Source organism: Gopherus evgoodei, chromosome 6 (assembly GCF_007399415.2).
Source record: "Gopherus evgoodei ecotype Sinaloan lineage chromosome 6, rGopEvg1_v1.p, whole genome shotgun sequence".
Taxonomy (NCBI): Eukaryota; Metazoa; Chordata; order Testudines; family Testudinidae; genus Gopherus; species Gopherus evgoodei.
In genome coordinates, this window is record NC_044327.1 from 93,235,255 (window position 1) to 93,379,433 (window position 144,179).

Consider the following 144,179-nt stretch of genomic DNA (forward strand, 5'->3'; position numbering starts at 1 on the left):
CATTCTAAGTTGCATCACTGTAAATGAATCAGTAAAAATCCTCTGGTGAGGTGATGCTCAGTTAGCCAGTTCCAAGGGGTCAGTGCTTAGAGAGAGAGGAGTAGGTTTACAGCACTCATGTTCAGGTGACAATCTTTTAGCCGCCGTATTGTCTCTGTTTCATTTTTGAACGTTCATTTCTCTGATGCCTCAAACACAACTAAAATACCTCTACAGCACCATTAGAAACATTAAGCAACTTTAAAAATAATAATTATGGATGAATTTAATGTATCTAAAGCTGAGAGGACAGCTGTAATGTCTTGAGCCAGGCATAAACTCCTGAGTGATGACTCAGCCGCTGGTCCAGTCCTGGGATTATGAAGCATGGAATTAAGTAATTGTTCTGTGGAGTGCACATACATGCTACATGTTCCTTTTCATGGCTGATTTAAGCCAGGATTTGAATTATTTAGATTGTAAACTCTTTGGCCAGTGAACGTACAGTGTCTAGCACATTGGGGCCCCAGACTGTGATTATCGAATAAATGAATAATAAAACCAAGATGTCTGTAGCTGAGAAGTTAGTGCATTGACGCATGACAATGCTGTGTCACTAGAGTGGAATTCTCTTTGGGTGAAAGGATGGATGAGATGAGAGCAGAGGGAATGTCTCTATGCTACCCGCTTGTGAATTATCAGCTAATTAACACAAAAGCAAAACAAAGCAAAATAATATACTGATTCTCCATCTTTTAATTTTTTGCCCAAACAGGAAGCATTGCTTTTCATCTTGCCTCACCTCCAGATCAAAGCATGTCTCTTCATTATGAGCTAGACTGTGATTGGCCCTTGTGTAAGAGTGTGTGTCCATGTAAAAAACCTCCTCAATACTCACCCCCCTTCTGTACAACTTTTGCAAGGACTGATCACAACAGCAGCCTCGTGGGCAAAATCAGGCCCTTCTTTGTTCCTTCCAGGGAGCAATTTGACCAGAAAGGAGAGGTGTCATGAGAAGGAACAAGGCCCCGGCCTCGTCCATATCCACCAGCCCGTGAAGCAGGGCCAGCGCAACCAGGGGAGCAATCTGCTCCAATCCACAGTATAACGTAATGAGTAGTGAGCAGGCCTGGGAGTCACTGCGCCTCCTGATGCCCAGTTCTGATGCTCCAATGCTCTGGCTTCTACAAAACCTGAGAGAAAACAGTACAATCTAAACAAGGAAACCATTGTATTGACATTGTCAGTTGGACGTACTGGCTGGTTGTCTCACTTGTTCTTACAACGGTTCTTTTAGGTTCACAAAAACTGTCAGAAACTGTTTCTGACAGACCCATTTTGGCATGCCCACACATAGTAGGAATTATTCTGGGAAAGTTCTATGGCCTGTGTCATACAGGAGGTCAGACTAGATGTTCACAAGGGTCTCTTCTGGCCTTGGAATCTCGGAATCTCTGAATGGTTCACCTTATAACCAGAGTTGTACCAGTGCATTCTGGGATTCCTAATACAACTATATCAAGGTGCCCAACACTGTTATTGGGTTCAGGGTTTAGGAGTAATTTTCAAACACAATGCATTGCATCATGGGATGGGTTTAAGAGAAATGACTCAACAAGTACTGCCACACGTCTGCGGTTGCCTGTCCACATTGAAGCATAATCATGCTTCGTAGTCAGCTCAGACCCTGTTCCAAACATTGCCACCTCATGGCATCACAAACTGTAAAAGACTCAGCTGTTTTGTGTTGGCACAAAGTGATGTACAGGCATTGAAAGATCACAGTATTCCAAATGATAGTTTGCAGCAACACTTTTCCACCTAATGTAGGCAAAGCCAAAAGAGGTCTTTGTGGAAAAGTTTGTTTGTTTGTTTTTAAAAAAAAGAACCGAAGTATAAAGAATATAGAAGAAAGAGAAAATGTCAGAATGAAATCCATTCACAAATACAAATAGAAAGTAAAGAGACATAAGTTGCAAAGCTCAGAAATTCTAGATTCTTTTCTTAATTAAAGAGAGATCCATGTGACTTTTGGGTTCCTAGCTTCACTAAAGATTAGCTGGGAAATCTGTTTTAGGTAAACAGCATCTGCCCTCTCTGTGGCCTGACAAAGTGCTGACTAGCTGGTAAATAGATTATCACAGACTGATTCTACACTAATAACTGATTCATTACTTAGGCTTGCTGGTGCATTGTAATTGTCAGTAATAACTGCTGATGTTCTTGGATGTCGTTCTTTAGGTGCAAGTAATATTTATTTGTGGGCTGCTTTGGAAGGGTCAGAGCTGGCTAACTGTGGATTTCATCGTTTTACAGAAAAGTTGGGAAACATGAATAACTATTTTGAATGCCCTATGGTCACTTTCCACCAATCTCAGTTTGTAAAGGCACTTCGTTTCAATGACTAGAACCATATTTTACAGGATGGTGTTTCTCTTTCTGCAAAATTAATATTAAACCCTGGTGTAAAACTTTAGTGAATCTCAACTCCTTAGCAGTGATATCACATTCAGGGAGGAGAAGGTTGCTGTTTGTCTGTGATATGTTTGGAAGGATTTGATTTTCATCTGTAAATGTCAGTAAACACTGATTGCACCATACACACACAAACTGGTGAAAAAATATGAACATTTAAATAAAACAAATAGAAAAATGCTTAAACCACAATTTTGCATAACTGAAAATGTAAACTGATCAAACAAAATGAATGCTTAAAATAAACATCAATATTATATGTTGAAATTATTTTAAAAAGTCAAATTTAGCCTAGCCTAGATATGCCCCTTGGCAGGTGTACTTGGTATGGAAAGGGCCTTTACTGAAATATTATTCATTCCAGTGTCTGTTCTGATACTTTGAGGAGAAATGTTCTAGGAAATTGCAGATAGTTGTTATATTCAAAACATCCTATAAGCTGGAAATGCATTTTTTATTCTGCTTTCCCCTCTTTGAATTTCTTTATGCCTTTATAATGAATCTCTGGTGAACAGATGGCAGCTAGTTCCTCACAATGATACTTTACTAGTTGTGGCAAGATGGATGATGCAGTTATCCATTAATCCTGTAGCAGTGATGGTTAAAGCACCAGATCAGGTCACCCTGTTTATAAGGTTATGCAAAACTGGAGGATTGGTTTTTTTCATCTTGGGGAAATTTCTATGAAATGTTTTTTCCTATTCCCATGCCTGGAAATGTCATCAAGATGCTAATACCTTGGGAAAAAAACATTCATGTCGAATCATAATTTTGTGCATTTTCTTGCAGTGAAGACACTTTCAATCAAGAAGTGATCCATTTTAGCTCCATTTAAAAAAAAAAGAGACCAGTTTTGAATTGGCAAAGATCACATTTCCATCACTTCAAATTTCATTGCAATAATCACCAAATTCCAAGTTTACTCATTTCAAGCCTCTACATTTTTCATCTGCAAAGTAAAAAAATTCTCTAATGAACAAAAAAGCTTTTCAATGTAAAACAGAGGTGAGAAAGTATTACTGACAGATACCAAATCGGACATTCATACTCTTCTAGATGCCCAAATTATAAGCCTGCATTTTAGGACAACTCCTGGAAACACTGTATATTAGCCCAACTGTGTTATGTTCAAAACATACACATCGAGAAGTTGGTTAAAAAATATAAATCCTCTTGCTGGAAGTTTGCAATGTGACTCTACTTTATTTCTTAGAAGTCAGAATGAATACACACACAAAAACCCAGAGAGAAAGAGGAAACAGGTTCCTTCCCAAAACAAAGCAGCACAGTTCACCCCACCTTGCTTTAAGTTGGCTGTGTCCAGATTGATTGCTGAATGCTCTTCCCCTTCCCCATACAAAACATGCACACACACACACACCCCACCTCCAGCACAGTCCTCAATCCACCACAAAGTGCTCTAGGGATTCCCACAGGGACTGAGCTGGAAGAAATCCCAGTGCTCAATCCACAGTGCTAGCAGTAAAGATGCCATGGTGAGGCTGCACTACTGACCCTTCAGGATTGCAGTAGCTCTTGCAGCCAACCACTCTGCTGAAGAGAATGTCCAGAACAGCTGCAAAATTGAGAGTCTCTCCACCTTGGCACTCACCTCTGTGCACTCTGGACTGCAGGGCACCCTAGCAGCAGAGCTGCCCGGCACACAGTCCCATGGGATTCCATATTTGTGCTCTTTTTTTTTTCTCCAGATAAAATGTGCTCCATTTCTGAGTAAAACTGCATTTTGTATAACGGCCAAAACTGAAAACCAAACCTCAGGACTCAGTGAGAAAGGCTTCTTTTCCTCTCAGATATGGTTCTGCAAGTCGAATTAGACTCTCGGTGACCCCTGCGCAATCCCACAGCCTTCAGTGGATGTATACTGGTGTGACTCTCATTAACAGTTCTTTTGACAACGTGTGGAAATGGAATCCAGCTCACTCTGCATTGATCATAAATACAATTTTAAAATGTCCTGGTCTCCACTTGAAGCAATTCATTTGGAAAGCTAACAAGAGAAAAATGAAAATAGAGGAATTAATCACTGATTATTGTTACTATGATGTCTCCTTTTAAAATCAGAAATGTACTAAGCAATTAAGTACCTTGTTCCAGCTACTCCCATGTTATCCCTTTTCCCCCAATCAGGGAACAACCTGTCTCGCTAATGAATATAGACAGCAGTTGTGGATTAGAAGCTGTTTATTTACATATTTTGCACTTGCATTTTGAAACTCATTCCCAGATTACATTACTCTGAAACCCTCTTGGAAGATGTTCAGAACAATTGTAAATCAGAGTAGTCACATCCTGAGCTTCCTTACGAACACTGCACATGAGGCCCAGTCCTGAAGTCACTATTCAGTCCTTACTCTGTCAAAACTCCCATCACAGTCAATTTAGGAGGGAAAAAATAAGGTTTGCAGTTTGCGGCATTCAACACTGCTAACCGTTCAACTCACAATCATCTCCTCTCACAGAAGCAACCATTGTATGAACAACTGAATGTGAAGTATTACATTTAAACTACGCCTGCCAGAATCAAGTCAGCAGAAATTCACACAAATGCAGGAACGTTTTGGGTGTGGTTCTCAAAAACACTCAACAATGGGCTAAATCTGTTACCATTGAGGTCAAAGGTCAAATTTTCCCATTAGTCAATGTTGAGCCCTTTTGAACATCCCACTCTCAGAATAGAACTCAGAATGGTTCAGACAGGAGCTTACCAGTTCTCCATGCCTGCTCAGACACAGTAATAACCATTCTTTCAGGCAGGACCAACACCAAACATCTGCTAAAAAGTGGCTTGAGCTAAGAAACATTTGTGCATGGACAGACATAAAATATTAACATCTCTGGATCCAAGCTGCAATGTACAGCAGTGAAGAAAGGAGGAAACCAAAATCTAACAAGATATTATGGATGAAACTGTGTCTGCTGTGGTATTATGTTCCTTAGGTACCTTTTCATGAAAAGACTTATGTGGTGGAAAAACCGTTTCAGAAGAGTGTTTTCTGGACTAGATCCAAAAATGCACATTCACAGCAGACTCTAGCAGCCCCAGCCACTGAAGACAAATGTAGAGAATTATTCAGTTATGATTTTCTATGAGCTGTTTGTCGATCAGTTTTAGTCTGCATGACTTTAATTAGGCTCTGGATAATTCATGTAATTATTTTCCAAAAGCTACCATCTGACAAGTTGTCAGCCCTGTTTTTAAATAAAAGACCATATATTTCTGCTCCCTGCAGGGTCACCTCTGATGGGAATCATGGTTTCCCATCTCAGATAACAATAGAGCTGTGCTGGAGCTGCAACTCACCCGTACAAAGGCTGAAGAGAAAAACTATCAGAGAGTAATTGAAATGTGTATGCTCAAGGAAACAAGATTCGACCACTCTGACCTCAGGTGGAAAGTCCATCTTATTTGATCTGTTTATTAATAAACTTCTAGCTCCAATGAAGCCATTTCCTGTTAGTTTGTATCAAAGAGTTGTATTGATCTGCAGTCTTCCTGTGTTTGGAAGATGTGAATTCTGACTGTCATTCCTCAGTATCTAAAACTCTAACCTCAGCAATGTTCAATGCATGGCTACACAAGATAAATGTAAACAGTGACAAATATATCCACAGTAATAACCACAAGGAACTGTGTCCAGTGACTTTGTGATGCATCAACAAGTCAAAACTGTAAAAAAAAGGATAAAATCTCTACAAAACCTAAATTTTAATGACTGGAAGAAGAGGAGAGCAATATTGAGAATGTTTTCCTTTCCTTCACTTCAAAACATCTGAACAACTCCTCTCCCATGTCCTAATGCAGGACAATTAACTTAGTAAAATTTAATCCATTTGTGCTTCTAAACAGAACTATTTTTAACAAAATAGTTGTCATAGATCTCTGTATGTAATGGCTTAACCATTCCATTGCTATTATCTTGTTCTTCCTGACAATTACTGTAAATATTCTGAATTCCCTTCATAGTAATTGCTCCTACAAAAACATATGTATTTTGTAAACATTAAACGTGTGTATATTATATATATTATATATTATATATGTATTTCTTCCCAGATATGTGTTGGTTTTCCCCACTGTGGAAAAAACAGTAAAAAGACTTGACTGCACTGTGAAAATGTGTGACTTTGCAAACTTACCCAGAAAAATTAACTCTTTTGAGATTTCACACACACAAAAAAATCAAAATTATGAAATAGGTGAAATGGCATTGCAGAAAATTGTTCAAAAATTTTCCTGTTATTCTAGCAAAGTAAAATATCCATGAAGACTATGGAGACCTTGTATGAATACAGTTTATTGAATTGTAGCTTTCACTGCAGAATTTGAAATTCTTCATTTGCAGTTTATGCTGTGTTCCTTAGTTTAGTTAGTTCGAACTAGATCCCTGTACCTGCAGCCATGACTCATTGAGGGCTGCACCAATGCCCATTGAAGTCTATGGGAGACTTTGTCAGATGGGGGCCAAAAAGTTCAGCATCTTGCAGGAGTGGCTCAATGGAATATATAATTTGCAGTTCACTCCTTGTTGATTAATTAGGAACACAGGAATGAAATGCTATATTAGATCAGATCCAAGGAGCACCTAACATAGTATCTTGTCTCCAAAAGTGGCCAGTATCACATGGTCAGAAGAAGGTGTAAGAAACTCATATCATATTACATATTTTAGTTAATACCAAGTTACTTGAATCATCCATTGAGATAAATAGAAAGAATACCACATGCCATACCTGACAAACATGTTTTGTGAGTATACGTCAATTATTTGCAGGCCAAGAATAATTCACCCAAGGAATTCATGACAAATTTGGAATAACTAGTAAATTTGCAACATGTTCACAGGGCAATCCACAAAGGGGGAAAAAGGCAAATGTAGCCAGTGTGTTTGATTCATTGCGAATCATTCATTCACTGTTAATGTTTATGTGCTTAACAAACCTTTCAACTTTATTTCTTTAAACAAGTCACAGGCTCAAAGACTTGCATTTTCCTTCACTCCGTTTGCTAGGCAGTTAATTATGTTCTTCCTGACTGTGACCAAATAAGTTAAAAAAAAGTACTTAGATGTGCTTCCAACCATTGCAGAAAATATGCTCAAGTGGAAAAATAGGTCAGATTTGCCCTTCAGTTCAGTTATGTTTGTCAAACATATAAAGGATGAAATCATGGCCTCATTCAAGTCAATGGGAGTTTTGCCATTGATTTCAATGGAGCCAGAATTTCACCCAAGACACATTGCTGAGAAGTTCAGACTACATACAGAAGACTGAATGCAACCATTAAATATTTGCAGTACCAACTGCCATAATAAGCTCTGTCGTCTTTGTTTTGTTGAATGACATATTGTGTACCCTGGGTCATTTTCTATGCATTTGGTGTGTACTTATTTTGTTTAGACATTTAAAACAGATCAATAAAAAATCTTGTGACCTGAAGCAATATTAAAACAGTCCTTTACAAACCTAGGGGTATCCAGCCAATTTATTATTAAAGCCCAGGAAGGTGTCCACATGGGTGTGCGTTTGGAATATCATCCAGGAGGTTCACATAACATGCAGTGTCTGTGTTTTAAAAAAGTGGAATGAAATGGAATTTGACTCTGCACAAGACCTGAAGGCATTTTCCACATTAATTCAACATGATCATTTCACCACTCCTCAGAGTGCAGCAACTTCTCAGGAGTGATAAATTCCATGCTGTGAAAACAAAACTAAGTAAGTTTGTCTCATGCCCCAGTTTGAAATTATCCAGTGTGCTCTGTATTGGAAGTAAGTGTACTTGGCTTGTTTAGCCTAACAAAAGGAAGGCTGAGGGGAGATCTGATTGCACTCTATAAATACATAACACACCAGGGAGGGAGTGGAGTTATTTAAGTTAAAGGCCAATGTTGGCACAAGAACAAATATACATAAACTGGTCATCAGCGTGTTTAGGCTTGAAATTAGACAGAGGTTTCTAACTATCAGAGGCGTGAAGTTCTGAAACAGCCTACCAAGGACAATGCGGGGGGGGGGGGAACCTGACTTGTTTCAAGATTGAGCTTGATAAGTTTATGGAGGGGATGGTAGGATAAGGTTGCCTACAACAGCACATGGCCCATCCTCATCTGTTATTAGCAAATATCTCCACTGGCTGGAGATGGGATACTACAAGGGGAAGTTTCTGAGTTACTGCAGAGAATTGTTTCCCAGGTGCCTGGCTGGTGAATCTTGTCATATTTGGGGTCAGGGCTGCCAATAGAATTCAGGGGGCCTGGGGCAAAGCAATTTCAGGGGCCTCTTCCATAAAAAAAATTGCAATACTATATTCTCGCGGAGGCCCCTGCAGGGGCCAGGGCAAATTGCCCCACTTGCTCCCCCTCACGGGCAGCCCTAGGAAAAATAAACCTTCCACATCACAGCACAAACCTAGTTTTGAGAAAACTTCTTTACAAAGTATCACTGGTTCTCAGCATCAGCTAGTGCTAAAAGGCACTAAAGCTCATTAAAGGGTTGGACAAATATTTTGATCAAAACTTTTTTTGGTTTGAAAACAAGGGGTTTTTAAAAAGCAGAAAAAAATCACGGACAATGTCTGCTTTCCTTCAAAATCTGTTGTTGTTTTTTTTTAATAGAAAAGCTGAAATTAGTCTGCCAAGACCTGAATATGGTTTGGGGTTTCAGATGTGTGAGGCCAAATGTTTGCTGCTTGCTGTGTCTGATTGTTTAAAGAAACAATAAAAAATTCTGCTTAAAAAAAACTCAAAAGCTTTTGAACCACCTCAGCTTGTGACCAAACACCTGAGCCCATCCAGTCAGAGATTTTTCCAGGTTTCTCATACTCTGCTGGCTTCCTTGACTCATATCTCATAGACTCATAGACTCTAGGACTGGAAGGGACCTCGAGAGGTCATCGAGTCCAGTCCCCTGCCCTCATGGCAGGACCAAATACTTTCTAAACCATCCCTAATAGACATTTATCTAACCTACTCTTAAATATCTCCAGCGATGGAGATTCCACAACTTCCCTAGGCAATCTATTCCAGTGTTTAACTACCCTGACAGTTAGGAACTTTTTCCTAATGTCCAACCTAAATCTCCCTTGCTGCAGTTTAAGCCCATTGCTTCTTGTTCTATCATTGGAGGCTAAGGTGAACAAGTTTTCTCCCTCCTCCTGATGACACCCTTTTAGATACCTGAAAACTGATATCAGGTCCCCTCTCAGTCTTCTCTTTTCCAAACTAAATAAACCCAATTCCTTCAGCCTTCCTTCATAGGTCATGTTCTCAAGACCTTTAATCATTCTTGTTGCTCTTCTCTGGACCCTCTCCAGTTTCTCCACATCTTTCTTGAAATGCGGTGCCCAGAACTGGACACAATACTCCAGTTGAGGCCTAACCAGCGCAGAGTAAAGCGGAAGAATGACTTCTCGTGTCTTGTTTACAACACACCTGTTAATGCATCCCAGAATCATGTTTGCTTTTTTTGCAACAGTATCACACTGTTCACTCATATAAGCTTGTGGTCCACTATGACCCCTAGATCTCTTTCTGCCATACTCCTTCCTAGACAGTCTCTTCCCTTCTGTATGTGTGAAACTGATTGTTCCTTCCTAAGTGGAGCACTTTGCATTTATCTTTATTGAACTTCATCCTGTTTACCTCAGACCATTTCTCCAATTTGTCCAGATCATTTTGAATTTTGACCCTGTCCTCCAGAGCAGTTGCAATCCCTCCCAGTTTGGTATCATCCGCAAACTTAATAAGCGTACTTTCTATGCCAACATCTAAATCGTTGATGAAGATATTGAACAGAACCGGTCCCAAAACAGACCCCTGCGGAACCCCACTTGTTATACATTTCCAGCAGGATTGGGAGCCATTAACAACTACTCTCTGAGTACGGTTATCCAGCCAGTTATGCACCCACCTTATAGTAGCCCCATCTAAATTGTACTTTCCTAGCTTATCTATAAGAATATCATGCGAAACTGTATCAAATGCCTTACTAAAGTCTAGGTATATCACATCCACCGCTTCTCCCTTATCCACAAGGCTCGTTATCCTATCAAAGAACGTTATCAGATTAGTTTGACACGATTTGTTCTTTACAAATCCATGCTGGCTATTCCCTATCACCTTACCACCTTCCAAGTGTTTGCAGATGATTTCTTTGATTACCTGCTCCATTATCTTCCCTGGCACAGAAGTTAAACTAACTGGTCTGTAGTTTCCTGGGTTGTTTTTATTTCCCTTTTTATAGATGGGCACTATATTTGCCCCTTCCAGTCTTCTGGAATCTCCCCCGTCTCCCATGATTTCCCAAAGATAATAGCTAGAGGCTCAGATACCTCCTCTATTAACTCCTTGAGTATTCTAGGATGCATTTCATCAGGCCCTGGTGACTTGCAGGCATCTAACTTTTCTAAGTGCTTTTTTACTTGCTCTTTCCTTATTTCTCTTCTAAACCTACCCTCTTCCCGTAAGCATTCACTATACTAGACATTCCTTCAGACTTCTCAGTGAAGACCGAAACAAAGAAGTCATTAAGCATCTCTGCCATTTCCGAGTCTCCCGTTACTGTTACCCCCTCCTCATTGAGCAGTGGGCCTACCCTGTCCTTAGTCTTCCTCTTGCTTCTAATGTATTGATAAAAAGTCTTCTTGTTTCCCTTTATTCCCATAGCTAGTTTGAGTTCATTTTGTGCCTTTGCTTTTCTAATCTTGCCTCTGCATTCCTATGTTATTTGCCTATATTCATCCTTCGTGATCTGACCTAGTTTCCATTTTTTATATATATATCTGTCTCCATAACTTTGGGTTCATTTAGGTTTGAACATAAGAAAAAACATACTGGGTCAAACCAAAGGTCCATCCAGCCCAGTATCCTGTCTACCGACAATGGCCGATGCCACGTGCCCCAGAGGGAGTGAGTCTAACAGTCAGGTGATCTCTCTCCTGCCATCCATCTCCACCCTCTGACAAACAGAGGCTAGGGACACCATTCCTTACCCATCCTGGCTAATAGACATTAATGGACTTAACCTCCATGCATTTATCTGTTTCCTAGAGACTGGCTCCATGGGGTCCTTTACAAACTGTGGGTTTGTCTCTAGTATAGCTTATGTACATACTCCACAAACTGAGCATTTGAGCTTGGTCCAGAATCTGGATAAGCCTATGTTGTGAAAACTGAAATTCTCAAAATAGCACATGCATGTGAATGGACACAGAGTGCTAAAATTAAATTAACCCAGGAGTTCTCAAACTGGGGGTCAGGACCCCTTAAGGGGTCACAAGGTTATTACTGGGGGTCGCGAGCTGTCAGTCTCCACCTCAAACCCCACTTTACCTCCAGTATTATAATAGTGTTAAATATATAAAAAAGTGTTTTCAATATAAAGGGGGGGGTCACACTCAGAGGTTTGCTATGTGAAAGGGGTCACCAGGACAAAAGTTTGAGAACCACTGAATAAACCCTTCTGGAGCTTCAGGAAATGTAGAGAAGTGGGGGGGGGGTCTCCCTTCTTAGGGTTGGAAAGGATATTGCTTTTCTCATGTGATCCCTCCCCCAGTGGCTAATTTTAAATTAAGCTACCCTCCCCTGACATGAATCTCCCTATGGCACTGAAATTAAATGTAGGCTATAATTTGGCATTTGAGAAGTGAAAGGGATTGTAGCCCTAACGGAAAAGCTAACAGCTTGGCTCTTCTGCAAGCCTCAAACTGCTGAATGAGTTTCAGGGTAGGGAAGGCTGTGCCTCTCAAACACCCTGGCCCTGCCCCCTATCCGACCCCCACTCACTTCCTGCCCCCCAACTGTCTCCCCTCAGAATCCCTGACCCATCCTGCTCCTTGTCCCCTCATCATCCCCCAGAGACACCACCACCACCACCCCGGGACCGCACCCCTCCTCCCTGTCCCCTGACTGCCCCCACCCCTAGCCACCCCCCTCCCGCGCTGAGTCCTGACAGATCCCTGGAATGCCCACAATCCAACCTCCCTGTTCCCTGTCCCCTGACCGCTCCCCCAATCTCTGCCCCCTTCCTGTCCCCTGACTGTTCCCAAGACTCCCTGCCCCTTAGCAACTCCCTCCCTGGGCCCAGCTTCTTACCCCTGGCTCCCCACTCACCTGGAGCCTCAGCGCGTTGTATCCAGGAGTGTCCCTGAAGAGCGATGCAGCGTGGCTCCGGCGAGACCTGAGCTCCGCCCTGCTCAGAGCCACCTGGTAAGGGGGCGGGGCTGTGAGCTCCTACCTGCTCAGAGCTCCGAGGTAAAGGTGGCAGGGCTGTGAGCTTCCTCCATTCAGCCCGGAGGTCGCAATCCCACCCCCTTAACACAGGGTTCTGAGTGGGGCGGAGATCAGGCCCCGCCAGAGTCAGGCTGCAGCTGTTCAGGGACAGCCCTGGATGCGCTGAGGCTCTGGGAGAGGGACGGACACAAGGTTGGGTCGGGCTGGGGCAGGAGCTTCAGCCATTCTCTTGGGGGCCCCTGCAGAGCCCGGGGCCTGGGGCAAATTGCCCCACTTGCCCCCCCACACTCTGGGCAGCCCTGTTTGGGGTTGGGAAAGAATCTTTCCCTGGTCATATTGGTAGAGACCCTGGGATATTTTTGCCTTTCTTATTTGGGACACGAGTCACTTGCTGATCTTAACTAGAGTAAATTGGTGGGTTATCTGTAACTTGAAATTACAAGATCAAGATTTAAATCAAGATTTGAGAATTTCTGTAACTTAGCCAGAGGTTGTTGGCCTATTGCAGGAGTGAGTGAGTAAAGTTTTATGGCCTTTGATGGGCAAAAGGTCAGACTAGATGATCATGATGGTCCCTTCTGGCCTTAAAATCTGAGTCTGCACTTCAGTTTAATATTTCGATCCTTTTATTGCTGGGAATCCTCAGTACTGTTCCTGTTTTTTCTTGGTTCATATACTTTAAACACAGAATCCACTGTGTCCGTGCACCAATACTATGCAAGAGGTGGAAAAAGAAGGTTGCCAGGCTAACACAGATCTGAGTGGCAATGTTCTGTCTCACTTATATTTTGCAACCTGCCCCACCTAATGTCAAGACAAAGCACATAACACAATTTTCTATGTATACAGAAAATATTATCCACATTTCTGAATCTTTATGTAAACATTAACCTCAGACTTTCAATAAAAAACTATTTCCAAGATGAGTGCATGAATAAGTTAAGTTTGATTTATCTCATTCTCTTATTTATACAGTAAGTTTACATCCTATTCTGTAATCAAGAATAAAACTACATCTGCATTTATGAACAACCATTAGCAAACAATGAAGAAGTTGTAGGTAAAGATAAGTCTGATACTCAGCAGAACTTTCTCAGCACAATCACGTGGGTGCATTTTAAATTTCTAGATACTCTAACTCCCACTGGAATTCATCCTTCACATTTATAATATAATTAGAAGCCATTTCTCATAATCAGGCCCTGCCTTCTCATTCCTAACAAGCTGTCAAGGAATTGGTAGTTAACTAGCTGCTAGAAATGTCTATATTAGAAGATGTAATTTTAAAACTAGAACCATGAAGATATTCACTGTCATTCCATTTGATACATGTATGAGCTAGTGCTCCACATAAAACATATGGACAACATGAAGATACTAGAAGGTGAATATAGAACAACAACTTGATCAGAATGTTGTATTTCTATATGTATAACATCATTCTGTGAAGCACTAGTGGTGTCACCATAAGGTTTTTTCCCATAATTACCTCCAAAAGTTCTCGGTCAGATTCCACTGTAATGTTCCTTGCATATATGAAGACACAGCCAAACAAAATTGCATATATCACTTTTTCAGTCTGTGCATAGTTTATTTCCATAGGAGGGAGGGCTTTGAATGCATAAACCACTGGCTTACATTCTTGCAGTAACAGCCCCAAAGTCTTGCTTAACCTGAATCATTGCCTCTTTATTTATATTGCAATATGCCTATGTGCCTAAACTAGCAATTAGTTAATTAATTCTGAAGGTATAATCTTACTTTCAACTTCTTAGGAGGTTCCTTGGTGGTGGTAAAACATCTGCAATGTGTGATGTCAGCTTGGAAAGATAATATCACCATTAGAAGACATTGTTTCTAGCTCAGTGCTTGTTGCCTCTTCTGTAGGATTGGGTTTAAGAACTTCAGCTGAGAAAATGTAAAGAAAATACTTTATTCTGGTAGCTCAGATGATGCATTTGTTTCAATGTAATTTGACCCAAACATTATGTCCACCCATGTCAGTCAATACCAACAACTTGTTCTATGGCTTCACTTGTTCCTTATAAGCTGTTTTAAAGTATATATCCTGCAAACAATCAGGTTAGCTTTTGGGACTGACATACTCCTTATATAGCCTATGCACATTTTTCTTTTCAGCTGATATATAATCCCAAACATTATATATTTCATTTCTTTTCTCAAAAACCTAGATTTTCCAGATAAAATTTTCATCCTCATTATTGGATTTCAGAGGATCCTTGAAAGTTAATTCTGGATATTGTTTGAATATCTTCCACTCCCCAGGATGATTCCTGGTTTCCCAAATCATTTTGGGTAGCTTAACTCCAGCAAATCTTATAATGCTGACCTGTTGTCCTTTCCCTTTGGTTGCTTCTTCTGGAAGCAGGACATTGCAACCCTCCAATAGGTTAGCATACAATGGAAAAGGCCGAAAACGTTGAACCAGAGTATAGTTTTGTTCACTTCAAACTACTGAGTGATGTGACCTCCAAAGAATCTGTGTCTTTGACTCCTCCATATCACAATACAACAAAAGACAGATAATACCACCACTAATGGTGTGCCAATTATTTTATTGCTGATATCACAAACCTTACCCAAATTAGATGGCAAAAATTGGCTTGCAATGTATATTGTCATTAGATTTACAAAACCAAAGATGACATGCTCTGAGTTTAGTCTTAAATGTGGCAAGCGACAGTCCTGTGTTCTTAGACTATATGTTTGTAGGTATAGATATGTGGTCTTCTGGTACTGTATGCTGGGTCGATCAGCTGATCCTGACTCCATCTCCGACAAACAGCTGGAACCAGGATGGCTCCTAATATGGTCATAAAAAAGAGTAAAGTCAGTTGTGACTAAAATTGAACCCTGTTGATGTCTAGAGCAGTCTGAACACGCAGCTTCTCACTCTGTGTGCTATCTGACTGATCACTCACTGACCGCTGTAATCAAATCAGCAGTGATGTGGGAATAACTTCCAGGAACAGGACTATGTGGGGTCACCTGTAGGCACCTAAGAACGATTCTCATAGAAGTCCAGGCTGCACAGACTTTCTGGGCAATATGAAGTATATCTAACCTTGCTTCATTTCTCTGAGTTCCAACCCCAGGACCATTAAATAAGCAGAACCAGCAAGAGCATCTATTGACTCTCAATAACCAACCAGAATACCATAGGAATGCCTTACTTATAATAAGCAAAATGAAATACCAAAATCTCTCTCCTCTTTCTCCCATCCCACTGGAAGGAATTTTTGGTAGATTTGTCTGTAGTATGTTTGGTGTTTTCAAACTATAATTGCAAATAAAATGAATTTTGCATATCATCCTGCACGTGCAGTGTTAGCAGAGTGTTCATTCCTGTTCCTTGTGGCAATGAGCTCCCCGGTGCTAGCTCAGATTTTGAAAAAGTTCTGTCTCCCTCACTCATAAATATCAGCTTTTGTGATGGGGAGCTCCATTGCTCCTGAGAAAGGCAACTGTCCTGGGAGGTGCTGACCAAAAAGGGAGAGTGGTCTCCCACGTATTTGGCCACTCTACTAAAAAAGGAGTTTGAATATTAAAACAGAATCCTTGAATTTGAATGTGTATCAGTGAGAAGCCTTTATGGAGAGCAAAGCAATCAGGAGATGGGCTCATGGCAACATATGTGTGCACATTAGGTGAAGTGCTAGCATTCTCTGCCAATTAGGGGCTATCTCACAATGGGTGGCACATTACTAATTAAAATGCATTGCAATAATCAAGCATAGATCATTGTGGCTGGTAGTAATGAGTGCAGTCTTCTGTCTAACTGCAGATGGAAGATATCACAACCCCTGTAATTTTAGTAACTGTAAGGAATCTAGCAGGCCCCCAAGGCTGTGGATCAAATAAACAATGTGAGAGCAGAGGGCCTTGATAGAGAAGGAAGTTATGGAAAAGTTACATTCTTGAAACATTTCCCTCTTCCTACCAGCATCACCCCCATCTTCCCAATATCATTTTACCCAGCTGCTTTCATCCAGGTGCTATGTAGCCAGGCATTGAAAAATCTCAGGCCAGGTCTACACTGACCGAACTCTGTAAGTGTTTACACTAGAATGGTGCTCCCATAGATGTAAGTCGCCCACTACGCAACTCAATAACTCCACTTCTGCGAGGGTGTAGCGCTTCGGTTGATGTCTTTAGGGCAGTGCAGTGTCTGTGCAGACACTGTGTTACTTTTATCTCCTGTTGGCTGTCCAGCTCTGCACAGGGCTCAATAGCTGGAGCCCCACCAGTGGGACCAACAGCCCAGAGCCCTGCTGCTGGGACCAACAGTCCAGGAGCCCACCACTGGGACTGAGCCTGGAGTACTGCCAGCTGACAGCTGGAACCTCATTGCTGGTGCTGACTGCCCAGATCCCCACTGCCACCTCCTGGTGAGCAATTGGGGGGAAGGAGAGCCTGAGCTCAGCTATTTCCCAGGTTTGGGCTCTCCTTCCCCACACTCATAGGTGGGGGAAGAAGGAGTGTGTGGGGTGCTGCAGCCAGGTTTTATGCGGGGCTGCTGGCCCCATGCCCAAGGCTCTACTCCCTGGCTCAGGTTCTGGGGGCCGGCCCCATGCCCCACTCCCCAGTCATTGGCTCCATGCCCAGGACTCCGCTCCCTGGCCCTGTGCCTGGGCTCAGGTCCTGATTGCCGGCCCCACTCCCCGGCCGCAGGCCCCATACTCGGAGCCCCATGCCCGGCCCCACCCCCACTCCCAGGCTTCCAATCCTGGAGCCCCACGCCCAGCTCCCCACTCCCAGGACTCCACTCACAGTGCCATGCTCCCAGCCCTGCACATGGGATCCTGGCTGCCAGCCTCTGCCTGGGGCTCTGCTCCTGGCCCCATGCCCACACCCAGCTGTGGCCACAGCCTCAGCTCCCTTACCCCTGTCCAGGTCCCCTCTCCTGGAGACACAGGCCAGCTCCCACTCTCAGCTTGGGGGGGGAGGGGCATGGACCGGGGTAATGGGCCGGCTTTCATCACCCCCATTACTGAAAATGTTCCAACGGAACTGCTCCCCCCAGTCCCTCACCAAGAGATGGCCAGGTTTGTGCTCTCCTTCCCACCCCCCTCAATCCTGCACTGGGGAGGTGGCAGCAGGGCTCTAGGCTTGCCAGTCCCAGCAGCGAGGCTCCCAGCAGGAACTCCTCCCCCATCCCAGGGCTGACAGAGGTATCTGTGAGCCCAGCACAGGTCTCAGTTTCACAGCAGGGAGTTTACTAGCAGTGAAACTGACATTCCTGTCAGTTTCATGGTTGCTATTATTTCACATTTGGTCTCCAGCTCTGGCTGTCAGCCCGGGAGCTACGGCACTCCAGTTGTGAGCCTACATGGGCCTGACAGCTTGAGCTGTCAGTCTGGGTGCCTGAGAGGAAATGTGAAATAACAGCAGCTGTGAAACAGACAGAAATGTCAATGTCACTGTTAGCAGGCTCCCTGTTGTGAAATTGAGCCCAGCGCCTGGTTCACAGCTGGGCCTTTCAGCCCTATGGCAGGGGGCTTCAGCTGTGAGCCCTGCATGACTGTCAGTGCCCCACATGCCTTCTGTCAGGGCCCCACAATGCTCCACCTCAGTCGGTGCAAGGCAAGCCCTCCTGGTGAGGACAGGCCAGAAGGAGGGTAATGTGGACACCAAAAGCCAAATAAATTACTGCAGTGGCTGTAGGTCAACCTAATTTAAGTCAACCTAATTTTATAGTGTAGACATGCCCCAAGAGATGATATTTGACAAAAGGAGACGTAGAGTTTGCTGTTCACCTAATGCTAGCACCTAAGTCTATTTTATCTAAGAATGTCTCCAAACACCTCCAAACAGCTTCATCTAGATGTTGGATAAGATGGAGGGCAGAGGACTGAATTTATGGAATGCCAGGGATAAAGGCTGTTGAGCTGCACATGTGTGTTGTGATACTGTGGGTTCTGTCTGAGAAGAAGGAATGGAGACACGTCTGGCCATTTTACCTTGCAACCTCTCAAAGACAGGATAGCAGTATTTGAAGATAAAAGAGGAGGCTTTTTATGTCTTGTATGTACATGCAAAAAAAAGAATATGTATAGAAAATATGGAAGCCAGACACCTAATATGATGCTACTGTCATCCTTATTAACATATTCAATATTGTAAATCATGATAATTGCTTGGATGGGGGAAATACTTTCCATCCCAGGAGCGATTCTTGTTGGCCTGTAAAACACTCATTACCATAGTTACATGTAAGTTTGTAACCGGGGCTACAAAGTTCAGCCAGCAATGTCTGGCAAAAAGTGCCAGCACTTTTTAAAGTGAGGATGCCAGTTCCAGTGTTTTTCTATTATATCCTATGACTCTTTACTACCAAAGAAATTGTAGAGTTTTTCCAGGTCTTTGTATTTTTCTCTGTATTTCCTTGACAGCACGTGTCCTCTCAGCCCTCTGGAGAAGAAATATTAGAGAAGGTCAAAATGGCTTCCTGCTGAACACTGCACAATCAGGGCACTGAAAAAAAAAAGCTCTTTGACATTACCTTTGGCCTCCTGGAACTTTCTCCTCCAGTATATATATTTACTGCATCATAAACCTTCACCACAATCTCTCACTTGAGTCATGCCTCATTTCTAAAAGCTTTAATTACCATAGGCCATCATGAAGTGGAAGTGACCGAACCTTTCCATACGTCCACAAATAACACCTGCAAAGTCTAAAGAGATTTACGTTTCTCTATCATGCCAGCAGTAGGTCACAATACTCTATACAGAGCAATTTGTCTTAGTATTTGCTGCTGAGGGAACAGAGGATTCTATTGGCCTTCAAAATGCTGTTTGAACAGTGGATATTTTGGTATTTCTTTAATAGATTCCTGTTAGAAGATAAACTAATGATGGAGAAGAGGGAAGTTGATGGGATCAGCAATACCAGACATGGTAACAGCAGGACTCTCAGCTAAACATCTCTGCTGCCTCTTCATCTGGAACAGTCTTTTTGCTTATCAGTGCTTAATTGAATCCTTGAATCATTTTCAATTCTACTTCAAAGCCCTTTTTTACTCTCAGGCCGATGATTTCTAACCTTAGGCCACATGATACCTTCTGGAAGCCCAGTGCAAAATGCACATCAAAACCCAAAACACACAGTGAGGGGGAGGCAGTGATCATTCTCCCTCAGAATGGCTATTCACTTTTGCCCTACCTCATTTACAGATGCTGCCTGCAAGTTATTACACCTATATTGGTTTGGTTTTGCATGCACATATTCGAATTCAGCCTTGCTGACAGCAGGCATAATTCCACTGAAGTAAATGGAGCTTATTGTAGGGCTGAACTTGGCATTTAGACTGTGATAGTCTGTGAAACTAAATGTGATGCTAAATGATTTGTATACAAAATAATACAGTGAAATACATTTTCACTGCCACCTAATGTGATACTGAAACTGATAAGAAGCAATAAAGCAGGGGCCTGATTGTGTTCTCTCTGATTCTGTTGCCTTCAGTGGATTTACTGAGGGGGGTAGTGGCATGGATCAGAGTTCACGTCTCACCCCCCGTCAGTACTCGGTGCAGGCCAGGGAAACTAATGATCCAAGTAGCAGACCAAATTTGGTGATGAATCCTGGTTGCATGCCACCTGAGGTGTGTTGCACATATGCTAAGAAGAATGGAGTTCTCCTTATTTATGTCAGTGTGAGCAGGGCCAGTGCAAGGATATTTCACGCTCTAGGCGAAACTGCCACCTTGCCCCCCCATACCCCTGCCCCAAGATGCCTCCCCACGGCAGCTCTCCCCCTCTGCCCTGAGGTGCCCCCCCGTGGCAGCTTCCCCTCTCCGCCCTGAGGTGCCCCTCTTGCAGCAGCTCCCCACCCTCCGCCCCAAGGCACCCCCCCGCCCCAGCTCACCTCTGCTCCGCTCACGAGCACCCCGAGCACACCGTCGCTGCTTCACTTCTCCCGCCTCCCAGGTTTGCTGGCCAATCAGCTTAGGCGCTGCAAGCCGGGGGGGCGGGAGAAGTGAAGCAGCCACGGCATGCTCAGGGAGAAGGCGGGGCAGGGGTGAGCTGGGGCAGGGAGTTCCCCTGCGTGCCGCCCTCCCCCGCTTACTTGCTGCAGGTGGCCCTCCCTGTGCTCCCCTGCCACAGCTCCCTCCACCTAAATGCCGGTGGCTACCGGGGCAGACTAAGATCCGGCCACCACGGTCGCTGCTGAAGAAAATGGCACCCCCCAAATCCCAGTGCCCTAGGCGACCGCCTAGGTTGCCTAAATGGTTGCACTGGCCCTGAGTGTGAGAAGAGAGACTAGGTGTTTCAGAACAGTACTGCTCCCAGAAATTAATTGATTTTAGGTGGCTGATTGGAGAGGTAGAGTTTGTGTGTGTTTCCTCATGCTCTGAGTCCTTTTCAGCTTCCCTGTGAACTGGCAATGGGGCATGGAATCAAAAAATGCACCCCAATGCTAATAAATATTTTCATGAAATTGGATCAGTGTAATGGTGTTGATTTGAACAACTGGCAATAAAAGTGGTACCCAGTAGCAACTGGATTCAAATGGGTTGCAGCAAGGAGTAATGGGTCAAAAATGTTCACTAACTAGCAGGTGCCCCTATCATAGAATATCAAGGTTGGAAAAGACACAGGAGGTCATCTAGTCCAGCCTGCTGCCTGAAGCAGAACCAATTCCCAGACAGATTTTTGTTCCAGATCCTTAAGTGGCCCTGTAAGGCTTGAAATCACAACCTTTTGTTTAGCAGGCCAATGTGCAAACCTGTGAGCTATCCCTCCCCTTGTCCGTCAGCTTGGTCACTTAATACAACTTTCTTCTTTGGCTCACATTAGTGCTCATGTTTGCAAGCTAATCAATACACTCAGAAATGACTGATAGCTAAATTTGCTAGCTACAAAAAGAGAACATGCTTGACACAGAAAAAGACGTCCAGCCCAACTTCATGGTTTTATTTTCGGTGTATCTTAATCCCACCTTCCTGGCTTTTCACTGCACTGCTTTGAAACTGTTGTGTGAATACATAACAACAGCTACTGCTGACATATTTGATCAAAGAGCCTTTTCTGCTCATTTCCTTTCTGAAATCATGGCAGGGGACAATGATATCAAATCCATAGTAAGAATGGCCTTCCTTGCACTGTGGTTGTTAGTGACACAGTATCGCATAAGAATAATAAAGACTAGAAGGAGTCAGATGGCACTTTATGGAAGGACCCCTACAAACCCCAGCAGGACGTATCAACTACTTCATCACTCTTAAAGCAAATACCAAAATATTTTGAAGGCCAAAAGAGGCCCCTCTTCCCTCAGCATTGAGTACTAAGATGTAAGTTGCTATGTATGGAGCAGTATGATCCCTACTGCTGGTGTGCTGCAGAAATGTAGAAGCAGCAGAGTCCTGTGGCACCTTATAGACCAGGGGTCGGCAACCTTTCACAAGTGCTGTGCCGAGTCTTCATTTATTCATTCTAATTTAAGGTTCCGCATGCCAGTAATACATTTTAACATTTTTAGAAGGTTTCTTTCTCTAAGTCTGTAATATATAACTAAATTATTGTTGTACATAAAGTAAACAAGGTTTCTAAAATATTTAAGAAGCTTCATTTAAAATTAAATTAAAATGCAGAGACCCCAGACTGGAGGCCAGGACCTGGACAGTGAGGGTGCTACTGAAAATCAGCTCATGTGCCGCCTTCGGCACACGTGTCATAGGTTGCCTACCCCTGTTATAGACTAACAGACAACTGTTAGTCTATAAGGTGCCACAGGACTCTTTGCTGCTTTTACAGATCCAGACTAATACGGCTACCCCTCTGATACTCTGCAGAAATGTAAATCCCTGTAGACTTTGCAGGTGTTATTTGTGGAAGGAAGGAGAGGTTTGATCCTTGTGTTCACTTCACTTCAAGATGGTCCATGGTGATTAGGCTTTTAGAAGGGAGTAGTGACTTAAGCGAGAGATTGCGGTAAAGGCTTAAGAAGCAATAAATATATAGAGAAGCTTCAGGAGGCCAGAAATAATGTCAGAACACCGTGCTTTCAGTATCTGGTTTGTGTAGTATTCAGTCAGGAAGACATACTGTGGCCTGTTCTAGTATTTTTTTCCCAAAGGCTGAGAGGACGCATGCTGTCAAGGAAACATTTAAAAAAGTACAGGGACCTTCAAAAACCCTCTGGTTTCTCCTCTGATATAATGTGCAAGCAGTGGAGTAAACTTGCTGGACTTGGCATCCCTACTTGGCAAAAATGTGCAGGCATTTTTCAGACGTTGCTGGCTGAACTTTGTAGCCCTGGTTACAAACTGACAGATAACCATGGAAATGAGTATTTTACAGGCCAATAACAATAGCTCATGGGATGGAAAGTATTTCCCCTTTCCAAAGAGTTGTCTTGGTCTATACAGCACTGAATATGTTCATGGGGATTAATGCAGTATTGCAGCAGCTGGCTAAGCACTAATTCTATGTACACATTACTGCACAACATTTGTTTTCACATATATGCAAAGCCAACCTTTGTAATCTTCTAATCTCCCCATCTATAATCACCAAGTCCTGCCTTTTAGAGGTTCAAGGTCCTAATGGAAATGACGCCATTCCTTTATCTCAGACAAAACCCAGAGGGTTGTAATGTGGTCCCCCCATCTAAACAGCCTTTACCTGGGGCGTTCCCACAGGTCAGTTCTCTCTCTTGAGTCATTCATCATCTGCATGGGGCTGCTCCAGGAGCTTTTCAGATAAAATGAGTTGAGGTGCCAGTAAAAGTTGTATGACATCTCCAGAGCTCCTTACATTCAGTGTGGACTGCACCATCTCCCAGCTTTCTGATTCCTCATCTATCTAAACACTGGGATGACAAACCTCTGGCTGGAGGCAGAAGCTTCAAAAGAACTGCGTTCCTCCATCATATCCCTCTCTAGCAAGGATATTGCTCTGAAGTTGCTAAATTGATCCACAGTCTTGGGGCTGTGGGGGTGGGGGGCTTTTTCATTGTTATTTGATACCCATAAAATTAAACAGCCCTTGAATTTTCAAAGCAACTCTGAGAAATGAGCCATACATTTTACAGTAAAATGCCCCTCACTTTTTTAAAAAATCTCAATCAAAATGATTACCTTGATTTTATGATATCAGCTATTTGATTCTCTGCTTTAATGAGCTTTCCTGGCCATTTGCTTCTACACAGCATTTGTTTTTTATGGTAGCCAAGTGATTCACTCATTTAATTTGTCACTCATTTGATTCAGCATATTTATTAACCATATGTTGTTTTTTCACCCACTTGTTTACTCAACATATTCAACTCACTAATCTGTCCCCCACTTTTCACTCTTCCTTTCTTTATAATTTCATCTCTTTTCCTTCCCATATGCTCATCAATGCTTCTTTCTCTTCTCATCCCAAGTTCCTACTGTACTTTTTCTCCTACTGCTCCTTTATTCCAACTCTGGACATACCTTCATGGCCATCCAACCTACATTTTCAGTCCAACGAAGGGATCTGCAGAACAGAATAGAGCCCTTTAACATGAGTCCACTTTCTGAATTGGCTTCTCATTGATACAGACAGCCCAGGTAATTTGTTCACAGTGACCTGTTTTTCAAAGCCAAAAGGCTGCTGTATTCAGTACCAATTAATATTTTTTTCAGGGTGGACAGGTCATTCCTAGGTATACTGAATTATTTGCATTAATTTTAAATTACTGCCCAAAGTCTTCATTAATGCAGACATAAGGTTGACCAACCTGTACCTCTGTAAGGACCCATGAGTCTAGAACCCAGGCCTAGAGCACTGCTAGGTAGCTAGCACCTCCATGCTAGCACCCAGCAGCAACTGCAACCAGGGTGTGCACCACTGCCCATGACCTGTTGTGAATACAGACCATGGGAAATCCAACCACAAGAGGTCTGAGAGGCAGCAGCCTCTTAGCCCCCACCCTATATAACCCAAGGGTTGTTCCAGGAAGTGTCCAGGTAACAGTGTGGATCTCTTGTAGATGCAATGACTATTCCTGCTCCTGAACTCATGACTTTGACCTTGGCTTGATTTGGACTCCATCTCCTCACTTGGACTGTGAAACAGGACTCTAATCCTTGGTATCAACCACAGCCTGAAACCAGACTATGAAGTCTTCTGCTACTCCCAGCCTCACGTTTGACCCAGCTCTGACTCTTGGTCCTGACTGCCTGTGTTAGGATTCTGACACCCTCAAACTATTCCAGAATGTGAAATGTACCAATACATAAACCTCTGTAAAATAGGAAATAAAGAGTTACAGTACAACAAAGTTATACCCCTGAGAACATGGACACAGAGGCTATAGTAAGGTCTCCCAGCCCACACCCTCTTAATGCTGTCCCCTGGTGTTGGCAATACATCAGGCACAGTGAGCAAACTAAACCTATCCTAATAAAATCTGCCATTTTCTGTGTTGTGCTGTGTTAGGCCCTAAACATGCTCTATGACCTTGCCTCTCCATCCACTCCTGGTGTCAGCTGTAGCTGTACTGCTCCAGGCATAAGTTGCAGCAAATTGCCACAGCTCACTCTGCCATCTGAGGGGAGGTGCAGCTCCAGCTAGGGCAATCAGGGATCTCTTTTTTCTAGGCTGTGCCATGCAGGGTGTCTGGGTGGGGTAGATGAGCACAATGGCCCCTCTTGGGTCTAAGATAGAGGTCCCCAAGATGTGGCACGTGCCCCTAGGGTAGCATGGAGGAATATCAGGAGGATGATGGATCCCAGGCCAGTCCTCATGGGGTTGGGGAGGAAATGTTGCCACTCAGCCCCTCCCTGCCCCCACCTCTGCTCTGGTCCAACCCTCAGCCACATTCCTGGCACCCAGCCTTATGCCTGGCCCCATCCCCAGCCTCAGCACAGCTCTACTCCTGGCCTCATGCCAGCCTCCAGCCTTGGCTGCTGGCTGTGGCTCCCTTCCCAGCCCAGGACCAAGGCCTGGAGCAGAGCCGCACCTGGCCACCGCCCTGCTCCCAGCTCCAATCCCACCCCAGCTGCAGCTCCAGCCTTAACCCCCTTATCCCTGGCCGCACCCCCACCACAAGTCACGGTCCCACTCCTGGTCCCGGCTCCTGGGGGTGGAGGGGTGTGGACAGGGATAAGGGGGGCATGGCCCTCAAATGTTTGGGGCCCACTGGGCTAAGATCTAAGAATGCATGAACTATTTTTTTCAAAATGTCTAAGAAGTTTTAGGGCTGATTGAATGGTTGCTGCTGACTCCTCCAGGAGCTGCTGTTGTTTTACTATGTCAAGAAGGTAGAGGAATATCAGAGTGCTTCATCTCATTCTAATACTCCACCGCATAGTCTGAACCCCTGCTAGGACCCCACATCTGTACAGCTATTCACACAGTGCCCTGATCTCTGTGCCACACCATTAGCCAGGGAGTTCTAGCACTCTGGTGGCACACGTCACACTGCCCAAAAGGCTTAGTAAGGCCTCACATAGGGAATCCCTAAGACAAAAATGAACAGATGTTAACATCTGGCAGGTCTTTGGTGGTTTTGTCTGGAGCAGAAGAGGACATTGAGTGTATGTGGTGCCTGGTTCGCTATGCCTGACTTAACTTCAACCTTCATCCCAATGAAAACAAGGCCTAAGAGTTTCCCTCATACTATTCTTGGGCACTTCTCTTACTATCCTCCATATGCTTGGAAAGGGTACAGCTTTGAGGTCTCTCTCAGGGACTTCTTGGAGTTAAGGTTGGCATGTGGGGCGGATGTTGTAGAAGACATAACCGTAACTTAGTATTTCCCAGTGTCTGGAGATTTAAGTGGTTATTTTACCTTAACTGTTCAAGTATCAGTGCATTTCAAATTCTGGAAGGTACAAGACACTGCCAGTCAACCTTAACTCTGTGCTAATGAAATTTCTGGTGGTGAGTTCCCCTTGTTTCCTTGAGGACATTATGGTAGTGCCATTTCCAATGTGGCAGCTAGTCCCTCCCGTATCACCCTGGGCCTACCCCACCATACCAGGTTTGCTATCCCAGACACAGTACTGCCTGCCAAACTGCCCCAGGGAGAGACTTAGGCAAATGGATACAGGGCATTCATGAACTTCTGAACTTCCTCAAAACTGCATGCACCAGTCACACTTCAAAAAGAAGCCCCATGGTGTTCTCCAATAGCTAGCAAAAGGCAGGCTGATAGCACGAATGTGCACTGAACCACAAACTCAAGTGCAGAGGATTTGAATTCATCACCCGTGTGTTCTAGGAGCAGCACTTGCTCCTTTAAAATCCCATGGGAGTACATTACTCCCTCAGTGTCACCCACCAGGGAGTTTCTGAGGAAACAGTACCTCACACAGGCGCAAACTATCTGTAAGCAAAGGTGTTAAAGTTTTTAGAATGCCATAACTTTTGAAATATTTTTATACTGGAGCTTGGTACCAGTCAGTGACTGATCTCAGGGGCAGCCCGTTCCCTATATTTAATGAAGATGACAAATGAGATTTTCCCAGCCTTTGCACCAAAAAAGTTAAGAATTGGAAAAATATTATAAGTAGCTCATTTTAAAGGGGCTGTACCTCAGCAACTCCATGACAAAAATGGCCCCTTTCAATACAAACTCTACTCCAGCCCCTGTTGTAGTATACCATGTCATAAACAAATAAGTAAGAGTTAATAGAACAGAAGTACTTCATATCTTTTTTACCGGTAAAAGGTTAACAAGATCAGTGAGCCTGGCTGTCACCTGACCAGAGGACCAATCAGGGGACAGGATACTTTCAAATCTTGAGGGAGGGAAATTTTTGTGTGTGCTGTTAGTTTTTGGTTGTTGTTCTCTCTGGGTTCTGAGAGGGACCAGACCTGCAACCAGGTTTCTCTCCAATCTTCCAATACAGGCTCTTATGAGTTTCAGAATAGCGAGTACTAGGTAGATAAGGCGAGTTAGGCTTATGTTTGTTTTCTTTATTTGCAAATGTGTATTTGGCTGGGAGGAGTTCAAATTTGTATTTTGCCGAAAGGATTTTAATTTGTACTTGTATACTTAGGCTAGGAGGGTATTCCCAGTGTCTATAGCTGAAAGACCCTGTAACATATTCCATCTTAAATTTACAAAGATAATTTTTACTGTTTTTCTCTCTTTAATTAAAAGCTTTTCTTGTTTAAGAACCTGATTTTTTTTTTTTTAATTCTGGTGTGAGATCCCAGGGGACGGGGTCTGGATTCACCAGGAAATTGGTGGGGAGAAAGGAGGGAAGGGGGAGAGAGAGTCTAGTTTCTCTCTGTGTTAGGATTACTGTCTTTCTCAGGGAGAGTCTGGGAGGGGGAGAGAGAAGGAGGGTGGAAGGTGCATTTTCCTCTCTGTTTAAGATTCAAGGAGTTTGAATCACAGTGATCTTCCAGGGTAACCCAGGGAGGGGAAGCCTGGGAGAGGCAACAGTGAGGGAAAGGGTTTACTTTCCTTGTGTTAAGATCCAGAGGGACTGGGTCTTGGGGGTCCCAGGGCAAGGTTTTGGGGGGACCAGAGTGTAACAGGCACTGGAATTCCTGGTTGGTGGCAGCGCTACAAGTACTAAGCTGGTAATTGAGCTGAGAGGAATTCATGCTGGTACCCCATCTTTTGGACGCTAAGGTTCAGAGTGGGGAATTATACCATGACATACCAATTTTCAAAATAATATCTCTGTGCCAATAGGTTTTAGAGCAATTTCAATATTAATAAGCAGCTCCTTATTGGGGGTTGGGATCTAAGGAATCCATGTACCAAGTGACCCCAAACTTGTACCACTAATTTTACCTTTTACCCTGATGAGATGTAGCAATTTTCAGAACATCTGAGTATGTAGCTGGCTTTCAGAACAGTTTGAAATGTTAGCTCTTAAAACCAGAAGCTTTGCTCACGGGGCAAAATTTCCAAAAGCAGCCCTTCCAGAATGCATGTGAAGTGGAACTAATGCATGTAGCAAGCATTTCTCGGAAAGCAGCTGAAAGCTCGGGTTCAATAGCTATAGCATGCCACCTCGAGTGACCTGTTGTCAGGATGCCTGCAAACATTCTCAGTTGCAACAGACCCTACTCCACCTCTCCAGTCCTACTGCATGTAAATAATGCTTTCTGGTTCATCATCATGGCTCAAGTCACACTGGAGATCCAACTTCTACCCTGAGTAACCTTTAAAGCATTGCTGTCCCAAAGGTGCAGTGGTTGCCAGACACTAGCTGAGCTCAAACAAGAGCAGGTGATATCTGTTTGGGGAGGATCAGAGTCATAGGTTGAGCCCCAGATGGGCATATAAGACATTATAAGAATCATAACATTAGGCTGTCACATGACTGGGGGGGCGGGAGGGAGAAAGGGCTGAATTGTAGGAACCTCTGCTTCAAATGATCCAGAATCTGGATCACAAATCCTACCCCAGACTAGGGTGACCAGATGTCTCGGTTTTATAGGGACAGTCCCGATTTTTGGGTCTTTTTCTTATATAGGCTCCTATTAGCCCCCCACCCCATCCTGATTTTTCACACTTGCTATCTGGTCACCCTACCCCAGACCCACCTGAGTCCCAGCAATTCTTAAGACAGTGCCAGTAAGCATGTGGATTTTAGAATGCATAGAAAAATGAGCTGTTAAACAGTCAGCTAGTCATATCATTAACAATAGTGCTTGTTCTGCCAGCCCATGATAATGGAAGATGTCTGAATAAATCCCCTGTGCTGCTTTGAAAAATTTCACCCTACATATTTTTAAAAGTTGCAGTCTTGTTAGTGCTAAGTGCTTAAGATTATTAAAAGTGAAAGCCAACCTCCGGTTGTGCTTTTCACCATTTGAGCTAGGATATGTTTTGCTTTTTGCATTTCTCTCAGAAGGGATAGAGAAGTTAGGCTAGTAATAATGACTTTCTCATCATTAGAGTCATTTTTATTTTCTGGTTCTCATGTAGTGAGTGTGAGGTTGTGTTGCATGTGCATTTCCAATAGAGCAGGATCTTAAACTAGAAAAAAAAAAAAAAACCCTGACATTATTTTAAAATATTGCATGTTAGGTTTCATGCAATTTGCATTTCGGTCACAAAATCAAAGTATTGATGTAAGTGGTTCCACACATTGCTGTTGCACTCCCTTGTTTTGGGACATGACATTGCAAGGCACTCCTGCCTCAGTTTATAAGGTGTGGCAGCAGTTCTGGAGCAGGGCGGCCTGAAGACTAAACCTCACTGGTAGCCTGGCCCTAGCTGATTTTCTTAAAATGGGGGGCTCAGGGCACCAACACCTCCAACAGAAGGCCAAGACAGCCCGGTTGACCCTGTAATGCAGCTCCTCCCACTAGAACTTTGCCTGCCTTGGGGTAGGTTCTTCAGTGGACATTAGAATTTATCTGGATTCTTCCTATAAAATAAAGTATGGTCAGGAGCTCTGGCTTTCCAACATCATGACTTTCACTACCCCGCTACATAACAAACTTTCTCCTTTCCATGAAAGTACATGATCCATGATCCTGGAATGCCCACAATAGATCTCTTCAGTCTCTTCACTTCTGCTGCAGACAACTCTTCTCCTCCAATGTACATGTAAACACTGAAGTGAGGGCCCTCAGAGCCATGAACTGGTGCTATTTGGTTTTCTGCTTTCATCTGCCCCGAGGCTACAGGATCTGTGCCTGCAGACATTCCACCCCCCCCTTCCAGCTCACTGACTCTCCAGAGGAGATGATCCTTCTGCAAAATCTCCTGCTGTTCTTCTTGCGCTTGCTCCCATTCATACTGACAAGGAGCTGCAGTAACTAGCATGTTCCCTGTCTCTACATGGGACACTGAGTTTCTACTGAGCACTGCTCATTGCCCTATTTGAGATCCTCCCCCCAACACCCATTTTGACACAGAGCACAGCCAGCTCCTGGTCACACAGTGCACACTATTGTTTCCAGTGCTCCATTTCCAGCCATGCCCAGGCCAATTCCTGTTCCTATTTGGTCACCTAATCTATGATTTTCGGTGAGGAGATCTTGAGCTTCTCCACCTCTTGTCCAGCCACCAGCAGCAGCTCATGTAAGACCTCAGCTTGGCCCTTTGGTTCCTGATAACTCCTGTGAGCTGCTTTGCTATGGGCTTCTGATCCTTTCCAATCTTCCTCAGATCAGTCACAAGTTTCTGACTCTGGTTCTAGCCCCTCAGCTTCTTTCCTCAGTGTTGAGCTCGGCACAACATTCCTCTCTAGTAGGGCCATGACCCCTGACAGTCTCTTCCCAAAATTATGGGCCCTCAGAGGTTCTCTGCTACTCCAACCTATAATCATCCCAGTTGTTCTTGTACTTGAATTTCTACATCAGTCAAGGGATAGACCTACATCTCCCCATGCATGCAGGAGACGTAAACAGATAAGTGTGTGTCCATTCTCTTGGGGAGAAGTTTACTCCCCCAAATAAGTCTGTCTACATACCGAGTCAACTAGGACCTTTACCTCCCCCATACTCAGTGGTACAAGATATGGAAGTTTTCTGTCTTTGTTCAGGAAGCATCCCAGGCCACTGACCTTGTTTTAGAAACAACCCAGGTAATTGCACTCCATAAGTATACGATTCCCATGGAAGTGCCCAGATTGTCCACATGGGAAGCAAGCTAACTGGCCTCCTTGCCCATTCCCATCAGAACTGCCACTAGGCTGCAGTATTGACCAAGACATCAATGACCCTTTGTGGATTCTAGAGTTGGGGTGATCCAGGATCTTTTTTTTATATATCGAGTTATTGACTATGTGTCTAGTTATTGGTATCTTTTCTATTTTAATAATGATTAAATTTTTATGAACTACGTAATTACATTATCATCAATTACAGTATACTCAAACCATTACAATCACCGACAAGCTGTCTTCACTAACATCCCAGTTTAAAGACATTACCTCTCACTGTAGCTTTCTGGATAATTGTCAGCAATCTTATTTACATCTAGTTCCCTGGTATGCTCTTGATGCACATTAAGGTCATCTACAGTATTCAGTTGCATCTGTCTGATGACTGGAGATAATTTTTAAGTCTTCTGAAGCTGGAGAATGAGTGTTTCATAGTGCAGGATGATATAGGCACAATGAAAAGGATTGTCGTAAATTTGCAGTACTCTGGAAGCATAGTTACTGCAAATTACTCCAAGATCTCTTTCTTGATGAGTAACAGCTAATTAAGACCCCATCATTTTGTATGTGTAATTGAGATTATATTTTGCCATGTGCATTGCTTTGCATATAACACTGAATTTCATCTGTCATTTTGTTGCCGAGTCACCCAGTTTTGTGAGATCCCTTTGTAACATTTTGCAATCAGCTTTGGACTTAACTATCTTGAGTAATTTTATATCATCTGCAAATTTTGCCCGCTCACTGTTTTCCCCCTTTTTCAGATAATTTATGAATATGTTGAACGGCACTGGCCACAGTACAGGCCACTGATGGACATTATTTTCTTCTCTCCATTATGAAAATGGACCACTTATTCCTACCCTTTGTTTCCTATCTTTTAACTAGAGCACCTGGCAATGGTTTCAGGATCATCTAATGATCCTTAATTTAATTTTATGACAAGCTTTTTGTTATCTTAATCATCCTGCCTCTGTTTATAAACAAACTCCCTGCCCCAAGGGCAGAAGCTGTTAGCAGCACAGAACTCATCACATGCCACTCTCAAGCTCCATCTGGGGCTAGGATGTGCGCTGTGAGCAGACCTCAGGTATGATACTATGGTTTGTATGTGCTGAGCACCCTCTATTTTTTTTCCTTGGGTGCTTGAGACTCAGCATACCTATGGAGTCAGCGGCTATGCTTGGTGACAATGACATAAGGCTGAAGTCATTTATCATTTCAAAGTGAAACTAATCAAGTTAATAAGCTGATAAGGAAAAAGCAACAATAAATGAATTGTCAATAACAAATGAAAACCACTAAAGGATTGGTGTCAGCCCCTAGTTTTTTCCACTCCAAAACTGTCTTAACAGTCAAATGTTCCCACCTAGAATAGCTAATAGTGTTCTTATCAGAGAACAGAGATGATGTGCATGCGCACAACTCCCATTGACTCACAGGCTCCTTGCTGCAGCAGAAAGGGATTCTGTTGAAAGCCAGTTAAAGTTCCCTGATGCTCTGCCTCTCCTCAGGCACAATTTAGAGTGGCCAAAGGGTCACTTTAAAAAATTCCAGCTGCAGTGGATCCGTAAGGCCTGGTCTAGACGATGCATTTAAACCGATTTTAGCTGCGTTAAACCGATTTAACGGCTCACCCGTCCACACTATGAGGCCCTTTATATCGATATAAAGGGCTCTTTACATCGGTTTCTGTACTCCTCCCCAATGAGAGGAGTAGTGCTAAAATCGGTATTACCATATCGGATTAGGGTTAGTGTGGCTGCAAATCTATGGTATTGGCCTCCGGGCGGTATCCCACAGTGCACCACTGTGACTACTCTGGACAGCAATCTGAACTCGGATGCAGTGGCCAGGTAAACAGGAAAAGCCCCGTGAACTTTTGATTTTCATTTCCTGTTTGCCCAGCGTGGAGCTCTGATCAGCATGGGTAGCGATGCAGTCCCAAAACCAAAAACAGCTCCAGCATGGACCATACGGGAGATACTGGATCTGATCATTGTATGGGAAGACAAATCTGTTCTATCAGAGCTCCGTTACAGAAGACAAAATGCCAAAGCGTTTGAAAAAAATCTCCAGGCTACACAGTGCTGCGTGACAAGCGTAACAGAAAGCCAAAAAATCAAATGGACGCTCATGGAGGGAGGGAGGGAGTATTGAGGACTCCAGCTACCCATAGTCCACAGCAGTCTCCGAAAAGTATTTGCATTCTTGGCTGAGCTCCCAGTGCCTGTAGGTTCAAACATATTGTCCGGCGTGGTTCAGGGAAGAGATCGTCAATTTACTCCCTCCCCCCACCACGTGAAAGAAAAGGGAAAGAAATCGTTTCTTGACTTTTTTCAATGTCACCCTGTGTCTACTGAATGCTGCTGGTAGATGCGATGCTGCAGCAGTGAAGAGCAGTATCCACTCTTCTCCCCTTCCCAGTGGCAGACGGTACAATATGACTGCTATCCGTTGTCACCATCAGCTGGTGAGTGCTCCTGGCTGGCCTCAGGTGATGCTGGCTGGGGGCACCTGGGTAAAAATAGGAATGATTCCTGGTCATTCCCAGTAGATGGGACAGAATGGCTGGTAACCATCCTCATCATAGCAACTGGGGGCTGAGCTCCATCATCCCCCTCCCTTTCCTGTGTAAAGAAAAGATTCTGGACTGCCTGGACTATCATAGCAGCAGGATGCTGGGCTCCTCTCCCTTGCACCGCTTAATGCCCTGCCTGGACTGTCATAGCAGTGGGAAGCTGCCTCCCCTCATTTTATCTCACTAACAAGTCACTGTTTCTTATTCAGGCATTCTTTATAACTTCATGACACAAATGGGGGGGACACTGCCACGGTAGCCCAGGAAGGTTGGGGGAGGAAGGAAGCAACGGGTGGGGTTGTTGCAGGGGCACCCCCCGTGAATGGCATGCAGCTCATCATTTTTGCAGGATCTGACACGGAGCAGCTGTGCTCTGATACACTGGTTCTCTAGCACACTTGCCCCATATTCTAGGCAGGATTGACTCTATTTTTAGAAACCATAAAGGAGACATTGACTCGGGGAGTCATTCCCAGTTTTGCCTTTGCACCCCCAGCCGACCTCAGCCAGGGGCACCCATGATAGCAGCAGACAGTACAGAACGACAGATAACTGTCATCTTACTGCCAATTTACAATGGCAGCAGACAGTACAGAACGACTGATAACCCTCTCTGCTATCATGCAAAAGCAAACGAATGCTGCTGCGTAGCTCTGCAGTAACGCCTCTGTTAGTGGCATCCAGTACACATACGGTGACAGTAAAAAAAAAAGCTGAACGGGCTCCATGGTTGCCGTGCTATGGCATCTGCCAGGGCAAACCAGGGAAAAACGGCGTGAAATGATTGTCTGCCATTGTTTTCCCGGAGGAAGGAATGACTGACGACATTTACCCAGAATCGCCCGCGACAATGATTTTTGCCCCATCAGCCACTGGGATCTCAACCCAGAATTCCAAGGGGCGGGGGAGACTGAGGGAACTATGGGATAGCTACAGATAGCTACCCACAGCGCAACACTCCGGAAATCGACGCTAGCCTCAGACCATGGACGCACACTGCCAAATTAATGTGCTTAGTGTGGCCGCGTGCACTCGACTTTATACAATCTGTGTTACAAAACCGGTTTATGTAAAATCGGAATAATCCCGTAGTGTGGACGTACCCTAAGACTACCACACTGACTGGGCATCTGCTCCCATGCACTGCTGGTATGTCCCTTCTCTGCCCCAGCAAACCCCCAGGATTGTCAGTGTGAAGCAATCAGAGCCTGGGCTGAAAATCTGGCCCATTAATATTAACCTTTTACTGCTGGAAAGAATTTAAGAAGCTAATTTAAGAAGCAGTAATGGTAAAATAACTATACAGAAAACAATATACCTGCTGGAGCAATAAGCACCAGTAGAGAAACAAAGTGAACACTGGTTTTAAGTTATTTTTGGAGAGTAATCTTTTTCAGGGATTGACTTTGTCTCATTTTGCTCTCACTTCGTGTGGTGTAAAACAGGACTGATGACTTAATGTGGTGGAATTACACAGATTTAAAAATGAGGTGAGAACATGGTCTGTAGAATGTTTACTTCTGTAGTGTCTGTTATAAACCTGGGAATACAAACAGAGCTCTTTTTGTATATAAAATGAAATTATTTTACCTTCTTAAGGAATATTCTCAGCCATAAAGAGTGATAGGCTGATAAATACAAGGAATGTCAAGCAGGCAGTTTCATTATTGATTTTTTTGTAGTAAAAAGCCTAACATTAGAAGAGCATGAAAGATGTGGTAGTGTGAATACAGTGCTCGGGAAAGGTCCGAGACAACCCTGGAGATGACACTTAACTATTTATTCAATAAACAGGTACCACTCAAGGACATATCACCCCCCCAATGTAATTTATAGTCATTCAGTGTCCTGTGACCATTCAGTCCTTAGTCTGTCTCTTGTGACAGACATTGGCTGCAGATCAAGGCACTTTGTGAATTAAGAAGGCCATTCACTGTGAACTCAGCTGAGACTACTTCATTTCACATAATCCACCCAACAGCCATCAAATGCAAATAACTCAGTCACAAGTGACCTAGGCTGGATTCAAGCAAGTGATCCCTAAGCATACAGTTCCCCCTCTTGTAGATTCCACATGCTAAATGTGCAGATGTGCGTAATATGGGGACGTTCCTACATTGATAGGATGATGGACATAATGGCCTAATTAGGTCTTCTTGTCTTTAACAACTTTCATTCTCTGACACCCGGAAGGTTACTTTAAAAACTCCCATTCTATTGACAAAATAGAGTAGTGTAGAGACAAATCAATGGCTATATAACATTAAGTGCCAAAACAGATATCCTAGGACTTCCTTGGCTTGTGCACGTTCTCTCTATGTTGCATGTTTATAACCCTTCCCCTTCTTCCCCTGAAAAGTTTACATCCTATAACATTTAGGCCTCAATCCAGCAAAACGCTAATCATGTGAATAGCTCCATGGAAATGTAGCAAGGGAAACAAAGTCAAATAATATTTTACATAATTTGTTTACCATTAGTTTAAAGTTGTCAGTGGGTAAAGTGAGTTGGAATGAGAACAATAAAAGACGCTATAAAATTACACTGTATATAGCTTATTCTTTTATAGCAGCAACATTTATAGCCCTATTGTCAGATTGTATCATCATTTCTGTCAAAAAACCCTATTCCACTCATGGGCTTATATCTGCAGCACATTTCTTTAAAAAAAACTCAGCAAAGCAATTTCAATAAGTTATTGTGTTTCACTACCTGTCAAAACCTAATGTGTAGTGTTGCTGTGCACAGTTAAGCAGACCAGAAGTGACTGCTTTTCATTGGTGGGTGAATTAAGTGTTTCGAGATTAAAGGCTTTATATAACTGTACCTTATATTACTATTTTAAAATAGCACAAGCACAACATATTCTTAAATAACCACAAACCTCCAGCCAGGAGGATCTCTTTGTAACTTTGTATAAATAATGATGTGCTTCCAAGATGAACCTTTGTATGCCAAATTCCAGTCTGGAGCAAAATTGTGAAGCTAAGTTATAACTTCCTGAAAATGAAGACTCATTATGAAACACCAATGAACCTTTAACCATGGAACTGGGAATGGTATCAATAGGTGAAATGGTTCTGAACAAAATTGATCCAAATTGAACTTTTATAGCTTAGGTCTCACGTCTCCTCTCTTAGATATTCTGTCTTATTCTTGTTTACACTAAGACCATTTTATACTGCCATAAGTTTAACAGGAATGTATAGCCACTTTAAGGCCCCTTTACACATGTCTTAGTGTAAATGAAGATCTGCTTCCCCTCTAAAGTGTTGAATCCAACAGCTCTGGCAAACACTTAGCTGTCTTCATACATAACTCTGGTGCGCAATGTACTCTGGGACATCCCAGACAGATGAACCCCACCCAGAGGGTGGCTGTCAAAGTAAATGGATTCCAACTTTGAAGCTCATCCTGTAGGGTTCTAAACAACTCATATAAAGTGCTTGCAAGGAGTCTCGGACTGCAGGATCCAGGAAACTGGAGTGTAGGTGGGACAGCCATAGAGGATTGTGCCTAGGGATTGGAAGCCTTGTGGAATACTGAAGTGTGTAAGGCACATTGCTGGGAACCAGAAGCCAGGCAGGCAGCGAGAGTCATACAGATAAGAAAGTACACAGGTGCCAGTTCATGTCCAGGGGGTTGATATAATGGGTTGCGTCTTGTTTAAAAGCACACAATAGACATACAAAATTTGCAAATGGAACCATTTCATTCTGACTGTTTTCTTCTAACTACTTTGTAGCACTGCTAGTAATACACAGCATGTTTCGCTAGTGGAGAGTACTGTGAACAAGTCAACAGGATTAATACACTATAGGATTGGTGTGTTCAAGAAATATCAACAGCATCATAGTAGCTGAAAGGAGTCTTCTCAGAAGATGAGGGAAAGCTATGAAATGCTGGAAGCCTGTCTGGATGGCTGAGGGAAGGAGGAGCAGCCAGGGTACTCTAAATGAGGTCACGGGGAGTGAAGGATTCTTGCAGGCCTGGGTTTGCATGAGTGGCTAAATTATCCCCCTCCTATCTGACGTGAGTCTACTGATCATTTCAACTTCACTCTTACTACTAAATAGGGTAAAGCACAAATTGGGCTCCCAGGTCATTACTTCAATGGATTCTGTATTTTTAACGTTCATAATGTGTGTGAATTTCCTAAATGCAAATTTGATGAGCCTTTAAACCTTATTCTTCGATCTTCAGCACATTTAGGGCATGACTTAAATCACAGCCTCCCTTTTTGCATCTGTCTGTAACTATAGACATAATTACTTGTAGGTTCAAATGAGGATATGTCTAGCAAATGACTAATTACTTCATTGCTCCCCCAAATCAGACAGTTAGAGCTCTGCAGAGCCTAACTTGCATTCGCAACAAGTTGCAGGAATAGTTATATGCATACATAAAATTCTAAGTGAAAACAGGAAGACAAGGATGCTTTAATAATTAGGCCAGCCTTCTGTGGACAGTGAAATTATTTGGAAATATTTTCCGTTTATGTATAGGAAATTATTTTAAATAGGTCATTGAGATACTGGATGTTATCCGCATTATGTTCCCTTTGCCACTTTTCTCAGCTCTAAATTTACAAACTGAAGATGTTACTTTTTATATAAATGAGGGACTCTGTATTTTCATTCTGTTTAATCTGCTATGGCTATTATCTTTACAGAAAGTTATAATGATTTTTAAAGAATCGGGATTCTCTTTCAACCTTAGTCATGCCTCCTATACACACTCAAGTGACATAACTCCTTACACGAGCCAAATGTTAAGGGCAAAAAAGTTTATATTACAACCAATATGTACCTACATAGTGTACTAGAGCTGAGCCAATAATTAAAAAAATAAATACATTCAACCAATTTCACATTTTTCTGTTCATAACTCCATCAGCACTTTCAAATGCATTCATTATTCAAATCATTCATGTATTCCTTCACTAAATAATTTTTGGTTTGCAGGTGATTTAAATTATGAATATGGCAACATGCACATTTTAAAATAGGATCTACAATTTACAATTTATCCTGTGTTTGTTATATAAGGCAAGGGATCTTGTATCTGTCTCCTGACAGGATGACTTAGGTAAATAGCAAACACTTTGCAAATTTTAAACTCTATACTTGCTTGTTCATATGCAATTCACATTTTGTACTGTATTGATTAGTGCTAATTATGGATTGCACATTTTGCTGTTGAATTTACCACAGAAATTTGCTTTAGGTGAATATTCAAGCATTTGAATTTTTTAAAAAAGCTTTTTGCAAAGTTTTGTGAGAGTGAAGCATTCGAATTCTTGTAGAAAGCAAACAACATTCACACTGAAATTCACTTTGGAGTTTAACAGAATGTTGGCAACTAATTTTTTGCACTATTTGCTCCACTGTTATGTATAATGACTATACATCTCTTAGTGTTTGCATTTAGGACTAGCACCATGGGGTCCTGACCCATGATTGGGGCTCCGAGGTGGTACAATAATATAAAATGAAAAATGGATGGGAGAACCCAAACTTCAAAATAATGAGCCAATACAAAGCTATAGGCCGATTTTTCAAAAGCTCCCTAGAAGATGTAGATTCCCAGTTCTCATTCATTTTCATTTGCGTTGGAATGGGAACTGAGTATCCAACTCCTGTAGATAGAATTGAACTTCTTAGCCCTAAATTACATGTGAATGAGACTTCCTAGCTGTGGTTACTGTAGAAGAGCCATTCCTAAAAACGTCCCCCTGTCTTAATGTTACTCCTCCTGGTTTGTTTTCGTTCTAGTTTGTTGGCTGAATTATGACTTTCCAATTTCTCTTTAAAACCACAGTAGCTCACAAAAGAACCAGATCCTTGGAGTGAAAAGTGACTTGTGAAAGGGTAGTAATTATTTCTTTTCCAGAACATTTTTTGGGGAGAAAAATCCCACAAGGTCAGAAGTTTACCCCTGGGTACGGTATTTTGGCCATACGCTGTCTGACCCAATCCATAGTGATTATCACATTATGTAGAGTCTGTATGCCAAACCCCAGAACAATGCCACAGCAATTCTATTCATACCCTCAATGAAGCAGGCATATCTGAGTTTTAGCAATACATTGGCATTGCAATAGACCATATTGTTCCAATGACCTTAGAAGAACATGAAGTGCATTGAGACATTAGAAGTTCTTTGACATCAGCTATGTATGTGTAGAAGATATGTACGTAAGTGAGGCTCGAGCGTATTACTGGCTTACGCTCAGATAGCAGTTCTTAGTTGATTACAAGAGCCACTTGCAATCATCTGGCCATAGAGCGCAATACAAAAGCCCCGAAGCTCAAATATAGAAAGGTTTATTGTTTAATGATTAAAATGACATGAACATGCAGTCATTTTGAATCTCCCTTTTTGAGCACACCACCATTGTCATGACTCAGACTGACTATAGTTTAAGGCTGAAGTGGGCATCCAGTTACATGTGCATTCCTTTTCAGTTATTCAGTATCAAATTAGGAATGGACTTGAGCAATATAACAGTAAACATATTGCTTCCATTCCAGCAAGCTGTCTTCATAAAACCCACTTAAGTTATTGTCCCACGTTCACATGCACCAATGCTCTCTAGAATTTCCTAGAATGATTCCGCCACCAAAGAATTTATAATCTAAAGAAAAAGACAAGATACAACAAGTGGGTGTAACATAATTTGAAGGATATTTTCTTCTTCTCCCTCCTAAGACTTTGCATCCAACTGCACAGGCAACAAAGGATCCTGGTCCTCTCTACAACTTTTTCTAAAATATCATTCAGAATTCATGTAAGTAGCTATACAGAGTACACAAAGGAGTGGTTTGGTGTACCGGGTTTATTAGCACTAGTTTGGAATGTTCAGGATAAACCCCATGATTTTGCCACTCCTGAGTAATGCAGCCATCCCAGTACACACAGATAGAACCTTCATTCCACACCACACCCAGGGCCGGCGCTTCCATTTAGGCGACCTAGGCGGTCGCCTAGGGCACCAGGATTTGGGGGGGAGGCATTTTGCTGCCCGCGGCGGCAATTCGGCAGCAGGGGGTCCTTCCGCGCTCTGGGTATTCAGCGGCAATTCTGCGGCGGGTCCTTCTCTCGCTCCAGGACTCACCGCTGAAGTGCCCCGAAGACTGGGAGTGTGGAAGGACCCCTCGCAGCAGAATTGCCACCAATGACCGGGAGCATGGAAGGACGCCCGCCTAGGGTGCCAAAAACCGTGGCGCCGCTCCTGACCATACCACCACGTCATTACCTTCTCTCTCTCTCCCCGCCCCCCATATGTATACTATAGGTACACTTATTTGTTTGGTTCATAACTACATTCTAGTACAATCCCCTTTTTTGGCCCCCAAAGTATCATTCCAGCTGACTCTGTGATCAGAGGACAGAAGCAAGTGCCTGAAGACAATTTTATCCACTCTTAACCCTGCCCCCTCCAACCCACATGCTCACATATTAGTTAAATAGGCAAATAATCAGCTGGACAGGAACAATTTCTGTAAAGTGAAACTCCCTCTTCTGAGCTTTGTGTTCTTGACACAACATATTCTGTAAGGCTACAGCTTCACTGCCAAAAAAAAAAAAAAGGGTAACTCGGTGTAAAATCCTCGTGGAGAGAAGGCACTGTATGCTTTACTTCAATGTAAATAATTGAGGTAAGACCCAAGTGGGGACAGAGGGTTGACCACAGCTAGCTACATCGAGGTTAAAAACTACCTGTGCCTTGCCTCCACTAGGATTTTATATGAAGAAAGCTATTTTTACGGTGAAGACAAAGCCTAAGCTAAAATGATCAGAGATGGATTAGAAGACAGTGGTAGCAGCAGCTGCTCTGTTAACATAGCAAGATGGAGAATGAAGAATGGGACTGTCTTTATAATCGGATTCCAGCCATAGAGATATTTTATCACTTTTTCAATGACTTTTTAAATCAGCTTACTTGAAATAAATTGTAAGGAGGAACTCTTGATAGGAACTGCAGCAATAAGGGGGAAGGAATGCTTGGCCGCACTTTAGATTTGCAAAGGAATTTAACTTGACTTATTGGGCTTAATTTTCTATTGCATTGCACCTTGTGTCATCATCTACAACTGCAATGTAAATGCAAAAGGTTACTGTGCTGATTTGGCAGCATTTCACACCCATTTAGGAAGTGACAACATAAGGCTGTGGAGAAAAGGCCCTCTGTACAGAAGACAAGGTCTAGGAACTGCTCAATTAAAAAATGTGAACCATCTCAGGCTAGTGAGGAACTGAAGGTCAGGGTTCTAGTAAATAATAATGAGCAATCCTTTATGCTATATTGTGTGTTTTCATTTCTAGTCTACGTGCCCAGAACATAGAATGGATGCCTATGCATGTATTTATGTATTTCAATACATAAATCAAATATTAAGCAGCTATTGGGGTGGCAGATTTCCACATTTGGGAGGTGGCCTGTTTGGAGAAGAAAGTTGCACATTCATCTCTATAGAAAGATTCTTCAAAAGCAGAATCTGTCAAAGCAGAGTGAGTTACAGAAATGTCAATACTTGTTCCACTAATACGCAGCCCAAAGGGTAAGCCTGGCTTTCTGTCTGCCTGAAGGAAATGGCATAACTGAAAAAAGCTTTCTGCTGCTCAGAAAAAGTAATAGGTCTGCAGTGAATTGCTGTTTTTCCTAACTCCACCTTTAAGAATAGCATTTTGTAATAAAATATGTACAAAGAAATGGCCTATACATATAATTAGAAGCTAATGGCAATAATTAGTTAGTAAGAAGTGAGAAAAGAATTTTCCACACATTTGACTGTAGTTGACAATGCTTTACATTATAATTTTTGCAAAAGATTTATATGGTGCTGTAAATTTGCACAGCACTTTACAAACATAGATAAGTTGTGTTCCCTGTCAAATATGGCAAGGCAGACAAAGGCTAGACAAAATACAGGACAACACTGTGAGAAAGGGGGGTTCTTGGCAAGCATAAGGGAGCAGAGTTCCTTGAAGTGTACATTCTATACATATTATAATACTTCAGCAAATATAGATGCTGATTCTCCAGTCATTTGCACTACTTGTACATCAGAGTGACTCCATTTCTTCAATGGAATGAGTTCTAATTTACACCAGCGTGAGAGGAAAATGAGGTCCAACATGTTCTTTAGAAATTACTGATGGTCGGGAATCAGAACACTGGACATTGAACTTTGGGGACACTCAGATCCAGATCCAAACTTCATGACAAAGACCAATCTCTATAATGGACTGAACTAGAACTACAAATCCAAATACCCACAAACAAAGAAGAAGTTCAGATTCAGATCCAGTTCTGGACCCAGCTTCTTAACCTGGACACATCTCCATTGGACATAGGGATCTCCTAGGTGGATCAGTCTGCTGGGGTTTAGGACTACTCTACATTGCTCCAGTGGCACAAAGTTGCTGGATTATTTTGGAGACTAGGGACCATGATATTTCTGTTGGACAATTTTGTTCAAAGCATGCATTTTATACTTCCAATTACTGTAGCAGCTTCCCTTTGATGCATTCTCCTTTATCTCAGTCAAGTGATCAATATAACAAACTTGTAAAACTCCATCCCAGGAGCTTGTAAACTGGCTCAACTGTTAAACCTTTCAAATGCTTTCTTGCTCCTGCAAAGCACTCAGAGTTAGTCACACAGCCCGTACTTCAACTTTTTGCCTGGGAAACGTTCTCTGTGTTACTTTAAACACAAAACTCCACTTGTGCAATAACAGTATCATGTAACAACAGGAAGGGAAGTGAAAACTGCTTCAAACCAAGAAAAAAAGGATAAAAGAAACATTAATGCAGGGGTTCTCCTTAACTTGTCATTCTGTGTCCACATCATGACTTGCAAACCACACTTCAGTTTAAAGACACCTTTGCATAACTCCCATTTGCTTCCAAATTAGCACCGGCAGTTTGTGGTGAGGATCACCCTCCCTTTTTCAGCACATTAATAATTCTTGAAAGCACAACGTTTAAAAAACAGACTTGCCCAGTGGGCAGTCTGTTAAAAAAATGTTCCCCCAGCTTGACAGACTCCTCCCCTTCTTGCTTCCTTTATCAAACTTTGTGTCAGCAGGGTCCCTGGCCAGATTTCACAGGAGGAAAATATTTGAAATTTCTCCTGGAAAATGTTTTTAGTTTTCTGGCCAGCTCTAATAAATATTAAATATAATATAATAAATAGTAATGTAGCCTTAATGATTTACAGATACAACCATTCTGCTTGTAAGATGTAAACACCTGTGGCTTTTTTAGGGTGCAAAGTTGAAAGATTTCCAAGGTTCAGGGGCACAGTCTCACATCTCACCTTTGTGTTCATTTCACATTTCTCTCATGTGTGTTTGGCTTTTAGTTTGTCTAGTATGACTTATTTTGTCCTCCTTTGAATTTTTCTATTGAAGTGAGCAGCAGTGCCTCACACTTAGCCAAGAAGAGAATTTGACATAAATAATCTATTTGATCTTTCATCTGTGCACAACATTGCACTTCTTTGTTAAAAACTTTGACTGAAGAGCCCATTCCCCAACCCCTTTCACCTCCCCCAACATCATCTAAAAATTGGTTCTGGACTTGCTTGACCCACATAATCTTTTTTTGATATTTTATTTGCGAGTGGTAGTCCAGAAGGACAATGTACTATGGAGTGGCTTTGCTTGAGAAAAGTAAGCATGATAGAGCAATACAGATTTTTGCTGCTCCTTCCTTCTAAGCCTCCAGATGGTCTTCATTATAGAATCCAAAAGGATTTAATGTCATTGGTAAATAAGAAAAATAACGCGAGGGTGGTGGGGAATGGAATTGTTAGGTCAGGGGAGAGTTCCTTCCACAATGATTTCTGAGGGTAGGTCTATACTGCAATTAAAAACCTGTGGCTAGCCCATGCCAGCTGTCTAAGGCTTGTGGCACTCAGGCTATGGGGCTATTTCATTGCAGTGTAGACATTTGGGCTTGGACTGGCGACTGGGCTCTAGGCTCTGCAACAGAGGAGAGTCCCAGAGCTCAGGCTCCAGCCCAAGCCCAGATGGCTACCCTGCAATTAAACAGCCCCCTTAACCCGAGGCCAAGTCAGCTGGCATGAGCCAGTCCCGGGTGTCTAATTTCAGTGTAGACATAACCTTAGAGTACCAAGTAATTAGTTTCCAGAAATTGCTACTGATTCATTTTTTTGTTTGATTATTTTTTGTGTCTGAAAACGACGAGGCTTGAACAAAATAGGCTAAATTTTGCCCACTGGACATAAATAGATGCAACTTCTGTGAAATTATACCCTCGTCCAGCGGGGCTCACTTAGGTTCGATGAGTTGGCATTCTAGCTCTTTATGAATTGGTGACATCTAAAACCACTTAGAACACCTTTTGATGTGTCACATTTAATAAATAATAATTGAGTGCAATGCAAATATTTATTGGGCAGCTGTAATCATGTAGTTGCTCTTTAATCATAGTGCATACACAATGTATACATACTAACATATTATGATGGGGAAAGGGATTGGATCAAGTCTGGATTTGCTGAGTGGTTTGGCATTTGCTCTGGGAGCAGGGGGGATTGGGAATTGCCAAGTGGTACTTAAATGCACTGAGGGACAGATATATTAGTTGTGAGGTGGCTCTCAGAGCAGGCGAATGATAGAATGGGGCTGCAACTTGATTGGGCACAGGAGGTGTGGGGGCTCATGACTTGCAGACAAGGGGAAAAAGTCTTGGGGTAGAGCATAAGGATGGAGATCAGGCAAGTGTGCATTTGGGAATTTCTAAACTGTGCTTGCTCAGCCCAGTGTTGGCCCATCTCTGAGTGTATCTATACAATTAACACATAGCGACAAGGCAATATCTAGGTTTTTAATAATGAGCACAGTTATTGCCATTTACAGATGGATGGGCTGAACAACCGCTTTGAAGTTGCACCGCTGTATCTGCTTTATTATTTCATAACAGTTCATAACATATTTCTGAAGACAAACCATCTGCTATTCTCAGATAAGGTAATTCTATAGCATTTTGGGAACCACATCCTGGTTGCATTTACGCCAGCATAAATGCAGAGTAACTCGTTTGGTTTCAATGGTGTTATACACACTAGTGTAACTGTCAGCAGAATTTGGCTCTTGCTGTTCAAAGCACTTGAGATTGAGCAGGTCTTGGGATCTGAAGAACATACTCAGCTTTTGGGCCAGGTCCCAGACTGCGCTAGGGCAGCTTTGCACCACTCTCCTGACACAAAGCTGCCCCCAAATCTACTTAGTTGGCTACAGGAGGATCCCTGACCCTGTGCAGGAGGATCAATGAGTGGCACAGAGTAGCTGTAGTGGTTTTGCCATCTCTCCATCTTGCCTGTGGCCCATGCAGGGAGTGTGATCAAAGAAACAGGGGAATAGCCAATGCATCCCTATGCTTCTGAAATGTCTAGCTACTGTAATTAGAGGCCAGAGACCACAGGGCGACCACCTCTAATAATTTGCATCAGGGAAGCAGCTCAGTGGAGAAGACCCAGAAACTAGGGAGCAAAGGGGGTTTAAAGTTACTTTTACTTCTGCTTCCCAGCTGCCGCTGAGGTACTAGCCCTTTGTATGCATGTGGACCATATTTGTACATGGATTCAATTATTATGTACGAGTCACATGCTTACTATCAAATGTATATGGAAACATGTTACTAATTCTAACTACTACTCCTGTGCACTACGAAGCAGAGAAAGATAGTGCTCCTCCTCAAGCCCAATAAAGTAAAGCGAAGTTTGTGTTTCTCAGAAAAGCTGGTTTGGAGATAGTAGGAACCAAAAGCATGTAGGGAAAATCTTCAAAAGTAAAGCCTACCTCAGCTTTTCCATATCACGTTTCTCCTAAGCCTCTGCTCAGATTCTTTCCAGGCTTTAATGAAAAATAAACTAACTTTAAGGAAGAATTTGGAATGTCAAGCAGATTGGTTCTATTTAGAGGCTATTAGTTAGGATGTCAATAGGCATTTAATGGGATGCTTAAACCTAAACATCAGAGAGATGAGAGTTTCTCCATGACTATATTAAAGCTGACAGAGTTCCTTTCAGGATTCCCAAAATTGGTCTGTGCTCAAAAACTGGCTTGAAGTTTGATGAAAGGGGACTGATATGCCCTTCAGGAAATGTGTCTTATAAAACGCCAGAAAGCCTTCAAAGAGTAAAAGTTCAGCATTAATCATCTAGGATAGTGTGTGTGACTGACCTTGTTTTGACTTCAAACTGTTAACCATAATAAACTTTATTTCTACATAGCGCTACAGGACAGATGTACTTATTACTCATTTCCGATATGCAAGGTAGCGCTAAGCACTGTGGCAACATTGTCATTAAATGGTCATCATTGTTCAAGTCAAAAGCCAAGAGGCTGTAAATTCAAAAGTGAGTGCCATTTTATTGAAAAATATGGAAAAATTCAGCTTCCTTTTTATTGGTTACTGCTTGTTTATGAGTTCATTTACAATTATTTATGCCTTCTCTTGTAAACCTACCCATATCCATCATAATGCCGTGAGAGATGTTATGTTTAAATAACCCTAAATCACCAGCAATCCTCTGTGCACATTGTTGGACATCTAATTACTTTACTGGGCATTGCTGAGTTAGTGAGTTCCATCAAGCCATATCTGTGTCATATCACTCACTCTGGAGGCACTCTTTTGATAGGAATCATTGCCTAGTACAGTGGTTCTCAAATTGTGGTCCATGAACCACCACTACTCCATGGAACACAGGCTGGTCACATCCTACTGGCTCAACTCCAGGTTTCCAGCTGCCAAATCACATTACAAGGTAACTACAGTACATGAAATGCTTTCCTTATGCGATTTTACCATGTAAGCAACTGATGTAACTGCCACAGAGATGTTAGCTGAGCTCAGATGAGAGACAAGGAGACTCTGTGAGCATGTGATCTACACCATGAAAAAGTTTGGGACCCTTCAAACTAGTGATTAAAGTATATGTCACAGAGTCATGAGATCTGAGGTGAGGTCCTGGCCACAGTGAAATCAATGGGAGTTTTACTACTGCCTTAGATGGGGCCAGGTTTTCATCCTGGGTTCTATTTCTGCAATGTGCTGTAGACCTACTGTATAACTTTGGTGAAGTCAATCACCGTCTCTGTGTCAATTTCTTTATCAATCTCACAGCCCCTATAAAAATGTGTTACAGGAAGGGTGCAAAGCAATCCAACTTCCAATGGTACTATTGTTGGATCTGCTGTATTTTGGCTGATTAATTTAGAATGCTGCAATATTAAATAGAGAGAGAGAGAGAGATACTCACATACATTTAAAGGCAGGGATGTTGTGAGGCTTAACTTTACAACGCACTTTGAGACCCTCAACGAGTGCAAAATATTTCCCTGTCACATAATGCAGTGACTCTTACCAACAGTTAGAAGAAAAAAATTAAATTCTGAATTTATGAAACATCTCCTACAGATAAAAGTGCCGGGTGTTCAGCTGCTGTAAACTGGCATCGCTACTAGCTGTGCATCTGGTCAAAATAATTAAAGTAGTTGGTATATCTTTTTGAGAATAAGTTTTAATTATCAATGGATAATTATTTTCTATATTTAGTACTTCAAATATCTTCCTAATAATAAATGACCATGGATTATTAGAAGACAGAAACAAGATTCCTCACCCCCCACAACATCTGTTTTCATTATTTTTTTATTTCCATTTTTCTGCATTCTGTGACCTGTTGTCTTGGTGATTCATCTTCCAAATTGCTATAGTATAGCTGATATTCACAGCTGGGCAGTTTTTTATTATTATTTGTATTTATTTTAATGTAAATACTAAGCATTTGAATATTCTACAAGAGTAGTTTTTCAGCAAATGAGCAGGAGATTGTAAAAATGAATCAGCAAACATATTCAAGCAACTTGTACTGTAAGTTATCCTACTATCATTGAAGACTGTGGAAGTTTAGCCACTGATTTCAGATATATTCAGAATTGGGCCTTAGTTTTCATAGGGTTATCTTTATGTTATGGGACCAACCATCAGCTGGTGCAAATCAACATAGCTCCATTGGATCTGGCCCTGTATTTCCACTTTGCAAAGGGTTTTCTTTACTGTTCTATTAGATGATCTGTAACTTTAGCTAAAATTTCCACAGAGTTGCATGCTAATTCCCTTCCTTTTCTTACCATGTAAAGAATCCACAAGAATAAAAGCCTTAACCATGTCTTGCTATATTTATTTTTTTGGCTTTGATTGCCACTTCAGTCTAAAACACTTTGCTTCAAGATTAGATATGTGCAGAAGCCACCTTGATCCACCTTACTAATGGTTACCAATTAAGCGAGCTGCATTTTCAAAACACTTGTTATGCTGTGAATCTTTATGAGAGTAACATGGTTTTGGTTGGATAATTAAATCATCAAAGACCTGAAGCTTTTCATACAATCCTTATTTTTCTTGGGCTATAAAAAAAGCCCTAAACAAGTTATTATCACTATAAAATGGAAAAATTGAGACATAAAAACAAGTTGCAGAGTACATAGTGTTCCAAAGATGAAGCCAAGGCCTCAATTATAACCTGAAAGGAACACATAATTTGCACATATGGGAAGGAACTCTTGCCCCAAGACCTTGCACACTACCATAAATAAATGTAGCATCATGTGACATAAAAATGAAGCCTTTACTTCTGAGGCTACCACTAAAAAACCGAAATGGCAAAAGTCAGTTAATGCCCCTGAAGCTAGGGTCTGTCAACTGCTCTGACTCCCTCTTTTCAAGCTGAGTCTAAATTTTCTTAGACAGCAGCACATTTATATGTAGATAATATTAGCCATCCTGGTTGGTTTTATAACCTCTTTCACTGTTGGGAACGTGATGAATGGAAAAGAAGTACTGGTATTCGAGTTCAGCTTCTGCTTGTGAAGGTTTATAGCCTTTGCGTGACGTACCAGTTTTCTTTACCATTAGAAAATTGGAACAGTCTATAATTCTGTACAGATGGTGTGTGATGAATCCCATAAAAATGTTATATGTGTAAACTTTACGTAGGTTGTCCTTGTGTCAGCTTGTAAATAAGGCAATAACAGTAAGGAAGGGGACTCAGACCATCAGTCTTCTTTTTACAATAATTAAAGTATTACTGCCTAATGAACAAACATCCTGCCTCATTAACAGTTGTCTAGTATGGCATCTGAGACACATCTCCTACTACCAGAAACAGGACATTACAACCTTCATAGTGCTGGAAATCAGGCACTAACAGCAACAGAAGTCTTGATAGTAAACCAGTTTAATCCTGCAGGAGTATAATTACAAGGAAAGAGGCTCTTAACATTTTTATTATAGCGATCAGGGTTTACTCAGTCAAAAGAAACATTAACCTATTTTTTCTCTTTCTCTTCTTTCAGCTGCCCAGCACCTTTATTCTGTTTCTACTGTTTAATTTTAGAAAATTGTCCTGCATGTTTCTGATGAATTAAAAATAAATTGGGAAAGAACATGAGGTGTGACCTGCCTGTATAACTGGATGATATCAGCTAAGATGACATCAAGATTCCAGTGGAACTCATTATGTTTTGCTCCCTAACTTTCCTTCCAAGTGCAGTGGTATAAATCAGAATTCCATCAAAACCAATGGCTTTGCACCAGTGTAAAAGAGACGAGAGTCAGGCTATATAACCACAGAAGTCAGAGGTGAAAAAACCTTAGGGTGAAGTTCTGGCCTCATTGTAGTCAGTGGGAAAACTCCCATTGACTTACAGAGGGTCACAAGTTCTCCCATGTTAGATAATGCAGTAAATGGAGCATTATTCCTTATGGCATAGTTTATAGAGACTTAGCCAGTCTAATTTTAAACATCTCAAGACTTCCTTATTAAGTAGCCAAGGAGTCAAATTATGCCCTCACTTGCAGCTCATTACAGACAATGGAGTTGCATAGGGTTTGGCTATTGACTTCATTTAGAGCTTAAACTCCCATTGCCATCAACAAGCACAGCATTACATCTTTACAGCCTTCACTGTTATGTTTTTCCCCAGAATTCCACAGAACACAGGAGTTCTGACTGTCTATCACAGTGTGGACCAGCTCCCTTCCTATTCACAATCACATGCATCCTTGTGGAAATACAGTGACTGCTTATATGGCAAGGTATAATATTTCTGTAATTTCAATGCCTTTAATGTGATAAGTACTTGGTACTTTCCTGAAGAAAGTTATTTCATCCTGTCTTCTTTTACTCTTCATTTCATCTCCCTCCTCCATCTGTTGGTTCTCTCTCTTTTTCAAAGGCCTGCATGTGCTTCTCTAAAAACTGGTCCCCTTCTACTTTGCTTTTCTGTACTTCTGTCCAGCTGATTGGTCACCCTAATGCTGCCCAGCTACCTGATTCTCTTCTCCTCGTTTCTCTGGGCATCCTGTTGTCTAATTATTTGGTCCTCCTCTCCCTCGGACATGCTGTCTAGTTCCTCACTCTCCTGTTCCTTTGGACACTCCTTTTACAACATTGGTCACACTGGCAGCTCTTGTCCTACTGATGGCTGCCATCTCCAGTTTCCTCTCCTTTCCCTGTGGAACAGCAGCCCCCAATGAAGGCAATGTTGGCACCTATTTTTTCCAACTGTTTTTGTAGGCATGCAGGGTGCAGACTTTTCTTCACAATGCAGAAGCAGGGAGGTGTCAGTGACACTTGAACTCCCAGCTCTCTACAGATCACCAGCAAATGCTTTGTGGACCAGAAGTGGTCCATGAAGGTGATCACGGTCTAAATATTACTTCTCTGCTCTCAGATAACTCCTCTTTGTAAGGCAAATGCTTCCTCTGCCTCTTGAGTATACAGCTTTAAGGTACAATATTGGTGACAGTCATCATACATCCCTCTTTCTCATCATTTAGCATGCCATGAAAGTTTTCTCAGAAGCCCTAACGCTTATTTTAATAGTTTTGTGACTCTTCTAATAGAGCAACAGAGATAAACAAACAAAATAGACATTTAGAATAATGATGATCTAACTTCAAAAAGTCCACAAGTTTGGAAAGGCATCCAAAAGTCTAGATACAAATCACCTTTTGGTCTAGAATTCAGTCTGGAAATATCATGACACTAAATATTAAAAATATTATTTTGGTAGTTTCTGGTTTGATCACTATTGGAAATATGGCAAAAACAGCCCTTGGCATTTCCATTTATAGTCCCACATAAACTGGGGAAGTGGAAAGGAGCACAAAACAGGAAAAGACAAATGTTACCATTTGGTGTGGGTTCTTATGGAGGTTTGGACACAGAGTCGGGTCAATTTATATCCAAGCCTATTTGCCTTTCCCTAATTTAGAAACAGGACTCTTGGCTAACCAAAATCTCAGCCTGTCTCTCTTATATTCCTGCATGGATGGCTAGCCATAACTACACACTTACGCTCAAGATCACTAAAACAGGGCTCTTAATCTTTCATTCCAAACTCTTCTCACAACCTTCTTTATTGATCATTGTGAATAAAACCACCATCCTGTCTGTCACTTGGGCATCAGACCACTCTCTAGGGCCTTGAACCTAAGACATGGACTTTCCTGTCTCTTCGCAAAGACAAAACTCTTGGCTGGTGTGCTGACACTGCTGCTGGTCATACTGACCAATATTGTTTTATTGTTTCCCTGTGCTACTCCACCTGTCTGTCCATATCCATCTATTGTCACTTGACTTATATTTAGTTTGTAAATTCTCTGGTGTATGCGCCATTCTTTCAAACTGTGTTTGTACAGTGTCTAGCACAATGGCATCCTGGTTCATGAGTGGGGCTTCTAGGTGCTTTGGTAAGAGAAATAACAACAAAAACAACAAGAGGAGGAGGAGGGGGGAGAATAGGATAAAAAGAATGTAAGACATTCCCAATACATCTTTGCCTGAAATGACATATGAGAAATTTCAACCTGGCAGGAAATTTTCTGAAGTAGTGAAAAGCAGGGTTTAGAATGGCATGGCACTTTCAGCCTCTGTCTAAGGTCATCATGTCAGAGATGTGCTTTGCAAAATTAAAAACTATTCAGAATTAATTTTGCACCTTATTACAAGCTTGGCAACAAGCCTATTTTCATGGAAAGTTTTGCTGAGATACCTTACAATTTAAGCAAAAATGACCCCATAGAACTCCCTTCTTTTCATCTAGCTAGTAAAGGAAGGCCAATAGTAAAATGCTAAAGATCAGCTGAGGCTACTTCTACACTACAAGCGCTACTGCAGCATACCTACAGCCACACTGCTGTAGCGCAGAAGTGTAGACATTTACTACAGTGACAGGAGGATTTCTTCCATGGCTGTAGTAAATCCATCTCTTCAAAAGGTTGTAGCTAGGGTGATGAAAGAATCTACAGGGGGGGTTAGGCTAACCTAACTACATTGCACAGGGTATGACATTTTACACAGGTCTCAGCAATGTAGCTAGGTTGACCTAAGTTTTAAGCGTAGACCAGGCATTAGGATGAGCCTGGTCCTTGGGCCATTTCTGGATGGACAGTTATACTGCGAGACTGACAAAGTGGGTGAGATAATATTTTTTATTGGCCCAACTTCTACTGGTGACAGAAACAAGCTTTCAAGCTACACAGCACTCTTCTTCAGGTCTGGGAAAGGTAATGAGTGTCACAGCTGCCAAATACAAAGAGAAACAGGGACCAGTCAAGGTGAAGTGGCCAGTTAACACCTCTATATTCATAGAACAAAAAAAGGGGAAACCTACAGATTGTTGTAATAAACCATAAATCCAGTTTCTTTATTAAGACCATGATTTTTAGTGTCTAGCAGAGTTATGAATCTAAGCTCCCAGGCTCATCTTTTGAAGGTGCAGGTTTCCTTTGAGGATGAGGAGTGAGAAGTTTGATGGATTGATTGTTTTGTGAAAAGTGTTTGCTCATGGGTGATATGATGTTCTTGTCTTTTACCATTTTCCTCTGTGAGTTAATTTGAGAGCATAGTGATGGTCTGGTTTCACCCACATACTTGTTATTAGGTCATTTAGTGCACTAGATGAAGCACATCACATGTGATATCCATGTGTAGGATCCATGGATGCTGAATGGTGTGTTGTGAGGGGAACTGATCATTGGAGCAGTGGAGATATAGCTGCAGGATTTGCATCTGTTATTCTGGCAGGGTTTGGTGCCGCTTTGAGTTGATGGGTCCTGGTTGGTGGAGAGTTTGCTTCTGATGATGGGCTTAGAGAAGGTGGGAGGTGATTTGAAGGCCAGAAGAGAGGGTTCGGAATTTCTTTCAGGCTGTGGTGCCCATCAGGTATGGGTGTAATTGATGATATCCCAAATGGTTTGCAATGTGATCCAATAAAAGATATTACCTCACTCACCTTGTCTCTCTAATATCATGGGACCAAGAAGGCTACAACAACATGGCATCCATCCATGCAGCTCATCTGTTATGACCTCCTGCTTAAAAACTATTTGGCCTTCTTAGTGGGACAGCCTACAAGTTCCACCCTTCTCACAGGAACGCCGTTCTCCTTTAGCATGCTTCTTTGCATTTGCAGACACCTATAGAGTCTTATGAGCAATGCAAGAACACTTAGACAAGACAGTGTCTTGTATTGGCCAATGGGGAGATTCTGGCTTCATGAGGGGATGGTGTCTGGTAAATGCATGAAACACCTGAATGTATTTACCATAAGGGTAGAGGTTACAGTTGCCCTGTAATTACAATAGTGTTGTTAATGGTATCTCATCACTCACACAAACTGCGTCCCAAAATACTTTACAGAGGTCAAAAATACAGCTACAGCCTAGATAAAGAGTCAACATTAACAAATAAGAGGAAGAGAAAAAAGAGATATACAGGTGAGGAATAAGAGAACCTCTTTGAGAGAGAGGAAGGATGGCCTTGTGGTTCAGATACTGAACTGACATCTGGATTCAATTCATCCCTCTGTCACATCCTGTGCAACCTTGGGTTAGTCACGTATTTTCTCTGGGCTGTAGTTCTCCAGCTGTAAAATGAGGATAACATTTCCATTCTCCCACCCTTTCTCTGTCTCATCCATTTAGAGTGTAAACCCTTCCATCTCTTATTATATGTTTGCACAGTGCCTCACACAGTGGGGCCCTGCTTGTAGTTAAGGCCTCTAGGCACTACTGTAATAAAAATAAAATTAATAACAACAACTCTGATTTGAAATGAGACGGAAAAGCAGTGATGCAGAGACACACACAGGAAGGCAGTTACAGATGGCAGGAGCTACTGAGAAGATTGTTCTCACACTAACAGTGGCCAGAAGACACAAAAAGGAAATCAGTGCTGATGGGAGGCAGTAAAGATAGATAAAAACACAAGATAGAAAATCAAATACCAAAAGATATTGCAGTGGTATTAGATATATTTCTAGAGAGACAGTGGCGTCAGTGTCTAGAGCTGGTTGATGTTTTCTGAATTTTAATTTTCGGCTAATTTTTTAAAAATTGTGGCACAAACACACAGAATTGAAAGACTGGTCACAATATTTTTTTCAGTTTTTTAATGAGCTCCAAGTGGATTTAACTTACACAGCAGGGATACCCGGGGGTGGGTGATAAGCAAAGAGCAGGAGAGTTAAGACTGTGTCAAATAGAGGGCTGTGGAGGCTACCATACCCTTTGGAACCTCCTGCTGTCAGTTGTTTCTCTCCACATGCAATCTAGACACCATAATAATCTGTACTGCGCTCTCCTCATGTGTTAGGAAAATTGTTGTTTCTATTTATGATATAAACAATAAGCTGATATATATTCCACAGCATTTAAAGGTGAAATACATATCTGTAGTTCATATCTGTAGTTCTGCATATTGGACAGATATTTTCAGCTTTGGTCTCTATTTTGTATATAGGGAAGATATGAAAACTAATGAACCACTTACACTGTAATTCTCTAAATTCTCAGCACTGTGATGAGGTTGTGCCGCTGCTCTGATACCCCCATTTTTTCCTACTAGTCTTTGAGTTGAGGAGGAGGTATTTTTGGTGTTTATTTTGGCTTAGGGGTAAATAGAGAGGAAATTACTTTTCATTGAAAATCTCTTTTGTAATAGTGCTATTTCAGAGGACTGATTTTCTTTTTCATAGGAGACGACCTATTCAATGGGGAACCTTCTGCGTTGAGGGTAACTGAAAAGGTGTGTGGAATGGAGTTTGCATTCATTAACTAGGCCTATTAGTAAACAAAATATAGGGTTTCACAGTAAGAAAAACAGGATTAGACCATCCTGGGGAAATTTGCTGTGAATTTTGTAATAATTTTATATCAGTACAATCCTGCAGTAAGTGATAAATCCTTTCAGAGTCCTAAAATACTGAGTAAATAGTGAATAAAATTCTTCATTTTCCTCCCAGCTCCAGTTAACACAAACTATCACATCCAACTGGCTACTCATTAGGACTTGAGTTTGCCATTGGATTCACACCAGTGGATGCTTGCCTGCATAAAAAGCCCTTCACATGCATGCAAGGCCTGCCTGTATGAATCAGACTGCAGGCAGAAGCTAAGCACAAGCCAAGCATTTATCCCAGTAGGGTAGCAACAATCCAAGCACACGTGACATTTGATGAATCAGCTACAGTTCCTAAACAAAAGAGTGGCACCCAGTGCATCCTCTTTGTATATTTAGTTCTGTGTTCTACGTACACTGACATTTATAAAAAGGATTTAACAGATACAGCACTGAAGAAATGAATGTTCCAGAAGTCCAGGTAATATAAATCCATAATGTGGCAATCAAGATGACATTCAAAAACATACTCAGCACTGCCAGTATATTCATGAGTCTCACTTACATGCAAAAGCAGCAAAGAATCCTGTGGCACCTTATAGACTAACAGACGTTTTGGAGCATGAACTTTCGTGAGTGAATACCCACTTCGTCAGATGCATGTAGTGGAAATTTCTACATGCATCTGACGAAGTGGGTATTCACCCACAAAAGCTCATGCTCCAAAACGTCTGTTAGTCTATAAGGTACCACAGGATTCTTTGCTGCTTTTACAGATCCAGACTAATATGGCTACCCCTTTGATACTTACATGCTAAATTAATCTTAGTTACGGATTAATCAATCCAGGGCTGCCCAGAGGTGGGGGGCAAGTGGGGCAATTTTCCCTAGGCCCCAGGCCCTGCAGGGGCCCCTAGAGAGTTTTTCAGGGGCCTTGGAGTGGGGTCCTTCACTCTCTCTGGGTGCCCCCGAAAAACTCTCATGGGCCCAGGCCCCCGGAGCTTCTTCCACTCTGGGTCTTTGGCGGCAATTTGGCAGCAGGGGGCCTTCCGTTCTGGGACCCGCCACCGAAGTGCCCCGAAGACCCATGGCAGGGGGGTCCTTCCACCCCGTGATCCAGTGCCAAAGTGCTAAGTCTTCGGTGACAATTCGGTGGCAGGGGCCCCCCCACCACCAAAGATCCCAGGTCCCCTGAATCCTCTGGGCAGCCCTGAATCAATCACTGGTGAGTCAATATTTTGGCCAGCTAACGCATGTACAATTGTGACAGCATACATGATCTCCTGACCCTGGAAAAGGGATTTTGCAACCCTTCCTTCATCATGAGAAAAACCTATGACTGTGGCAGACATAGGCAAAAGGTGAGCACAAAAAAAGGATTAGGAGACTGTTAACCACATGTGACACATTCACAGAAGTCTAGCAACATACTTTTGTTGTGCACAACCCACAGGATCTAGACCATAGAAATAAAAGTTAGCAGAATCCAGGCAGCCTGTATCATTTCTTCCTTGTGCTTCCCTCTCTGTCTGTCTGCATCTTCCTGTTGTCTCATCTTATATTCAGATTGTAAGTTCTTTGGGGAACACACTCTCTTTTTGTTCTGTGTATGTACAGCACCTAGCACAATGAGGTTCTGGTCCATGCCTGGTGCTTCTAGGCACTATTGCAATACAAAAGGATAATATTAACCAGTTGTAGCAGCTACTACAATATTAACAGTTGTAGCAGCAACACCATTCTCTAACTCTCCTTTCTATCAGTGTGTTCAGGCAAAGCTTTTGAGTGCAGATCTTATCTATTGTTGAACTAAGCCTCACGACAGCAAGACCTGCATGGTACAGTGAAAGCTGTGTTATCCGGCCCTGTACTAGCCGGAAAGCTCTACAAACCGGCATTTCTAATTGTAATTGAAAGTCCGGTTTATAGTGCAGTTGGCACAGGGCTGGCAGGCTCCCTACCTGGCTCTGCCTGGCTCCCCTGAAGCGGCAACATGTCCCTGCTGCTCCTAGGCAGAGGAATGGCCATGAGGAGTTTGGAATGTGTGAGGAGAGGATGCGGGGGGTTGGGGCTTGGGAGGGATGTGGACTCTGAGGGGAGTTTGTGTGGGGGAGGGGGCTTAGCGTGCAGGAGGAGGGATGAAAGGGATCGGATCCAGAGGGCAGTCACGTCGGTGGCTCCCCATAAGCGGTGACCTGTCCCTGTTGCTCCTAGGTGGAGGCACGGCTAGGCAGCTCTACACACTGCCTCTGTCCACAGGCGCCGCCCCCTGTGCTCCCTTTGGCTGTGGTTCCCGGCCAATTGGAGCTGTGGAGCCAGCGCTCAGGGCGGGGTGGGGACAGCATGCAGAGCCGACTGCCGCACCTCTGCCTAGGAGCAGCAGGGACAGGTCACCACTTATGGGGAGCCGCCTGAGGTGAATGCCCTCCCATCTCACACCCCAAAACCCCTCCCCTGCCCCAGCCCCCAGCCCCCCTCCTGCACCCAAACTCCCTCCCTCTTAGTTAACTGGAATTTTTCACTTACGGACACCCCCCATTCTCCCAGCATGCCGGATAAAACAGCTTTTACGGTAAATGGTTGTGAGGGAAGGCAGTGCTGCAAATGTTACTAATTTTTCTAGTTCAGACAAATTGACATTGTGAATACACATTTGATTGGCCATTATGAATTGTCATGTTAATCCACAGTATGGAAATGTTATCAAATGCATCCTCGACAAGATGGCTCACAACTCCTCAGTAGCATCTCCGTCCAAAGTGTTGCACTGCTAAAATGTTAATATTAAAATATGCATTAATTAAAGCTAGTTAAGTGGTTTTCAATCTTTTTTTCATCTGTGGACACTTAAAAAAATTTCACATGGAGGTGCAGACCCCTTTGGAAATCTTAAAGATAGATAGTCTACAGACTATGCAATCAGGGGTCCATGGACCACAGGTTGAAAATTTGTGAACGGGACTAGAGATTCAGGAGATCTGGATTCAGTTTCTCGCTCAGCCACAGCTCCTCAATTAATCCACCCTTGTGCCACAGTTCACTATTTGTAAAATGGGGATAATCCTTCCTTCCCAAAGGTGTTGTGAGAACAATAGTCCATATATATGGAGATATACCTACCTCATAGAACTGGAAAGGACCCTGAAAGATCATTGAGTCCAGCCCCTGCCTTCACTAGCAAGACCAAGTAATGATTTTGCCCCAGATCCCTAAGTGGCCCCCTCAAGGATTGAATTCAAAATCCTGGATTTAGCAGGCCAACGCTCAAACCACTGAGCTATCCCTTCCCCCTCCATCAGTAACTGTGAGGCAAAATAATAGGAAAAATTTATTGCACATGAGCAATGTCACTGAGATTTAATACTAAGATAGAAACAAATACCAAAAGTCGAGTTACAAGCAGGCAATACAAATCTGAGAAATCCAATAACACACCAAATAAAATTAAGTTGAGGGTGGGAGACCTATATTTTCTTTATTGAGAAAGAAATTAGATCTATACTAGGAAGAGAGCAGAGGGCTAATATAATTCTCTATTCTATAAACTGTAATGATATTATGCACAGAAAATGTAAATATTAATACCACAGAGTCATCTTTAATATCATGTTTGCAGGTTGAAGGAATGTAAAAAATGTTTAAAAAACAGTGGTCTGCTTGGGATGAATGTGTAATCTGAGGCAATATGGTGAAGAGGGTGGAATGAAACCCAGATACAGAGATAAAATTAAATGTATTAAACAAATGTACTAGCACTGCAACATTTTCCTATGTTGTCTATAGCCTTGATATGCTGTATTTAAACAAACAAACAAAAATATATACCACTGTTTATAGGGTTCACAACACCAGGCTGAACTTCACACCACCCACGTAACACCGGGTTGATTGGGCCTCATGCACGTGAGGTGCTAGGGAACAAGCGGGTGCAACACCAGAGAAGAGTGCAAGACTGCAGTATAGCCCTTGTGCAATGTTGTGAAGGCACTGGATCATCAGTGACTCCATGGCTCCTACCTTGGCCCAACTATACCCATCCTAGCCAACGTAGGGCCAGCACAGAGAGGCACCTCAGAGCAGCCACTCCAACAGGCACCCACCTCAGAGCACCCAAAAGGGGAATCCGTAGTTCAGAGGGACTTCCTCTTGCCTCCTTCACCTGAACACATCTCACCCTAAGTGAACAATATGTTTTCATTTCGATAATTCTTCACCACATGGTGTTTTTGCATGTGCTAACTACTGTATCAACCAGCAAATGACTGCTCATACTTACCTTGCAGGAAAAACTGCCTGGCTCTGACTTTGGGTTTAATAGATACCAAATGCCATTTAAATATGTTCAGAAATGGACACCAAGATGCTAAGCTTGTCGTGGAAGGGATGGCTTGAGAATCTAGGAGATGGTTCAGAAAATGGAGGAGAAGGAATTTGAGAGCTAAATAATCAGAGTAAACAAAAATAGGTGAAATCCTGACTCCATGAAAGTCAAAGGGAACTTTGCTATTGATTACAGTGGAGTCAGATTTCACCTAATAATCGGTTTTGACTGACCCAGTTACTGAAACTTGCTTTAAACTGGAGGCGAATGCTCAAATAATTAAAAGGATATTATGCATCAACCATCACAAGCCATGACTCATTCATTGCACAGTTCAATCAATCTGCTTCTAAATCAATCAGAAAACCTCTTACCAGCAGCAATTACTGCAGCCTTGGGCTTCAAATGCCTTCTGTCTATTGCCCAAAAAGCTTTATAGAGACAGTAGCTATGTCCTGTCTCTCTCCAACCCACAAAGTCTCCTGACACATGTTTCTTTATGATTCTAACCTGATTCTAGTAAGTTACTAACTCCTAAGAGAAAAAAAGAGAACAAAATTTTCATACAACTCTATTAAACAGGGAACTAAAAATACAGAAATCGTTGTACTCTCAGGTTTCGTTGACAGTAAATAGCCAGCTAAGATGTTGATTAACTCTAAAGTATGCTACCTCCTGTCCCATGGCAAAAACGGGGATTGTTCATTGTCTGTGACTAACCCATGACTTTCAACTGCTTAAAGGATGCTCAGGCACCTAAATAAGTGGTCCAATTCTCAAAGCGGTGGGCATTTCTATTGATTTTAATGGCTTTGGATCAGACCACAAACACTGTTTTTCAGATCCACAGTAAATCTAGGGTTGCCATGCATCCGGTTTTCGACCAGAACACCTGGATGACCAGGGAGTCTGGCAGCTCCAGTCAGCACCACCAACCGGGCCATTAAAAGTCTGGTTGGTAGTGCAGTGGGGGCACGGGGGTACAGCAGGCTCCCTGCCTACCCTGCTCCATGCAGCTCCTGGAAGCAGCTGCCAGATCCATGCAGCCCTTAGGTGCATGGGTGATCAGGGAGGCTCCGCGCACTGCTCCCACCCTGAGTGCTGGCTCCACAGCTCCCATTGACTGGAAACTGTGACCGATGGGAGCTGTGGGGGTGGTGCCTGCATGCAGCAGGCCATGTGCCACGAGGTGGACATGCTGGCCACTTCCTGGGAGCCATGGTAAGCACTGCCAGGACCCCAATCCCCTGCCCCAGCCTGGTGAGAGTGAGTGAGAGTGGAGCGGAGCAAGCAATGGAGGGAGGGGAGATGGAGTGAGCGGGGGGGGGGGCAGGGCCTTGGAAAAGGGGCAGGGATGGGACAGGGTTGTTCAGTTTTGTGCTAGTAGAAAGCTGACAACCCTAAGTAAATCACTGTATTGAATTTAGCATTTTATGGACTTATCCATAGTAACCAAGAGTTAATATCTGATAGCTATTTATCAGCTATTAATGGTAAAGCAGATAGTTACCCTAATGCTCAGATTTCTGCATTAGAAGACCCACCACAATTGGGTAAATAACCTTGTTTGGTAGCCTGCTCTCTCCCACTTTCCAGGGCAATGTTGCGGCAAGTTGGATGGTGGTCGTTTGGGAAGCTTTAGCTGCCATTGTTTGTCTCTGTTCTCAAGTTAAACAGAAGACTTCATTTACCAAGAACTGTCACAATTAGCACCTTCCAGAAGTACAGCTGGTCAAAAACTGGAAGTATGCTCATGAAGAAAAACAACTTCTGAAAATGTTCATGACACATTTTGAAAATTTTCAAATATTTCAGTAAAAATGAAAATTGAAAACTGGAAACTTGTTCTCCCCCTCCCACCCCCTCCTTTTAAGATTTTTCCTCAGACTCACTTTTCTTTCTTTTAAAACCCTTTTCGGGCAAACCAGAAAAAGAGAAGGGAGGGAGGAAAAGAGAGGGAGAAAATGAAAAGCAAAAATTGTTTGTTGTATTGTTTTGTACAAAATGAGAATTCTAAGCGAAAAAAATTCATTTTCCAAAAAGAAAATGACTGAAAAATTTTGAGTGGTTTTATTTGTGAGCAATAAAATGTACCACCACCAAAGACAACCAAAAAAGAGAGTCTAACCACTGAATAGGCTATTGGATTGTCTCATGCTACCTTAAATTGCTACCTAATGAACTTGGGTTTAACACTACAGCAGCAATAAGCATTATATGTCAGTTAAGATTAACCACCTCATGTAACTATACCAGTCCCATTATTTTTCATAGTGTCATAAAATGATACTTTGGTAGGTTAAGTCCATGCTAGAAAGCCTATGGGTAAATGCTTCATCTCATTTATATTCTGCTATTACTTTTTTGCCAAGAATGAAAATGAAAATTTGGTTTCATTTTTGTCTTGTCTGCCTCCTTATTCTTTTGCCCTTGTTTACAAGATTTAGTCTTCATTTCCTGAGTGACCCATTCTGTGCCCGGCATATAAAGGAAAAATATATTTATAGTTCATGCTGAATCTGGACACTGGATCTCTCATTTCGTATGTCGTAACACGAATAACAGCTTACTTTAGCCATGAACAAGTGAGCCAATAGACAAATAGAGGACACAGCACACTTACTGGAAGGGCACTCCCCCAGCTTGGGAAAATGTTTAGCTGCTTCTTCAGTCCAAGGAGAGAAAATATAGGTCAGGTATCTTTATTGTACTATATTGTTTGTGTATCTGGGTGCATTCCATGCCCTAAAAACATAGGGCTTGACTTTCAGAGATGTTGAAAGCTCCCCTTCATTTCAGAAGAGGCTTGGGGCCCTGATCTGTGGTTTTCAAACTGTAGGTCACGATCCAGTACTGGGATGAGGAATGTAAGGTACTGGGTCACAGCGGCTCTGGTCAGCATCGCCAACTGGGCCTTTAAAATTCCCAACAGCGGTGCTGCCTGGCTAAGGCAGACTAGTCCCTACCTGTTCTGACACTGCGCTGCACCTTGGAAGCGGCCAGCAGCAGATCCGGCTCCTAGGCGGGGGGGCAATGGGGCTCCGTGCACTGCCCCGGCCCAAGCATCAGCTTTGCACTCCTATTGGCCGGGAACCCGCCTATGGGGGCTGGGTGGTCGGTGCGCGTATGGAGCCACTTTTGCACCTTCGCCTAGGAGCCGGACCTACTGCTGGTTGCTTCTGGGGTGCAGCACAGTCCACAGTGCCAGGATGGGCAGGAAGCCGGCTTTAGCTCCCTCACTGCGCTGCTGACAGGGAGCCACCGGAGGTAAGCCTGTGCCCCAATCCCCCTGCCCCAGCCCTAAGACCTCCTCAAACCCAGAGCCCTTTCCTGCACCCCAAAACCCTCATTCCTGGCCCCACCTTGCAGCCCTCACCCCTGCAGCCCAACCCTCTACCCCAGTTCTGAGCCCCTTCAACACCCCAAACCCTCATCCCCATCTCCATTGGGTCACAGGCATCAACAACAACAAAAAATTGAAAACCACTGCTCTAAGTATTTATGTGCCTAACTCCTACTGACATTGGTAGGATCAGGGCCTGGGTGCTCAATACCTCTGAAAATCAGGCCCAAAAGGTATCTTGTTCCCATTGAAGTGAATAGGGGCTTTGCCCTTGATTTCAGTGAGCTGAATCAAGCCCACAACTTTCTCTCTCACTCACTGTTTCATGCCAGCCACTGTGGTCAGCAATAAAGATATTATAGAAGCAAGCTCTTAGTATGATATTTCTTCCAAATTATAATGAGAACTGCTGTTTCATTTCCATACCCAGGCCAGGACCATGTACGTGTATGTGTGAGCACTGAGGTCACAAAACTTATGGATTTCGTGGTCTGTTGATTTTTTATTTTTAAATGAAGTACAGACCCTCCTTATTTGTCTAGTTCCTGGTGCTGTGCTCCTGTGCTGGTCAGCTATGTTCACCCTTGCACTGCAGTGAGAGTAACTTGAATTATGATTGTTGCATAGCCACTGACTACATGGGTGCTCTGAGCACCCATGGGGAAAAAATGGTGGGTGCTGAGCTCTCCCCCTTCTTCCTCCAGTGCCTCCTGCCTGCCGGCAGGCTCCTGAGATCAGTGCCTCCTCCTCCCTCCCTGGGTCTCCCGCCCACTGCAATCAGCTGTTTCATGGCATTCAGGAAACTTGGATGAAGAGTTCAGGAGGAAGGATGCGGAGTGTGCTCGGTGGAGGGGGTAGAACTGGGAGGAAGAGGCGGGGTGGGGGGTGGAGCAGGGGTGGGAAGAGGCATGGTGAGTGTGGGGCCTTGGGCAAGGGGTGGAGTGGGGGTGGGGCTTTGGGCAGTTGGTGCCTGTGGATTGTTGAAGGTGTATGTGAAATTTCTTCAGAATTTGAAATTAAAATCATATTCATTGTGGTGCAATCACACTCACAGCAGAAAGGAGGAGAATACAAGCATCGGGGGGAGAGAGAGAAAAGAGCATAAAAGGAATGAAAAAGCTTTGAAAATAAACATCAAGGGGTTTGTCTACACAAAAATTTGCACCAGTTTAATTAAAGCAGTATGGGTAAACTAGTGCCAATTCCTGTGTGGGCACACTTGTTTTAGGCTAGGTCTACACTACAGAGCCTATGCTGGCATAGCCCTCTGGCATATGCTGGGCTTACGCTAATAGAAGGAATTTTTCTGCCAGTGTAGGAACAGCACTTCCCTGAACAACTCTTCTATTGGCAATGGTGATTTTGTTGACATAGCTTTGTTGCTGGGGGAGGGTTCAGGGAGGATGAATTTTCACTGCCCCAACTGACATAGTTATTCCAGTATAAATCTTAAATTTAAGAGTGGCTTATTTCAATATATCTTAAACCTGTTCCTAATTGACTAAAGCTAAACTGAAATAAACCTGTATTAAATCAAGCAGAGTGTGTCCACACAGCCTTTCATGCTGGTTTAACTGAATCAGTTTAAAATCACACCTTCACTTACTGGTGCAACAAAACAATCCCAGAGTCCACAAAATGGGGAGGACTATTTGGGAAATGTATTCTAAGGCTTTAACTTACTACAGCCAGCCGCGATGCTCCGAACTGTGTGTAGGCATTTCAGTATACATGCAGCATATTAGTGGGAGAGGCAAATCAAATATTTTTTTTTCTTTTTTAGCTCATTTTTTTGACAGGGCCTTTGAGAGCTACTACAATACAAATAATGAATCATATTAAAACAATGGCAATAATTAATTAATCCATATGAGCTAAATGAGAGTCCCATATTACAGCTGGGTGAAAAAATTTTGGCAAAAACTGGTGAAAAATGCAGATACAGCAACACCAACATGTTTTATGGATTTGTGTTACTTTGCCAAATTGTTTCAGAAAAAAAAAACCCTAAGAAATATTCTGATAAAATCAAAATGTTTCTTTTTTACATTTTTCTAACTGAAACATTTTGATATTTTTTTTGGCTGAAAATGACATTTCATTTTGGAATTTCCTTTAATTTTATTTTTAAAAATCTAGTAACATTAAAAATGATGAAAATCAAAATGAAACATTTCATTGTGGGTCAAACAAAAGCTTCCATTCAATCCAAAACCATTTTTTCCCCAATTTTTTGCAATTGGCAGTGAATCACAAATTCCATTATTCTCACAGTTCTGTTCCATATACATTAAAGACATTCCATACATGAGAAGGATTAGAAATAGACTGAGGTTTTTACATTTTTCACAAACTAACAGACCCTTTTTAAGTTTAAGGAAGAGTTTTTAGAATTGAAGAGACATTGCCAAGGAAAAGAGGAAGTCTCCAAGATGTTATGGGTATCTTCATGAGATTTGAAAGCCTGGATTATTTATTACATACAAGGTTGGGAAGCTCAGTTCTTCAATGGAAAATGGAATTATCACAAGCTGTAATTGTCAATACTAAAGCTTGGTGGGAAAGGATTGCTCAAGAGCTTGGTGAATGAAACATGATACCTCTCACTTCTAGGTTATTGGTTTGAATCCAGCCCTGATTTATAGTAACTGAATGTAGTTACTAATTGTGACTGAAGAATGGCCTATGTAAAATGAGTTTGGTGGCCTCACTTCAGTTCCTACTGGAGATGTCTTGTACAGCTCACAAAAACCATTTCCAGAATTGGCACTTTTGTTGGACATAGAATCAGAGAGGTTGGCTGAATAGGCATAGACTAAATTATTCCCCCTTCCCTAGACAGCACCTTCCAGATTAGGGCTGAATCACATTGACAGGGCAATAGGAGGAACTTTGTACTTCAGCTTTCAATGCTGTAAATCCAGCAACTCTCATTATGCTCACTTCAAGAAAAGAAAAAATAAATAAAAACAAAACCTGACCTGTTTCAGATGAGGCGAGAGAGAAAAGGTCAATTGTATACTGAGATCTCATTTGAGGATAAAGACAGGCTGCTCATATCATTAAATACTGCATTGGTATTTCTATAGTTGCCCATGCAACCTGCTTTGCATACATTCCCATACTCCGATGTGGACACTACAGAACCAAACCACCAAAAAAGAAAATCAAACTTCTGCTGCTGGCATCTGACTCAGAGGATGAAAATGAATATGCGTCTGTCCGCACTGCTTTGGATCGTTATTGAACAGAACCTGTCATCAGCATGGACGCGTGTACTCTGGAATGGTGGTTGAAGCATGAAGGGACATATAAATCTTTAGCACATCTGGCACATAAATACTTGGGACACTGGCTACAACAGTGCCATGCAAACACCTGTTGTCACTTTCAGGTAACATTGTAAACAAGAAGCAGGCAGCATTATCTTCTTCAAATGTAAACAAACTTGTTTGTCTGAGTGATTGGCTGAATGAGAAGTAGGACTGAGTAGACTTGTAGGCTCTAAGGTTTTACATTGTTTTATTTTTGAGTGCAGTTTTTTTTGTACATAATTCTACATTTGTAAGGTGCACTTTCATGATAAAGAGATTGCACTACAGTATTTGTATTAGATGAATTGAAAAATACTATTTATTTTGTTTTTTTATCATGCATATATTTGTAATAAAAATAAAGTGAACACTATACACTTTGTATTCTGTGTGGTAATAGAAATCAATATATTTGAAAATGTAGAAAACACCCACAAATATTTAAACAAATGGTATTCTATTGTTATTTAACAGCACGATTAATCGTGATTCATTTTTTTTAATCGCTTGGCAGCCCTAATTATTATTATTATTATTTTTGCTGTGTACATGAGTTTAGGTTCCTATATGGTTCAACAGGAGCTTTGAGCATCACAATGTTCCCAAAACTAGGACTTAGGGGCCTAAAACAAGAATTTAGATGTTTAATTCCTTTTGCACATCCAGGCCTGGCTTCTTAGGGAATGCTCTTGTTAGAATAGAAATTGTGTGTAATGCAGACATACTAAATGAAACCCACATCATTTCTGCTCTACCATTCTCTGAAACCACAGTCAGGAGAAGTGAGGAGTACATAATCTGACACATTTAGCCCCCCCATTCACCCACACAAATTGCCAACATTTTCCTCAGACTTTTAACTGAAATTATTCACCAAATAGCTGTGTCTGTTTGGTCTGTAATTCAGAAGCAGCACATTGCATTATTTGAAATGCAAGGTGTTATGACTAGACACACAGTTCACCAGATATTGTTTTTGCTTACAGATCAGATAAGTGTAACTTAGTATCAGTTTTATGTGCAAACACTCATTTATTCACTCAGATTCGCTTTCTGTACTCGCACCTCTATGCTTACTTAAAATTCTTTGTTCCCCTTGAACATTCTTACTACTAAATTCATTTGCTACTCAACCTTTGCAAATTGCAAGGAGCAAACTCACTCAAAACCCACTCAGTCCTAGTTAGCAACAATCTTATTGCAGTACATTGATATTTACTGCAGATCCCACTGGGCTAGAGGGCCCCGTAAAGCTTTCAATATGATTTAAACTCACATAGTCTTTATATAGGCCAGCAAAGAGAAGTGTAATTTCCCCTGGTTTCGTTTGGTTGAAGTTGCCTGTTCTAGCACTTAATTAATGACCCTGGTGACATGTTTGGAAAGCAGCAATGTTTCTAACCCCAACTGCAATGCCAAATTGAGTACTTCCTCCTCGTTGTCTATTTTGGAGAGAAGAGTGAACTTAAAGCTATGTTCTGCTAATAAAAAGAGAAGAAACTATTTTATGGCTTCTGAAAAATGTTTTTCTGCCCCAATGCCCATCTATTTCAATTTTGGTTCCATGAAAGAAAAGATGATAAGGATTTTGGAAGCTAGGGAAAAGAAGAGAGGGGAAATCAAAGAGAACAGTGCAATATGGTACCAGTCACCATAATCTGCATTATTGCTTGACTTTAACAGAAAACCTTACACCAGCCTTGAAACCCAAGCAGTTAGTGTCTATTATACCGGGGTTAAAGTCTCTGAGCTTCACACTCTGCATCCAAACTGAGCTGTAGTGAAGGTGAAAATTATGGAGAAAAATGAAGACAGAGCCATATCTACAGCAAACGGCATATGCCCTGCAGTTATTGCTCAGTCCTTACTGAGACAACTTCCACTGGCTGAAGTAAGAGTTTTGCCTGAGTCAAATACTGAGTAAGGATGGCAGGAGTTAGCCTGGAATAATAGTGACCATGCATGTAGTTGACAGGCAATAGATGCAAATCAGAAAATGCATCAGATGACAGAGTTTTATACTGAGGACACTAGAAAAAGAGAGGCTACTGCAGTCCCTTTTTCTCCTCCATCACCATGACCATTTACATGCAATTTCTACAGCTTTGGTCTCAGTAGAAGGAAACACAAGGTACTGTTTATTACAGATATACTGACTGATTGAAAACTATTTGAATAGACACAGAACGACAGAATACGTTCATCTGTTTGCTTTCTACTTTTGCCTACCCCCACACTTTCCGCATTTTTGTTGTCCTTTGAAATTTGGTGCAACATTGTGCACTTTCACTTAGGTCAATGTAAAACTCCCATGTCTCCCAGTGATGCAGGGACTACCCCACAATATTTGCTATGGATAACTCACAGGGGTGTTTTAAAGATAAATGCATTAAGGATTGTGAGGCGGGCAGATACTACAGTAATGGCAGCCAAATTAGTACATATGAAAATAACTGATTCCCAATTGCCACTCTGACTTCCCGGGACAATGATATCAAATACTTCAGCCTTCCTTACAAGAACAGGATAAAGTTAACATGCATTGAACAGGAACATTTGTAAAAATGAAATATCACCATGTGATGGTAATTATGATATGACCATTCACCATTATATTTTTAGAAAGAAGAATTTAGAAATATATCCCTTGCGGTCTGAAGACTGTTAGTTAATCTTTACTTAATAGTTGGACTGCTCCATATAAACCTGAGCTGATATAGCTAAATACACCTATTTTCTTTAAATAGATGCTGACGATGCTGAAGTGTTCTCTGTAGTGAATCAGATACTGGAAAGATGGTCTTGCTGTGGAGAAACCAAAATAATTTTTCAGTTTTTCCAAAACGCAAGCATGGAAGAAGGGACCACTGGGATCCAGTAAGAGTGAGAAAAAGGTAATGTCTGATAAGGGAAAAAATTATTATAAAGTGCTTAGCTGGACCTCGATGGTACAGCCAGCTGAAAGAATAATGGCAAGAGATTTTATCTGGCTAATATTGACCAGGAATAGCAAAACACAAGAAATAGCTCTGTACTTCTGTAAACTATGCTGATTCTTTGCAACCAGTTCTTGCAAACTTGGGGTTTCCTCCAGTTGCCAAAGCAGTCAGTAGGAGCTCTGCCATTGACTCCAGTGGGAGCAGGAGCAGACCAGTAGATAAACAAGAAAAACAGAATCAGTGCAAAGTCTTTTTTTTTCTCCACCTTGGCCAAGATTTTCAAAAGCAACTGGTGATTTAGGGTGCTCCGGTTTTGGGGGACTGAAACAGACCCCTTAAAGGAACCTGGTTTTCCGAAACCAAATATTCAGCACTTCTTGAAAATCAGGACCTTTTAGAATGTTTCAGCCTGGGCACCCAAAAATTGAGACACCTACAGTCACCTACCTGCTTTTAAAATTCTTGTGGAAAAAAATTTAAAAGTTCAGTAGCTTCCCTTTACATGCCCGCAGCTCTCCTCTAGAAGTTTTTCATTATAAAGATAAATATTTATACTTCTTACCTGTTTCTTTACAGACTGCTTAAAACTGAACAATGGTTGCAACCACCTTATCCCCCACTAGGTTTGTAAATGTCCATTTACAGATGCAGATCTGAACTTTCCAGCTGTGGCCTATCACTGTAATGGGCTAGAAGCACAAATCTGACAACCTTCTCCCCCAAACTCTGGGGAAGTTCAGATTCTGATCCAAATCTGCAGCCAAACTTCCTGGCTCTGGCCTACTTCTAGTTCTGTTATCATAGCATGAATAGTAAAGTAGTTTGGTATATTGCTTAATAGAGGTTTTTTATTTTATTCTGGAGGAAGAATATGGAGAGAAGATTCAGGAAGAAATATAATTTTGTAATAAAACCAAAGAAATACAAAAAGGTAACAGTTATGCAATTTGTAATGCTGTCAACTTTATGGTGGTGTTTCACCACATCACTAATACTAATTAAGGAATTCTCCAGCTGATGCTTAGTTGCATCTCACTGTCTAAAAGGAGACACTCTGTGTACCACACTAGCCTTTTTCCAGTGGGCTGGAACTGAGAGCCAATTAAGATATGGGACTTGGTATTCCATAACATCCATTAGATGAAGGGAATCCTGTTATTTAGCTGTATTTATCACTAGCTCTAAATAAAACAATGCACACCTTGAAACACCATACAGCACCTGCACTACTTTCGGGAACTGTTTCAGTGAAATCAGATGTAACCTCCAAATTCAATCCTGAGAGATGTGTTAATGGACTTCAGAACTCAGTTTTAAACTGAGCATGTATTATAATTTGGTTTGTTGATGTTAAGCAGGCTATTTTAGTGAGTACCACTCTGACAGGGTCTTTTTTTTTTTTTATGATGTGACACAGGCTTTTATCTCCATGAGATGGTGATTAGGATATGACCCATCAACATATGTATTTGTGTAGTGATTGTGGTGGGTGACAGCATTGTGCAAGCAGTTACTGTAAGTTGCAATATGATATGATGGTGCTGTTGTGTTATGAAGGCTGCTACTGTACAGAGTGGAGTAATGTAATGGAGTTGTGCAGGCTGCTATTGTATGTAATATAGTAATGGGATGGCATTGTGTTAGGGTGTTTATACAGGCTGCTACTGTATGCAGTGATGTGAGTGTTGTTATGTTATGCTGTTATGCGGGCAGTCACTGTATGTAGTGATCTGATAGCACTGGGGTGTTGTGGTGTAATGCAGCTGGTTATTGTGTGTAGTATTATGATAGTGTTGTGTTATGCAGGCTGTTACTGTGTAAATTCCTAAAACCTGGGCTTGGATAAGGCAATCATTCTATTACTTTAAAAGGGACCCCCGAGACAGCATTGAACCTGACCTGTACTACTGCTACTGACACCCAGCAGAAGTGTTACTTGAGTACTCATTTTCATTTGCTCATTTATGGCCAAATTTTAAATAGCCTTCGTTTCGTCTGTGCACAAAAGTCTCTTCTGTATTGATGAGCATGCAACTGTGCACACAAATCAGATGGTAGGGTTATGATCAGAGCCCAAATCAGAATATTTGCACATACACAAAATGAAGGCCTTTTAGAGTCTGACATTCATCAAATTTAGACTTAAGATTTACCCACAGTTGCATGTCTAATTTGCATTTGCAACTACCAAAACAGTGCTGGCAAATTAGGCATTTGGATCTATTTGGGTGCATAAATACACAACTGGACAGTAACTGGATGCAAACAACATAGACCCCAGCCTCAGCTTTCTGAAAAACAGGCATTTCATGTCAAAATGAAAGAAAAAGGGGAGGAAAACGTTCCTGTAACAGTGTAACATAATATCCCAGTGCATCACATGACAACGATTCCTTCTTGCAGTAAGGTATTCTTTGCATTGACTACAGTGATAAGAGCTGCTTTGGAGCCAGAATTATGGTAACAGAACCCTTCTTGAAAATTCCTTACATGGACACGAGAGATTTTAAGAGATTGTGTCTAGCCAGTGCACAGATGCACAAGGGAGTGGATGAGTAAAAGTGCAAATGGACTGTCAGACCTTTCATGCCCCATTTGCAGCACTAGTCACACCAAAAGAGTCAGGAAACAAAGAGACTAGATGGATCTATAAACTTGCCATCACCATACCACCCAGCAGAGCTTGTTGACTAAAGACAGGAGTGCCCACTGTCCCTTCTTAAAGGGAGCAGCCACAGATGTGAGTCCTGTGTGCCTTGGAGAGCCCTGCACCACTAGCAGCAGCATGGACCTGTGCCTATAAGGCACAATGAGCCCATAAAACCCAATCTACTAGACCTTCGTATCTCATACAGTGTGCAAGGATTTGTTAGAATGCTACTACAGCTTTTAACCAAGTAGCTATACTTTGTATGCAATCTTTTCCTCCGTGCGACAGTGTCAGATTTAATAGCTGAAAACGTCGAGAATCATGAACCTTCTACACACAAAGACTTGGCACACAAGTTCTCACTGAAAATATAGTACCCCTTAAAAACTCGTGGGAACACCCTTAGCCTCTAATGCCAAATACTTTCCAGGGTTAAAGCAGGGCAAACCACCCTAGAGATTCAGACAGAAATTACCACAATGTGCACAGAGAGAGAGAGAAATCAGAAACTGTCTGAAACAGACCAGAAATAATCACCCATTTACAGTGGTGAAGAGAAAGGGTGGAAGGGAACAGATCTAGTTAGCAAAGCTGCCAAGATACTGAACAAAAGGTTTAACATACTTGTCTATTCAGTGGGAAAATTCTCTCCATGCATTGCATGAATGGTACATAGCGTACAATGCAGCTAATTGCACAGTGGCACATACTCTTTGCAAAGCCTACTTAATAGTTACACATTTACAGTTTTAACAGGATGATGAACTTTATGATAAAGAAGTAACTACTTCATTTGTAAAGTCACATCTTAAACCAATTTTTAGAACATATGTTATTCATGTGGAATGCGTCTTTCTTTAAAATATTTCTGTTTCCAATAATAGCCTCGCAGTGTAAGACAACTATTTTAGAGTATTTCTATTATCTTGCATATTAAGTTGATCTTTAAAAAAAGAATAGCAACCTTATTAAAAGATTACAATTAATAATATACAATTATTTGATTCCTTAGAAGTATCAGGTTTGAGAACTCATCGGGGGTAAGGCTGTGAACCGGCACAAAGCGATCCTAAGCATACTGCAGAATCAGGGCCATTTTATATAAGTATAAATAATGGCAGAGGGAATGGAGAATCAGGCCCGCAGACTTGGTGTGGCCTCTGATCCAGATGTTTTGAACCTTAAACCTGTTCAGATCAAATTAAATCACTGATAATTGGTGCCTTTGGGCTGTAGGAAAGTCTGCTGCTACAATCGCTATACTATAGCTAGCTGCTCTCTTCCTGGTCCAGCAGGGGCTGTATTGTTGCAGTATTGCTAAGTACATGAGAATTCACAGCCCTTTTGAGCAGCATCCTTTTAACAGAGATGTATCTTGCTCTAGTGTAGAGCAAGCATTCCAAACAGGCTCACTGGGATGCAAGCCACCTCAGTGAAGGACAATGCAAGTTTCCTTTTGTCTTGACTGAAAAAACAGAGCAGTGTCACTGGAACATTTTTTATAGTGGGGATGCTGAAAGCCAGCAAAACTATAAAGCAGTGGTCCCCAAACATTTTATCTCATGCACCCCCCTTACTCCTCTCTGTGCCCCCCACCCACACCTCCAAAGCTGGGACAAGGGCCGTGGCTCGGGGCGGGGAACGCAGAGAAGTGTAAGGGGGCCGAGGCTGGGGCCACAGCTGGGGACCTGCACACAGACTCAGGCATGGGGCCAACAGCCAGGACTCTGCATGCAGGGCCTGGAGAAGAGTCCCATGTAAAACCTGGGGGTGCTGCAGCACCCCCCATACCTCTAGTTCCCACGCTTATGCAACAGAGGTGTCAGGGGACAGAATAACTCTAACCTCATGTTGCAGCAGCTCTTTAAGGGAGATATAAAAGATTTAAAGTAAGAAAGGTCAAAACATATCCTAATAAGAGCCTCAGGGCTCTGCTATAAGAGAGTCATCTTGTCTCCTGAATAGTGATGCTCAAACATTTTTTATAGTGGGGACGCTGAAACCTAGTGAAATTATAAAGCAGTAGTCCTCAAACTTTTTACCTCGTGCCCCTCATTACCCCAGTCCATGCCCTCCCCTGAACTCCTGAGCTGGGGCTGGGAGCGGGGCCATGGCTTTAGGTGGAGGGGAACATGGACGGGTATAAGAGGGCCAAGGCTGGGGCCACAGCTAGGGGTGGATGCGGATCCCTGGGCACAGAGCCAGGAGCAGCCACTGGGCCTGGGACCAGTAGCTGGGACCCCGGGTGCAGGGCCAGGAGCAGAGCCCCATGTAAAATCTGTAACATTAATCACATAACACTGCTATTCTGGGGAATAAAGACAACCTTTCATAGCTTTAAATAATGCAGTGAGCGGAGCTTATCAGAGAAAGCAAGTGTACATAATGAAGAGTAAATGGGTGTAAAAGCAACTATCCTACCCCTGATATTCTCTTCATGGAACAGAGTAAGATCTTTGTGTTTGAAACCCCATGTTGCCCTCAGACACAGTACATGCACGCAGCTCCCACTGATGTCTGTGGGAGTTGTGTACATGGATATCTGATGTCAGTACTCTTCTAAGGCAGAGTTTCTTAAACTTTGTTGCACTGCGACCCCCTTCTGACAACAAAAATTACTACATCACCCCAGGAGGGGGGGGGGACTGAGCTTGCTCAAGTCCAGCTGCCCTGGAGTGGGGAGGTAAAAGCCAAAGCCTGAGCCCCACTGCCCCAGACATGGGGAGGGGCAACGCTGAAGCCCAAGGGCTTCAGTTCCAGGCAGGGAGCCTGTAAACTGATTCCCACTGCCCAGAGCTAAAGCTTTGGGCTTCAGATTGGTCCTAGGCAGGGAGGCTCGGGCTTTGGCCCCAGGAGCCAGCAAGTCTAAGCTAGCCCTGGTAATCCCATTAAAACAGGGTCATGACCCACTTTGGGGTCCCGATCCACCGTTTGAGAACAGCTGGTCTAAGACTTTCTAAGTATAGTAGTATTCAGGCAACATGCCAAGAGCTCGTTTCCCAAATATGAATATGGGATTAAGAGATGACAGGGAATGCTTTTTCAGGATGATTCATGGCACTTTTGCACTGAAGATAGTTTTGTGCAAGAGACTTCAGAAAAATGAGGGGGTGGTGGAAATTCAAAGAAGATTTTAAGGAGGATGAAATTAAACATATCCAAACATTGTCTCAAGAAGAGAAAACACAAACTCCCCATGGAGAGGACTTTTTAACATGCAACGAACTTTAATATAACCCAAGATATATGAAAAGAAAAAGACACTGTAGTTGCAACAGGATCAAAGCTTTTGAAATGTTAGAGGATTTGAGAGAAAATTGGAAAAATAACTACAGTTCAAAGCAGAATGTGTTGTCAGTATACAACTGGCTATTGTACTAGGAACCGGGGCAAACAATAGTTCCATCTCCAAGGTGGCACATCTGTGCAAACATCACTATCAAAGTCAAGATGCATTGCTAGTAAGATGGTAATAAAGGTTCACATCACAGTAGCTAGGGGGGTGGGGGGACTGTAATTGACCTGTCTGCAGAGCAAGGAGTACAGAAGTGTTTGCTAACACCAAGGGAACTGGAGTTCTGAGACACATGTCAGGGAAAAAAGGGTAAGACTTCAACAGCCTGGAGAAACTGGCAGACTATGAATGAATATATGAGCCACATATTTTCTGATTTCTCTTTTGTAAGATCAGTGGCTGGTCCTCCCTAAGCAAAGCTAGGGAACCTTAGACTTGGGTGTGTTTTTCTACTGTTTGACCGTGAGTCAATTTGATACAAAGTTCTGACCTTTGGTGAGAGGTGGTAGGAGGCAAAACGGTACCTGACCTGGAGTGTCTGGTCAAAGACATGGAGGAAAAGACTCTCTCTCCCCGAGAGGTCTTCCTAACACACTGGGTATGTCTACCCTTTGAGCTAGGGGTTTGTTTCCCAGCTTGAGGAGACATACCTGTGCTAGTTCTGCTCAAGCTAATATGCTAAAAATAGAGTTCAGCCAGGGCTGTGCAAGTGGCAGGAGGATCTAGCTGCCCTGAGTACAATCTCATCTGAAATCCTAGGAACTTACGTGGGGTGGCTAGCCCCTCCCTCACACTGCCTCACTCTATTCTTAACATACTAGCTCAGGGGTTGCCAACCTGAGCCTGAGAAGGAGCCAGAATTTACCAGTGTACATTGCCAAAGAGGTGCAGAAATACATCAGCAGCCCCCATCAGCTCCCACTCCCTACCCACACCTCCCAATCAGCTATTTCGTGGCATGCAGGAGGCTCTGCGGGGGAGGAGCAAGGGCATGGCAGGCTCAGGGGAGGGGGCAGGAAAGGGTGGATTGGGGGCAGAGCCTAGGGTAGAGCCAGGGGTTGAGCAGTGAGCACATCCCAGCACATTGGAAAGCTGGCACCTGTAGCTTCAGCCCCGGAGTTGGTACCTACACAAGGAGCAGCATATTAACTTCTGAAGAGCCGCATGTGGCTCTAAAGCCACAGATTGGCCACCCCTGTACTAGCTTTATCAGGGTTCACATGGATTCCTCAACCTGGGAATTACACCCCCAGTTCCAAGTACAGACATACCCACTGTCTGAAGTTGATAAGATACACAGGAAAGTGTGATAACTGAGAATAATGAAATCGATAAGGTAAGGGACCCGAGATTACAACTCATTAAAAACTGTTCACAAATGAGCCACAGACCAAAGCTCATCTACTATGCAAATGTTTCTTTATTCCAGTTCCTTCCTTCTTAACCTCACCTCTAACCAATTTTGACTGTCATTAACGTCACTTCCCCTACCGGGCCAACATCACAAACAAGATTTTAAAAAAAAAAAAAAATGAAATAAACCAAAGTGTAACATTTGAAACAAAGTTCATGTAAGTTCATGAACTTATGTTGTATAACTCTCCTTTCCATTGCCTTTGCTCACACTCAGCCCTTTGCTCTCGCCTTTCCCTGTCTCAGGTTCTTACCTAGCCTATACTGTAAGTGCCTAAGAACAGAATGTAATTTTTTTTATTTGTAAAGTACCATGAACACTTTTGCAGCTGTATGAATTAACATTAATAAAACAAGCACTATGATTAACAACAAAGCAAATATTGTGCTTGCAAATAGTTCAAATTATCACAAAATATTTGCAAAATATACAACACGGTGACAAATTTGATATCATTTTACCACTATAATTGCTGTGGATATTTTAATGGAAAATTTACAGGATAAGATTCTCTGCTTGTGTAATGGGGTGCAGCTAGTGGATCTGCACCAGTTAACGTGAGAAAAATCATGAACAGAAACAAAATTGGTGAAGAACAGCACCAAGCGAAGTTGAGCCAAGTCAGCATCTATCTTAAGTCTGGGATACATTTTTTAAAATCCCTTTATGAAAATCCCTCACTTCTGCATACAGGAAACTCACTTGCAATTGTATATTCTCAAATATTCTACATCAGATACTTCTCTCTACATGAGAATATTGGAAGGGAGTTCAATATATGTTGGAATTACTTGGTGACTGCAGCCCAAGACTAAATAACAGGTAATGTTTCTCAATTAGACATGCTAATCCTTCTTACAAATACCAGACAAGTATGCTGTGCATTCATACCAAGCCCCTCAGCTTAGTCTACTATGGCAATCTTCTTATATTGCATAGCTGAGACAACCCAGCTGTGGACTGGCCTACAAGGATTCCAGACAATAAATGAAAAGTAATCCTTTTAAAATCATACAGTGAGATTATATGCATGCATCCCCACAAACCAGTTCGTTTCCAGTAGAAAAAAATGGCATAAAGTATCAAACAAATTGACATTATTTTCTTTTACCAAGACCAAATGAAATCTGCAGTTTGATCAAGCTTAGCCTTGGGTGAGAAGTAAAAACCACTATGTAAAATCAATGTGGAGAATATCTTTTTAGCTGACTTCAATAATGATCATATATTTAATAACCCAGGGGCTAAATCTTTATCTTAACTGCCCCCTATGCAAGTTCACAGAAATCAGTGGGGCTGGGTGGAGTACAACACACTCTGGAACTGACCCAGGTCATAAAAACCAAAAGACACTACAGGATAGTGAGCTACAGTGAGTATCTCTGCCTGTCACAGGAATATTCTAGCCTACCATGCTCCTTCAAGACTGGATTGTAAATAGTTAACTCTTCTACCCCATCTACTGACACAAAGGACCAGAACCCTCTCCCATTCCCCCTCCATGCCTAAACTCTGCCAGTGCAGGTGGAAAGTAAGAGAGCCATACATGCCTTGCTTGTGAGTTGCTGTCCTTTCAACTGTAGCGGCAGCTGAAGTTCAACAGTAACTTGTGCTGCTGGAACAGCAATTACACCAGCCCAGGTCACCCTAGCATAACTCATTCTGGCCATACTGCCTACTCTTGGCATATACCCAGAGTGCCCACAATATGCAGGGGTGAGAACAGTGCATCTTCTTGCAAGAGGCAGTGATCAGACTGTCCTCTCCTCTGGCATGGTGGGTCACCTATTCATAGAGAGGCTGGGAGCTTCCTAATTTCATTCTTCTTCAGGGATAGGCCACAATTAGACTGGAATTTCACTCAACCCTTTGGTGCAGTGGGACTCAGGAAACCCTCCACCACCTCTTTAAACTCAAATCTAGTATCACCAAGGGCTTATGCCGAAGAGTGCACCTTGGAATTTGGCAATGTCTCCCCTTTGGATGAGAGTACACCAAATTCTCTCCACTTCTCTCATTTGCTCCCTCCTCTGCCTCACCCTTCAAATATGTTCCCGTCCTGCTTTTAAAGGCCATCTCATTCTAAAATGAGCACTCGTGTGCATATCTTGTTGACATTTTGCTTCACTACACAATCAAGTTTTTCCTCCATTTCCTCAAGAGTCTGAGAGGCGGTTTTTAGGTCTTTTTCAGATTAATTACACTATTTTGTATCTGCTTTCATTAAGAGCCCTTATATCAGCAAATAGCGCACCAATGTAAAAATCTCTCTTTTAAAGACCTTTTGCCTGCTTGAGGATCACAGAAACAGTAATCAGTATTTAAAAAAGCAGTCTGTCTCTTAAAAGATAAACTGCATGAAAGGATTTAAATTAAAGGGTTACATTTGAAAACAGGAGGCTTTTTACTAAACAATTCACATACAATAAAATGAAGTATCGAAAAATTAACTGAAATATAAATAAATCCATGTTCTGCAAAAAAAAATGATTTTAAAGAATTAAGCTTTCCCCAAACCATTCTGTTAGGACACTTGTAACCATTTAAAAATCTTTCAACAACATTTATAATCATTTGGATTGCTTTCCACTTACTTCCTACAACATTGTTATATTGCAGGAAAATATCCTAGTACCATTGTGTTATCACGGAAAGAAATGTAAAATTACAAACAAAGCAATCAGCCTTTTGCAATTAACAATTGTTTCCCCTTCTTTACAAGATAAGTGTTTATTAAAATGCAGTAATCAACAAAAGACCACACAGTTAGAGAGACAAAGAAAATAATGAAATGTATGTTATTGTAAATACTCCACAGGCCACACAAATAAACATCGGTTGAGCTATAACAATTTACACTAGCTAAGGATCTGCTCCCACATGTTTACTATCACTGGTAAAATGGTGGCAGGAACTAATTAAAAACAGTATTTTAAAAGAGGGCCTTTAAAGGTTATCCCGCACTCCTTGGAAGTGAACTGTTTGCACGCATAGTTGAAAGGAATGGAAAATACCTGCAGTAATGAAGTAAGAAATACAGAGCAAACGGCATCTTGAATGAGAGAACCTTTAGTGGCTCACGGAATGCAAAATTCTTGATATCTAGCTCTGCGTGTGTGGAGCAACTACCATTGCAACCACCAAAGAACCAGCTCATCTGGAATAGAAACAAACTTGCTTTGAAATTTCAGTGCATCATTGTTTGCCTCTCTTTTTTTAATGTGGCTATTTTTTAAAATAAAAATCTTGCTGCTGTTTACATATTGTTAATTTTGCCAGGTCTTTTAAGCTTGTGCCAAACAAATAGTTAGGATACATTGCTTAGCAAGAACAATGACTGAACACTTTTGGAGTCAGCCCAGAGGGAAGAAATGAGGCTCTCACAAATAAGAGAAAATGAGACTTGTACTCGTAAGAATCCTATAATAATATTTGCATTTCATTAGTGCCTTGCATCCAAGGAGGCCTTATAACACCCTTACAAGCTCAGTAGGATTATCCTTAGTTTACTAGTGGGAAAACTGAGACAGAGAGATTAATTGATTTCCGTAGGGTCATGCAAGCATGTGTCCCAGGCAACAGATCTGACCTCCCAGTCCCTGAGCTTTAACCACAAGACCAAACTTCCTTGTTAAATATTTCATTATAGTAATTGTAACCACAGTGCCACCGAGAGAGAAATCCAGGACTGCTGTGATAAGAGTATGAAGCAATTCACGGTTACTGCCGTATTTATTATCCTCTCACAGAAAAACAAACTGCTGAGGAGCAAAGGTGTTGGTTGATGGTACCTCTGTTACTATGGTAACAAAAGGTAACTGTATTGTGTTAGCTTATTATGTGGTACTTCCTTTGAAATAATATAAATTGTAGATAATCTTGCCTTATTATATCCCACTCAGCTGCAGTACCCAAAGTAGCTGAGTGGGTTCAAGCATAACTGAACTAGTCTCCTGGGACACCAGTAACATCTTAAATGACTGTCTTTGAAAGTAATAAAATAAGTATTTAAATTAATGTATTTGAGGTCTGTTCAAATTGGGGAGGGAGAGTGTGGAATTCTTCCAAGCTGTGCCCTCAAGCCAAGCTCCACCAACTTCAGATGCCCAAATGAGACACTATTCACAGCAGATTAAGCAAACACTTAAAATCGGCTCACACGTGCTCTGCTCAGACTTGGCTCGCCTTCAGTGAGGCTTGCGTGTCCACTTGAGCAGGTCCAGATAAAGACAATAGGCCTTAGGAGAAACTTATCTCCAACGTGGGGAGCCTTCCTGAGAACGCTACAGACAGTCTCCGAGTAATGGCTGCTATGACTCTAAAAAGGCATGTGATGTGACCATATGTGTCTAGACTCCATCTCAGGATGTCTTTTCCACAGATTGGTCTGGGGAACCCCGCTTGGAAACAAAGGGTTCCCGACATATACAAAAGCTATATAAGGCAGGAGTGACATCATCTGGGGTTCTTCACTCCCCACACAAGAAGGCTCCTGGAAACATCTGAGGAACAAAGACTGAACTCCGGGAAGTGCTAGACCCAGGCTAGAAGGATTTTTAGCCTGTGAATGGAACACCTGGATATTCCAAGTGTAAGCAAGTGCAGCTTTCCCCTTAAGAATCTGCAGCCTGCTTGTATCATCTCTTTGGTTATAAATGGCAGATTCTCACCCTATCTATTTAGTATGTTAAGTATAGTTTGTGTTTTTTTGTTTATTTGGTAGGTAATCTGCTTTGGTCTGTTTGCTATCACTTATAATCACTTAAAATCTATCTTTTGTCATTGTTAAACTTATTTTTGCTTTATCTAAACCAGTGTGTGGGAATCATAACTCTGGGGCAGAAGGCTGTTGCATATTTCTCTCCACATTGAGGGAGGGGGTGAATTTTATGAGCTTACATTGTACAGTTCCCTGTGCAGCACAAGACAGTATAATTTTGTGTTTATACTTCAGAGGGGGTGCGTGCCTGAGAATCTGGTTGTTACCCTAGCTATTGCCTTCCTATGCAGGGGCTGGTCAAAACACCTACATATAACTGCAGCTGGGTGTGTCCCTACCTGTTGTATGCTGGTGAAAGTGCAGGTTGAAGCCTGGACAGCTTTGCAGCTTGTCACAGCAGTGCCGTGTAAGAGGGAGCCCAGGCTGGTGGGTCAGGGGGCTCAGTTCCAGGTTGCACCCCAGGGGGAACCCATCAGATATAGTACAGTATATCCTTATATATATGGTATATGGGCATTTAGGTAGGGCACTGCCCACGCCCATAAGCTCCTGGCCAATGGGAGCTGCGGAGCTGGCGCTCAGGGCAGGGGCAGCATGTGGAGCTTTCCTGATTGCACCTATGCCTAGGGACCACAGGGACATGCTGGCCACTTCTGGGAGCTGCGCAGAGCCAGGGCAGGCAGAGAGCCTGCCTTAGCCCCACTGCACTGGCACCTGGACTTTTAACAGCCTGGTCAGCAGTGCTATCTGGAGTCGCCAGAGTCCCTTTTTGACCATGCATTCTGGTTGAAAACTGGATGTCTGGCAACCCTACATTTAGGACCTGATCCAATGCCCACTGAAATCAATGGCAAGCTTCCCTTTTTGGGGGGCCTTTGATCAATCTCTTAGAATGGTATCCACCAAGGGACTTAGGTACTGCAGTGCTGAGCATGATGGCACCTAGAAAATTACAGGAGCAATAATGCAATCCACAAAGCCTAGTTAGGTTTCTAGGTTCCCGTTCAATTAATGGGGAAAGTCAGGGATCTAAGAATGTGATCCACAAAAGCCAGCACACTGGGCAGGGAGCCACCAAAGCAAGCCAATAGGAATTGCTTATTGAAGGGGGGTTGTTCTATGCCCTGCCCCTCTCTTGGAGATGGGTGCCTAGATCCAGGCTGCAGGGAGGTGCCTAGCCCTGATTAGCAATCCACAAATGGCTACCCACTGCCTGCAGTTAAGCCTCTAAAGTATTTCTTGCAGAAATGAGTTAGAGGCCTGCCTCACTCCACACAAAATAGCCAGAGGAGGTGGTTGTGCCCATATTAAAACTTTTAGCTTATTTGTTAGCATACTTGTCTTGAGTGGGGAGACTCTGGTTCAAATTCCTTCCCTCTCCCAAAGGGGGAGAAAGGATTTTAACGGGGGTCTCACACCTCTCAGGAGAGTGCTCTAAGCACTGAGCAAGAGGGTAGTCTTGTGAAGCGGACAGGGGAAGGTTCCCTCAATCTCTCCTGTGGAAGCAGTTCCACTGTGGATAAATAATGAAAGAGTGGTTGGAGCGAGGGGGGGGGGTCTGGACTCAGTGTTTCCCAGGTGGGTGCCCTGACCATTGACTATAAAGTCATTCCTGTAGGCTCTAGCTTTGTCTTTAGCCTAATGACTGTTCCACTGTGGATAAATACTTAAATATTCATTGGGCCAGAGCAGGCCATTTCTCCCCTACCGGCAGAGATGGGATTTTGTGCCTGGGTCTCCCCAGTCCCAAGTGAATGCTCTAGTCACTGGCTAACAGTTGTAAGGTGGACACCTGCTGTTGCTGCTGGATTTTGAGTGAGACCCAGTCCTATAGGCACATGCTGAGCACGCTTCCTGAATCAGGCCCTTTATATGAGTTAGGTGGCTGAATGCTTATGGATCGCTCTGGCCTTTAAGTAGGAGATAGGCATCCCAACACTATGAGTGAGGTGGCACTTCAATGCCCAGAGGCAGAAACATAGGTGGCTCGAGAGTTTTTACTCTGAAAAGGTAGGGTACGTCCACACTACAAAATAAACATGTGACAGCAAGTCTCAGAGCCTGGGTCAGTTGTCTGGGGCTCATGCTACAGGGCTAAAAATAGCCATGCAGAAATTCCCACTTGGGCTGAAGCTCAGTCTCTGAAACCTACAAGGGGAAAGGGTCTGTGAGCCCAGGCTCCAGCCCAAGAGAGAGTGTTTACACAACTATATGTAGTCCTGTAGCATATGCTCCACAAGCCCAAGTCATCTTACCTGGGCTCTGAGATTCACTTGCTGCCAGAGGCATTTTTTCCCCCAGTGTAAATGCATTCTTAGGTACCTACAGGGTTAGGCAGGAGTTTTGTGGATCACAGTGGAGCCAAACCTGAGACTTAGGTGCTTAAGTACTTGCGTGGATCCCAGCCTTAGTATCTCCTTGAAAGAATGTGTTTAGTTTTTCGGTAGAATCTTTGAAGTTTTTTCAGCTGGGAAAAAACAGAAAGAAAAACATTTAGCACAGTGACTTCTATGAGCCACATTATTGTTAAAAGCTATATCTGCTACACATAATCTTTTTGCTTCATCAAAGGTCATGGGTTTCCCCTGAAAAAGGAAATTAATTGCTATTGCTCAGTCATAACTCTCCAAGAAATCTAGAAATTCCATTTCCTTTGGAGTCCTTTGGTGAAATGTTTTGCTAATGCTGTATTTTAAGACTAGCCTATCAGTGAATTATAATGTCTGATTTAAAGCCAATTAGAGTAATCAGAAAGACTACCATCATTACTTCAACGGCCTTTGGATTTAGTCTATAAACAGCTAAGAGTTTTACTTACCATAGTGCCATCCTGTGTAATAACTTACAAATAATTTATTTCCTCTTTACATCACAAAATGGTTATATCATAGCTGATATAAATGAAACCAATGTAAAGACATTCACTGATGGTTTTGATTGCACATTTTATTGTGGGTAGATTAATATTTTCAGTGGTTCATGATGTGGCTTTTGCTTGTTCTTGGCTCAAAACTTAAGGAATGTTTTTGTTTTGTTTTGTTTTGAGTTATCTAACCACAAAAGCTGTTTTTCATCCATTTCAGCAATTTAATTAAATGTAGATAGTTTAAAAAGTAGGATATGCAACTTGAAACTTGGCAAATAAAAACCTGTTAGAGACTGACTAGTTAGGGGCAGATTCTCAGATGGTATAATCTGGCACAGCTCCACTGTGCTATACGATTTACACCAGATCAGAATCTGACCCCTAATAGTTGCACAATTTTTTGAACTTGATAAAGCAAAAATATACACAGCTCACTTACTACTTAGTGGAAATGTGTGATATTCCAGAAAGGGTCAAACTTATCTAAATGCTTGGGGTAAATTAGATTGTAAAGCAGTTTTATGTAGGACTGGTTCAGTCTACCAAAATATATTTCTGTGTCTGTTTTGTATCATGCATCGGGGGTAGCTGTGTTAGTCTGTATCCACAAAAACAACAAGGAGTCTGGTGGCACCTTAAAGACTAACAGATTTATTTGGGCATCAGCTTTTGTGGGTAAAAATCCTCACTTCTTCAGATGCATTTACCCACGAAAGCTGATGCCCAAATAAATCTGTTAGTCTTTAAGGTGCCACCGGACTCCTTGTTGTTTTTATGTCTGTTTTAAGGACCTGAGCCTTCACTTCTTTGTCAGCAAAACTGCCAAAAGAAGTTAGCACTTACAAAATATCTTTGCATCTTTTTTCTGTACTTCAAAGAGACTCGTTGACATCAGAGACATGAATTGCTGTCAAAAATGTGCTTGTGATTCCGGAAAGTATCTTTCTTCAGGAAGGTCACTTAAGCATGTGCTTAATTTTAAGCATGTATTTAAGTCCCAGAGAAGTTTAAGTACTTTCCTGAATATGGATAGATTTAAGACATTCATGTTTTTAGAAGTGAAAATAAAATATTCAATTAATTAACTATCCATGATTGCCTCTAAGAAAAGCCTCTTCGTTTGATCACTAAGTTCTCTCAGAAAACTAGTGTTCCCTATGGCTACTGAACAGCTGTGTTCCAGCTGTAAAAATTCAGTTAAAGTAAAGTGAATAGCTACCACCTGATAAAATACACTCATTTCCCAGCATGGAAAATTATCTAGCTTGCACAATACTGTGCTTGATGTAAATATAAAGTATTTATACACCTACTGATTTGCTTTAAATTGGTCTAATAACTGTTATGGCAATGAAATAGCTCCTGATTTTTTCAAGGTTCATTTTTACTGCAGGTGATATTTATGTAAGCTTGGCAGAATTTGATTTTTATAATTTCAGTTAATAATATTGATGTTTATTTTAAGCACTTTTTTCCATTTTATCATCAATTTAAATTGTTACGTTGTGGAAATTATGGGGGTTTCAGATAATTGGTGATCCAGATAAGTTATTTAATGAGAGCAGACATTAAGATTTAAAAAGTTAAATTGTCAACATCACATGTCAAAATATACAAAGTAAATGTCCTTAAATCATACCCTAAGACATTTTCAAGCATCATTTTTCTTACTTTGCCTATCTATACATTTCTACTATTATCGATGGAAATATTTTTTCATAGGTTTGTGTGTGTGTACGGTGAAATTGACATTTACTAACAACAAATGAATCTTTCAAAGTCTATACTTATGCCACTGTATTTTTTTCCAATAAGATCATTACCACTTAATTATGAATAGCAGCTACTTTAAAAATATTTTACCCGCATAGGCATGTTTTAATTGATGATCGTAATTATTGATCATACAGCTCTACTGGAGTTACCATGATATAACCTGATTTACAGTTACTATCTTGACTTTCTTAAACCACATAAAACTGAAGCTTGGTTGTCAGACTAGAAACAATTTATTTTAGTGTTCTTTTTATATAAAATTACTATAAATTATGGGACTATTTTTGAGTTCTATGGTTAGGCCTGGTCTCCAATCTTGCCAGTTTTATACCTTTATAATTCAAGACTTATTCCAGAGTTACAACAGCAAGAATTAGATCAGAAGCAGGTTGCCCCTAGTTTTACAAGTATTTGAGGATTTTTTTTCCAGCACTAGATCAAAAAAAGAACAAATTTAAAAAGAAAGTGACATTTTCCAGGCAGATAATCTTTATAAAATTGACAAACCCTTTTGAAAACTTGTAGGAGAAAAGACTTATCTACATTCATTATTTTTAAATGTGAAAATTACCAATATATACATTTAATTAGTTTCATAATTTTAATTCTCTAGCAAATAAGAGTGTAAGACAACATCTTGCTTAATAAAGTTTATCACTTTCTATTCAAATCAATAAAATATTTCCCCTATATTGGACTATATGTAAGAAAGTGTAAAACAAAACACAAGCAAATGGAGTTTGAATAAATTATTTAATTTGAAAACCTTGTACTGAAAAACTATGCTTTCAAGGGATATGCACTTTCCCATAGGTTAAGGCCCCTTCATATACTTACCTTGAGCATAGAAGGCAGTGCTACCTCTCTGACTATTTGCATTTATTATACAATTTGTACTCTCTTTACAAGAGGTTCCAAAACTATGGTTTGTGAATCAGTGCTAGGCCAGCAATTACTTGTTCTTGGTTTACAGAGAGCTGGCTGGTCACTTTGTTCTGAAAAGGCGAGATGAAATGAAATGCAAAATTAGGATGATGAAGTTCTTCCATTAAGTAAAAAATGTCTATTGCAAGGAGGATAGTTAACAGTACATAAATACTTGCCTAATACTAGTTTTCTATGTAAGCAACTGCTATAGCTGTAATTTTATGGGCAGTCAAGGTGATCTATCCAATTGTGATTATGAGAGAAGATGATTCCTAAAACAAACTCTCTGTTAAAATATGAGTCAGACTATGAAAAAGTTGAAGAACCCCAGCTAGATGACTTAATAACAGTGGGGTTGTTTTTTTCTCGGGGGGGGGGGGGGGGGCTTATGTTATTGCTCTTTACTTGTTTGGTGTCCCCCCCACCCCCTTTATTTGAGCAACATTAAGAGTTTTGATTTACTTTGGGCAATGTGGGCTGAGCTTCTCTGTTTTATGCAAAAATAATTAATAAAAATAGTTTTAAATAAGAATCAAAGCAAAACCTTCTTAGGAATAAGGACAATGACTTTAACTCCCATCTGTTGTAGCTATTTGTTGCACCACATACTATTCTGAGGGGAAATTGCACACTAAACACCATAACGTGAGTAAGGAATTTTTGAGTGATAGCTCATCCCAGATGCAGCATCTGGTTTTCAACTTTTAAACAAGATTACAGCTTGGTTTATTACAGCACAAGGAGGTCAAGTGACTTGCCATAGGTCTCACAGTGAGTGGTTGATAGTACTCGATTTGAACCCACATTCCAACTGGCTCCCAAACTTTCATTGTATTGTTTTAGATAGTAAAATCTGTTCATGCCAAAACAACAAAGACAGTCAGATTAGATTTTAGGTTCTTAAAACTGAGTCACTCCAAAGAAAAATTCACTGAATCCTTAGAGCAATCCAATAACAGTGAAAGCCAAACTGTGCAACCCTGAATGAGTGCACTGGAGTGGAGAGAGACCTGCCTCCACTCCCTTTCCACCACTGTCACATGGGGGCAGCCATAAAGTGCCATGATGCATTTGACAATCTTCAGGGACTGCCTGTGGTACTAAAGCATAACGCGCTCAGGAAGTAGTGCCAACAAAAGCACCCAACACTCCTGAAAAGCATACCTGGCTCAGGGGTAGCCATGGCCCACGCCTTCTGCCTACAAGAAAGAAGGTGCAGGTTGTGCTGGGGGGAACTCATTTGCATTACTGCTTCTGGCCCAGCAGTCAGAGGAAAATTGCTGTGTTCCAGCATAAATGTGAGCCTGGGCTAGTCACGGGCACAGGAAAGGTAGAGCCATTCGCATGGAACAGAGAGATGTCTCAATGGCCTACTATATCTATGAGTTTCTGTGCAAGAGAATTAGGTAAGAAAGGGATGTGGCCAGAGGATGGACATATCTCCCCGCTCCACCAGGGCAGACAGTCTGGTTTGCATTAGTGGAGTGAATGGGGCCAAACACAGGTAGCCTGTGAAAGAGACATTGGTGAAATGAGCAGGCACTTCAGGTTGGGCAGAAATTCCCAGAGCAGAACTGCATGACACTCAATAGGCTAGGTTAGCAAGAAACGTTCTGTTTCTTGTTTTGTTTGTCTTTTTTTCCAAAACCAAAAGAAAGTTCAATGTGAGTGTCTGGGTTCATTCTGGTTTCAAATGAACTTAAAAACAAAGTGGAAACTGCAGTATTTCACCTGGTTTCTCATCAAAACTATAAATGGACCTAGGTTCACACATTTCAGCTGAGTTGGAGTTTGTAGTGAAAACAGGTGTGGTTTGGGGGGTTCCTATAAAAAAGCTCTAATTAAGAGCCCAGTCATGTAAGAACAACATCTTGCCAAGAATTCTACACTGCAAAAGCTGAAAAGCAGGTATTTTGCAGTTTCCACACCCTTGCCTAGTATTGGTCCTAAACTGATGGACTTGGAACAGACTGTTCATTAAATGAGCCTGCCTGAAACAAATTGTCCCAGATGTAAATAAACTTTCGCCCAGGTTAACCTGTCCCTGCCTGGAGCATATCTATCTGTGTCAGAGAGACCGCCCTCTTAGACAACTCCATTTCAGAAAAGACCTTCTATGGGATAATTAATGTGAAGTGTTATGTCTCCAGGTGCAAACAAATGAGATAAGCCTTTTTACTGACAATTATTTTAATCGGAAGAAAATAAAATGATAAAAAGGAATCAAGCTAGCCCACCAAATGGGTTCTCATTTACCAGCTATCCCCAGCTTCAACTGCTACCAAATGACAAGTTTTATCAACTTAGTCATAAGGAATGTTCCAGACCTTAAAGGAGCAGTAAATTCACCTGCAGTATGTCTACATTACATGTACTACAAAGGCACAGCTGCAGTGTAGACACTACAGTGACAGAAGGGTTTTTTGCCTCAAGAGGCACTGGAAGAATTCTTCTATTGATCTAGCTGTATCTACAGTGGAGGGGTCTGCTCAACGTAACTACATCACACAGGATGTGAAATTTTTCACAGCCCTGAGCAATGTATCTAGGTCAATCTAGTTTTTAGATGTAGACCATTATTGGTCCATTATGAAGGACTTGGGCCATGGCTCTGAGGTGGCACTGAGCACTCTCTCTCTCTCTCTCTCTCTCAGGTACTTGGCTGGCTGGAACTTGCTCACATACTCTGGGTCTAACTGCTTGCCATACATGGTGTCAGGAAGCAAATTCTCCCCAGGTGGCAGTAACCCTGGAGTTGTTTTGCCTTCCTCTGCAGTGTGCAGGTGTAAGGATTATCTGGATATAGCTCCTTTATTCATTTCCATGCCATTGCAGGGGTCTCAAGCAGTGGTGCACCTAGTTCCCTCCCCCATCACTTCTCCTGTGGACTGTAATACTTTGGTCTCACTTTGACATCTGGGTTTAATATGCAGGTGCTAGGTGGTGGTGGTGGTGCAGTTTGTCAGACTAAATGATCTAGTGGTCCCTTCTGGCCTTAAACTCAATGATTCTATAACCAGAACACAATTCCCACATTTCTTAGGGCAGGTCTACACTACAAATTTACAACAGTGCAGCTGCACCACAGTAGCACGTCTGGTGAAGATGCTCTAAGCCAATTGGAGAGACATCTCCAATTGGCTTAATAACTTCACCTCTGCATGAGGTAGTAGCTATGTTGGCAGGAGACGCTCTCCCACTGACATAGCACTGTCAATATAGGGGGTTAAGGTCATTATAACTATGTCGCTATGGGGTATGGATTTTTCACACCCCTGAGCAACACAGTTATACCAGAGTATATAGGGTAGACCAGACTCAGCCTCCATATAGTACATTTAGTAAGATCTGATTAGTGTCTGGTTGTCACATGGGAACCAACCTGAGCTTCCTTCTGGTCATGCTCCTTGCAGATCTATCCAAGTTATGGGGCAAAAGAATCAATATCAGGGAATTTCCTGCCCATAGCAGTGAGTTCTACCCAATTTAATCAGTATAAAGGGATATGTGATCTGGGCAAGTGTCAGAGAAACTTGATGGTTTTATGGCAATTGTAAGAGAATATATGGTGCTAGGACCCTGAAGAGTGAGGCAGCAATAGTCTGCTGATTCATGCTCCCTCAGGCTGATAGCTAAGGCCAGATGGGTCTCATTAGTTTCAATGCAGAGTGAAAAATGTTTTTTTGTCCCCCCTACCCTTCTGGCAATGGTGGGATTAATGGGTGAAATGAGATGTTTTGTAGGGTAAATTCTTAGACACAGACGGTTTGTAAAGAAGCTCAGACTACTGTTTGTGTTTGGTTAGTCTTAAATAATGAACAAAGAAAACCCCAGAAAGGGAGATAGTTTGAATGTTTAACTGTATGTGTGTTATGTTAAGCCATGGACTCTGCCAATTCATAGCAACCTTAAATAGCCTCTTACAGTGCAGAAAGAACAAATATGTTTCTACTGAATCAAGCCCTTGACTTACGCAGATGGTTATGAGATGAGAAAAAGATTCATTCTTTTTCAAGATAAACTATATTTTTTGTGAAGGAAGTGAACACTAGCCAAAAATCAAAAATATAATCCATGAATTCCTGTATTTTCTCAGTCTCTCATCCTGAATTAATAAATAAAAGTTAATCAAATACTTACGAGATGAGTAAATATTTTTCCTCCTATATATAAACCAACCTAGGTCAGATTCTAATGTTTTGGCTCTGTATTAAGGACTGTGTCTTTGAAAAGCTACTCAAGGTTTACAGATTCAAAATTAATTTAACTTTTTTTCTTAACTCTCTGTGCTTCACCCAGGCGATCTAGGTAGCTATATGCACATACACACACTCTCCAAGACTTTTCTTTTCCTGTAAAAGTAAAATCAGTCAGTCAATTCATGCCAGTGCCCATACACAATCTTATAACAACAAGTCAAAGTTCACATGGTGGTAGTCAACAAATTTCAGCAAGGTAATATATTCCAGCTTGCTACAAACTATTATAAATACCATAAGGGGAAGGCAGAGGAGCTCTCTTGTACACATTAAAAATATGAGGGAAAAAAACAATATTGTTGGGACTGAAAGGGGCTTAAAAATAGTTAAAGGAGGGAGTTTTACTTTGGTGTGTCTTCTGGGTAAAGAGGTAATTAATGATAATAATAATAATAGTAGTAGTAATAATTGCAATAGTAACAGAGTAGTTTCCTTAATAAATTTCTAAGTGCTTTAAGGTAGTGGGTATCATTAATCCCATTTTACAGTTGGGGAACCTGAGGTGCAGAGATGCTAAGTGAGTGGTCCAAGGTCAGCAGATCTAAGAATAGAACTCTGGTCTTCTGCTCCAGTCCCGTGCCCAAAGTCCAAACACTTCCCTCACCACAAGGGAACAAGACACAGAATGAGCCATGGGTGTTTGGAGTGCATAAACATTCAACTAAATCAGTTGTTAATGGACTAAAGTAAAGAAAAAAAACTTAAAATATAAAATAAAATATGGAATGGGATTGAGCCTGACCCTCCTCGATAATGTAGTTTATAAATGAATTCTGGTATATACTTTTGAGCACTCATAACCATTTAGCCACCAGCCCTGTGTAAGGAGTAGTGCAGACTGCGCTGTTCCAAGGAGAGCTGGGGGAAGTAAAAATCTTTCCCCGTGTTTACTAGTGTGCAGAAGGAATATGCAAGTTGCCCCATCCCTGGGTCATAGCTGGCAAGACCTGCTTCCAATTCCCAACTTTGGTGGTATTTGTTCCTCAATAGGCACTTGGATGGAGCAATTCCTTGATGCTTTAAGCACCAAGACATTTAATCGGCCTTGCCTTTGCACAGAGTGTGTGATGTGGCTACTTTTTGCTCACCCCTTTGTACTTCTATGTTAGAGTTAGGACCTAACATTCTGGCCCCTAGTGCCTAAACTGGAGAAAACAAAACTGTTTTTGGTCTACAGGTTGAAAAGGATTTTTATCCTCCACATTTATATGGCTAGGTGCATTTAGGGGCCGAAATTTGGAAGGTCATTTTCTGAATCATTCAATACTAGCCATTGCCAAAGGCAGGATAATGTATTTGATGGATTGAGCATGGCAGCTCCATTGTTTCATTACAAAGTGGGAGGGGCGGGAGGGTATTACAGTTGTCTCAGGACTGCTGTCTTCTGTTGCCAACACTCTGTACTATTTATAGTAGCTGCATTGACTTTTTCTGTTTGTTTGTTTATTAGCAGTCAACAACAAGCAAAGTGCATGGAGGAGCAAGGAAAGCCAGTGGCACTAGGTAGAGCACATCTATGACATGAGATGTAAAATGAAGGTCCTGCCTACTTCTTGTCATTGAATACCTCTTATCATTTTTCTTAAAAACAGGAATGATAACCTCAGGTACTTCTCTAAATTCCTCATTCCATTTACTTAAAAATTCACTTGTTGTTTCACAGTGAGAATATATACTCTACCCCTCTTTAAAAAAAAAATTGTGTAGCGTAACTGGTATGAAATAGCTGACATGTTTCTTTCCAGAGGTGTCGGCCTTTCAAAGGAGATATAGTGCAACTTGAGCAGCAGTCAGAACCTGTTTGCTTTGAAAACAATTACCCCTGTGCAGCAAGTGCTGAGTGAGTGGAACATGAATGGGAGTTCTAGAAGCAGAGGGCTAGGATTAGGCCTAACAACTGTAAAGACAGAATTGATGTATGGTGCTATGAAGAGAGAAATAGAGAAGTAATCAAGAGAAATCAAAGAACATTGGTATTGTCAATATAAAGATACCTTTGAAGTGACAGCCCAGTGACTGATAGAGTGGTTGAGCAAGAATTTAATGAGCCTTCCTCTGTGGTGAATACTAGTGTGAATCTGAGAGTACCCAAACGGAGCTGAAAGTGTTGGTGTTAGACAAAGGAAGAGACCTTCAGAAGGTGCATCCAATGGGAAAGAATCTTCACACTGTAAAATCAGCAGCTACTTGAGTTGTAATTGCAGAAATGGAAGTAAGTCAGATGGGGCAAAATCTCAAAAGATGAAAACAGCCTCTACATTCTCAAGGCTTAATTAATACTGTGAATAATATTACTCAGCTGTTTTTAGCACCTTACATTTTTCAAAGTCCTGTACAAAAGTAACTAGTCATTTCTCAAAACACGCTTGTGAGTCAGGGCTAGAAGGGATCACAAGGGTCATCTAGTCAAGATGCAGGCTCTGTTGTGTCTAAACCATCCAAGACAGATGAAAATCTCCAGTGAAGAACCTTCCACAACCTCCCTATACAATCTGTTCCATTGGCTTACTGTTCTTACATTTAGGATGTTTTTCCTAAAATTTAATCTACACCTGCTATGCTGTAGTTTGAACGTATTTCCTCTTCTCCTGCCCTCTGTGGCAAAACAAAGAATAACTTTTCTCCATCTTTTTTATGGCAGCCTTTCTAGTATTTGAAACACACTGTCATATCTTCCCCTTAATCTCCTCTTCTCCAAACTAAACCTAAACCCAGTTTGTTCATCCTTTGTTCATCTGGCTTGCATTCCATCCCTTTTATCTTTGTCACTCACCTATGGATCCTTTCCAGTTTCTCTACATCCTTTCTATACAATGATGAACAAAACTGGACACAGTACTCCATCTGAGACCTAACCAATGCCAAATAGAGTGGTACTGTCTCCTCCTATGACTTGCATGCTATGCCTCTGTTAATGCAATCTAAAATTGCATTTGCTTTTTTTTGCAACAGCATCACATTGCTGACTCAAGTTGAGGTTGTGATCCACCACAACTCCCAGATACTTCTCAGCAGTGCTGTTGCCAAACCAGTTTTCCCCCATTCTGTATTTGTGTATTTGGTTTTCTTCCCTAAGGGTAGCACCTTACATTTGTCTTTGTTAAATTTCATTTTGTTGTCTAAAACCATTTTAACTTATCCTCCAAAGTATTGGCAACCACCCCCAGCTTTGTGTCATCTGCCAACCCTATCAGTATGCTCTCTATACCTACATCCAGGTCATTAATAAAGATATGAAACACCAGACCCAGAACACATCCCTGTGAATCTCACTTCAGACATCTCTTCAATCTGACATCATTCCATTAATAGTTATTCTTACCAGAATGTCATGTGGGACTGTATCAAAAGTCTTGCTGAAGTCCAGGTATATTATCTCATTCCCTCTATCTACCAAATCAGTTACCCTGTCATTAAGGAAATCAAGCTTCCTTTGTTCTTGGGAAATCCATGCTGGCTGCTAGTGATTACCCCCTTCATCCTCCAGGTATTTGCAAACTGATTGTTTTCTACCTTGCTCTAGTAACTTCCCAAGTATCGAAGTCAGGCTGACTGGTCTATAGCTCCCCGGCTCCTTCTTTTTTCCCTTTTTAAACATGGGCACTATGTTAGCCCTTCTCTTGTCTTCCAGGACCTCTCCTGTCATCCATGAGTTTGTAAATATTATTGCCAGTGGCTCCAATATTTCTTTAGCTAATTCTTTCAGTACCCTTTGCTGATTAGCATCTGGCCTCACTGATTTGAATTCATACAAATTGGTTAGAAGATCTCTGACTTATTCTTTACTTATCCCGATCTGCATCCCTTCCCCTTTATTGTCTACAGTAATTTTGCTAGTCATCTGGTCATGTTATTTTTTATGAGAAGACTGAACCAAAGTAGGCATTGAGCAGCTCTGCCTTCCTATCATCTTCCATTACCAGCTCACCTTCTGCATTGCGCAGTGGGACCCACACTGTCCTTGATCTTTTTTTTTGTCTGACATATTTGAAGAACCCCTTCTTGTTGGCCCTAACGTTTCTTGCCAACTGTAATTCATTCTTTGCCTTAGCTATCCTCATTTTGTGCTGACATGCTCATGTTATTCCCATGTATACTTCCTTAGTGACATGCCCCTCATTCCATTTCTGGTTTTTAGATAGCTAAAAAGCTCCTTGTGCAGTTGCATTGGCCTCCAGTGGCTTGTCTTATCTTTCCTCTGTCTTGGAAATCTTGATGTTGAGCCTCTAGTGTTACATCTTTTAAGAACTGCCAGCTCCCTTTGATATGTTTTCTTCCTAATTGATCTTTCCATGGGACCTTGCCTACTATTTCTCTGAGTTCAGAAATCCACCTTTCTGAAGTCCAGTGTCCTTGTTTTGCTGGTCTCATGTCCTCCTTTCCATAGTATCTTGAATTCCATCAGATCATGATCACTTTCTACCAAGTTTCCGACCATCTTCGCATTCACAACTAATTGATCCCTATTGGTCAAAAACAGATCCAAAATAGATGACCCCCTAGTGGTTTCCTCAGCTTTTCGTATCAGAAAGCTGTCCCCTACACATGCTAGGAATTTGCAGGATGTATTATGTTTTGTTGCAGTGGTCTTCCAACTTCAGGAAAGTTAAAATCCCCATTAATGCTAGCCCACATGTGTTAGCTAATCTTGTTACCTGCTTGTAGAAAGACTCATCCCCCCATAACATTGCTACTGGTCGTTTCCCTTGTTATTCTCACCCCTAGACTCTCAATAGGCCTGGCACTCACTTCCCCTTGGACCTCAGAGCACGTGTACACATTACTGATGTACAGCACAACACTTCCTCCTTTTTTCCCATGCCCATCCTTTTGGAACAAGTTACATCCCTCAGTGCTGGTGCTCTAATCATGAGTAGTCTTTGTGATGCCAACTAAGTCATAATTTTCTTCATATATCATGACTCCCGGTTCATCCAGTTTCCTTCAATTTGTCTACAGGCAACAAAGATATTTGGCAGACTGCCCTGTTGCTTTTCTTTTTGCCTTTTTAATAGTTGTGATTTCTAGACCCTTCTCCAGAAATTAGCTCCTTCCCCTTGTCGTCGTTACTTGAGCCTATATGCACATTGGCCAGATTTTTTTTTCACCATCTCCCATAAGACATAGTTGGCCAGATGATGTTCTTCCCAGTACACCTCTACCTCGATAGAACGCTGTCCTTGGGAGCCAAAAAATCTTACCGCGTTATAGGTGAAACCATGTTATATTGAACTTGCTTTGATCCACCGGAGTGCACAGCCCCCCCTCCGCTCCCCTCCCAGACCAATGCTTTACCGTGTTATAACACGAATTTGGATATATCGGGTCATGTTATATCGAGGGAGCCGTATATTTCATAGATGGATCCCAGTCCTGCCCCATAATCTTTCTTGGAACATCAGCTCATTGTCAAAGAAGCCAAAGCCCTCTCCCCAAAACCATCTGTGTGGCCATGCATTTATTTCCATGTTTCAACGGGCCTTGCCTGGGCCTTAGGTAAACAGGTAACAGGGAGTAGGTAAATATCCTCATTTTATGGTTGAGGAACATGAGATGCAGAATGGTTTAATATTACCATGGCTATGATTTGACATTGCTACCTTTCTTATTGTTGTGTTACATATGAAGAACACAAAAGGAAAGTAATGAGTGCGGCTGAGAAAAAATATCAAAAAGAGACAAAAATTCAGACTGGTAAAGTGCCTCCAAATGAAAAAGGAAAAACAAGCAAGCAAAATCAGTGTACAGCTCTACCACTAATGATACTTTACCAAATAGCTAAACACAACAGGTCATTTCTGCCTTTCAAACAGAATTACAAACAGTGAATAGGTGTGAGGTAGCATGTTGAGAAGTGGATACACTATTTTGAGTAAAATAATAACAGGATATAAACCACACTTTCTGGGTGAATCAAAATAATTCTGTTATCTTTATTTCTTTGCATGCACCTCTATCTCTTGGTTTCAGATCTGATCTGATATTAAAAGCAATGTTTTTCCAGTAGTATTTCCAACCTGGTTAAACCAAGAGGTATCAGAAAATTCATGTGCAAGCTTAGTCTTCTGAGATACCCAATTTAATTTTTAATGTTTATTCAGATCAAACCTAGAAACTTTTCGAGATTCTCTTGTTCCCTATGTTCATAAAACGGAGGTCATGTAAGAGTTGTTTCCCATAGTAATTGTATCACTATGGATTGAAATCTCTACTGAAATGCAGTGGTTCTGCCACATACACCTCAGAAGCTCATACAATGAATTCTGGGAGAGTTACACAAGTTCATGTGAGGGCTTAATTTGGCCCATGATGCCAAATTCAGACCTGTGGTAAGAAGGAGCAAACTATAGGCAGATTTAGATAGTAAAGTGATGAGCATTATAAGTATATCTGTAAATAAATTCAAGTGTCCTGATGTAGTGACTTGGCTCTCGTTGACTTGATTTCTGAAACTATAAAGAACAGAGAATTTTGAAACTAAGCTCTGCTGAAGGTCCTGCCCCTCACAAAATAAATATATTGGCGAGAAAGATGAGAAAAAATTATGTGACCATTTTGAATTTGATCATGATGTTCCATTCTCACAGAGTACAAAGAAATTGCATGTTATATTATCCCTGAAGGATAAACCCTTGCAGTGGTAACTATAAATAGTCTGCCAGTTTCAAACCCTGAATGAGAAAGGCAAACCATATTACGTGACTCAGACACACACAGTTTCCTATGAAGAATACAGCAGCATTGTTATTTTTAAAGCAAGTCCAGACTGCTTAAGAAAAATAACATAGAGTCGTAACTTGCCCACTCTTCTGAAGTTCATGTCAGAGGTGGCCTGAACTAAGACCCTGGGTCAGAATTCTATCACACTTGTGGGAAGCTCCACTCCAGAGCCAAACTTGGCAGCATGCTCCTCTCTCTGTAGATCCAAAAAAAAATTGATTGGGATTGAGTTTGGGGTTCATACTTTGTAACTTGTGCCCATCTCCAGTTACAGGCAAAATCTGGTGACATGAAGTGTAATTAAAAATGCAAACAAAATTGACATGATCCACAGTAGAAAGGATGTGGTAGATTATGGTACAACAACAGCAAGAGCAAAGAAATTGCATGTTTTTGATAAGTCCCCTGCAGACCTTATCCAGGCTTGGAACCCAACCTACTAAGAGGCCCTTCTGCCCCTCAGTTAAGCAGCAGAACTTTGTGAGAAGAAAGTGAGAAGAACTTTGGTTTTGCACTCCATCGCTGCTGTGTGTGTGCTCTCAGCTCAGGGATCGGATCAGTGCTGAAGGCAGCACAGACTAAAGCAGTAGACTGAGCATCAATCTCTCATGTTGCCAAAGGCATTTACCTCTCCAAAGGAATGGAGGAACAAGAAGTGTGTCACCGAACTGGCTGCTGCTACACAAAACTATATTCTCGAACCTTCTCCTAGCATGACCTTGGAATCCATGAATCTACGTGCAATGTCAAAGCATCTTCCCCTGTGTGCCTGAGAGCACATATTTGGCACTGTTGTTCAGGGGTATCATCACACACATAACACCACTTTGCAACAACATTGCAAGTGATGTTACATCAGTAATGTTACAAAGAAATAAAAGGTACAATGCAAACGTATACCTAACTTAACAAGCTAGGTGAATTCAAAGCAAAATGTCTCTTGTCACATGATTTTGCAGTCTTACTGACTGGATGCCTTTCAGCCAGGAACCCTCACCCAGTCTAATGTTCCTTTCCTTGTCCTTCAAGCATCATGGATGCCGTGGCAGAGAGAAAGGGCAGAGAGATCTGAGGAGTTTGCTTCCCTTTCTTATAGCAATTCTCTTCTTTGAGAATCATCTCTAGCTGGGGTTCAGGCAACAGAAAGTCTGTGCATGGAAACCTCCAGCTATTCCATTGCCAAGATGTAAATTTCTCACTCACACACATCTTCCTGTCAAAGAATGGCCACTTAACCAGGCGATAGTCCATTTGATTATGTTGACACCTGGCTGAGATTTTGGCTAGCCTTTTGTCTTTGGGGAACCGTCTGAAGCTATTTCCCCTGGCTTGGAACATGTCTTGTACAGTAGAATTTTATATCATGCAATATTGCCAGGCTTATCTAACTGAGACAATAATGTTCAGCAGATTCTGAGTTTTCAAATGATATCTCATTTGTACAAAATTTATCTGAGCCTTGTAAAAAGGGTAAACATAAAGATATAGACTATCACAACATACTGACATTCTCTGGTGATGCAGTGGTTTGTGGACCACTGCAATGTGGCTCCTACCATGGGATATGAAGTATGGAATGCATCTACAAGTTAGACAGGTACAGTAGGCAGTAAGTTGTAGAGCCTGTGGAATTGGGGCAGATTGAGGAAATAGTCTCTTCTTTTATTCTTTTTGTTTCACTTCTGCCTGTAGGAGGGAGAAGCACAGGTTGCAGGGGGGGGAAATTTGGAGGAGGCACCGAGTTCTTAAATAAAAGGGACTACCTTAGTGCCAAGTATAATAAGAATGTTATGCATCCTATTTAGCCCTACTCTCCCAGACCCCCAGTGCAGTTAGTGTTGGTAACAACAGATATCAGCTAACAGACAGTATTTAATATGTTTGCAATATGTGAGTTGCAGCCTGAAAGAAAGCTTATACTTTGAAGGATTCTTTCACAGCTAAAGAAACATTTAATTGATTTCTAAATAGAAATCTCCATATTATCTTTGGAATAAATTAAAGCAGCCAAATCTGCTTAGGCCAAACAATGGTTTTATGAAGACATTTTATTCATTTAAGTCACTATATCCAAGGGTTTAAAAAGTATCATAAGTCAAAGAAAGGAGACACCATCTCAGTATAAGTGAAAAATATTGCGCTTGCTATTAACAGAAGAATATATGCTGCACTGGCAATAATGCTTTATGGGTAAAGCATTAGTGAATGGTTGTTTAAATTTAAAAAATATTTTATCAACTGTATTTGATAAACCTCGTGTACTTTGTGGGCCACCCAGTATTAAAGAACAAGCAGTTTTATTGGATTAATTTGGCACTGCCAGTCAACCATCTGAAACTAACTGAACTCCCAATGAACTTTCCCACTAGGTATCAGTTCTCAAGAAATGCTCCGGATGGATTCTTTAAGTGGCTGGTCTGGAAAATGGAGAGGTTAATTCCAGGATTATGTAAGCACCCCAACTTTTACAAACATTAGTTTCTGATAGATTGGGGCACATAATTGGCAATACTGAAGGATGGTCTCCTCCTTCATCTCATAAAACTATGCCTAGATATTAGTGTAATCTACAAATGATGACAATAACATATCGTAAAGGGCAATGGCTGTAATTCCCAGTTCATTTTCATATGCATCATAAGTATTTTCTTCTGCTTGATAGAGGTCTCCTGCTCCTGCCACTTCATAGACTGTCTCTTGGTCATTTTCTGACTCCTGCTGACTGACTGCTTCTTGGTAGTCTGACTCTTCAGCTTTGTAGCTGAATTCTGGCTCATGTACAGTTGAATATATTGTATTGGAATTCTTGTAGGTTGCCTCTGACTCATATGGAACTGCATCCTCATAAACTTGGCTTGAGGGCAGCTTCTCATCAGCTGGCTGTGGGGTGGGAGATGGAGGTGGAGTTTGTTTTTTGGCTTTAGCTTGTTCTTCTAGTTTCTTTCTCACCACCTCATGTTCACATTTCTCCTGGGCCATTCTTTGCGCGCTCTTAACTTCTCCTTTCCTTCTGTCTTCCTGTTTTTTTCCTTAGATAGGTTTTAAAAATTAGCTCGGATGTTGCTTGTTTTATTTATTATTCACAGTTTCTACTGGCTTGGTCTTCTGATAAGTTGATGACAGCTTCTCAATCTACTAGAATTCTTTGAGAGCATGTGGACAAGGGGGATCTAGTGATTATAGTGTATCTAGATTTTCAGAAAGCCTTTGAGAAGGTCTCTCACCAAAGGCTCTTAAGCAAAATAAGCATTCATGGGATAATAGAGAAGGTTCTCGCATGGATTGGTAATTGGTTAAAAGATAGGAAACAAAGGGTAGGAATAGATGGTCAGTTTTCAGAATGGAGAAACGTAAATAGTGGTGTCCCTCGGGGTCTGTACTGGGCCCAGTCCTATTCAACATATTCATAAATGATGTGGAAAACGGGGCAAACAATTAGGTGGCAAAATTTGCAGATGATACAAAACTACTCAAGATATTTAAGTCCCAGGCAGACTGCAAAGAGCTACAAAAGGATCTCTCAAAACTGGGTGACGGCAAGAAAAATGGTAGATGAAATGCAATGTTGATAAATGCAAAGTAATACACATTGGAAAACATAATCCCAAATATAAATAAAATGATGAGGTCTAAATTAGCTGTTGCCACTCAGGAAAGAGAGCTTGAAGTCATTGTGGATAGTTCTCTGAAAACATCCATTCAATGTGCAGCGGCAGTCAAAAAAGCAAACAGAATATTGGGCATCATTAAGAAAGGAATAGATAAGACTGAAAATATATTGCCTCTATATAAATCCATGATTCGCCTACATCTTGAATACTGCATGCAGATGTGGTCGCTCCATCTCAAAAAAGATCTATTGGACTTGCAAAAGGTTCAGAAAAGTGCAACAAAAATGATTAGGGGTATGAACAGCTACCGTATGCGGAGAAATTAACAAAACAGACTTTTCAGCTTGAAAAAGAGATGACTAAGCAGGGATATGATAGAGTTCTATAAAATCATGACTGGTGTGAAGTAAGTAAATAAGTAAGTGTTATTTACTCCTTCTCATAACACAAGAACTAGGGGCCACCAAATGAAATTAACAGGCAGCAGGTTTAAAACAAACAAAAGGAAGTTTTTTTCTCCACACAATGCACAGTCAAGCTGTGGAACTCCTTGCCAGATGATGTTGTGAAGACTATAACAGGGTTCAAAAAAGAACTAGATAAATTCATGGAGGATATGTCCATCAATGGCTATTAGCCAGGATGGGAAGCTATGGTGTCCCTAGCCTCTGTTTGCCAGAAACTGGGAATGGGCAACAAGGGATGGATCACTTGATGATTATCTGTTCTGTTCATTCCCTCTGGGGAACCTGGCATTGGCCACTATCAGAAGACAGGACATTGGGCTAGATAGGCCTTTGATCTGACCCAGTATTACAATACTTATATTCTTACGCATGTAACTCAGTGGAAAATAGAGTGTTCAGTTGGTTCGTGACATAGAATCAGAAGTAGGGCTGGCTGGAAAACAACAATTAGTTTTTTGCACAAAATTTTGCACAAAAAACCAAGAGAATGAGACCCACCCTGAAATACTCCATGGCCCAGTGGCTGTGTCACTCATCTAGTAGACCCACTCTCTACTCTGAACCTGGGTGTCCTACATCCCAGGTGAGTGTCCTAAGGCATCATCTGAGAAACCTTCCAGATGAAATTTTCATTAAAGCCAATATGTTTTTGTGAAATATTTCTGTTCAGATGAGACTGCATTTTTCAATGGATAGGAGTTTCATTGATTTTTTTTCAGCCAGCGCTAATCAGAAAGCTGTAATGTATACCAGAAATAAAACTCACTGGGTTCCAGAAGAAAACCTGCTGCCTTACTCAAGTTGCATTTTATTTTTTGTGGTAGCAGGTGGAGTGAAGTTCTTCTTTGCCCCTGTGCACCTTCATATCTGCAGACTTCCATTAGAAATTTTTTCAACACTACTTACTTGGCCAGGATGCTTACTTACTATTATGTGATGCAGGGCATCCTCCCAGAAAACAAAGGACTGACACAAAGCCCATACTGAAGTCCAAAGAGCTTCCCTCCCCAACTCCCTCTACCTATTTCACTTTTACAGGGTTTGGATCAAGCCCTATGAGCTTAATATGGTTTCTCACTTTTTTTTTTTTTAAACAGCCCCCTTTTACAATGCGTTACCAGATCAGAGGCCTTGAAGCTCCCATGGCAAAGCACAATGGATTGTCTTTCTATTTTCTCTCTGTTCCTTCTGTCTCTTTTTTGCTCCTGGGCTCCCTTTATTTCATGTTTCTGGCCCTTCCTGGTTTTTGCTCCCTCATTTCCTGATGGCTCCACCTCCCCGCATCTGAACATGAGGTGGATCCACTGGTGGCTCTCAGAGGTCTGACCACTTGTGCTAATGTGGCTATGCTGAGTTCTGAGGGAGCAGAGAACATTCTAGAAAAACTTGGGCAGGAGGTTACTGAGTGAGTCTGTATCTTTTAATAAGAGACCAGTAAAAGACAGTGAGCACCTTTGAAGGGGCTGCCCCACTGCTCTGTATGTCTGGGAGGGACATAGCTAGGCTCAGACAGCTTTTCCTATACCCACTGTCCTTTCCTTTTGTCCTTTGCCATTCACCCCCCTCCTGTAAACTAATTTGATACCTATTGTCAATACCGGGCGGTTGGGGGGGAGTGTCAGACCTCCCTCTCAAAACTCACTCACCAGATTGAGAAATGCTGGATTACAGTTTGAGGCATCTTTAAATCCCTGTTCTTTATGTCCCACTGCAATTCAAAATATCGGGAATTTATATTATGTATGTCACTATTCTTCAGCACTTGTTACTAGACTAGAGAAGAATTCATAATTACGCACTTTTCTGACATGCACAGAAATTAGCAATGCTCTTTGAGCAAGAGACTATAATCCTGTACTACAGTGCCATCCTTATACCCTCCCTTCCCCTTTGGTGTCTCCATTGTAGGGGCATGGCTGAGGGGAAAGGATGTTGCCAGAGAGCCCCTACACTCCAACTGGAGAGCTGGCCTGGCCTATGATTAACCCCAGGGGCCACCCCACTCCTCTGCTGCTCAGAGTGCACCTCTGCCACAGCAAAGGACATAGCCCATAACCTTGTTCTCCTCTGTCTGCCAGGCTTTTTCCTTCTTCCTCACATGCACTCTTATTTTTCCACCCAAAACGTTCTCATTCACATGTTTGTTACACAGCACAAGCATTTCAAGAGGAATAATTGTTACTATTCCTGATCTCCAAGAATCTTTTGTCTCCAAGAATCATGATCTTTTGTAACAATTAATTCTTGGTGCAAGTGCTAGATCAGAGAGGTTAGTCACAGATCTAAGTTTGCTTCATTATAGCTCTGTATAAATACATGCTAGCTAGTATAGGGGCTTGTGGTTTGCAGAAAGTACACCACAAATAACAGGAAGCCTCAGAAAAATAATCTGGGCTAAGAGAATAAACAGTGGTTCTTCTTAGTTTGCTAATCTTCTGAATATTTCCATTTTTAGAGTGTTCTGACGTGTCTTTTAAAATGTAATCTGAAAATCTTCATATAATTGCAGCACTCAGTAGCTCCATTCCACTATATTTAAGATTAGGTCAATGTTTCCATAATACACCCAGTTTCTCAAGGAATTGTTATGATTAAAATCATAACATTTTCCCCTATACTAAAATCTAGCAAGACTTCAGTCTTATGTAAATATATATTTTTACCTCGATATCTTTAAAAATTAGTTTGGTCTTTTTAGTTTATATGGATGTGACCAATGATGGTTTCTTGTGTATAGGACATTGTAAGGTTCCTTGGATATCAGGCCCAGGGCACCCCCTTCAGTGACAGTGGGGAATCAGTGCTTGCACCAGGTGGGTTGATCAGGCTTTCTGGTTCACAATTAAGCCACTGGGCAAATGGTAGCTCAGGCCTCCTGGATGAGGGCAAAGCAAGTAAGCAGACAAGGGCTCAGGCCTTCGGGGTAATGGCTGAGCAACCAAATTGTCTCTGGCTCACGCCTCCTGTCCGAAGGGTTGGTGCTTATCCAGCATTGAGTACACGGCCAAGGGTAGGGGGACCTAGGTCCACCCTGCTCCACTGGGTCTCAGCCCAAGGCTCTGGAAGTGATGAGTGATCCTACCACAAGACTGGCGGGGAAGTGTCCCTTGTCTCACAGCAGCACAGCCGAGTCAATGTCTTGCTTTCCTGAGCCACTTCTTACTGGCATCTGCTGAGTCTTCATCTCTGTGCCAAGCAGTTCACTCTCCACTTCCTCTTGGGATGTCTCCATCTCCCAGGACAGCAGCTGGGCTTCTCTCCAGGACAGCTCAGGGAAACTGTCTCCTGCCACAGCTAGTCATAGGCTCCACTGAGGGTTTAGCTCCTTGGGAAAGACTTCTGGCTCCTTCCCTCGTTTGCCTCCAGCTGAGCTGAAGGACCCTGCTCTGGCAAAGGGGGCAGGGTTAGTTGTGCCTAACAAGGTGAGTTAACCCCATCTGTCCTGGAAATGAGGCCACTCTTCCTCATTACGGACATAGATTTGCTTCTTTAAGTGTCCTTTCTCAATGAGACATTGACAATCTCTATCAACAATATACTTGGTTTTTCTCTGTAGACCTTCACCAGCGAGCAATGACCTGGATCTTGAGTACAAGCTGATGGCCGAAGTGTTCCTCACATATCCAGTGTCCCAGAGAGAGCAACACTAGCCAGACTCAAACTCAAGCATAGAAGACTTATTGTTTGTCCCCTCCACCACATTCTTTATTTCCTTGGAAGCAAACAGTTCTGACAGAATCCAAGCAATTTTATCTGAAAAGTAGGCAGGAACTTCCTCACAGCAGGGGGATCTTGAGTCAGCCCTAGAGCAGAGACAGCTTGGATTTCCCAAGCTTCCCACAACCCAAAACAAATCCACTGATCAAGATTTTGCAGATGCTAAGGCAAAAAACCATTTCCTTGCCTCCTTCACAGCCACAGCATACAATTTTTTAAAAAACTATATCCCAGTCCAAAAATCAAATTTACACCACCAGCACCGTAGCAATACACACATGCTTTTATTGCTGCAGGTCATCTATAAACCATTGTGACCCATAAGACCAAAGCTAGTGAAGAGGGCACTTAGCTATGACTTTATGCACGGTGGAGGAGGAAAGAGTCTTATAATATCCCAACAATCCACCAATAAAATGGCCAGCCAGAAAAACAAATTGAATAAAATTCACAATTTCCATTTTATCTGTGTGACACAATGCTGTTCTTTCTGCAGCCACGTAACTGAGATGAGTGCTCCAGGAAGAGCAATACAGAAAATGTGCCCCATACCAAACTTTTAGAGTATATTGTGCTCTTTAATACCAATTGATCTTATAAATCCCCTTCATCAGGTTAAAAGCTTTCTCGAGGCTGCCATGAGACCACTTCTTCTTTCAGTAAAAATATGCTGCACAACCTTAAACCTTCTTGTAATTCAAATATTTGAAAGCCAATCTCATTTTACTTGCTCTATAGTCCATCCCCTAGAAGTTTGTTTTACTTTTTCCGATTGCGATTATTATGAGCAAATGCACAAATGGTACAATAAATCTGGATGCGGTGGCCAGCATATTAAATATTAATACACTATTACTGTAGAAATTTCATGCTTTATACTTAGGGCCCTATCCTGTCCTTAGTCAGAGAATTTTCACTTGGGGACATGCTATCCTGTCCTTCAATGGGAATTTTGTCCAAATGAAGCTTGCAGGATCAAGGCCTTTAGATTTACATATATACTTAACTTTATGTAAATGAGTGGTTTAATGGAACTATTCACATGTGTAAAGTTAAGCACATGTGTCAGTCTCTGTGCGATCAGGGCCTTGTTACCAGATTTGCCCATTACTTTGGGGTATGCTCATTTATTTGGGTTACTTTTTGGGGGAATGGGATTTTGTAATTCTATCAATGTACTGCTTGTGTCACTTGTGTGTTCATATGGAGCTTTACTTCTCCCTTCTACAGGTCCCCTCCCAATGGAGCTATTCTGCAGGACCTAGAACCGGATGAGCACATACCCACCCACACATATAGTAACAGAGCAAGTCTGAGCGGACCGGGTCAACCAGCACTGTCAAGCTGACCCCTTATATGTCCCTGGACTCACTGGGCTGGATGAAGCAGCACTTTGAAGCTGACTCTCCTTTTATGCCCCTGGGCTCCATGGACTGGGTTAAGCAGCACTTTCAAGCTGTTACCCTTATGTGTCCAAGATTCAGCACATCCCTGTCCCCACGCTCACATCACAATTGTACTGGCAGTAACCTACTTGATGAGCAAACCCCACAGCATTCTGGGCTCTGCAGGGATCTTTAGCTTAGATAAAAGAAGCATTGCTGTAGAGTGAATGGGGGAAGCTAACACCAGAAAAGAGTAAAGTCCAGCAAGAGAGAGAGAAGCAACCAACTTAACCATAAAAGTTATTTATTGAATACTAGTGATAACTACACAAGGAGCCTTAACCAACATAACATACATTATTAAAGGTTAATACCGACGGTAGAAAGGAAAACAGAGAAAGAGAGAGAAGGGGGGGTGTCACCCACTCCATGAGGTTTGAACTGGTCGGGGATCCCAGGTGATGGTGGTAGCTGAGGGTCCTGAGGGCTGCAGACAGGCAGAGTCCCCAGCATGATCAGCCAGGAGAAGATGGAGTTCCAGTGGAACTGATGTCTAGTTTGGATCTAAGCATCAGCACCCTGACTGGAGGGTGAGCAGGGATTTTTGTAGAGAAAATACAATTGTTTAAGAGAGAACAATAGATTTGTTTATAGGTAAGGCTGATAACTCAAGGGGTTTTTTTAGACTAGACAAAAGGAGCAGATCACTCTTGGCTATCGGTGGTGTTTTCTTCCAGGGAGCTTACAATGCAACTAGGCGGCTTTACTATTTGGATATCAGTTAAGAATTCATTACTAGAATTGGTCTGATAATTCCTGACCTGGGTGTGTGCAGACATAGGTTTATTAGCATCTGGAGCAGAGATTCCCATGATGCAGTGCTTCCCTGCTTTTTCTAGTCCCAGAATTCAGTGTGGTTTTCTGTTTTCCACTCTGTATGCAAATTGAGATGTTTTCCTGTCCCATCTTTTATGCAGATGAGGCTAGGAGAGTTGTTTCTGCTCTCCATTCTGTATGTTAATGGGGATGTCTTTATCTTGTCACCCTTGTCAGGAGGGTCTAGGTGTGTGTCTCCCAAAGCCCTTCACTGCTATCTGCAAGTTTTTTCCTCTGATAGGTTTTGGTTTAAGCAGAGGCTGCGGGGGAGTGTCTTTCATGAGTCAGGCTGGATACTGCACGCTGGTTCCCCAAGAACACAGAGGTGTTTTGGTATCAGCCTCATGGAGTAATTACAATACATGGGTTTCACATGTGCAATGTGCCTATAGACTGCCTCAGAAGGTATGCCTACACAGCAATTAAACACCTGAGGCTGGACCGTGTCAGCTGAGTCGGGCTCACAAGGCTCAGGCCAAGGGGCTTTTTAATTGCAGTTCACACATTCGGGCTCGGGCTGGAGCCAGGGCTCTGGGACTTCGTGACAGGGGAGGATCCAAGAGCTTGGGCTCCAGGCCAAGCCCAAACATCAATACCGTAATTAAACGGCCTCTTGGCTTGAACCCCGTGAGCCCAAGTCAGCTGACACAGGCCAGCTGCAGGTTTCTAACTGCAGTGTAGGCATACCCTGAGTCACAATTCAGTCTCTGCATCTCCTTTTCTCTACTGGGAAAATAAGCTGCTTTAACCATTATCCTGGTGGAGGTTACTTCCACCTCCTGGCCAGTGCAGCTGTCTTGGCTGAAGCACTGGAGATGGGAACAGAGCCATAACTTGGCCACCTGGACAGAAAGGGAAGTAGTGGCCCAACAGCTGCTTTCCCTGGCCCTTCAATTGTGACTTGTGATTCACGTAACTTAGGCAGAGGAGTAAAAGAACACATGATGCACTCTTACTCCCCTGCATGGGCATGTGGGCCAGTTCACAATCAAACCCCAAATAAATACTATGCAATTGTCATAGAGATAGTCTGTTACTGCAGACTCTTTGGCAATTATATATATAAAGCTACAGGTAATCAACTGTCTTTTCTTCTAACCTACAACTATTTATTTATTTTATGGTTACATCAAAAATGATTTGAATCATTACAGTGAATCATTGGCAAAATAATGCAACATGGGATTATGGCATTACAAAGTGTCTTGTAATGCATGTGCAACACAGTGATTTTTACAGAGTTTCACCTACATCTGAAGGTTGCATGTGCAAATTTACTGTAGCATTGCCTGATTTCTGAGTAAGCCATGTAACCTTAATGTTTTCACAACAGTTTTTTTCCGCAAAATTATGGTATAAATAAGATCAAAGACTATTAAACCACAAAAATAACAAGGAAGTAGGTTTGATATACTAACCACTATGCTGTTTCTCATTGTTGTTGGAATCTCTTAAATTACCACAGGCGTGGAGTTTTTTTGTTTGGTTGGTTTAATGCCGGCCTTTGGGAAAAGAACTAATTAACCTCATGTCAAGAAATGTACTATTTTATATTGTGTCTGACATTAATAGCTCTGTGGATGCCAAACGAACTTTGTATTCAAGTTAATATGTGGTTTTATTATTGTTGCTCAAGCCATGTCAAGATATATTTGGCCTACCTACACAGCACAATAAAATTTACATTTCTATAGCTTCTTCCATACATAGTATCATCACATGCTGTATCAAAGAAAGAACACCTTATAGGACGCAGCAACCTTTATAAAAACACAGAAAGAAAACAACATACAGAGACAAACAAGGGGAAAGTAAAACAAAAGCTGAAACTTACTAGTAATGCAATACGTTCCATTTCAGGGCAACTACACCCATATTCCCCCTCAGTGGGCCAGCCTGGGCATCAGCTCTAGGCTCCCAGCTCCACAGCTGTTGCCACTCTTGGGTCAAGATCACATCTTTGTCTCTCTCCCTTCTGACTGAGGTATTTCCAGGCTGCACAGTCCCCTGACTACTTTGTGTTAGCCCAGAAAAACACTGTTTGCCTAAACAGACCTGTTTCACTTCTCTCCTTAGAGATGGTACACAGTGTAATTGACACGGTTATGAGTTACCACACAGCATTTTCTTTTTTTAATTATCTATATTTTATTCCAAATACAACAAATATACCAAAACACCAGATTCATCATAATACACAAAGTAAAGAAAGAGGCTTAAGATAAAGGGAGGTGAAGCAACATACCTATCTTCAGGGTCTACATTAATCATAAATCTAAAAGTCAGCCCAAATTGCTTTGAATTTTTGGGGCACTCCCTTTCTGTGGAATGCTAGTCATTCTGTAGCTGTGAAGTTGGCCATATTACTCATCCAGGCATCAATATCTGGTGGGGATCAACATTTCCATTTTTGAAGGATTAAATTTTTAGCGACCAAAGCTGCACATTGGAACCATGCCACCTTGTTACCAAACAATCTCCACCTATCAAGGGGAAGGCTAAAATTTAGCAACCAATATCAAAATGGTCCTTTCACTCACCTTGTACCAGAAATTCTTGCTACAGGGGCACTCCCAAAACATATGAGCTAATGTAAGGAAGTTACATTTTCAACAGCAGACAGCATTTATGAGGCCCATTAACATCAGCCTATGTGGGACCAGTATATTCAAAAAAGGGTCTTTTGGTGAATGTGATGGGGTGTTCACCCTCACAAGGTAGAGCAGGTTAAATTAGATTAATTAACCTGACAGACTGCATCTGGGGGACATCCAGGGATTGAAAGGCTGAAGGAGCAGAAGAGCTGATAAAAAGCCAGGAAGTTGGCAGCAGAAAAGGACTTCAGGAGTAGTAGTCTACAGTCACTTCCTGGGAGAAGTAAAGCATTCTTGGGGATATGGATTTAGGCATTCTGCAATTACTCCCTGGGAGGAAGGAGTTTGGGCTGGTAAATCCAGAAAAGGGGGAGCCAGAAAATGTAGGAAGGAGTCCAGGGAAAGAGAAACAGGGTCTGAGAGAAAGCAAACTACAGGAGATTGACATAGGGACTGGACTGGGACCCAGAGTAGAGGGCAGGCCAGGGTTCCCCACCAGTCACTGGGGGAAGTGGCACAGACTGGGCAATGGAACAGAAGACTGCCTGGGACAGTCATCCAATAGAACTTTGATACCCCAAAAGGGGAGTGTTGTTAATTTTTTGGAGAATTGCTGTTACTGCTGCTAGTGCTACTGTTCTTGGAGCTCTGGTGTTATCTGCAATAGCAGAGAGTTCAGCATGCTGATTCATCAGACTAAAGTATGGTACTAGTACCCCATACAGGTACACTAATACAAGTATGCCCACAACAATGGTACTAGTTCAATCAGGACACCAGGTTCCTGTCCTCTAAACTAGCACAAAGTTGCCCATCCTATGACTTCTCCTTTTATACACTGATACAAACAACTTACATATTACACTCCAGATGTTGTCAGTTACCACCGTTATCCTTGTATCTGCTAGTTCAAACAAAACATCCTTATCCATTATATTGTCATCCCCTCCTTATCTAATGAGGGGTTGTTGTGTTTAATCTCAAGGTGGAGTGTGCATGGCCATATCTAACATCCACAAAGATGCCTGGCTTAACAAAAGGAGATATGATCATGTTCCAAGCTGGAAAAACAAAATCCTCCCAGAGATAAGGGGAGCTGTAATTTGTTCAGAACCAGTTTAGGTATCTTATCTGCTTCCCAAGGGAACATTCTGAAAATATTATTGAATTTGTTAAAATAAATTTGAGGAATAGAAAAGGGAGACCCCTCAGGACATATAAAATCCTGGGAAGGACATTCATTTTCAGTATATTAATTTTACCCCACAAACTGAAGGTTAATGAACTCCATCTCCCCAAGTAGTTAGCCATTTGGGCAATTTTTTTAAAAAACACTATAATAGAGGCTCAAATTAACTGTATACCCCATTTAAAAACAGTAAGAGGATCAAAACAAATGCCACCCTGGCTAAACAGGAGTAAAACAGGCAGTTAGAGGTAAAAAGGCATCCTTTAAGAATTAGAAGTTAAATCCTATGGAGGAAAATAGAAAGGAGCATAAACTCTGGCAAGTTAAGTGTAAAAGTATAATTAAGCAGGCTAAAAAAGAATTTGAAGAGCAACTAGCAAAAAAACACAAAAATGAACATTTTTTTAAATATATCAGAAGCAGGAAGCCTGCCAAACAATCAGTGGAGTCACTGGATGATCAAGATGCTAATGGAACACTCAGAGAAGACAAGGTCATTGCAGAGACGCTAAATGAATTCTTTGCATTGGTCTTCACTACAGAGGATATGAGGGAGATGCCCACACTTAAGCCATTCTTTTTAGGTGACAAATGTCCCAGATTGAGGTGTCGATGGAGGAGTTTCATGAACAAATCAATAAATTAAACAGTAATAAGTCACCAGGACCAGAAGGAACTCAAATATGAAATTACAGAACTACTAACTGTGGTATGTAACCTATCACTTAAACCATTCTCTGTACCAGATGTCTGGAGTATAACTAATATAATACCAATTTTTTTTTAAAAGGCTCCAGAGGCGATCCCAGTAATTACAGGCCGATAATCCTAACTTCAGTACCAGGAAAATTGGTTGAAACTATAGAAAACACACATTTATCAGACACATAGATGAACACAGTTTGTTGGGGAAGAGTCAATGTGGCTTTTGTAAAGGAAAATCATGCCTCACCAATCTCTTAGAATTCTTTGAGTGAGTCAACAAACATGTGGACAACGGTGATTCAGTGGGCATAGTATACTTGGACTTTTAGAAAGCCTTTGACAACATCCCTCTCCAAAGGCTTTTAAGCAAAGAAAGCAGTTATGGGATAAGAAGGAAGGTCCACTCACAAATCAGTAACTGATTAAAAGATAGGAAACAAAGGGCAAGAATAAATGTTCAATTGTCAGAATGGAGAGGGATAAATAGCAGGTCCCCCAAGCATCTGAACTGAGACCAGTGCTGTTCAAAATATTCATAAATAGTATCATAGCCCATGTCATTTATATTCAAAAAATTATGAATACATTTGGGTTCATCCTAGTTTGGCCAGTAGGGATTGGCAAACATGATTATAGAATTGCCAGTTTCAGCCTTGAGGGCTGAGGCACTAAATCTGCCTCATTATGAGACTTTGTTCTCAGAAGATTAACATTCAACTTTTTATGTATTAGTGTAGCAACACCACCTTGCCTTAGAATTAGGGCTGTGAAGCAATTAAATAAATTAATCATGCTTAATTGCATGATTAAAACAATTAATCATGATTAATTGCACTGTTAATAATAGAATAACATTTATTTAAATATTTTGGATGTTTTCTACATTTTCAATATATTGATTTCAATTACAACAGAATGCAAAGAGTACAGGGCTCACTTTATATTTATCCTTTATTAGAAGTATTTGCACTGTAAAAAAACAAAAAGAAATAGTATTTTTCAATTCACTTAATACAAGGACTGTAATAGAATTTCTTTATCATGAAAGCTGAACTTACAAATGTAGAATTATGTACAAAAAGCCCACATTCAAAAATAAACAATATAAAAATTTAGAGCCTGCAAGTCCACTCAGTCCTACTTTTTGTTCAGCCTATCCCTCAGACAAACAAGTTTGTTTACATTTGCAAGAGATAATGCTGCCTGCTTCTTGTTTACAATGTCACCTGAAAGTGACAACAGGTGTTTGCATGGCACTATTGTAGCCGGCGTCGCAAGGTATTTACATGCCAGTTGTGCTAAAGATTTATATGTCCTTTCATGCTTCAACCCCCATTCCAGAGGACATGTATTCATGCCGATGATGGATTCTGCTCAGTAACGACCCAAAGCAGTACAGACTGACACATATTCATTTTCATCATCTGAGTCAGATGCCAGCAGCAGAAGGTTGATTTTCTTTTTTGGTGGTTCGGTTCTGTAGTGTCCACATCAGAGTGTTGCTCTTTTAAGACTTCTTAAGGCATGCTCCACACCTCGTCCCACTCAGATTTTGGAGGACACTTCAGATTCTTAAACCTTGGGTCAGTACTGTAGCTATCTTTAGAAATCTCACATTGGTACCTTCTAAGCGGTTTGAAAAATCTGCAGTGAAAGTGTTCTTAAAATTAACAATGTGCTGAGTCATCATCCAAGACTGCTATAACATGAAATATATGACAGAATGCAGGTAAAACAGAGCAGGGGACAAACAATTATCCCCCAAGGAGTTCAGTCACACATTTAATTAAAGCATAATTTTTTTAACGAGTGACATCAGCATGGAAGCATGTCCTCTGCAATGGTGGCCAAAGCATGAAGAGGCATACGAATATTTAGCATATCTGGCACCTTGCAATGCTGGCTACAAAAGTGCCATGCAAATGCCCGTTCTCATTTTCTGATGACATTGTAAATAAGAAGATGGCAGCATTATCACCTGTAAATGTAAAGTTTCAGAGTAGCAGCCGTGTTAGTCTGTATCTGCAAAAAGAACAGGAGTACTTGTGGCACCTTAGAGACTAACAAATTTATCTGAGCATGAGCTTTCGTGAGCTACAGCCCACTTCATCGGATGCATGCAATGGAAAATACAGTAGGAAGATATATATATACACACACACAGAGAACATGAAACAATGTGTGTTACCATACACACTATAAGGAGAGTGATCAGTTAAGGTGAGCTATTATCAGCAGGAGAGAAAAAGAACTGTTGCCGTTTTCATTACCACTACAAACAGTTCTTTCACTTTCACGACAAAGAGATTTCACTACAATACTTGTCACACTTCTGACTAAGAAAGTCCTTTTCAACCTAAGTATATTTTCTTATAATCCAGCATATTAATCAAGTGTTAAACTATCACTACCAATTATCATTACACTGCCTAATGCACTTAACTGCTAAACGAGCTACAGCAGTCTCCTTATCCTGATCATTATAGCTCTAAAATTAAAACAGAGTGGGACTGCTGAATGTTGGTTGCGTCAGAAACCCAGAAGGCTATGAGTTCCTTCCTGATGAAAAGTGTATAACACTATTAGAGGCTAATCCTATTATTTTATATTTAATTAAGGAATTTTGCAAGCGAGGTGCCCATATAATTGAGATGTGCATAGGCTGAACATAGTTCTTGAAAAACAACTTTCAAAAGGTGGCAAAAAAAAAAAAGCCAAAAAATAAAAATTGAAGGCCTGTTCCTGCACAGCCTTACTCACATGAGCAGCTGAGTTTTTAAGGACTATTAGCATGAGTAAATGTTTGCAAACTTGAGCTCTTAGCTGGTACTAAGGAAACACCATCTATCATTAAATCATTGTAACATCTAATTGCTCTGATGCTGGTTGCTTTATGTTACACTGAAAACTATGTGAAAGAAAAATACTTTTCTGCAGAAAATTTAGGGGAAGGAAATTGATCTGAATCTTCACCTGAAATATAAAACAAACCTGAGTCTGTTTTTGAGATTTAGAAAAAGTTCCAGTTAACTTTATTTATCAACAGGTTATTGAGGCAAAAGCAATTTGTCTGCAGCTGTTTTTACTGCACAAAGTGATCTGATAGCTCCTCTTTTGAGCCTAAGGGACAGTGCTTGGAATACCACTTATTTTATCCAGTTTTGTGATTGTCTTGCATCCAGGACCCCTGATGGCAGTGATTTAACACTGTCATAGGCTGGCTGATCCTGGCAAGCTAGGTTCAGCCTTACACAAGACTTAGGCCAGGTCTACATCCAAAAGTGAGGTAGACCCAGCTATGTTGCTCAGGGGTGTGAAAAAATCATACCCCGAGCAATGTAGTTAAGCCAACCTAACCCCTAGAGTAGACAGCACTAGGTCAACGGAAGAATTCTTCCATTGCCCTAGCTACTGCCTCTCTGAGTGGAGGATTAACTACAGCAATAGAAGAATCCCTGCCATTGCTGTAGTGAGTGCCTAAGCTGCAGTGCTGCAGCTGTGCTGCTGTAACAGATCAAGTACAGACAAGCCCTTAGCAGCTATCCCTCAGCCTGACTGATGGGCTGGCAACATAAGGCCTAATTAGTGACCCCAGCTGGGTGTAATGGGGCTTAATGAGAAAGACTGACCCCCATAAGTGGTGGTGAAGCAGGGAGAGCTCTACTTAAGTGGAGTTGGAAACTCAGTGCAGGAGGAAGAAAGAATATGGAGTGAGGAACCAGGGGATTTCTCCTCTGGGAAGAGCCTAAGGATGTCAGGCTGTGTTATCCACAGGAAGCAGGGTAGGCTCCTGTGGAGGAGTCGTGAGATAGGGCCTACAAGGAGCAAGGAGAACCTTAGAGGAGGGAGTCTGGTGAAGGGAAGCAGTGAGAGGAACCATGCTGGGAAGAAGAGACTCTGCTGGAACAAAGAGAAAGGGCCAGGAAGAAGAGGATTCAGCTGAGCCCATGAGGGGCAGAAGAACTATAAGTATGACAATGTTTGCGAACTTTAAGTTGGACCTTCACTTCCCCAGAAAAGGCATAAACTGTTATGTGACTTGGCTGGAGGGCTGAGCCACAGAAGACCCAGAGAGGGAGTTGAGAGATAGGGTGACCAGATGTACCGATTTTATAGGGACAGTCCCAATTTGGGGGGCTTTTTCTTATATAGAAACCTATTACCCCTCAACCCCATCCTGATTTTTCACACTTGCCCTCTGGTCACCCTACTGGGAGAAGATGTTGACTAGAATTGGCCATTGCAGGGCAAGGAAGTGGCCACCAGGGGGTGCAAGAGGCAATGTCCCCTCAATGTAGTGTCCAAACATGCAGGGGTGGCCTAGAGGTGAGGTGGCATACATACAAGGACCTTTCAGCATACCAATATTATTATAGCTGAGTAGCAGAGGTTGAGAGTTGCTTACTGTTTGAAAGATGACTCTTCTAAGCACATAACTATTCTAAAATCCACATGCTGACTCAGATTATCTTTAAATTTGCTCTACCTCATGGGAGCATGGGGTAGGATTAACAGTCCACATCTGGGGTCATTTGAGCAAGTGGTACCTTAGATACAGTCTCCCTCCTCCCCCAAAAAACCCAAAAACATGTTTTCAAAATTATTTGTGGTTTTTTTTTCCCCTTATCTTCACTCCTGGGGCAACTCTCATCGAATCTTCCCCAAACTGATATCAGTCCTCAAGATTTATATCAGCGAATGCATGGCTCTCACTGCCCCTTTGGGTAGGCAATACTGAAAAAGCTATTGAGAGTAAATCTTGCTGATCAAACATGGGCTGGCCCACACTGACAAAGCAAAGAGTGAAATGTGCATATGTTGCAAGACAAGAATTCTGTTGCAAGCCAGAGGGTTGGCAGGCAGTCTGTTGTCACAGTAACCAGGACATTGAACCTGAGCAGCATTCAGGCACTATGAGTTCATGCCCTACTCTTGGCAGTTTTCAGCAAATGTGTGTTTGTGAACACTCCTTGATCTGTGTGCGTTCTGCAGTAGGATCCTTTTGGAAGCTTTGCTCTGAGATCAGAATTTCTGGGTTTAGTGTGATATTTTGAAGTGCTCTAAAATCCACTCTGAGACTGATTTTACTTTAGCAGTATTGTCAAGGAAATTAGCATTCACTAAATAAAGAGAAGATGAAATAACGATAATGTAATCACGACTCATGGTCTTCACATTCCCTAAACAATGGAACTCAATGTGTTCACAAGAAAGCAAATCACTGAGTCATTTGGTCATGGGGTTCCTGTAGGCCATACTTACAGGACTCTGTCCTGGGAAGCAGTGACTCTGAAAAAGATTTGGGAATCATAGTGGCTCAGCTGAACATGAGGTCCCTGTGCAATACTATAGACAATGGGGTTAGTGCAATCCTGGGATGCCTAACAAGTATATCTCAACTAGAAGTTGAAGTTATTTAACCTCTATTTGCCAACACCCCAACTGCACACCTACCTTTATAAGTGCAAGGGGTTGTCCAGACACTGTTTTTTGAAAACCCAGTTTGATTGATAGAGCTTTGACCATGAACTGCATTTCCAAAAATATACTTTTTCCACTACTCCTTGATTAATAAGGGATCATCCTCAAAAGAGACCTTTGGTCCCTGGGAGCTCGGAAGCACTAAAAAAGCAGAACAACTGGGGGGTTGGAATTGTTGGGCACTTTAACCTCCAGTGACATTCTTTGGAAGGGAAAGAAAGTGGAATCATCTGTGCTGACCCCTACTCCCACTCCACTACTTTACAAATTCATCTTATTGACCAACTAATCCCTCCCGAGACTGCTCCACTAGGTCACTCCTTCCCTCCACTGCTCCTTGAATGAGGGAAGGAACCCAGACGAGGCATCTCCAGGCATCAGCGCACCAAGCGCATGCCTGGGGCGGCAAGCCATGGGGGGCAGCCTGCCGGTCACCGTGAGGGTGGCAGTCAGGCTGCCTTTGGAGGCATGCCTGTGAGAGGTCCGCAAGTCCCGCGGCTTCGGTGGTAATTCAGCGGTGGGTACGCCAAAGGCACAGGACCGGCTGACCTCCCGCCTGACTGCTGTGCTTAGGGCAGCCAAAGACATAGAGCTGCCCCTGAACCCAGAGCTTTTCACCTTCCCCGTGCTCCCTCCAATGGAGAAGGGACATCAGGATTACCTCTTCCCACCCTCATCCCTGGTGCTGCTGCTGCTGCTTCTAGGCTAAAAGGGGCAGTCAGAGCAGTGCAGGAGACTGTGGGGAAGAAAAGAGGGGTTCAGAGCTGTGCAGTGGGGCTATAGGGAGGGGCTTCCTTTCCAACCCCCACATATGGCCATCAGTTAGACCCTGACTATGTGAACAAGAATCAGCCAGCTAAGCATATGAGAGAGAAAATTCTCAGTATCACTTCAGAGGACTGGCCCAACTTGTCCTGGGTCCCAACTCCAGATATGGCCATCCGTGATACTTCACACAAACACAGTACAATGCAGAAAAAAATTTCCTTCCTGACCCCTGCAGGTGAGTTGATGAAGCCCTGCAGGGTCTCCCCACTGCTATCACCAGGTTGCTGAGCCCTGTCCCCCACCATCTCCACAAACAACACCAGCATACAATTGCACTCATAAATTTGTCAAGATGTCTTTTAAAATTAATTATGTTGTTTGCCTCCACTGCTCCTACGGGGAGGCTGTTCCAGAGCTTCACTCCTCTAATAGTTAGAATCTTCTTTCTAGTTACCAGACTGAATTTGTACATGGTCATATTATATCCATTTGTTCTTGTGCCATTGTTGCCCTTCGACTTAAATAGCTGTTCACCCGCCCTGATGTTTATTCCCCTGATAAATTTACAGAGAGCAATCATAGCCTTCATTTTGCTAGGCTAAACAAGCCACGCTCTTCTAGTCTCCTCTCAGAAGATAGGCTCTCCATTTCCCTGATAATCCTTGGAGCTCTCCTCTGCATTTGTTCCAGTTTGAATTAATCTTTCATGAACATGGGTGACCAGAATTGTGCACAGCATTCCAAGTAACTTACCAGTGGCTGTACAGTAGTATCAACACTTCTCTATCTCTACTGGAAATATCTTGCCTGAAACATCCTAGGATCGCAATTTCCTTTTTTGCAGCCACATCTCATTGGTGGCTCATCATCATCAACCTGTGATTGACCCACATACCCAGGTCTCTTTCTTCCTCTGTCGCTTTCAACTAATGAGCCCCCAGCTTATAGCAGAAATTCTTATTTTCAGATCTTACATGCATGACCTTGTACTTCTACTATTTAAATTTCATCCCATTTCTGTTACTCCAGACTTCAGATATTCCTGTGTAATATTCCGATCCTCCTTTGTGTTAACAATGCCTCCCACTTTTGCAGCATCAGCAAATTTCATCAGCCTCCTCCTACTTCTTGTGCCAATGTAACTAATAAAAATCTTAAATAAAATCTGTACAGTAGGGAACAGTCCTGCAGTTGCAAAAAGCTGGACTAGTTGGCTTGACAGGTCTTTTCCATTTGTAACATTTTAATTAATGCAACACCTAACATTTATAGCATTCCTTAAAGAAGAAGGAACATTGGACTGACTTGAACTTGCACCACTGATATTAAAAATGGGAAGTGAGTTTGCATCTTCTCAGTGTGGCCTCTAATAAACCAAACCTCATGGATAAATGAGAGCAAAAACAGAACATAGCCCTTTGAATTGGAGATACTGGACAAATTCAAAAAGGGAGAGCAGTTCAAAAAAAATAGAGATGCTGATTCAGTGAAAAGAAAGGAGAAAAGCTGAATATATGAGCCTGCCAAAGAATAACAAATCACAGTGTATTCAGGCAGTAGGCAGAACATTTCATCTCCCTTTCTAATATTATGATCAATCAGGCAGGCATAAAAATGACCTTCCTTGCATGCATATTTTCATCAACCTGTTTCAAACTAATGCTTATTTTATTCGACTGGAACTCTGTTGGCCTTTGGTGTAGCTGATAGCAGATGTTTTCTATTTAAGGACTGTGCTCCTGAGAGTGAAGGTCAGGGCATCACATAGCCAATGTCTAGGTGTACATGTGTAATCTTGTGTGTCCATAGTATCGTTACATGTTCATGGCATTAGTAAAGGCTACAGGAGAGTAGAATGGTGGGTTTCAGTTATGTTCTAATTGTGTGAGTGGCTGTTATGAAGGATATGACATAAAATATTTGATCACATTTAGAATGACCTCGTGGTCCTGAAAACTGGAATTGGCCCGGTTTTCACGGTTTGTTTGTCCTGGTGCCTCTGTTGGCTTTCCAAAAACTAGTGTTTTGTCCCGCTTTTGGTAAATGCTGTAGACTGGCAAAGTGAAGGAGCCATCTGCCACCAGAGTTGGAATCAGATAGCAGCCTGACTGACAGCATGTGTACTACAAGAACACAAATTTTATAACAGAGAGCTCTTCAGTCCAGCAGACAAAAGTATAATAAGAGCCAACAGTGGGAAGTTGAAGCTAAACAAAATAAAAAATGAGAAGCAACTTCTAACAGCGAGGGTAATTAACCATTGGGACAACTTACCAAAGGTCGTGGTGGATTTGCCATCACAGGAAGTTTTAAAATCAAGATAAGGTGCCTTTTTAAAAATTATGCTGTAGTTCAAACAGGAATTAATTTGGGAAGTCCAGTGGCCTGTGTTATGCAGGAGGACAGACTCGATGATCACAGTGGCCCCTTCTGGTCTTGGAGTCTGTGAATATATCTGCAGAAAGTTTGCTTGATAAAGAGCAGGGAGGAGTATGAATCCTTTACTTCACTCTCATTGAAACCATCCCCTAGGCACCTTCCCCACCATCCCATCACTGGTTTGCCTATAATACAAACTGGTCTGCCAATATTGTGAAAGGGAGAAAATTGTCACTATTCACCTATTATTCTTTATCTCGACCAGCAGGTGAAGCTGGACTGGAGGCTTTTATGTCATCAAGGGAAGGGAAGAAAAATCAAGGATCAGACTCAGCCTGATCTGTCACTTGTTCTTGGTCCTAATCTTACCCATGCAACTGGAAAGGAGAGAGAATTTTTTTTAATTACAAAATCTGCTCAATGTAAGTGAAAAAGCCAGGCTTTTGCTTCCTGTCTGCCTCCAAGCATAATTTTAACACAGTGAACTTCCTACCTCCCCAGCCCACCCTTTTTGGCAGAAGATATGTGCATTGTTTGGGAAATTGGAGTCCATTGCTGGAATTGCAGTGAAGAGAGAGAGAGAAAAATGCAAATAGCACAAAGGGGGAGCAGTTTTAAAAAACAGGGATAATGAATCAGTCAAAGAAGGAAAAGAAAATAAACTTCCTAAAGTTTGTCTGTAATCCAGGCCAAGAAAGAACCCTGGTGATAAATGGGTTTAGTCAAACCACTACTTCCTTTATTCTTATAATGACCACTACCTGTACTTACTCTAATGTCCTGCAAAACCCAGGTGACAGTGGTGACAAAAGGCCTGAACCAGCAAAAGGCTGAAGTGAAAGAGGAGCTTCTCTGACCTTTAGACAAGAGAGTGAAACATGACCACTGTGGGACTGCTGCTAATCCTAATCCATTTAACAGTCAGGATTTTGACTTTGAGATTTCCTAGTCTGCCATAGACAGAGGAAAGTGAAAGAGAATGAAAGATGTTTGTTCAGTCACTTCAGTGTGGATTTGAATAGACCAGCTTGTTTTGTTGGCACTGAGACATTTCAAAAGTAACGTTCTCAGGCCGCTCCTGGAATGGAGGCAATGTTAGAAGGCAACAGGAGAGTTGCTTTCCAAGTTCTCTTCTATTTATTGCACGTAGAGTTGCATGGTAAGGTCATTTCTGTTTATTAATAATATTTAAGAATTTCCCCCTCATGGCTTGGATCGACCTAAAATGAGTTGTCATAGCTTTCATGCTTATCAACCTCCGCAGCCTATGCTACATTATGGCTAGCCATGCACAGGTGCCCACAAGCCCTTTACTCCGGGTGCCTACATACGATTGCAATTGCTTCTTGGTTCTTGCATTCCTAGGCTGGAAGGACCAGGAGAGGTGCCAGGGTTTTTGGCAACCTAGACGCAGGGCTGGCTCGCTGGTCCGGCGGCTCCAGTGGACCTCCCACAGGCGTTCCTGCAGACGGTCCACCAGTCCTGCAGCTCCGGTGGACCTCCCGCAGGCGTTCCTGCAGATGGTCCAATGGTCCCGCGGCTCCAGTGGACCTGCCACAGGTGTGCCTGCGGATGCTCCACCAGAGCCACGGGACCAGCATATCCTCCGCAGACACGCCTGCGGGAGGTCCACCAGAGCAGTCTGCCGCCCTCCCAAATCCTGGCGCCCTAGGCAATCGCCTAGGTCACCTAAATGGAAGCGCCGGCCCTGGGAAGGACAGATCATGGCCAGCACTGGGCACTTTAAAAAACCAGGTCTGCTCTTGCCAGGAAAGCTAGGCCAACACAGAGAGGAGGGTGTGCACCGGTGAATGCTCTTGGAGACATTTTGAGTCATTCCTGAATGTCTTAGACTGCTGCTGCTGTTTCTTTCTCTTGCAAAATGGGCTCTGGCCAAATTAAAGCCTTCTAATGCCTGTTTATCTTTCCAATTCTAGAAGGAATCTGTTATCAAGGACTGGGATGCTTGAACTCTATCGGCATTTACTACCATCAAGTGGGGGTGGAGGGGCACAGATCAAAGCTAGTACAAAGGTTTGATATAATGCTGTGTTCACAGGGGCCTAGTGATAGCTGAAAGCATGTAGGCAAAACTGAGCCTGTCAAGGACTCTGAGCCAATTCATAGTAATGGAGAAGGAGCATACTATATCAGACTAGGGTTACCAGATAGCAACTGTGAAAAAACAGGATGAGGGTGGGGGCTAATAGGTGCCTATATAGGAAAAAGTCCCAAAAAATGGGACTGTCCCTTTAAAAATGGGATATCTGGTCACCCTATAACAGACACATAACAGGACAGACAAAGCCAACCACCACTACTAGCTGCAGAGGCCCCTGTGAAACCCAGATAGTTTTACACAAGAACTTTCCAATCTTATCAGTCAGAGTTTACCCCGGTTTAGGTGCACCCTGAAATATGGACCACTGGAGAATCATCCACTTCTGGATATAAGGGCAATATTTCAGATCTAAAACAGAGTTCATTTTACTGCCTAGTGTAAGGTTAATATCAATTGTATCCTGTCACCAGGTCTAGTTTAAAGGTAGTGAAAAAATCATTCCGGCTTATAGAGCACAAAAAGTGTAACCGTGCTGACTAACATTCAGCACTCAATGAAATGGGGGCAAATTCTGATATATATTATTTTAATAATCCATAGAAGGTAAAATATTCTAAAAGTCATAGCTGATAAAAAATGAATACAAAGAAAGCTATTTACAATCTTAAAAAATGCTAAGAAAATAATCTAAATGCTGTTTTCACAAAATTTCTGTGAAGCGGCTAGATTTGCAACACACCGCTGCAATTACCAGTTCCAGAAAGGAAGCAGACACCTCAGCATTACCCACCGGAGGTGCAAAATCACTGGGGCAGTTGCCTAAGAAATATGCTATTTGGTAATCTACTGCCAGTGATTCCCATTTGTTAAAGGTGTTTTTTCTCAAACATTTCTGAGTGAGCTTGGTGTATATATAAAAGGTTCCAGATTGCCAGACCTGGATACAAAAATCCTTTCTCCACAGAGACAGCACAATATGGGCTAGTTTCTTCATAGCATCTCTCAATTATGGGGATGCAAGGAAGCACTTGGTTAAATTTTATGGTCTGTGTTAAATAGGAGGTCAGACTGAAATGACTATAGGAATGTAAGTCTGGAAGGTACTTCAATAAATTATCTAATCCGTCCACCATGTGTAGGAAGGATTAAGTACACCTACGATCACTGTTGTCCTTTCTGGCCACAAAAATCTGTGATTCTATAAGTGTGGGAGAGTAATTTAGCTTTGAGTGTACCAACTAGTGCCAGTTTGCTATATGTACATCCAGCTGCTAAAAACTAGGTTGAGAGCACCCAGATGCTTCACACAGACTACAAAAGAGCATCCCATGTTCATGATTTTTATCCACCACCACAGTCCGGATTTCAACCAGTTAGGAACTAAGGGTGAAATGGCCTATAACCTATTTTCAACTCCAGTTCCCCGCAACTTTATTTACTGATTTTTACTGAATACTTGTTGAATGAAGCTGCTGTACTGCTTGAAGTAGGTGTATGACTGTCTTGTCTTTTATGGATTGCATTTAGTGTCTCATGCAGCAAAGGTTTGCAGACTAAACTCCATTAAGATGTTTTACTCCAAAAGTGTGATCAGTTAATAGAATCAGGAAATTACCTAAAACATGTTATGTACCATAACAAAAAAGAGACAGATTTTTAACAGCTCTTTTTTTAAAACAATATTATAACTTATTTTGAAAGTCTTAAAAGAGAATTATTTCTCAAAACTTTTATGCCATGGAACTGGTCAGTTTTAGTTTTAAAAAAACCTAAATTATCAAATATATCAATGCTTCTTTGAAATACCAGGGCAAGCTTTATTTTTATATCTAGCTGCTAGGTTCTGAAAGTGGGGCAGTAATCTCTGGTAATCCCCAGGTAATTAAGATTATCATGGAATAATACTAGAAATAGCTTAGCAAATGATTTAAAAATACTTCAGACTGTAATTATGTGCAGATAAAGGTCCCAGATAAAATTTTCCTAATATGGTTTGAAGTGTATAAAACAGTAACAGCCCTATTCTGGGGCACGCCTAATCCTATTTTGCGTAATTTGGATGGAAAAGTGGCAGCATGCTACTCTCCGATTTAATTTATATGTAATCAGTATCTTGCTAATAGGATTTTTTCACTGAACAATAGGATACACAGGCAGTATGTGAAAGAAAGGTCAAGGAGAAAAGGGAGAGTTTTCACAGATCAAAGGGGCAAAAACCATCCTGAATAATTTGCACCTGTTTGACAAATGAAGAAAATAGACACTCTATAAAAAGTCAACATGCATCAATTCTTCTACCTCTTCTTGATATCCAGCCTCATTAAATGTTTCCTTTAGGACAGGGTCTCCACTACTAAACCCTACCTCAATCCTTTGTCTTCTCACCATTAAGGTAACACCCACTGAGATGAAGTTTGATGCAGCCACTCTCTCCCTTTGTAAAAGGAAGGGTTCTCTTGTGTTTAGGGACTGGAGTGGGACTCAAACAAGAATCAATGCCCAGCTCTGCCAAAGGCTTATTGGGTGACCATGGGCAAATCTATCTGTGCCTCAGTCCCCTATCTGTGAAATGGGGATAATAATATTCCCTTTTTGTCTCTCATTTAGTTAGATTGTAAACTGTTTGGGACACGGGCTGTCTGACTATGTACTTGTACAGCGCGAAGCACAAGGGGGTGCTGATCTAGGCTGGTGCCTCTCTGTGCTTCCATGATATCAGCACAAACAATCACTGGTGAATTAATGTTCACCAGTGGCGGCTCCAGGCACCAGTGCACCAAGCATGTGCCAGGCAAAAGCTGCGGGGGGCGCCCTGCCAGTCCCTGCGAGGGCGGCAGTCAGGCAGACTTCAGCAACTTGCCTGCGGAAGGTCCTCCAGTCCCGCAGATTCGGTGACAATTCAGCGGCAGCTGAAGGACCGCAGGACCAGCGGACCTCCCGAAGCCGCAGGACCAGCGGACCTCCCACAGGCAAGGTGCCAAAGGCAGCCTGTCTGCCATGCTTGGGGCATCAAAAAAGCTAGAGCCGCCCCTGGTGTTCACCATGAATCAACAACATGTGCAAAGTCACTGGTGACACTACAGAGAGTTTTCCTATACATGGGAGTCACTATTACAGCTAAGAAAATACTGCTCCCTCACCTCCCCACCCCCAAAAAAGTGCACACTAACTTTCAGCTTCAAGGAGACTACTCAGATCCACCATGTTCATGTCTCTTTTCATTTGCTATTTGCAAATAGCTGTTCTTCACTGACCATGCCATAGTTCCAGGCAACTGCTCCTGTATTTCCCCTCAGTGGCCCAGCAAGGGCACCCACTCTCGGGTTTCCACCTTCCCTGGCTGTCACCTCTGTTGGGTGGAACCACATTTCTCATTCCATTCTGACCAGGGATATTTCCAAGATTCAGAAAGTAACTACAGTTATATCATACGCAGGATATCTCTCTACAATTATATCATCAGTTTCACTGCCTGATAGTTGAATTAGAGAACAGAGAGATCAGGGAGAGGGGGTGTGGCACTAGAGTTATACAAAGATGTCAATGTAAAACTAACTCAAAACCTGCCTATTTTCAAGTCAGAGGAACTGCCATGAACATTCTGAGTTCTTTAGAAAAATGTAACAGAGTAATGTGGATTTATTATAAAGAAAATAATTCATTATAATAAAAATAATATTTTGAGAAATTACATGTAAATTATATTTCGCCAGGAAGCAAAAACTGACAATCAAATAAAAATGCTCAGAAGGGTCATTATGGCAGCACAGATGTGCTTCTGTCACATTTCACTTCAACTCGTCCTACTCAAGTTGCTCTAAAATAGGTAATCAAATCAGAATATCTAGCAGCAGGGTATCGGCCTTTCCAAAGAGCTTGGTCCACAAAGCGATTGCTACTAAAAATATTTCTTGGAAACGAAAGAGCTGAACACAGTTTCAGAGAAATTTATTTGTTCAAACTGAAGCTGAGTGAAATTATTTATGTGCATTTTCTGGTGGGAGTTGATCAACTACCCTACTGCCAACAAATCAGTTTTTTTTCTTTTTGAGAAGCCCTCTGTACTGGTTACCGTGAGCATTTCATGGAATTTCATGAGCATTTCATGGAATTAGACTGAAGTTCAAAGTCAGGGCAGAATGTGCAGTTCTCAGAATATCAGATAATTTGTCTGCTGGGAGAGATCAAGTGCTCCAAGCTATCATTTTTAAAACTGTGTGGAAAGTGCTTCTGTAAAGGCAAACTTTGCATGCAGGATACAGTCTCTCTTGATTTATTTCAATGAATGTGTATATAGTAATGACTTCTGTGCATGTTAGACATGAAGGCTTTTATTTCCAAAGGATCTGAGGAATAGGCCCCCAACTCCTTTTGAAAGTCAATGGGAATTTGGTGCCTCAACTTCCTCAGGACCCTTTGAAAATACAAGCCTAAATTTCTGGATCTTGTTGCCATAACCTTTTTTGCAGTAGTTTTATCATAATTCACCCATTAAAAATTGCTTCAGACTGAAATCAGTAATAAACTATGTTTATTTTTAGTTGATTTACGAGTTTCAGAAGCTTTTTGTCAATTGAAAAATGTGCTTATTTTGGTCTTTGCCCTGCTACTATGCAATATTCTGCAGGCTGTGTTAGGGTGCTGTGCTATAGTCAGTGGCGGCTCCAGTCACCAGCGCTCCAAGCACGTGCCTAGGGCGGCAAGCTGCGGGAGGGCGCCCTGCCGGTCCCTGCGAGGGTACTATTGGGTTTCCGGGAATTGGGCAGGGATCCCCCCCAGCCCAAGGGGAGGATCCACAGGACTACAGAACCCCACTGATTACGGGGGACAACTAATAAAAGAACAGGGACAGGAGTGCTGTCAAAGGGTCATAAGAAGGGAGCCTGATGGGTTCCCTGCGAGGGTGGCAGTCAAGACAGCCTTCGGCTGCGTGCCTGCAGGAGGTCCCCGGTCCCACAGATTCAGTGGTAATTCAGTGGTGGGTATGTCGAAGCCGCGGGACCAGCAGACCTCCCACATGCAAGCCACCAAAGGCAGCCTGCCTGCCATGCTTGGGGCGGCAAAAAAGTTAGAGCCGCCCCTGGCTATAGTGCCTGGTGAGTAGCACATGTTACCCGACCAATGGCACTGATGCAGGCAAATGGCTGCAGCCTGTCCACAGCTCAGCTGGATGGATTCTAGCTGAACTGCAGACAGGCATGACAGGGGTCTTGCAAGCATGACTCATGGTAGCCTTGAAGGAACTACCTAGCTATCTAATACCTAGCTTATCTAAATATTCTTTAACCTGTTCTTTCCCTTTTTGGCTTGCCGTCCTTCCCCCCTTGTTGTTTATATTTATTGTATTAAGTATCTGTTGCAATTAACATTTCTAGTGGAGACTGAATGAAGATGGGTATTAAATACCTGAGACTTTTTGATGTCATCAGTTATTAGCTCTCCTTCCCTGCTAAATTAGAGGACCTACATTTTCCTTCATCATCTCTTGCTCCTCCTCTGATTGCCTTTTATATCCCTTGCTAGGTGTAATTCATTTTGTGCCTTGGCTTTTCAGATTTTGTCCCAACTTGCTTGTGCTATTCTTTTGTATGCCTCCTGAGCAATTTGTCCATGTTTCCACTTTTTGTCAGATTCCTTTTTTATTTTCAAGTTATTAAAGAACTGCTGATAGAGCCACATCCGTATCTTTCCATCTTTTTAGATCAGGATAGTTTGAAGTTGTTTTAGAAATGCCTCATCCTCCCAAGGCCATCTCTAGCTATTCTGGAGCCCTACGATATCCCCCCCGCCACAGGGTGGTCTCAGGTCTCTGTGGGGTTGGGGGAGCTGGCCACAGGCCTCCATTGGGGGGGCTGCCTTGGGGGGTAGGGGAGAATCACCCCCCAGCACTCTCCAGCTGCACGGCTGGGGCTGGGTCCCCACACTTCCTGCTGCCAGCGGGTACCAGCCCGGCCTTGCTGCAGTCCTCAGGGGCGGGGCTGGGGCGAAGCAGGGCAGGGGCTTTGGGGAAGGGATGGAATGGGGGCAGGGCTGGGGTGGGAAGAGGTGGGGTAGGGGCTGGAGCAGTACGCAGCTGCACAGAGCACCAGGAAATTTGATGCCCCAAGTTTCCTGGTGCTCTACACAGCTGCATACTTTGTGAATGGGTAAGGATGGCCCTGCATCCACCTCCTCTTCCTCATATGGTGGTGTATAATAGATGCTATCATGACATCACCCTTATTTTTTCCCATTTGATCTTTACCCAGAGACTTTCAACTGGTCTGCCTCTCACCTCTTTCTGGACTGCAAAACAAGCAACACCTCCTCACTTTTTTCCCTCTGCCTGTCCTTCCTGAAAAAGTTGTACCCCTCTTAACCAATATTCCAGTCATGAGATTTATTCCCCCACATCTCTGATGTCATGTAGGCATTACATCTGTTCTTTTTCCTTTGGTTGTTCTTTTAATTATAAAGGTCATTGTGACTGAAAGCTTATAGTTGTGCTAGTTCTATGGAAAATTTAGGTGTCTCTGTTTATTGCTCCTGGTTGGAAAAAGGAAACAAAGTTGAATAAAAAAAAGTGGCTAGAGGCAAAAAAAGCATCCTTTAAAACTTGGAAGTTAAATTCTACTGAGGAAAATAGAAAAGAGCATAAACTCTGACAGGTTACATGTAAACGTATAGTTAGGCAGGCCAAAAAAGAATTTGAAGAAAAACTAGCCAAAGACACAAAAACTAACAGAAAAATAAATGTTAAGTACATCAGAAATAGGAAACCTGCCCAACAATCAATGGGGCCAATGAATGATTGAGGTGCTGAAGGAGCACTCAAGGAAAATAAGGACATTGCAGAGAAACTAAATGAATTCTTTGCATCAATCTTCACTGAAGAGGATATGAGGGAGATTCCCACACCTGAGCCATTTTTTTTAGATGACAAATTTAAGGAACTGTCCCATACTGAGATGTAAATAGAGGTGGTTTTGGCACAAATTGATAAATTAAACAGTAATAAGTCACCAGGACCAGATGGTACTCCCCCAAGAGTTCAGAAGGAACTCAAATATGAAATTGCACAACTACTAACTGTGATATATAACATATCAGCTGCTGTACCACCTGACTGGAGGATAGCTAATATGACACCAATTTTTTAAAAAAAGTCTCCAGAGGCAATCCTCATAATTACAGGCTGGTAATCCTAATAAGCCTAACATCACTGCTAGGCAAATTGGCAGGAACTATAGTAAAAAACAAAATTATCAGAAACATAGATGAACACAGTTTGTTGGGGGAAGAGTCAATACTGCTTTTGTAAAGGGAAATCATGCCTCACCAATCTATTGGAATTCTTTGAGGGTGTCAACAAGCAGGTGGACAAGGGTGATCCAGTCTATACAGTGCAGTTGGACTTTCAGAAAGCCTTTGACAAGGTCCCTCACCAAAAGCTTTTAAGCAAAGTAAGCAGTCATGGCATAAGAGGGAAGGTCCTCTCAAATATCAGTAACTGATTAAAACACAGGAAACAAAGAATAGGAATAAATGGTCAGTTTTCAGAATGGAGAGAGGTAAATAGTCCCCCAAGGGTCTTTACTGGGACCAGCCCTATTCAACATCTTCAGAAAAAGGGGTGAGGTGGCAACATTTGAAAACAATAAAAAATTACTAAAGATAGTTAAGTCCAATGCAGACTGTGCAGAGTTACAAAAGGATCTCACAAAACTGGGTGACTGGGCAACAATATAGCAGATGAAATTCAATGTTGTAAGCGCAAAGTAATGCATATTGGAAAACAATCCCAACTACACATACAAAATGATAGGATCTAGTTTAGCAGTTATCACTCAAGAAAGATGTTGGAGTCATTGTGTATAGTTCTCTGAAAACATCCACTCAACATGAAGCAGAAGTCAAAATAGTTAACAGAATGTTAGGAATGATTAGGAAATTAATAGTAATCAGACAGAAAATTATCATAGAAAATATTAATAGGTAATAAAGACAGAGAATATCAGGGTTGCCCTCCGCTGGACTCTCTCTGATTTTTCCACATCCTTCTTGTAGTATCAAAAGCTTTGCTAAAGTCAAGGAATAACACATCCTTTGCTTTCCCCTCATCCACAGACCCAGTTATCGCCTCATAGAAGGCATGTGGAAAAATTGGAAAGACTCCATCGGAGGGCAACAAAAATGGTTAGGGGGCTGGAGAACATGACTTATGAGGCGAGGCTGAGGGAACTGGGATTATTTAAATTGCAGAAGAGAAGAATGAGGGGGAATTTGATAGCTGCTTTCAGCTACCTGAAAGGGGGTTCCAAAGAGGATGGAGCTAGACTGTTCTCAGTTGTAGCAGATGACAAAACAAGGAGTAATGGTCTCAAAGTTGCAGTGGGGGAGATTTAGGCTGTATATTAGGAAAAACTTTTTCACTAGGAGGGTGGTGAAGCACTGGAATGGGTTACCTAGGGAGGTGGTGGAATCTCCTTTTTTAATGGTTTTTAAGTTCAGGTTTAACAAAGCCCTGGCTGGGATGATTTAGTTGGGGATTGGTCCTGCTTTGAGCAGGGGGTTGGACTAGACGTCCTCCTGAGGGCCCTTTCAACCCTGATATTCTATGATTCTATAATAATTTTTCCAGGGACTGAGGTGAGGCTGACTGGCCTGTAGTTCCCCAGATCCTCCTCCTTCCCTTTTTTAAAGATGGGCACATTAGCCTTTTTCTAGTCATCCAGGACCTCCCCCAATCACCATGAGTTTTCAAAGATAATGGCCAATGTCTCTGCAATCATATCAGCCAACTCCTTTAGCACCCTCAGATGCAGTGCATCTGGCCTCATGGATTTGTGCTCATCCAGCTTTTCTGAATAGCCCTGAACCACTTCTTTCTCCACAGAGGGCTGGTCACCTCCTCCTCATAGCATGCTGCCCAGTGCAGTAGTCTGGGAGCTGACCTTGTTCGTGAAGACAGAGGCAAAAAAAAGGATTGAGTACATTAGCTTTTTTCCACATCTTCTGTCACTAAATTGCCTCCCCCAATCAGTAAGGGGCCCATACTTTCCCTGACCATCTTGTTGCTAACATACCTGAAGAAACCCTTGTTGTTACTCTTAACATCCCTTGCTAGCTGCAACTCCAGTTGTGATTTGGCCTTCCTGATTTTACTCCTGCATGCTTGAGCAATATTTTTGTACTCCTCCCTGGTCATTTGTCCAAGCTTCCACTTCTTGTAAGCTTCTTTCTGTGTTTAAGATCAGCAAGGATTTCACTGTTAAGCGAAGCCGATAGCCTGCCATATTTACTATTCTTTCTACACATCACCCTTGTTGCTCACACTTCTAAACTTAATCCAGAGACTCTCAGGTTTTTCTGCAGTTTCATACTGGAGCTCTGAGCAGTCAGATTCATAGACTCTAGGACTGGAAGGGACCTCAAGAGGTCATCGAGTCCAGTCCCCTGCCCTCATGGCAGGACCAAATACTGTCTAGACCATCCCACATAGACATTTATCTAACCTACTCTTAAATATCTCCAGAGATAGAGATTCCACAACCTCCCTAGGCAATTTATTTATTAGGCAGTTTAACTACCCTGACAATTAGGAACTTTTTCCTAATGTCCAACCTAAATCTCCCTTGCTGCAGTTTAAGCCCATTGCTTCTTGTTCTATCATTAGAGGCTAAGGTGAACAAGTTTTCTCCCTCCTCCTGATGACACCCTTTTAGATACCTGAAAACTGCTATCATGTCCCCTCTCAGTCTTCTCTTTTCCAAACTAAATAACCCCAGTTCTTTCAGCCTTCCTTCATAGGTCATGTTCTCAAGACCTTTAATCATTCTTGTTGCTCTTCTCTGGACCCTCTCCAATTTCTCCACATCTTCTTGATATGCAGTGCCCAGAACTGGACACAATACTCCAGTTGAGGCCTAACCAGCGCAGAGCAGAGCAGAAGAATGACTTCTTGTGTCTTGTTTACAACACACCTGTTAATGAATCCCAGAATCACGTTTGCTTTTTTTTTGCAACAGTATCACACTGTTGACTCATATTTAGCTTGTGGTCCACTATGACCCCTAGATCTCTTTCTGCCATACTCCTTCCTACACAGTCTCTTCCCATTCTGTATCTGTGAAACTGATTGTTCCTTCCTAAGTGGAGCACTTTGCATTTGTCTTTATTGAACTTCATCCGGTTTACCTCAGACCATTTCTCCAATTTGTCCAGATCATTTTGAATGTTGACCCTGTCCTCCAAAGCAGTTGCAATCCCTCCCAGTTTGGTATCATCTGCAAACTTAATAAGCGTACTTTCTATGCCAACATCTAAGTCGTTGATGAAGATATTGAACAGAGCTGGTCCCAAAACAGACCCCTGCGGAACCCCACTTGTTATACCTTTCCAGCAGGATTGGGAGCTATTAATAACTACTCTCTGAGTACAGTTATCCAGCCAGTTATGCACCCACCTTATAGTTGCCCCATCTAAATTGTATTTGCCTAGTTTATTGATAAGGATATCATGTGAGACCGTATCAAATGCCTTACTAAAGTCTAGGTATACCACATCCACCGCTTCTCCCATATCCACAAGACTCATTATCCTATCAAAGAAAGCTATCAGATTGGTTTGATATGATTTGTTCTTTACAAATCCATGCTGGCTATTCCCTATCACCTTACCACCTTCCAAGTGTTTGCAGATGATTTCTTTAATTACTTGCTCCATTATCTTCCCTGGCACAGAAGTTAAACTAACTGGTCTGTAGTTTTCTGGGTTGTTTTTATTTCCCTTTTTATAAATGGGCACTATATTTGCCCTTTTCCAGTCTTCTGGAATCTCTCCCGTCTCCCATGGCTTTCCAAAGATAATAGCTAGAGGCTCAGATACCTCCTCTATTAACTCCTTGAATATTCTAGGATGCATTTCATCAGGCCCTGGTGACTTGTAGGCATCTAACTTTTCTAAGTGATTTTTAACTTGCTCTTTTTTTATTTTATCTTCTAAACCTACCCCCTTCCCATAAGCATTCACTATGTTAGACATTCCTTCAGACTTCTCAGTGAAGACCAAAACAAAGAAGTCATTAAGCATCTCTGCCATTTCCAAGTTTCCTGTTACTGTTTCCCCCTCTTCACTGACAAATGGGCCTACCCTGTCCTTGGTCTTCCTCTTGCTTCTAATGTATTGATAAAAAGTCATCTTGTTTCCCTTTATTCCCATAGCTAGTTTGAGCTCATTTTGTGCCTTTGCCTTTCTAATCTTGCCCCTGCATTCCTGTGTTGTTTGCCTGTATTCATCCTTTGTAATCTGACCTTGTTTCCATCATACTGCTTTCTTACATACAGTGCAACTCCCGTACCTTTTCTGCCCTGCCTGTCCTTCCTGAACAGTTTATATGCATCCATGACAGTACTCCAGTCATGTGAGTGACCCCACCAAGTCTGTTATTCCATCATAATTTCTTGACTGTGCCAGGACTTCCAGTTCTTCCTGCTTGTTCCCAGGCTTCTTGAATTTGTGTACAGGCACTTAAGATAACTTGCTGATCTTCCTGCTTTTTAATAATGCCACTATATAAATCCATGGTACACCCACACCTTGAATAATGCGTATAGATGTGGTCGTTCCATCTCAAAAAAGATACATTACAACTGGAAAAGGTACAGAGAAGGGCAACAAAAAATTATTTAAGGTATGGAACAGTTTCCATATGAAGAGAGATTAAAAAGACTGGGACTTTCCAGCTTGGAAAGAAAGAGGACTAAGGGGAGATATGATCGAGGTCTATAAAATCATAAATGCTGTGGAGAAAATGAATAAGGAAGTGTTATTTACCCCTCAGATAGCACAAGAACCAGGGGTCACCCAACGAAATTAATAGGTAGCAGGTTGAAAACAAACACAATTACTTCTTCACACAATACACAGTCAGCTTGTAGACCTCATTGCCAGTGGATGTTATGAAAGCCAAAAACATAACTGGATTTTAAAAAGAGTTAGATGAGCTCATGGCAGATAAGTTAATCAATGGCTATTAGCCAAGATGGCCCAGGATACAACCCCATGCACTGGGTGTTCCTAGCCTCTGTCAGAAGCTGGGAATGGGTGACAGGGGATGGATCATTTGCTGATTACCCATTCTGTTCATTCCCTCTGAAGCACCTGTAATTGGCCACTGTCAGAAGACAGAATACTGGCCTAGATAGAACATTGGTCTGACCCAGTAATGTCATTCTTACACTCTTAAAAGGATGAAAAAAGATGAACTGCACCACCAATTGTTTTATTGGGAAAGGATTACATACCCTCACATCTCCCCTGCCCTACCTCCAACTCCTCAAAAACACATTCTGTGAACACTACTGGGACTGAGATCCACATCCATCTCAAAAAAGGAGTTTTCAGCACTGTCCCATCATATCTACTACAGTAAGAGCTGTTTTATCAGGCATGTTGCGAGAAGGGGGTATGCCGGTGAATGAAAAATGCCAGTTAACTAAGATGGAGGGAGTTTGGGTGTGGGAGGCAGTGCGGGGCTGCAGGGTGGGATGTGGGAGAGTGTGCAGGGTGCCAGACACTCACCTCGGGCAGCTCCCTGCAAGCAGCGACCTGTCCTGGCTGCTCCTAGGCAGAGGTGCAGCAGGCAGCTCCCCATGCTGCCCCTGCCACATCCAGTAATTTGGTCTGAGGAAAAGCTGTCTTAGATTCTCTGAAGTTCTTTTGAATCTTCACTCCTGCAGAAGAGAGAAGCTGAGGAATTTTCACTTAACAGCAAAGATGGATGCTTTGTTCACAAACCACAATTCAAATTCCTTCACTTACATACGTTCTGCACCTTTTAAGAGAATTCTAGAGAACTAGAAGACATGTAATGTTTATGAGATTCATCTAAGATCTATCTATGCCAGAATCTGATGATATATAGGCAGCTTGTTTTTTCCTCGTCATTGAATATGTTAGTTCTCTGTTCAGTAATCACATTTGACTTTCATTATAAAAGGATTCACGTTCAGATTCTCAAAGTAGGAGGTTTATGTGATGAGAATAAATTGGATTCCTAGTCAAAAAGTATCTCTAATTCTACTAACATAACTGAAGACATTTTTTTCTGACATATCATTTAATGGTACATATTATAAATGGCTGGCTGAAGGAGGAAGGTTTCTTTCATTTCTTTCTGGGGTTTTACGCTTCTTAATTTACAATATTTTGCTTTATTATACAAATCCGGTGAATCAATATTGCTTCCTTTTCTAACAGACAATTCTTGATAACCCTGCAAGTTGTTGCAACACACAACCCCAACAAGCACTGCTTCTTCCCAGATCGGCAACGAGTGCAAATGAGATTAGAGATTGCTACTTTCTTAAAAGTAGGGTGGTGCCATCTACTGATGGAGGCATTATATGCATTTCTCGTTACAACATGCATATTCAATTTCTAAAAAGGGTCCCTTTGAAGGCAAACCTTTCTTTCCAGTAGAAGTACTTAGTTTAGATGAGTCAAATATAAATTAAATGTCTTTGTATGAAAAGTGTTCTTTACTGTTCATAACCAAGTTGCTTACCCTGACATTATTGTGCTCATAAACAGATCTCTTCATATTTCTTCTCAGGGTGGATTACTGAGCAAATTGACAAACTGAGCAAGGAGAAGCAAATATGTAAATTACTATGATCCATTATTATACTCGCACAGAAAATATGCATCTTTAAAAGCTATGAGAAAAAAGGAACCCTTCCACTTGATGCATTATTCAAGTAACAATCATGGCCATGCCTAGGTTGTCACACATGCCCACACACTTCACTTCTAATCAGAATTTAAATCCTCCATCTCCTGCCCTCAAGCATCTTAATTTACATTGTGTGCATGTGTATACTTGCACATGTGAGCTAGTGTCTGTCAGGTAATTTTGCTAATTGTCTGGATCCTGAAACAAGAATACTGTGCCCAAATTGCACATTTTCCATATTTTATTGACCCATCAGAAAAGAGATGCTGTCCTTAGGAACAGAGCATATTCTTTTTCTTAAAATAAAAAAAAACAAACACACACACACACCCCCACTCTTCTTACAAATAAAAGATCTGTGACTTCACCTAGCTTTGGTGTCACATCTAATCAGAAGAGAGAAGCTCTGTTAAAGTCGCACACAAAATGGATTAAATTAACATCACTGAGCGGGAGTTGATGGTTGTAATGTACTACATACGTTTGTTTTAGGGGTTTTTTGCCAGAGATTATGAAACACGAGCGGCATCTTTCACACACACACACACACACACACACACACACACACAAAATCCAAACTACAACAGGAATTAAACACTAACTCATATGTAAGCAAAACTTTCAGATTTCCTTACAAATGGTGACGGGAGGCAGACTGAAAATTTTGAGGCCTCTGGTCAAAAAGCACTCTGAAAGTGTGAATTGCTATCACTAAAACTGATAAGCGACCACAGTACTATTTTCTCACATTTAGTTTCCAGCCTCTTTCTTGATATCATTGTTTTTTAGCATGGTTTCTGTTAGAGAGATATAAACAAACAAACTGCGGCCCTTACCAAGCTCCTCTTGAATATGTAGGCAATATGCCTATGTGGTACCCAATTAAAGGAGACTAGAGCAGACCAAATTCATCTCTAGCATAAATCCAAACAAGTTAATGGAGTTACCAGCAATGAATTTGGCTCAGGACATCTGCCACCTTTTCTCCCTCCCATTGTGACTTACCCTTATCATCACAGTCATATACTTGTAAATTTGCATTCCTGTTATGATTCTGAGTTGAATTCCCCAACCAGGATTCAGCCGCAGAGAACAGCGAGATTATACATTTTCTTCAGTACACTTCCTGTTGTGATATTGTAAGCCCCCAGCCTGTTTCATTCTGGCTGGACAGATCCACCCCAGGATCTAGCAGCCACTCTCAGGTTGCTTAAAGCCACCTTTGACCCTTTCTGTCCCAGTCTTGGTTTGAACAAAAGCTCATGTAGACCAGAGAAAGTAGCCCAATACCTTGCTCTAATTACTAGTTCTTACATTCTTTTAATTATTAAATTATCACAGAGTTGAAAAATATGGGAACACCCCTGCCACTCTTACTGAGTTCATCTCAAACCAGTGGAGCTCCTTGCATGATAAAGAGTATGCCTAAAGCTTTGCCTTTTAGGTCCTACAGAGTAAATGTCTATGGAGACAGATTTTCCAGAAAGAGCTGCATTCCTTCGTAGGCACCAAAATAAGAGGGCAGATCTTTCTAAAGATCTTGGTACACTGGGTATCAAGTTCTTTTGAAATCTGGCTAGATGCATCCAATGGGAGCTTATGGGTGCTGAGCACTTTTGAAAAACTGGCCCTTTTTATATACCTAGCAGTCAGCAAAGGGCCTTGGAAAATCAGGTCCCAACTGTGGGTGCTGAGAATTTGGAAATCTAACCCTGAGCTGTTTTGAAAATCTGACCTGTAAAGAAACTAACACCAAGCTTGAACTATAGCAGCGCCTCTGGGGCAGGATGTGGCAGTCATACAATGGCAACAGTAACATTACACCACAATTTAAGGAAAGAAAGTGAAGAATACTGTACCCAGCTAAAATGAAAGGGAATTTAATTAGGTGGAGTGTAACTGGGAGGCACTCCTGCTCTTGTGAAAGTTGTCATGGGATCTTTATTTCAGGATTTGCATTTGGATCCAAGCTTTGCACCTAATGAACCAGTTTCTTTTTCTGTTTGTTCTTGTAGTAAGGTCATAAATATTATTATTACCTCAATTTGTTGTCCTGGAAATGACTGACATCAGCAACTCACATTGTTTCACTGCCTTACAAAGAGAGGCTAAGGGTACTGCAGTTATTTAGTCTGCAGAAGAGAAGACTGAGGGCGGATTTGATAGCAGCCTTCAACTACCTGAAGGGGGGTTCCAAAGAGGATGGAGCTAGGCTGTTCTCAGTGGTGGTAGATGACAGAACAAGCAGCAGTGGTGTCAAGTTGCAGTGGGGGAGGTTTAGGTTGGATATTAGGAAACGCTATTTTACTAGGAGGGTGGTGAAGCCCTGGAATTGGTTATTTGGGAGGTGGTGGAATCTCCATCCTTAGAGGTTTTTAATGCCCAGCTTGACAAAGCCCTGGCTGGGATGATTTAGTTGGTGCTGGTACTGCTTTGAGCAAGGGATTGGACTAGATGACCTCCTGAGGTCTCTTCCAACCCTGATATTCTATGATTTTAAGATCAAATAAGAGGAGAAGATTTGTTAAGTGGAGAAAAAAATTCAAGTTAGACACACATTCCTTACTAGTAGCAAACTGGTACAAGGAGGTGTTAAAAATGTGTGTTTGGTGAATAGATTTAAGGTCTAGGTAAAATCCTGGAATATTTTCCAAACTGTGACTGTACCTCTTTGAGTATTGTCACTAGACCCCCTACTTTAACACCACTTCTTCTATCACTTTGTGTTAAATTTTGGATCATTCCTCCATTGTAAGAATTCCAGCCAGGAATTCTCTGCCCTCTTACTCCTCCCTCTTCTGCAGATGAACTAAATATTTGCAACATCATTGTTCTACTCATCAAAACTATTTCAGATGGCACATGCTACATCTAAAAATGAATAGTATCAATCCCTAAAACAGAGCTATTAGTATCAATCCCTAAAACAGAGCTATTAGTCTAGATGAATTGGAGCGATGCTGTTGGTAAGTTACCTTAAGATTGTAACTTCAAGCAATAAGATAGACTTTTGTTTTAGATAAGATGTCTATCACATATGACTTATGTTTCTTTATTAGGTCTCAGATAAAGTTATGGCAGGATGCAAATTGTAAGGGGGAAAAAAAGAGATTAATTTTCAGGTCAGACACCCACCATTAACTCAGAGAATGATAATAAATAACATTAATGTGTGTTAATTGGAGGTGGCCAAGCTCCAGAATTGGTATTCATACCAGTCCAATATTCCCAAAAGGTTTGGGTGTGGAAGAGAACTTTCACTTATACTATCACGCTTGGAGCCCTAAAGCCCAGTCACGAAAGTTTGGATCCAGGCTTTTGATTTGGTCTCAAGCTAATATCAGTATTTCTTGGTTCAGATTCTTCCCTTTATCCACTCATAGAAGACCCTGCTACTACACCATTTAGAGAATTTAGAGTACCTGTACTCTCTCTGCCTGTTTTACAATACATGTACACTAGAAATTCTTTCAATATTTTCCATCACTTCAGTGCTGAGCAATACACATTAATCTGCTAAAGATATGGCCTGTAATAAAGCCAGCAGACTGAGGTAATGTGAATGCTTGAGTGTCCGGGAGGTGGAGAAGGTGAATAGCACAATCTTTTGATTCATGACCATGCTGGATGACCTTACTAAACTTTTTTTTAATTGCCTGTTAGTTTAGGCCAATCTCAGCCTGTCTCTGGGCCAAAATGTTTCTCACAGAAGGACAGGACTAAAAAGGCAATATTTACTACTGTTTTGTTCTCAGTGACTCGTTCAGTGTAATTCTCACGTGCTGGCTAATAATATGTTTGTCCAAAGCCGTAAATTTCTGTGGATAGCAAAGAAATAAACTTAAAGTGCTCATAATTCTGTATCATCTTCTGGCCAGCAATCTCAAAGCACTTTTTGAACTAATGAATAATTTCACACCTCTCTTGTGAGGTTGGTAAAAACGGCTGTTGTGGTCACCATTCACACATAACTACACTGCCCTTGTAAAAATCAATATTTTTAACCCATACTCCAGCACCACAGGACTCATAGTTAATTTAAACAAGATCATTTTTAGCACTTGACAGTCTTTAGCACTTGAGTCTCCTGCATTGCTTTGATTTTTTTCATAGATATTACATCCCAGCACTAGGCTAGGGTTTCTATCACAGGAGAGGTTTCAGCTTACTCATGGCACAACCCTTGAAACAGTCGTGTGTGGCATAACCTGATTGAATCAGTGCACTCATCAGAATCCTTTAGCAGATACAATTAAAATGGCCTCCCTCTTCAAAGAGGAATTCCAGCTCTACTATCCATGGATCAGTGAATATCCTGAACTTCTTGATACCTGAACTGTGAGCACTGTTGTTCAGCAACAAATCTCTGTTGGAAGTTGTTCTCCCTCCAGAAGACAGTTGAGGGAGATTTAAATCACTCCCACCGAAGTGATCAGTATTACATATGACATTTTGTGAAGGAACTAGAGAAAAGCAATTTCCCTCAGACCTCCCCATTTCTGTCCTTTTTTATGAGTCAGTGACAGCAAGCGTCTGCATCGTTAATGAGATCTTTCAGCACATAATACCTCAAACACCACACACAATTCTCTTGGGATGGAGGAAAAAAAACTTACTAGTTCTAACTCTCTGACTTTACAAAGAGAAGCTGAAGACTTCTGGAGAGGAGCAGGAAGTTTAGTTGCATTAAACATAATACATACTTACATTCTTTGTTTTAACTGGGTTCCACTAATACCTCTTGGTAGGTCTTCAAGCCCAACTGTATTCAGATGAAGTGCCTCTGCCTTTGTAGGAATCGAGAAAAATGAGGCATGATCTTCATTAAGTATGGGTTACAGAATCTGTCTTTAAAAAAAAATAAAAGATGCTGATTCCTTAGAAAACTGTGTGTGACTTGCACAATGATTTATGGGATGCTCTTGTTTCTCTAGTGGAGGTCACTGAGCAAACTCATTTCATTTGAAGACTGGGGGGTCTGGACTGAGAGGATTCATGCTCTCCCATAATCCAGTTACAATAAGTCTGAATCTGGCTGTGAGTAGTCAAACTAACAATGTCCTAGACTGAACCATTCATACTTTTCAGAAGCACAACACAAGGTCCTCAGCTGATATAAATCAGGGCAGCTCTATTGAAGTCTTCCATTAAACAGAACTCAGTACTGGCCTTTTGGGCCTGATTCACCATACGATTACACCAATTTTTCAGTAGTACAACTCCATTGAAATCACTCCATATATACTTACACTGGTGTAACACAGTGATGAATCAGGTCCCTTACATTCAAATTAAATGAAGCAGAACTAAGGGCATGTGGCCTCCAATCAGTGCTTGGTGTTAGTGATTGTCGAAATTGCTTCTCTTAAATCATAAAGTGAAAGAATATTTGTACTTATCCCTTCCTTGAGGGAACTGCTGTTCATCAAGCCAAAGAGTCTCCCAGGAAGAATGACACCTAGCATTCAATAATAACTTTATGCTTTAGATAGTAGAAGAGAAATGTTTAAGAAAACGCCCTTGATTGCTGATACCTGTGCTAATCTGCTTTATTATAAGATTCTGACCACCTCGTTAATTGGCTAGAGGATGCAATCATTAAAATGAATGATCTCTGCTTTTGCAGTGCTTGCAATTCAGCAACTCAAGCTACCCTATTATCTTACAGTAAATAACAGACTGTAATAACACAGACATGCAATTAAACCAACTAAACATTACAAAGAAAAGAGTCCAAGGATTCCCTTGTTTGTTTCTCCCCTTCTCCCCCTAAGCTGTGTTATCTATTAGACATTCCATGTGCTCCCAGTCAGCCCTCCAGACTAGCGGCTGAAGAAAGGGTCTTTCGAACTTCATAATTAGTTAGATTAAAGGTTTTAATGTCTTTTTTCATGAAACAACTAAATTAAATGCCGATCTGAGGGAAAGCAGCTATTTACGTACAGGAGTCTCCACAAAACTTTGCAGTGTGTTTATCTTTTGAAGGCTGCTGTGTGTTGCAAAGGAAGGTGAGGTGGGCTAGATTCTTATGATACAAGATATGTGAGTTCAAGTGTCAAGACATAGAGAGTTTTTTTTACTAGGTATCTCTTATCTAGGTTTATAATAAATCTGAACGAATAAATTAACAAATTAAACAGGACCCAAATTCCAGTCTCGCATGGAAAATTGACTATGTTGTATTGCACACTGAGTTAGGGCTTGACTTCCCTTTTTCAAGAAGAAATCAAATAAAATATGTGTTTCTCAATTTGCTGAAGAGATTATGTAACTTATACCACATACTTTTCTGTTTGGTAAGGCTGCAGATTTCACACAAATCTGCATGTATATGTATAGGAATTTCCATATCTATGCTTCTTGCATAGAGGTTCAATGCTCAGATCTTCATTTACAGGTTGATAACTAGCAAGGCTGTCAATATTAAGAGACAAGCATGACCCTGTTTGATGAAATACTCCCTATCCTACTGACTATAAGCCTAGCTAGCATCAGCAGTGGCTTCAGGCATGTGCCTGGGGCAGCAAGCTGCAGGGGGCAGCCAGCTGCGGGGGGAAGCCTGCTGGTCCCTGCAAGGGCAGCAGTCAGGCA

The 144,179-nt window shown here is 41.9% G+C and overlaps 1 long non-coding RNA gene and 1 pseudogene across 1 annotated transcript; both read right to left on the reverse strand.

Annotated features, from left to right (window-relative positions):
- Nucleotides 1–3,325: 3,325 nt before the first annotated feature.
- LOC115654013 lies at nucleotides 3,326–84,553 on the reverse strand. The gene is made up of 4 exons (XR_004001070.1): nucleotides 84,419–84,553; nucleotides 80,387–80,529; nucleotides 14,466–14,612; nucleotides 3,326–4,462 (listed from the first exon to the last, which is right to left on the reverse strand). It is a non-coding gene; the product is annotated as an uncharacterized LOC115654013 (long non-coding RNA).
- A 16,637-nt stretch (nucleotides 84,554–101,190) lies between these two features.
- On the reverse strand, nucleotides 101,191–105,950 carry LOC115654047 (annotated as a pseudogene).
- Nucleotides 105,951–144,179: the final 38,229 nt, after the last annotated feature.